The 144179-nt window shown below is 40.9% G+C and overlaps 2 protein-coding genes across 3 annotated transcripts; one reads left to right on the top strand and one right to left on the bottom strand.

Annotated features, from left to right (window-relative positions):
- The first annotated feature begins 10550 nt into the window (after positions 1–10550).
- On the top strand, positions 10551–38453 carry UBE2N (ubiquitin conjugating enzyme E2 N). The gene is made up of 4 exons (XM_046013190.1): positions 10551–10720; positions 36459–36705; positions 36927–37067; positions 37730–38453. Exons 1-4 carry the CDS (start codon positions 10691–10693, stop codon positions 37768–37770), a joined length of 459 nt encoding a protein of 152 aa, XP_045869146.1. The 5' UTR covers positions 10551–10690; the 3' UTR covers positions 37771–38453.
- A 6665-nt stretch (positions 38454–45118) lies between these two features.
- Positions 45119–62332, bottom strand: NUDT4 (nudix hydrolase 4). 2 transcript variants are annotated; one of them, XM_046011455.1, is made up of 5 exons: positions 61792–62332; positions 51248–51358; positions 50018–50062; positions 48271–48355; positions 45119–47989 (listed from the first exon to the last, which is right to left on the bottom strand). In XM_046011455.1, the coding sequence occupies exons 1-5, from the start codon at positions 61888–61890 to the stop codon at positions 47787–47789; spliced, it is 543 nt and encodes a 180-aa protein (XP_045867411.1). In that variant the 5' UTR covers positions 61891–62332; the 3' UTR covers positions 45119–47786. The 2 variants fall into 2 exon arrangements, with proteins under 2 accessions (XP_045867411.1, XP_045867410.1); XM_046011454.1 differs by having other exon boundaries at positions 48271–48358.
- Between the last annotated feature and the right edge of the window lie 81847 nt (positions 62333–144179).

A 144179-nucleotide genomic window follows, 5' to 3' on the forward strand; every position in this document is an offset into this window, starting at 1 on the left:
TGCTCAGTGGGGAGCCTACTTCTCCCTCTCCCACTCCTCTTGCTTGTGTTCCCTCTCTCTCTGTGTCTCTCTCTGTCAAATAAATAAAGAAAATCTTTTTAAAAAATCCCATGCCAGTAAATAGTGGAGCTGACATATGAACCAGACAGCCTGGTTTTCCCTCAATCTCCCTCTTTTTCACACAAACACATATTTATGTTTTGTTTTATTCCAAAAACATACATATACAAATAAATAACATATACTTGCATTTATAGATTTTCTTTTTTTAAAACTACATGTGTATATATAATAGATGAATAACTCAACAATGTATCATGAACATCTTTCCTGTGAATAGCTTAAATAATATCCAGGGTTTTCTTTATTTATTTGAGAGAGAGAGAGAGATCACAAGTAGGTAGAGAGGCAGGCAGAGAGAGAGGAGGAAGCAGGCTCCCCGCTGAGCAGAGAACCCGATGCGGGGCTCGATCCCAGGACCCTGAGATCATGACCCGAGCCGAAGGCAGAGGCCCAACCCACTGAGCCATTCAGGTGTCCCTATCCAGGGTTTTCTTTCTTTTTTTTTTTTTAAAGACTTTATTTATTTATTTGACAGAGAGAGATCATAAGTAGGCAGAGAGGCAGACAGAGAGAGTGAGAGGGAAGCAGGCTCCCTGCTGAGCAGAGAGCCCGATGTGGGACTTGATCCCAGGACTCTGAGATCATGACCTGAGCCGAAGGCAGCAGCTTAAACCACTGAGCCACCCAGGCGCCCCCCCCTATCCAGGGTTTTCTTGAAAGATTTTATTTATTTACTTGTCAGAGAGAGAGTGAGCACAGGCAGGAGGGAGTGGCAGGCAGAGGGGGACCAGGCTTCCTGTTGAGCAAGAAGCTTGATGCAAGACTCACTCCATCCTAAGACCCCAGGATCATGACCTGAGCTGAAGGTAGAGGCTTAACTGACCGAGCCACCCAGGTGCACCTCTCTGCCCAAATTTGTATCTTGATTCCCTTATTTCCTAACTCTGTTATGTGGGAAAATGTATTTTCCCAATTTTCTTTAATATTTTTGAGTCTTAGTTTATTCTTTATAAAAGGAGTACAAGAATGATCTTCCCCACTTTATAGAATTGTTGAGTGGGTGGGTTAAAAAAAAAAGAAAGTAAGTAAAATGCTTAGCAAATGTAATTATCACTCATTCAATGCTAGCAATAATTATACCTTGTACGTACTTAGTAAATATTTGTATAATAAATTTTTATGAATACCTTGCCCAAGGAGATTACTTATTTCTTAGGCACGAAAATATAGTCCTTCCCTTTTTTAAAAAAGTTTTTTAAAAAAGATTTTTATTTATTTATTTGACAGACAGAGAGCGCAAGTAGGCAGAGAGGCAGGCAGAGAGAGAGAGGAGGAAGCAGGCTCCCTGCTGTGCAGAGAGCCCAATGTGGGGTTCTATCCCAGGCCCCTGAGACCATGACCTGAGCCAAAGGCAGAGGCTTTAACCCACTGAGCCACCCAGGCGCCCTAATCCTTCCCTTTTGACTGTAAGAAATAATCTAATGAATGGAATTAAAAGGGAAAATATAGTTAGTCTAAAATGGACAGTAATAATTTCTAGCTTTAAGTTGGTATATCACTTAGGGTGCCAGCAGAAGACATGTCGTACTCAAACTGGTATAATTCCAGAAGAGTTTCTCTACAGAGGGATTCTTTACAGAAGTGTGAGTGGAATTACATGGGGTAACAGTAGTGTAATTCAGGCTTAGTAGCACTGGCTGTTCCTTCCAGACCAGAAGGGACAAAGAGAGGGAGTGGTTACTAACTGCAGCTCAGAAAGAGAGAATCCTATAGCTGGCTACCTTAAGAGGAGTTAATAATCTTTTGTTGAAGGGCATAGCCAGCCGGCCCCTTCATAAGCCGGGACCAACCCAGGTTAATAATTACTCTGACCTCCCCATCATTCCCCAAACCAGAGGGCAGGGAACCCCCTCCACACAGGGTAGTACATTCACATCAACTTCCTGGGCAGAGAGCAGGATGGACAAAGTAAAGAGTGGATCTGGAGGAGTAAAAGGAAGATAACTGGCATCCTATCAGAACAAGTGTTGTTAGCATGCCTCTAGTGTTGTAACTGTAAAGCCAGAGATTGGTGCAAAATCCACTTAGATGTCACTTATGTAGAAGCAATGCAACTCTCCCATACTGATAGGATATGGAAAGAATTCTGAATAGTTTCAAGCAACAAGTAGCTTTACTGAATATGTTGGTAAATCAAACAGTGAAACACCCTTGGTAAAAGATTAGGGGCTCCATTCACACTAAAAATTAAGTGCATGTGTAATATGAGTTCAAGTGACAAGGGCAGTGAGATGACCCTATTTGGTGGACATTGACTTGGAATTCCTATTGGCACCACAACCATAAACAGCCTCACAAACTATCTAGAAGGCACCTCTAAATTGCTTGTGTAGGTAGTCTCAGTTTACTTGGAGTTCCTTAATTTTTTTTTTAAGGAGCACCATTTTAATTTTTTCTTTTTATTAACACATAGTGTATTATTTGTTTCAGGGGTACAGGTCTGTGAATCATCAGTCTTACACAATACAAAGTACTCACTATAGCACATACTCTCCCCAATGTCCATCACCCAGCCACTCTATCTCTCCCACCCCTTTCCACTCTAGCAACCTTCAGTTCGTTTCCTGAGATTAAGAGTCTCTTATGGCTTGTCTCTCTTCCCTGTCTCATCTTGTTTCGTTTTTTCCTCCCTTCCCCCTCAACCTCCCACCCTGCCTCTCAAATTCCTCATATCAGAGAGATCATATAATGATTATCTTTCTTTGATTGACTTATTTCGCTTAGCAAAATACCCTCTAGTTCCATCCACATTGTTGTAAATGGCAACATTTCTTTTTTTGATGGCTTAGTAGTATTCCATTAGAGGGCAATTCCATGTCTGATCTGGCTCATCATTTACCTGTAGAAACTAATGTTGTGCCTGGTACTTAATAGGAACTCACTAAATATTTATTAAATAATTGAGTGAATGAAATCTTCACTGTATCTTATGTATACTCTTCACTCTATCTTCTATATCTTAATTATAGAACTTACCACATAAAATATACTAATTTGTTTTAATATCTGTTTCCCATACTAGAAAGTACATTCCAGATTGGAGATCCTACCCAGTTCATTTTAAAACATTTGTTGGCATTAAGGAGGGCACGTGATGTGATGAGTGCTGGGTGTTATTTGCAACTAATGAATCATTGACCATTATATCAAAAACTAACAATGTACTTTATGTTGGGTGATTGAATTTAAGTCAGAAAAAAAAATAACAGTTGCTAGAGAGGGTCTAGTACATGATAGGCAGAGAAAAAAGGAAGGCAGAAAGGCAGGAAGGGGGAATGTGTGTGGGGCATTAGGTTACTGCTGAACACACAGAAACAGTTGCATATATGCCTTCCAAAGGCACACAGTGTGGTGAGGGACATTTGTAAACAGATGATCAGAGTGAGCACTTGCTAGAACATACTGTGCAAGGTGTTTTGGAGAGGAGGGTGAGACGAGCGGGCGGATGGGGTGGGGAACATGAGCTAAAAGGCACCCAGATGTGAAAATCGGGGTGTTAGATAGAGTGTAGGTATGATGAATCATGGGATATTTAAAGCTTCGATGAAATTGTCTGGTCCCTGGGCTGAGGTTGCATAAGGGGAGTTGGAGACAGAAAGCAAGCAGTAGGTTAAGAAAATGTCAAGAGGTTTTGTAAATTGAAGTTACGAGGAATATGTTCTCTGATGGGTGAATTTAAAATAATGAGCTGGGTCTGCTCAGCCTCGTCTCCTTCTCTCTTTTCTTTCCCTCCCTCCTTTTTCTCTTTCTTTTCCATTCTCTCTCTTCCTTTCTTTATGTCCCTTTTCCTCTTTCTTCTTCTTTTCCTCCTCTTCCTCCTCTTTCTCCCCCTCCACTTCCTCCCTCTCCTTTTTCTCTTTCTTCTTCAGCAGTTTGTATTCAGTTCTCCAGCATTCCCAGCTCTGCTCTGGCTGGGCTTATGGGGCCTGCTCTTGTTTGGCTGTGCTAAGTGACTGGGGAGCAGATTGCGGGGAGTGTGAGTAAATCCAAGTTACTGCAGACTTAGAGCTATGTTCTCCAATCAGTTTTATTAGTAATGAAAGCAATGAATGTGCTGATCTCCATCTCTTTCAATCTGGTTGTAGTTTCAGGAGGGGAAAGTGGGCTTTATTTCTTGGCCTCCTCAAAACCCAACAATCTGGAATACTGAACACTTGGGCCAACTTAAACACAAACGATGTGAAATATCTAATACCTGGACCAGGAAAATTAGAGCAAGCAGGAGGAAAGTTATGGGTTTGGGGTCAAAAAGGATCTAGCAAAACAGGAACAAGAACAGTAAAAGTCAAGGTTGCTGTTGCAACTGTTTTGTTTTCTCCAGCAGATCAGATAATGTGGGACAATGACTCTCAAACTCTGGGCCCTTCAGTAGTGTCTGGGGAGTGTGTTAAAAACACAGATGCAGGGATGCCTGGGTGGCTCAGTGGGTTAAAGCCTCTGCCTTTAGCTCAGGTCATGATCCCAGGGTCCTGGTATCAAGCCCTGCATCGGTCTCCCTGCTCAGCAGGGAGCCTGTTTCCTCCTCTCTCTGTCTGCCTGCTTCTCGGCCTACTTGTTATCTCTGCCTGCCAAATAAATAAATAAAATCTTTAAAAAACAAACAAACAAACAAAAGAAAACACAGATGCATGGGGCCTGTGACTGGTACTTAGAAGACCTTGCGTGAGGCCCCTGCACCTGTATGTTTAACCAGCCTCTGAGGTGTTTAACCCTCCAAAGTTTGGAATTCTCTGCTCCAGAGTTTATTGGATCCCAAGGCATTGTTACCGAAAACAAAACAGTTTTCAAAACATTTCTAATCATGCTGGAACCAGGTGGGCAGTTTTGCAGAGAGCAAGTGACACAACTGAGAAGCATAGGATATGGGAAGCCAGAAAGACAGATCAGTGGAAGGCGTACCAGGTGGAGAGAAAGGCAGGGCCAGTTTAGCTGGTAGGCTGAATATACAGTCACAAGTCCAGCTACGCAGCAGCTGAAGCCCAAGGTCATGGCATGCAAATAGTTCTTTGGGAACCTGCAAGGGTTGTATGCATTTGCAGGGAAAAGAACCCTCGCTTTGAGAGTTCCTGTTCCAGCTAGGCTTCTGGCCAAAGGTATTGAGTCACCAACCCCTGGAATCCTGTTGCCACTGGGAAAGGGCCCAGAGAAAGACGTACCCCCTCCATCTACCTTTATAGAGACACAGTGGAGTCAACGATGGTCCTACAGAATGCCTCCAGGGGCGCATACTCTCCATGGGCGCATACTCTCCATGGGTGAGAGGACATTCAGAAATGTTCTGTAAAGAATAAGGCATTAGACAATGCTAACCCTTATTACTCTGATTCTCCTGGCTCCCATCTTTTCTGACGTCTTCCACCTTAACACAGTGTTCTTATGACCTTGGATGATTCTGCTCAGCTCCTTCTTACAGGCTAGTGCTCGGGTACTTACATTGACGTCTTGAATAGGAGGCAGCAGACATTTTTTTCCTTTCTTCTTTTTTATTTTTTATTATTTATTTTTTTTTTAAAGATTTTATTTATTTATTTGACAGAGAGAGATACAAGCAGGCAGAGAGGCTGAGAGGGAAGCAGGCTCCCTGCCGAGCAGAGAGCCCGATGCGGGACTCGATCCCAGGACCCTGAGATCATGACCTGAGCCGAAGGCAGCGGCCTAAACCACTGAGCCACCCAGGCGCCCCTTTTTTATTTTTTAAAGATTTTTAAAAAAATTATTTGATAAAGAGAGCACAAGTAGGCAGAGGCAGGCAGTGGGAGGAGAAGCAGGCTCCCCCACTGAGCAGAGAGCCTGATGCAGGGCTCAATCCCAGGACCCCAGGATCCTGATCTGGGGCTCAGGACCCCATGCCCTGAGTCAAAGGCAGATGTTTAACCGACTGATCCACCCAGGCACCTCTTCTTTCTTCTTTTAAATCAGCGTGCGCCTTTTCTTCTTCCCCTACCCATTTCCTCCCTGAGTCAGTGTTCATGAACTCTCTTCTCACAGATACTCCTGTCTTGATCGCCCACGAAACGGTTTTCTCATGCTGCAAGAAACAATAGGGTACTTGCAAACAAATAGTTCTGCCGCATGACTACCCCCCTGAATTGAAACAGGGCCTCTCTTTGAGATGACTGAGCTACGATTTTCCAAACTCATCTACTCTATTTTGTCTCTGCAAAGCATAAGACAGCTGCTGAAAAACAAAACAAAACAAAACAAAACAAAACAAAACAAAACAAAAAAACAGTTGCCCTTCAAGAAGTTGAGATGTTTAGGGATGAACGTGAACATCCTTTGGTTTCTGGAAGCATTCACTTATTGATCATGAACCTGTGTAATCTATTCTCAAAGAGGTGTTTATCTTCCCCCTGCAGTTATTGGTTCATTCCCTTGACAAATATTTTTTTGAGAACTATCACAGAGCAGGCCCTGAGCTAGGCCTCAGGAGTACCCTGGGGACCAAAATGGAAGGCATCCATGATGTGGAGCTCAGGTATGAATGTCCTCAGATATTAGCTGCAGGGTAAATAGTACTTATGAATCTGCTAGTTTAAGATCATAGTAGCAAACTTGGAATATTTGGGGATGGGGTTGGGGGTAGGGAAGGAACAGGATGAAATAAACTAGTGTTCTGGGAGTAAGAGCTTGTTGTGGAATAGAATTCCACAACAATTCCTCCAGCCAGCATTCTTGCTGATTCCCTCCCTATATCATAATGGAAAGGCACTTGCAGTTTGAGTTCTGGAAGGAGCAGAGACTGGGAAAAAACAAAAACATAGTTGTGAGGCCTGACAAAAAGCCAAATATCAATTAGCTAAGAATTCTGCCTAGCACTATTCAACTTAATAGAGCTATTTGGTCACTATCGTTTATTCGATATCATGGACCAGCATCTTCTTGCTGAGTTTTGAGTGTGTAGTATCATCCTTGATCAGCATTGAAAGAACTTTGAGAATTTCTTAAGACTGTTGAAATTAGTGAATTAGATTATTTAATGTTTTAAATAGGTAATGCATTCACATAGTCCAAAATCTAACAGGTACAAGAGTGTCAGTGAAATGTCTTTCTTTTACCTCTGTTTTCCAATACCCAACACCCCTCCCTGAGGGAATCGATTCAATGAATTTGGTGGGTTTCCTTTTTTTATCCATATTTTAGACTAAGAATTCTTTTTTTTTTTAAATAGCCTCCTGCAATCTTTTTTTTTTTAAAAGATTTGAGAGAGAGAGACATAGAGAGAGGGAACACAAGCAGTGAGAGTGGGAGAGGGAGAAGCAGGGTTCCTACCGATCAGGGAGCCCATGTGGGGCTCGATCCCAGGACTCTGCGACCATGACCTGAACCCAAGGCAGACAGATGCTTAACGACTGAGCCACCCAGGCATCCCTAGAGTAAGGATTCTTAACTAGATTTCTAACTTGAGAATAGTCCTCATCTTGATCCTGTGGCAACCTGTCCTTCTAAGACGATATCCCATTCTACAGAACTTACATGAATCAGAAGTTCGGATTTTGTTTTCCAGATGAGTATAGTGTGAGTTGTTCTCAAGGAAACAAGAATGGGAAAACCCACTAGAAGAGACTTGCAAAAATATATTTTATCATTAATATTCTTGAGTGTTTCATGCCATCAAATAGTCTCCACCAAACAATGTTATACTGTCATGTTTTGAAAATCTGGTTTCCTAAGGAAATCTATACCTGGTTCTATGAAGATTATGAAAATAATAGTCCTTGCTAAGTGCTATGTGGTGTTCATTTAAACTTCACAACAATCACATGAAGTATATACATTTCATAGGTGAAGAAAATGAAGGACAGCAAATGTTTAAGTTCTCAAACCTAGACTAGGGCTCCCTCACTCTTAATTTGCATGATACTCATCTATCCTAATAGAGAAGAGCCAAGAGAAGGCATGTGGCAACATTTTTTTTTAATACAATATTGTTTATTCAAAATCTTTATTCTCAAATTTTAGGATCCATCAAAAGTACACATATTTTAATGCAGACTCCCAGGCCTCAGCGCTGACTTAGAGAATAAGGATCTCTGAGAGAAGGGCTCCAGCCAGGCATGTTTATTTTAGCCAGTGCTTAAGAGTCACAGGCAGGTGACACTAAGCCAGTTGGCTGTAAGCACAGTGACAAATGTCATACCTGTGACAGTTTGTTTTCCAAAGTTGGCCACAACCGTATCTTCCATCACACACAAACTATGCCAGTTTCTAGAATCTCTCCACTCCCCTTTCAAGAGATGGATTCCATGCCCCATACCTTTGAAACTGGATGGGTTTTTGTGATTAGTCAACCAATAGATTATAGTGGGAGTGATGCTATGTGACTTACAGGGCTAGGTCAAAAAGACCATTCAGCTTCTGGTTTTGCGAGCTAGAACATTCACTCACTCTTGGAACCCAGCCACCAGGTAGAGAGAAAGCCAAAGCTGCTCCAAGGAGGAGGCCCACTAAGAGAGAGACTAATAGCCAGCACCAACTTTGCCAGCTATGTGAGCCATCTTGGAAGTGGATCTGGGCCCAGTCAGGCTGCCCAGGCTGACACAGCACAGCACGGAGCAAAGATGTGCCTTCCTGCCAAGCCCTGCCCAAATGAAGATTCAAGAGCTCAGTAAATGACTGTTGTTGCTTTAAACAGTATGAGCTGGCTTGTTAGGCAACAATAACACACTTTTAACCTAATAGTTACTCTGCCTTTCTTCTTATTAGGGTGAATTCTCCTTGAAAATATTCTGAAAGCATCCTTGTCCAATGTCATTTATTTTCTCAGATTCTTCTAATCACAGAGCCACTTATTTCAGACTCTTGGTTATGGGAGGTTCTCATTATTACCTCTGAGGCTTGGTTTCTCATCTCAAAAGCACTGGTAATACGAGAACTTACCTTATGAGCTTTATAGTTAGCTGAGACAATCCATGTAATCATTTAGCATTGTACCCAGCAAACATAATTCTTATTATTTTTACTAGGTTTCTTCCATTCATAGTCTCCATTTCTTTAATGCAACATGTATACAAATATACACACACACATATATATATACACATACAGACACAATATACATACATATATACACACACATATATATGTATATATATATATACACACACACACATATATATATATACACACAGATATATATAGAGAGAGACATAATTTTTCTTTTTTTCTTGTAGTCCAATGCCATTTTATGGGCTATTTCCTATGACATGCTCTTCTCTACTAGGTCAGTTAGACTCTTACTAATCCTTGAGGGCAACTCTTCTCCTTTGGGAAAGACTTTTCTGACTTCTCAATCAATTAATGCCTCTCTGGGCTCCAAAAGCGCCTTGGAGGAACATCTACTACAGCCCTTAACACACTGGGTTGTAGTTAATTCCTTGTCTCTCTTCTCCATTGGACTGGAAAGCAGTCAGTGTTGTCTCTGCATTCTCACCCACCAACACAGCACCTGGCACATCCTTACTCACCATCTACTATGTGTGCTCTGCTAGGAAACACTGTGATTAAGCAGTTAAGGGGCCCATGTTTTGGGAGACTTCCTCGGGGTCAAAACAGCTCCATTTTCTCCTGGATAATCTTGGAAAAAACTAGTTGACATTTCTAGCCTCATTTGTAGAGATACCTTCTTAAGATTGCTATGAAATAAAATAATGCCTGCGAAAAGCCTATCCCAGAGCAAGCAAGCAGTGACAAATGTGACAAAATGCTTCTCCAACAATCCCATTCTCAGGCACCGCCACTCTAATCTTCTTTTAGGGCCCTGCGTGCCGTGGGTAATCCCTCTCTCAGGGATTTCTCTGGGCTTTCTAATCCTGTCCTCGGGTCATTCCTCCAGCTAGCAGCTCTGCGTTCAGAAGCCAATTCCCTGCCTCCCAACTCTCTCCAGATCCTTTCTTTCAGACTTCCCTGGGCTTAAGGAGCCCGATTTACATGAAATTTAAAAATCAAAATTTAAATATCAAAACTCTATGACTAGGGTATCCCTGGATAACTTCCGAGATCCGCATTCAGGAGTATGGCTACCGAGTTTCAGTCTTCCACCTCCCTTTGAGGAAGGAGCCCCGGCTCGACTTAACCGGAGTCGTTCCCCGCTGCGGCTCGCGCGCAACACAGAAACGTTGAATGAACGAACAAACGAACGGATGAATGAATGGGCTGCGCCCGCCGCTGGGCCTCTGTTACGTCGCCCACTGGCGCAGGCGTGGCCGCGGTAAGGGGCCTGCTGGGCGCCGGCCGCGTAATCCCACCCTCGCGCGGCGGGCTCGGCCACGAGCGCCGGAGCTCCGCGCCGCCTCGCGCCTCCTCCCCCAAATCCCTGCCCCGCCAGGGCTCGTCACTTCCGCCAACCCCAGGCCGGGGCTGGGGCGGGGAACGCGGGGGAGGGGGCCAGGTCCTAGAGCAGCCCGCCCGCGCACAAGCAGGGACTACATTTCCCAAGGGGCCTCGGCGGAGGCGGCGGCGGCGGGCGCGGCAACGTCCCCCGGAAGTGGAGCCCCGGACTTCCACTCGTGCGTGAGGCGAGCGGAGCCAGAGTCGAGACCAGAGGCCGAACTCGGGATCTGACAAGATGGCCGGGCTGCCCCGCAGGATTATCAAGGTAACCGCCCAGGCCAACCCCCGGCTCTGCGCTCTGCTCTTGACGGCTCGGCGGACCTGGCGGCGCGGCTCCTCGCTTCCCCAGGCCCGCAGCCCGCGCTGGGAGGCCCCAGGCCAGCGCGGAGAGGGTCTGGCCGTGTAGGGGAGGGAAGTCAGGCTCTGGGGAGGGGGCTCCGGAGAGACTTCCGGCCGCGGTGGGGCAGCGGGGCGGCGGGGACCGGGGGCTTCCCGTTGGCCGCCCGGCGGGCGGGGAAGGCCTGGCTTGCACCCTGGCGGAGGGTGGGGCCGCGGGGTTGCGGGGCTCTAGTTTTGGGCGCGGGCCGGCGCGGGCCTCCGCGGCCTCTCAGACCACCCGGGAGGAGGCCGCGGGCGCGCGCGAATCGCGGCGGGGCCCGGACTCCGGGCGGGAGTTCTGGCCGGTCATAGGTCCTCGGCCCTGGAGCCTTCTCTCGGGCCGGGCGTGAGCGCGGGGGTGCGGAAGCCCCGGGTTCAGAATGAATGAACCAGGAGAGTGAGGCCGGGCGGGGCCCTGAGCCCCGGGAGGCGGCTCCGGGAGGGCCGTGCGTCCTGCCGCCGTAGCCACATGTTCGCCGCAGGCTGCGGGGGTCTGGAGACGTGGGGCTGCGCTCCCCGCTGCCCTCGCTTTCGTGATCTCTTCTAAATACGTTTCCGCTCTTTATCTCTGTGAAGTGATTTTACTCTGGTTGGCAAACTCTTTGAGAGCGGTTTCTACTCAGAGGAAATAGTTTAACATAACATTGGGGGAGCGGCAGAGCATGTTAGGGGGACTTGGTGAAATACTTGGCCTCTCGATTTTATGCACTTTAATGTTTAAACTGTTCCTCGGCTCTTTATAAATACTGTACTTTGGCAAATATATGTGGAACTATGAAAAATGGGCATACTGGTTTTGTAAATTCTTTATGTAATATCAGGTCATCAGACGTGCAGTATTTCTTGCAGTACATAAAAACAGAACCTTGAAATTTCTTGTCGTTTTTAATGAAGATTTTAGTTGAACCTCTGTGTTGCTTAATATGCGAGTTAAAGTGATGAACGTGTATTTAATCTAGCTTGTTCTAAAGTTTGGGGGGAGATGCATAAAAGTCCAAGGTCTTTTAATGGATGATGTATTGTGCCGTGCTTTCTGCAATTTAAATATACCTGAGTTGGGGAGATGTCTCTGACCTAGAGTTGCTTGATTTGGAGAAATAAGACTTCTTATAAGGTAGAAATTCTTAGAAATTAGAGAAGTAGCGCAGATTGTCATTGCGTGATGCATTCTAATGTGAACTTTCCTAGTGTAAAATTTATTGTATTAAGAATTTGTCTCAGACTCTGTCCCAGGCAGTTAAATTGCTGTATGCGTTGAATGGTCCTTACAATGTGGTTTTCCTCATATGACCCCAGTCATGTTTATTGAAGCTTCAGTTGAAAATGAGACATGGGGGATCTAGATGTACACCAGATGTCTTCAAATTTTTGTTTCCTGTATTCAGGTTATTTATTGACCACATAATACAAATTGACATTCTTAATAATTCTCCAAAATACATAATGAAATAGGTTTAACATTTTTTCCAGTTTTGCTTGATTCTGGACATAATCTGCAGTAATACGAAAGCCTTGGATGAACAGATAATCCTGTGGAACTTTGTTTAATAAAGTTACAGAAATGATTTATGGCAGTGATTTGAAGTCCTCATAATTCAGTTTTGGCACACAATTTAGTTTACACTAGGTATTTCATTTTAGCATTTTAACCAAGACAGATAATTTGTAAATATGGTCTTAATTTTACAGTATATTGTTGATAGCACTTCTTTGATAAAAAGGTGACTTCATTTGGGTTTTATCTTGGAAAAATTAGGTGGTTTTACTTCAATGTTTATAGCTTAAGTTAAAAGAACTGTTTTCTCCAATTCCTAGGAAAGATTACAAGACTATAATGTGTTGTCTACTGCTATTCTTGTATTATGTATATTTTACCATAATCAGTGAAAAAATATTTTAAAGATTATTTATTTGAGAGAATGTGTGTGGATTGAGTGGGGGTAGGGAGGGGCAGAGGGAGAGACTCTCAGACAGTTTCCCCACTGAGTACGGAGTCCCACCCTGGGCTGGTTCCTAAGACCCAAAAGATCATCACCTGAGCAGGAACGAAGATTGGACGTTCAACTGACTGAGCAACCCAGGCATCCGAAAATGTTTGTTTCTTAATCAGAATTTTTTTAAGATTTGCCTCTTTTTTATCATCTGCAATACAGGATTCTATGTAGAATAGGTGGTGGTGGTGCTGCTGGGTAGGTAGCTGTGCTGTCCTGAATTGTATGAACACACCTCTTTCATTGGACAGCTATTGATAGGATGCTGTTCACTGCCAACTGGTCATTATTTGCATTTGCAAAAAATTTAAGGTTTTATTTATTTTTATTTTTTAAAGATTTTTATTTATTCGACAGAGATCACAAGTTGGTAGAGAGGCAGGCAGAGAGGGAAGCAGGTTCCCTGCTGTGCAGAGAGCCCAACCTGAGCCTTGATCCCAGGACCCTGAGATCATAACCTGAGCTGACAGCAGAGGCTTAACCCACTGAGTCACCCAGGCGCCCCTTAAGGTTTTATTTTATTTTTTTTTAACAGTTTTATTTTATTTGACACAGAGAGAGATCACAAGTAGGCAGAGAGGCAGGCAGAGAGAGAGAGAGAGAGGAGGAAGCAGACTCTCCGCTGAGCAGAGAGCAGGATGCGGGACTTGATCCCAGGACTCTGGGATCATGACCTGAGCCAAAGGCAGAGGCTTTAACCCACTGAGCCACCCAGGGGCCCAAGGTTTTATTTTTAAGTAATCTCTACACCCAATGTGGGGCTTGAATCCACAATCTTGACATCAGGAATTGCATACTCCACCGACAGAGCCAGCTAGGTGCTCCTACCTTTACAAAAATCTTACACCATTTGATACTTGTAGATCTTGATCTTGTGAAGTAGACTACCTTATATAGTCTAGAAACCCATTCAGATGACTTTCCTAGGATCTTAAAACTGGCAAGGGACAGAACTCAGATCTTGACCAGGTGTGACCTTTCCCTGCTTTTTGTTATTATGAAATGACAATGTATGTAAATATACTTTGATAACTGTGAATAACTATACAAATATAAGATGATTTTTTTGAATTTCTATTCACTCATTTACTGTCTCATTCAGATTCCCATATACAATCCACTAGAAAATCCCCTAGGGCGTCAGCTTTCAAAATATACCCTTAATCAGCGACATTTACCCATCTCTCTGAAACCACTCTTCAGTTCCATCATTTGTTGCCTAGCCTACTGTATTAGTCTCCTAATACAGTAGTCTCCTAATACAGCTGCTCCTAAGCAGCAGCTAGTGTTACTTTTTAAAAATACAGATCATGTCACTCCCCTTCTCAGAACTGTAGAGGTTCTCCACACTTAGAATACAATCTTGACTTTTTCTCCTGTAGTTACAAGGCCTTCCTTGCATCTGCTTGCCTCTGAGGTCATCTCCTGCATGTCTGTCCTTTGGTCACTCTTGCATTCACATTGTTGCGTTGCTCTGTCTGAATAATAAGAGGCTAAGTTTGTTCCAGTGACAGGGCTTTCCTTCTGTTTACTACATTGCTTGTTTTGGCATATCATTCAGTTTCTCACATGTCATCCTCAGAGAAGTCTACCTTAATTATCCCAAAACAGTTTTCCTCTTCCCCACCATTATATTTCCTCTTCATTCCCATATTTCCTCCTCTCCATTCTGTGGCACTTAATAGTATTTGAAGTTATATTATTTACTCTTTATCTCTGCTCCTACTAAAGCGCCACAAAAGCAGGGGGATTCTTAGATGACTTGGGCATTGCTCTAATACCTAGAGGATGTAATGGGCACTGAAATAATGAATGATTGAGTGTGCTTCAATCTCTGAAGAAAGTTTTAGCAGAGTTATTCTATATCATAATTTGACATTGTTATTGCTTAGTAGATTCTGTCTAAATCATCGAGCTAAAACTTAATTTCTGAGCTAGAAGTTAATCTCTTAATTCACTAAAAAAAAAATCAGTTTTTTATTTTGTCTAATAGGAAGTACATGAGTGCAGCATTTGAAAGGTTCTACTAGGTACATAGAGAAAGCTAAAGACTCTCTCATCTGCCCTTCAGCATTTCAGGTGCCTGCCAGACAATCATTATTTTTATTGTGAATTCTTCCAGAAAGACCAGACAGATTTAGTATGAATGTATTAGGCCTAGTCCCCTCCTCCCAATGCAAATACCTTAATCTCCTCCCCCATTTTATCTTTGAGGTGACTCATTTTTTTTAGAGGGGTTCTTTGTGAAACTGTGCTGTTAGACCTTAATTTAACTGATTGCTTATTGCTGACTTTTAGATTGTCTCCAAAATTTGCTATACAAACAGTGCTGTGATTAATATAGTCCTACAGTTGGTAGTATTTTGCACACATGGTGAATTATACTGAATATTGACAGTTTTGTGTTTTACTGAGAACTTTAAGAATTTGCTTTTTTCTTTCTTCTCCTTGGCCAGAGCTCTTTTAGTCTTTAAAAGTGACTGAGCAGTTACAGTGTAAAATCACGTAAGTTAAAAGATTACTAGGGGCACCTGGGTGGCTCATTCAGTTAAATGTCTGCCTTCGGCTCAGGTCGTGATCTCAGGGTCTTGGGATCGAGCCCCCCATTGGGCTCCCTGCTCAGCAGAGTCTGCTTCTCCCTCTCTTTCTCTGACCCTCCTCCCGGCTTGGCTTGTTCATCCTCCCTTCCCCCTCCCTCTCTCCATTTAAAAAAAAAAAAAAAAGATAACTAAGAGATCCTTCCTAATCTGTTCCTCATAAAGAATTAGAGTTACTTTGGGAGCAGATAAATCAGATCTGTAATTGTGGTCTTGATCTTCTCAAAGTTAGTCACAAAGATGGTAAAATGCAGCCTAAAGAATAGTAGTTAACTTACTCAAGGAGTTGACTTATTTGATTAAAACCTGGCAAACCAACCTATTCAGATTAGATTTTCACCAGTCTTTCCTAGAATTTATTTTTCTGTCTGTCTCTGCATTGAACTTGAGTTCTATATACTTTTTACTTTAATAATTTTGATTTTTAAAAATACAGATATTTCTTTTTTCCTGTCACTATTTAAAAGCCATTCATTTGATATCTGTTCTAGTACATATGGTAGTTTTTAGTGAGGAAAGTCAGGTAACTGGCCCTGTTTTTGAGCCTTCAAAGTCTGACTGATAATTTTTTTCCATTTAAAAAAAGGCATGAAGGTCTAACATGATGAGGATGGACTTGTTATATGTAATTAAAACATTCTTAAGAAACTGATAAACTCTTACAGTAAAATCTTGACCAGAAACAGTATGGTGCTTGGCTCTTTTGGTTGTCCCAGTTTAAGAATTTTCTGTTAAGAATTTTCATGGGTGCCTGGATGGCTCAGTTGGTTAAGCGTCTGACTCTTGATCTTGGCTCAGGTCATGATCTTAGGGTTCTGAGATCAAGCCCCGCTGCCAGCTCTGTGCTCAATGGGGAGTCTGCTTGACATTCTGTCTTTCCCTCTCCCCTTCCCTCCCTTCATGGTCTGTCTCTCTCTCAATAAATAAATCTTTTTTAAAATTTTTCGACCAGGATGCCTGGGTGGCTCAGTCAGTTAAGCCGCTGCCTTTGGCTCAGTTCATGATCACAGGGTCCTGGGATTGAGTTCTGCATCAGGCTCCTTGCTCAGTGGAGAGCCTGCTTCTCTCTCTGCCCCTGCCTGCCACTCTGTCTTCTTGTGCATGCTCTCTCTCTCTCTGACAGATAAATACAATCTTAAAAAATTTTTTTTTGACCATTCTAGGATAATAAACCATATTTTTTTATATGACTTCTGGGGTTTCAGGTTCTTGACAAGCTTATTTGTGAATCCTCTTGGTCTCGATGGATTCCAAGTTAAGAATCCCTGGACTGCTTTTGGTAGTGATTAAATTTTCAGGTTGTAAGGATACTTTTAAATTTACGGCCTGATGTTTTGATTATGAAGTGTGGGCTTAGTTGAAAGTAAATTAAAAATAACAGTTGAGTGTTATTTTTTAAGCTTCTCTGTGTCAAGCATTTTCTTTAGTTGAGGTTGATTGACTTTCACAATAGAAATTGAGTTTTGTCAAAATAGCGAGCACTTTTGTCTACCATGCTAAGTAATTATGGCACAGAAATACTATGCATTTGCTTTGTGGAAGTTCTAAATTTTTTTTCACAGTTTGACGACTTACAGCTATAGAGTTTTACCTAAGAGGATGCCCAGTGTTTTCCTTCTCTGATGGGTTTGTAAGCCAGAGAAGTTGGATGACTAGGATTCTGCTGAAAGTTGGTAACTTTGCTTTTTCCCCTATATCCCATAGGGTGGTTTACTTGTATATAAATGGTTTTAAGAAGCAATTAAGTTGTACTACAGATTCAGTAGTACGGATTGTGAACATACATTTAAATCTGTTATTGTGAGTTATGAATGTGTATGCACTAGAGAAATAAATACCAGAAACAGGGGAATGAGGAGAGCATCCACTAGGGGTTTTGGGCATTACAATTGTAGTCATCAGTTTCGATGTAGGTGCCTAATTTTTATATAACTTTACTTTATAAAAACAAAATAGATCTGAAAGGCATAATATGTGTGGTAATTTTATATCAAGAAATATTCTTTTGTATGAAAGATGTGTTGGACTGGTATCTTATTACACAGTTGAAATTCTCTTTGCAAATATATATGAAGGACATCAGCATGGATATGTAAATTAGGAGATGGAGTAATAGGGGATTAGTTAACTTCTCCAGAAATCTTAGCAACTTCTAAAAATGTTTCCTATATGAAGTATTTTTTGTTTTGTTTTTAAATGCTAAGTAGTTATCTTTAATTTGTGGATTAGATAGGATGTAGGATCACCATAGTCTGAAAACTGGCGCTAGCATGTCTGGTGGCAGAAACCATTATTGTGTAATGGAAAGAACTAGATAACTGGTAAAGAGCCCTCAGAATCAATAGAGAGACTTTTCTATTAGCTATTCTTTCAAGAGCTGTAGTGTGATATAGCTTAGAGATATAACACTAATACATATCACACTATTCAGGGTATTTTATTTTTTTTAAATCCTGGTTGTCGCTATTCTAGAATCCCTTAAAGGTACTTAGAAAGGGATACTTAAAAATCAAAATTTTTATTATTCTGATTTGGCCTACAACTCAGATGTTTCTAAATGATTAGGATTTAGCTATAATTTTAAATGATTTTATTTTATTTATTGATAAATAATCTCTGTACCCAACATGGGGCTTTTGGGGCTTGAACTCACGACCTTGAGATCAAAGAGTCACATGCCCTGCTGACTGATCTAGCTAAGGGCCCTTAAGTGCTTTTAGATACTGTTTTCAGAATCTAATGTTGACATATTTTGCTTTTTGGCTAATCTGTTCAGATTTCTAAACTCCTTCAGTTTTCATTATGTCTCGATCAGTAATTTGGTCTGTTTTGGGCAAATCTGTTTTTATTTTCAAAGTCTTTACAGTCTAGTGACTAAAGGCATTGTAGTCAGGAAAATACTAGAAAGAAGCATAACAGTTATCTTTGTGTCTTGAGACTAGAGGTGCCTTTATTTACAACTTTTGAAGGTTTTTAAAAATAATTTATACTAAGGAAAATGTTATTCCCATAAAGTCTTTGTGTTCTTATCACAATTGGAATTACCATCCCCTTCCCCTCTTACTATAGGGCAGGGACACAAATGATGTACTCAGCTAGTAAGAGCCCAAGGCCAAATTTCATTATTCTATGAAATTGTGATTTTTCTGCCTTTTTAATATCCCTTCTTTTTTAAAAAATTCATTCTTGAGACATTTTCAGTTCAGATAAATAGACACTTACTGGATGCATAATATGTATTTAGTACTAAGCCAGGTGAATAAAAAAAATGAATGCATCACTATCTAATGGAAAACTCAGTCATGAAACAAGAAATTAAAGTGAGGCGTGTTGTGAGAAAAGATACACATGGGATTTACCATAGACTGAGGATGAAGGATGAGAGATTTTTTTTTTTTCCATTTTATTTATTTGACACAGAGAGAGAGAGATCACAAGTAGGCAGAGTGGCAGGCAGGGAGTGGGGGTGCAGAAGCAGGCTCCCTGCTGCACAGAGATCCTGATGCGGGGCTTGATCCCAGGACCCTGTGATCATGACCTGAGCTGAAGGCAGATACTTAACCTACTGAGCCACTCAGGCACTCTGAGAGAATGTTTTTAAAGTTGAAGGAGGGAGGGGTGCCTGGGTGGCTCATTTGGTTAAGTGTCTGCCTTTGGCTCAGGTCACAATTCCAGAGTCCTGGGATGGAGCCTGGCTTTGGGGTCCCTGCTCCGTAGGGAGCCTGCGTCTTCTCCTACTCCCCCTGCTTGTGTTCTTTCTCTTCTCTGTCAAATAAATACATAAAATCTTTAAAAGGTAAAGTTGAAGGAGGGAGAGTGAGTTTTGGGTAGATGGAATAGTAGGTATGAAAGCTGGAAAGAGAAAAAGCAGAAGAGAAAGAGTACACAAAAGTATACCGTATTCCAGGAATCTAGTCTTGTGATGGATAGTGTCTTAAGTAATTTTTAGGGTCCCATTATGAAGTATTACTGTCTAATTACTAAGTTTAGTGAGTTGGAATCAACTGTTGGCGAAGAATTTTGAATTGTTAAATTCAGACTTAGTGTATGAATCATTCACCAGAGTGTGGTGTGACAGCTGTTCCTGAAGTGAGATTGGTCATACAGTTTTTACTGAGTAAAGTAAGACATCTTTTATTGAACACTTACTATGTGCTAGGTACTGTTCTAAGCATGTTACATGCATTAATTTACTTAATTCTAACAGCAGGCCCATGATAGGAATATTAGTTTAAACCCTGAATTACAGATATGGAAACCTGCACAGAGGGGTTAAGTGGTTGGTGGAGCTCTGATATGAACTTAAGCAATCTAAATCTGTGCATCACAGGTGCTGTAGATGAAATGCACCAGAGCTTATCTGCCCCTAGATAATAACTGGCAGTGTTTGTATTTTATATTTTATTATTTGGGCAAATGAAGTGGAAAAACATGTTCATTGCAGGATCTGAGTGCTTAGCTTTCATGTATTTATTTATTTGACAGAGAGAGAGAGAGATCACAAGTAGGCAGAGAGGCAGGCAGAGAGAGGGAAGCAGGCTCCCCGCTGAGCAGAGAGCCCTATGCGGGGCTCGATCCCAGGACTCTGGGATCATGACCTGAGCTGAAGGCAGAGGCTTAACCCACGGAGCCACCCAGGTGCCCCAGCTTTTGTGTTTTTCATCAAAGTCTTTTTATTGTAGTTTAATTAGAGGCTTTTGCACAAGTGAGTCCCTATTTAGTAATAGTTTCACTTAAGATGGGTTGACTTTGGTCTGGGGTGATATTTTCCTCTCTTGCCCTCCTGAATCCTTTCACTTGGAGGAGTTTAGGGTTCGGGTGAGAAGGAACTAAAGAGCAGCTATTCCTCTTTCATTGTATGTTAATAAAAATAATTAATAAAGAAATCACATAGCCAGTACCTTCTCATACATAGAGAGCAAAGGCATCAGTGGGAACACCGAAGACATGACAGTCCAGGATGGGGAGACCCATCAAGATTGGTTTAGGGAGAGAGATTTTTAGAGATTTTTAGATTTTTGAGCTAAATTTTAAAGTGTAAGTAGAAAAGTGAGGTGGCGGGTCTGGGGAGTTGGGAGTAGGATGTCATTCCAGGTTACACATATCAACTCCAGGAAGATACTTAAGCAGTGCTAAAGCTGTAACATGAGTCAGCACTTCTTTGCTTGGACCATAGGCACTTTAAAGGCAGTCTTAATTTTAAAAAGTTTTTTTTTCTTCAGAAGTGTAGTTTATGAATGGGTCTTCATTTTGAAAATTCAGTTAATATACTAAGTATGTTATATACCCAAATAATTAAGTAATATGATTTTTCCCCTTCATTTTCTTTTGCTATTTCGGTCTTCAGTTCGTAAAGTGGCTAACATCTTACTGAAAATGGAAGGAAAACCTAAATGCTTCATTTATTTTTTTTGAAATATAACTCATATACCATAAGATTTATCCATTTAAAATGTACAGTTCAGTGGGTTTAAAAATTCACAAAGTTGTGCAACCACTAATTCCAGTACATTTTCATCACCCCGAAAAGAAATCCTATACCCATTAGTAGTCACTGTCCATCCTCTTAGTTCCTCAACCATTGAGAACTGCTTATTTTTCTGTCTCTCTGGTTTTGTCTGTTTTGAATTTTTCTTAGAAATGTAATCATATAATACATGACTTTTGTGTCTGGCATCTTTCACTTAGTGTGTTTTCAAGGTTCACATTATAGCATGTATCGGTACTTCATTCCCTTTAAAATTTCTTAGCTAAAGTTTTCTGAGTAAATAACTTTTAAGAAATGACAGTGCTGAAGCAAAGCGTTACTTTTATAAGGTAAATAATCTGTATTTGTTCTTCAAAACTAGTTATATTTGAAACCTACATTGCTTTAGAACATTTAAGAAATATTCTTCAGCCTTGTGAGCCATTATTTAAAAAAAAAAAAAATTGTCAGTGGTAATAAATTTTTTTTTTTTTTTTTTTTAAGTGGTGGTAAATCTTTATCTTTGAAGATTAGACTTGATTGCTGGACACTGAGAAAATTAAGCTAATGCTGGTGAATAATGTTAAGGATCAGCCCTGACCTTTTATTCTTATCTGAAAGATTAAGAAACTTTGTGACCTTGGCCAAGTCACACACTTACCCTGGGCCTCAGTTATTTCTAATTCGTATTTGAAAACTCGATGATTATATGATCCCTTTGGGCAGAATTTGAAACAGTGAGAAAAAACCCATGTCACATAATCCTGGAACTGATTTTCCCTTTTGGCTTTTAAACTGGCTCTTAAGCAGTTAAAAAAACCCAAAAACCAAATAACAAAACCCACAAAGGCTCGAGTAGTTAGCAGTATTCTAAAAGAAATGTATAGTTTTCCAGTATAACTGGTAGGTAGGCCTGTATCCTATCAGCTTTGATAGTTTCAAAACCTTTAAATGTATATGTCCTCCTGGGGGTCAGACCTTGAACCTTTTCTCATTATATAGTCTTATGAACACCTTTATTTACTTTTACCTGGCTTCGGTCCACATTGATCAGTGGTTCCAAAATTTAGTGCTGAATTTCAGGTCTCCAAATGCCTCCTTTTTTCTTCACTTAGATGTCTTACTGACATTTTTAAATCAACTGGTTGTTTTTTTTTTTTTTAAACAATAGAGTGTATTTTGCTATCTCCCCTCATGTGTGTCAACACTTTTAGTGTTTCTTCCTTGTTATGTCAGCATTAACCCAGTTATCTGAGATTTATTCCTCCTCTTCCCTCCCAGTGTTTCTCTTCCACATTGAGTTTGCTAGTAAGCCCACGATGGAGTCAGCCTCAGGAATGTTTCTGACTTTTCTTTTTTAAGATTTTATTTATTTATTTGACAGATAGAGATCACGAGTAGGCAGAGAGGCAGAGAGAGAGAGAGGAGGAAGCAGGCTCCCCGCTGAGCAGAGAGCCCGATGCGGGGCTCAATTCTAAGACCCTGAGATCATGACCTGAGTCAAACGCAGAGGCTTTAACCCACTGAGCCACCCAGGCTCCCCTGTTTCTGACTTTTCTTAACCCATTCCCGTCTTCTCCTTCCAGTTGTCTTTGTATGTGGGCCCTTACTCATCCTCTCCTGATTGTTTTTGCAATAATCTCAGAACTCATCTCTCTGTCTTCACTTACTGCCCACTTATGTCCCTCTCTCCCCATCCATCGCATTATTCTAAAACATTGATGTGATCATGTCGTTCTCCACTGTATATAGGGTAAGGTTCAGACTTTTTAAACTTGGCATATAAGCTGGTCTTTTCGTCTTATTTCATTGACATCTCTTTCTGTTTCCTGTTTCTTTTTTTTTTTTTTTTTTAAGATTTTATTTATTTATTTGACAGAGAGAGAGACCGCAAATAGGCAGAGAGGCTGGCAGAGAGAGAGGGGGAAGCAGGCGGGGAGCTGAGCAGTGAGCAGAGAGCCCATGTGGGGCTCGATCCCAGGACCCTGAGATCATGACCTGAGCCGAAGGCAGCGGCTTAAACCACTGAGCCACCCAGGCGCCCTGAAGCTTTATTCTTGAATCCAAAGTATTTGGGATCTTGCACTGCACAACTTCAGGGGGTGCCATTCATATAGACTGTGATGTGAATGGGCCTCCCTTGGAGTGGTGCAGTATGGCAGCGTTGTTAAAGGGTGCTTATTTTGGGGGAGACGGGATTCCCTAATATCTGATTGCTTCCTAGTTTGTCTCAGTGTTTAGTGTGCAGTATTTTTTCTTCTTGTGGTTTGGATTTTGGACAGAATTATGTCAGTGGCACAATTGGATTGAGAATGCAAATTTGGTCTAACTTGTTTTTGTTTCCCGCACTGAAAATTTAATCTGCTCTGCTTCTGTCTTGTCTGTTAATATAAGCATAGGCCTTTCTTTATTAGTGAAGACCTCAGGCATTTAGCGCTTAAATTTTGTTTGATTACCACATTTGAAACCTGAAGTAACTAGTGATCAAGGATTGAATAAGTAATATATGGTAGTTGTACCAGAGAAGCCACTAGCTTGGAGACCAGTAAAAGTGCCCATTTATGCCACATAGTTGTGCAAGGAATGTTGATTAATTTACATGTAAAACAACCAGGAAAGTGGGGTAGACTGACACAGTAATTGAAAAAATGTGAAAATATTAAACTTTTTAAAAGGGCTTTTGTCATTGTCAGAATAATACAAACATACTAAAATGTTAACCAGATTTTGGTTATTAGGAGTATAGCTATTTAAGTCAACATTGTATTTTTCATTAATGAGCTGGTGGGAAAAAATTGGAGGGGGGAAAGCAGGTACCATTAGCAGCAAATTTCTTTAGATATTAAGCATTGGCATGGATGCTGCGGATACAGTCCATAATACCTCTTCCCTCAATAGGGCGAAACGGTGAGCAATAATAACAGTGTTAAAGAGTATTATAGGGGTGCCTAGGTGGTGCAGCTGGTTAAGCACCCTGCTCTTGGTTTTAGCTCACATCGTGATCTCAGAGTCTTGAGATTGAGCCCCAATTGAGAAAGAGTCCCAAGCACAGCCTGCTTGGGACTCTTTTCCCCCTCTTCCGCTCCTCCCTGCTCTTTCTCAAAAACAATAAATCTTTAAAAAAATAAGAGTATTATAAAAGGGGACCTTTTAGCAGAAGGGAGCATAAAACAGTAAGATTTAACCCACTTCAATGTTAAAATACTTAGTTTTAGTGCTAGAGGGAATCTTTGAAATGTTGGAGGGACTAAATTTTAGAAGGTTGGGAGGTTAAGTGAATTTGTGTGATTGTATAACAAATTGGTACAGGTAAGATTGGGATTAAATAGAGCTGTCTTAGCTCCAGGTTTTTTCCCTAGAGGGTATACCAGACATTTAGTTAGAAGTTAGCTCTTTCAGTGTGAAATTAGTTCTCTTTCTAAAGGCAGTTAAACTACATAGAAGTTCTTTGATAGAGAGGTTATCCTGCTCTCCTTTGACCTCATTTAATCCCAGAGAGATGCTTTGCTTCTTAACCTTTTCATCTCCCCAACCCTGAGTCTATTAACTCTTTCCTTTTCTTCACTTTCTTTTCTATCTAGGTTAAGCTTTGTATTTTTAGCAAGCAATGGAGTTCAACTTTGGCTAGTTTAAGTAGAAATAGTATTATTGAGATATCACATAATCTTCAGGGGTGCCAAAGAAAGAGGCAGTCAGGAAACAAGGCTCAGAATCACAGCATGGTGGAGACTTTACTGCTGAAATTGTGTGCCTCGTACTCTGCAGTTCGACTGCTAATGCCAAGTACAGAATGCTGCACTAGAACCTCTTCCGTGCTGTCTAGAGGTAACTACTGCTATTATCTCCAGAATGGATCCTTCTGTTGTATTTTACCTTTGATGCACAGGTTTTGACTGAACCTAAATCTCACACATGCTTAGGAGAGAGTAAACTTCCCAAGACTAAAGCTTCTGTTGAGGGAGGTGGGGATCTGTAAAGGTTGGGGTTATTATTCCCCAACAAGGCTGTTCAGCCTGTCAGGTGGTCTAAAGGAATGATGAACACCCATTATGAACCCAATTTTTCTTATGCTGCTTACATAATCCTTTGTGACTATGGATAACTTTTTCTGTTTTCAAACAACAGTTACTTCAGACTTTCACATTCTTAAGCTCCCAATTCCAGCGTTATACTAAAGGGAAGGTATGAATGAATGGCGGAATTTTACTATTGTTTAATTGTAGACAAATGTGTAGATGAATGGCTGAAATTAACACATAAAGGCCTTAAAATGAATTATCAACTTTAACCAATTGAAATTTTAAGAAAGAAACCCACAATCTAGATGATTTCTAACTTAAATGCTGAATTTTTTTTAAAGTACAAGTTTACTGGTTTTTGCTAAGGCATCACTCATAATTTTAGTTTTCACTATACAGAAATAGGCATTTAAAAAATTGCCTGTTTTCATTCAGGATTAATACAGAAGACCTTTCCTCCCTCACCTACTGAGTTATATACTTCTTCCCAGAATCTGAAGCATTCAAGTTTTTAAAAAATGCTTTTTGATGGTTTTGCTAATGGTGCCTTAAGGACCTTATTACAGCAGCAATCTCAGTGAAGTGTTACTAAGCTAGATAGTCTCTTCATTCAGAGTTCCAAGACATCATTCCTAAGACACAGAATTCATTAAGACCAAAGGACAGTTACATTATTTTTTTTTAAGATTTTATTTATTTATTTGACAGACAAAGATCACAACTAGGCAGAGAGGCAGGCAGAGAGAGGAGGAAGCAGGCTCCCGGCTGAGCAGAGAGCCCAATGCGGGGCTCGATCCCAGGACCTTGTGATCATGACCTGAGCCAAAGGCAGAGGCTTTAACCCACTGAGCCACCCAGGCGCCCCGGACAGTTACATTATTTAGATCAGTAAATATATTTAATTTTGAGCTGGTGCTAAAGAAAGTCCAGGCAACGAAGTGTTTATATATTTTTTTTTTAATATTTTATTTATTTATCTGACAGACAGAGATCACAAGTAGGCAGAGGGGGGTGGGGAGCAGGCTCCCTGCTGAGCAGAGAACCCGATGTGGGGCTCGATCCCAGAACCCTGGGATCATGACCTGAGCCGAAGGCAGAGGCTTTAACCCACTGAGCCACCCAGGCGCCCCCGAAGTGTTTATATTATCCAACAAATCAGAAACTAAGAAAAAAATGGAGATGTTAACTTTCATGAGTGACGCCAGTATTTAGAAATCTTTCAAAAAACACAAAAAGATGGAGATGTAAAGTTATCTTCCCAGAAAACTTTTGAGATGTCTTTAGAAATAAGCAAAAACATAATGTGCTCCCACTGTAGTCCTGTTGTTCTTGTAGTTAGTATCCCTAATTGCCTGTACCTTCTCTAAGACCTTGACATACCATATTTGAAAATGCATCTTTCAAAAACTGACTTTTATAAATATATTTTATACTCACAGAAATTCTTGAAGGACAGAGGGACTTTTTAAAAATTCTTCCTTTAAATTAGTTGGTACCACAGTGCCATGTACAAAATAAACATTTGTTAGTAAATTCATATTTCAGAGTCACAACATTTTAGAGCATAGTTGGTTTCATGTAATAACAGAGATAGGCAAAGTGGCTTACCATATAATGGATAATTCCAGGTCAAAATGACATATACCGATTTTTCCATTAAAGAAAGCAGAGTTTTTTCTACTTCATTTATGTTACTAAGACTGTATACTCCTTCAGTTGCCAGTACCAAAGGAAAAAAAGAAAAAAAGTGACATTATGGCTTAAATTAATTTACCTCTTTGATGAAGCACTTTTTCATGATTATGAAGGACTGAAAGTAACCCTTCCTTAACTTCTGTGCTATTTACTGTCCTGACATACATTTGAGATTTACTATTCATATTGTTAATTGTCTTTCTATAGGTCACTGAGATTAAGAAATCAGGCTCTGAAGCTAGACTGAGTAGAGCCCAGTTACCTGGATTTCAGTCTTGGCTCTGCCACTTCCTAACTTTGGTTACAAGTGGTTAGTCTTAGTTTCTCATTTCCCTCATTTGTAAAATGGGTATGAAGATTGCGTTAATAATACATGTAGAGCACTTAAATCACTGTTTGGCACAGTTATTATTACTTGATTTTTTAATTGCTTCTCTGCCCATCTGGGTGTAGTGCTTAATAATCGCATAGAGTCCCTGCCCTTAGGGAACTTACAGACTAGTCGGGGCAGGAAAAGAGACAGACTGCAGTATAACCTGAGGTGTTTAGTGGAACAAAAGAATTTGGGGGTGGTAGACAAGGAATTCAGCCTAATGGTTTTCCGTTGGAGGCACACTTTGTTAGTAGGATTTTCAGATTTTTGTCTATTGCCAGTGATTGGAATAATTGTAAATGCCATTCCTGGGGTAGAAGTTACCCACTACTAACAGTTAAGTATAGTAATTCTTCTTATCAGCTCTGTGTGGTGCCTAAGCACACATGCATTTATTTATTCATTCATTGAGCAATCATGTATTTAGCACTTCACCACCACCATTTGCTAGTTGGAGTTCTCATCTTCAAATAATTGTCCCAGCTGTAGTAAGAGGGGTGGTGTTAAGGTCCAGGCAACTCCAGATAATTCAGACCTGAGAAACAAGTCAATTGAAGAGAACTTAGCTTTTCAGAAGTCCTTCCCTGGCTTCCAAGTCTCTCTTCCTTTTCACTGAACTTAAGGGAAGTACTGATTTGGTCTTGGTTTGAGAGAAAAAACTAGAGAGTTCTAGACCAGGTTATTCCATTCCATCTCTTGGATATTACTCCAAAATGGAATACAGAGTACAGCTGACCCTTGAAGAACACGGGTTTGAAATGTGTTCACTAGTCTGTTTATAAGTGAGTCTACTTGTACGTGGATTTTTTTGTTTTGATAAATGCAGTGCAGCACTGGGGTGCCTGGGTGGCTCAGTCAGTTAAGTGCCTACCTTCGGCTCATGTCATGATCTCAGGGTCCTGGGATCTAGCCCCGCATTAGGCTCTCTGCTCAGCAGGGAGCCTGCTTTCTCCTCTCTCTCTGCCTGCCTCTCTGCCTACTTATGATCTCTCTGTCAGATAAATAAATAAAATCTTTTTTAAAAATGCAGTACAGAACTATAAATACATTTTCTCTTCCTTGTGATTCTTTTTTAAAAAATTTTTTATTTATTTATTTGAGAGAGAGAGAGCATGTGCAAGCAGGGGCAGAGGGAGAGGGAGAAGCAGACTCCCTCTGAGCAGGGAGCCAGAGCAGGGAGCCAGACATGGGGCTCTGTCCCAAGACGGGAGATCATGACCCTGAACTGAAGGCAGATGCTTAAATGACTGAGCTATCCAGGTGCCCCTCATTTTCTTAACATGGTCTTTTCTCTAGCTTACTTTATTATAAGAATACAGTGTATAATACATACATACAATATGTATTAATTGACTTATAGGTAAGGTGTTTGGTCAACCGTAGACTCTTAGTAGTTAAGTTTCTGGGGGGTCAGTTTATATGTGGATTTTCAACTGTGCGCGGGGGGTTCGTTCCCCTAACTTGTATGTTGTTCATGGGTCAGCTGTACTTTCTTACTACTTATCGGTCCAACTAGAAATAAAGCTTTTCATCACAGGGATAGCTTGGTCTAAAATCTTAAGATTTAGTCCTTGGTGCCTAGAGCCTTTGAAAGGGCTTCTTCCATTTTTCCTTCTTTTCAGCGAAGGAAAATGTGAGGTTTATGTGTGTGGGAGTAGAGGGGAAAATGGAAGGTGGAGGGTGTGCCTTGAGAATTGTTAGTCTCCTCTGACTTTAGGGTAAACATTTTTAAAAAACTTAGTGAATTAGAGTAAAATGGTTTATGAGCTATTGGAGGAGAAAAAGGGGTTCAAATGAGTATGTTATGTCTTTTATCCACTAGGGGGTAGTGTGGACTGTAAAAATTAAAATGATCTCTGAGGGATTAACCCTTATTTTTTCATGCAGTTGCCTTGTTTCAGTTAATTTTTGTCCGTGCTGTTTTTTTGAAATGGCTACGAGTCATTATTTTCGAACACAGGCTTGTGACTGTACCAAACCTTAATAGCCGCATTCCTAATAGTGATTCAGATGTTCTGACATTACTGTTGCATAGAACTTTTGAGGGGAAAAAAGTGATACTTTAAAGTTTCTCTACCAGTTTTTACTCACTATATAAAATAAATTATATTGATAATATGTAAGTAACATTATAACAGTATTGTCTTGTGTTTCACTGTCCTGTATAGTAGCTGCTAGCCCCACATGGCTATTGAGCAGTTGCAGTGTGACTAGTTTGAATTGATATGTGCTGTAAGTATATAAGTATAAATTACTGGATTTTGAAGACTTTGTATGAAAAAAGATTATATTAATAACTTTTATGTTGATTACATGTTGAAATGATACTGTTTGAATATACTGTTAAATAAAATACTAATTTTAACTTTTTACTTTTTAATGTAGCTAGCAGAAAATTTAGTATTATATTTGCAGTTCGTATTTCTGTTGGGCAGCACTGCTGTAGAGAAATTATTCATCAACCATTTTTATCATGCTATATGCACCTCTAGCTCACCCTAATGATTGGTAAGGAAGTGGTGTAGTAGGGAAATTGAGCACAATTTTGACTCTGTTTCTAATCCCAGACAGAATAAATACAGTCAGTTCTCCTGTAATGAGATGTATGCGTTCCTAAAATTCATTGTGTTCACAGACCAAAATTGTCTAGTAAAAACGACATGGCTCATGGATAAAATGTTAGGGACATGACACTCAAAATGTTGGTAACATTTTTTTTTAAATTCCCACTTATCTTAGATGGCGAAATTGTAGATGCCCTTGAAGTAGTTTACATTTGAAAAATAGGCTTTAGCTTTATCAGTAATCCCAGAAAAGGAGCCCCTGCTTGGTAATATTTTTAAATTGCTTGTAGTTGTGGTTAACAGAGGCTGGAGTACACAGAGCAGACATCATTGAGGCACCTCTCAGTTTGATAGACTAGTTGTGATAATAAAATTGATGGTGTTACCAAGTGTAGTCAGATGGCTCTTGGATGAGATGATCTAAAGATCCACAACTGACATTATTAGTAATACATTAGTAAACATCTTTGTGTTTCAGAGAATAATTCTTTCTTAATTTTAGAAAATGAGAGAGGGCATGGTAAGGGGCAAAAGGACAGGGAAAATGAGTCTTAAGCAGACTCTGTGCTGAGTGCCGAGCAGGGCTCAATATAAGGACCCTGAGATCATGACCTGAGCTGAAACCAAAAGTCAGGTGCTTAGCTGACTGTGCCACCCAGGTGCCACCAGAGGATATTCTAAATAGGAAAAAAACCTAGTGGCTGTAAGTGTATGTTGGAGGTAGTATATAGAAAGTTGGAGGTGTATATAGAAAGTTATTAATGTAAAGTATATAATGTAATGTAGTGTAATAATGTATATATGTATATAATGTAATGTAAAGTATATAGAAAGTTGGAGGTGTATGTAGAAAGTTACTAAGTGGATCAACTTTTCTTATATGCGAATTGCCACTTTTTTCCTCCCTCCTTCCCTCTTTCTTCCTTCCTTTCTTTTGGGTGGGGAGGGGCAAAGGGGAGAGCTAATCTCAAGCAAGAGTCCCTGCTGAGCGTGAAGCTGGACCTGGAGCTAGATCTCAGGACCCTGAGATCATGACCTGAACCAAAATCAATACACTTAATTGACTGAGCCACCAGGCACCCCTGCCACTTTTTTTCTAAGAATACTGTTTATTATCTAAAATTTTACTGTACATAATTCATTCACTGCCTTAAATGTATAATAAGACCTTAACATTTCTTCATAGTGAGCACAAGTTGTTACTGAACTTTACAGAGGGACAAGACCTAGTTAATGGAATTTAGTTGACAGACTGTCAAGTGTTGCAATTTACTGTGGTATAATCCTGAAATTTGCTCTTCAAGTCCCAGTAGATCTGTTGATGACCAGATCAATTTGATGTTACTTAATTCCTTTTTAAGGTATTTATAGCATGAACTATTATACTCACTCTGTAAGATGAGATAGTTTCCTTGAGACTTAGTCTTCCTGCCACTTAAATTCATACTCTATTTTTATGTACTTCCTTTTCTGTTTTTTAGTAACTAATTCCCTAAATAGTCTATAATACTTTTTGTTCTGTATGGCCTAAACTCAGTTCTGCCTGGGATTGGGTCAGAGGATTGCTTTTAAACAACTAGGATCAAAATGCAACTAATGGTTATTCTGTTTTCTTTAAAAACAAATACTGTGGGCACCTGGGTGGCTCAGTGGGTTAATAAGCCTCTGCCCTCGGCTCAGGTCATGATCCCAGGGTCCTGGGATCAAGCCCTGCTCAGGCTCTCTGCTCAGCAGGGAGCCTGCTTGCCCCCCACCCCCACCCTCTGCCTGCCTCTCTGCCTACTTGAATCTCTCTCTCTCCGCCAAATAAATAAATAACCCCCCCCCCCCCCCCCCCCGCAAGATTTAGAGGGAGAAGCAGGCTACCTGCTGAGCAGAGAGCCGATGTGGGGCTTGATCCCAGGACCCTGAGATCATGACCTGAGCTGAAGGCAGAGACTTTAACCCACTGAGCCAACCAGGGGCCTCAATAAATAAAATCTTTAAAAAAAATAAACAAATACTGTTGTTTAATAAATCTTAAGATTTGTTACTGTGCTTTGTTCTTAATTCTTTTTGAGTTGGTTGTATATGGCTATGACCTTCCTGTGTGATCTCATTTTTTTGTTTTTTTTTTTTGTGATCTCATTTGTTAAGTCTTTCTGTAGTATTCCTCTTTTGATCTTCATAGCACCTCTGCATGAGAGGTAATCTTAATTATGATATAGATAAGTCAGCTGAGACTCAGAGCAGTGCAAATTATTTGCTCAAAAGTAATAGTTACGTAATCAATGCAGAAGGAATTTGAACTGGTTACTTCTAGACTTGAAGAAGTCATACTGTACTTCACTGTCTTTTTACCAAAGAATAATATAAAACTAGAATGTGTTTCATAGTTACCCATGTGTGAGTACTAGCAGGAAGGATTTTATTTCCTACCCACTTTTGCCTTTTTCGGGAAAAAAATGGACTCTAAGTTCTGTGGGTGAGACTTGTTCCATTTGGTTTGGATTTTATTCTTTTTTCCTCCCATAATTTATGCTGTGGGTTTGTTTGGGAAATCAGTGCCATGTAGTCAAATAATTATGCATCTGTTCATTATATCAAAATCCCATGAGAACTTGAGAGCATATAAAAATTGTTTCAAACTGTTTTCCACACCTAAAAGCTTATGCTAGAATGTGTTCCGATTAAATTTTATAATTGATCAGGTCATGTGGTATGTTTAATATGTACATTCTTTAGAAAGAGTCTTATTTTGAGGAGGAACTGAGGATGAGGAAGGAATGATGAATCTGACAGTGCGTTCCAAGTGTGATTTTGAGGTTATTTTGGGATATGATCTTGGAGGCCCTTCTAACAGCTTTATATAGCCTAGAATAGAGCTGCTACTACTTTGTGTAACCAAGGAGTGGGATTTGGGGGCCCTTAGACCCCAGCCTTTTCTATTTTTCACCAATCTTCCAGCTTCTGGATTTCTAAAAATAGGAAGACCTGGGACAAAATAAAAGGAGGGTCGAGGTGAGGAGAGGTCAGAATTCAAGGAATTTTACCATCTAGTTTTTTTCTCATTCCTTTACTCTTACTGTTGATCCTTAGTATCTTTATTTTATTTTAATTTTTTTTGCTAAAAATGAAGACCTGCCTCTTTTGTTCTAATTCCATGTTGGTGGACTTCCCACAGTGGGAGGCTTCATTATTGCCTCTTGAGATTTTTTTTTTTTTTAAGATTTGTTTATTTACTTGAGAGAGGAAGAGAGCGCAAGTGCGAGAGAGCATGCACACGCTGGGGGACAGAGGGGCAGAGAGGGAGAAGCAGACTCCCCACTAAGCAGGGAGCCCAGTGCCAGGCTAGAGCTGAAGGCAGTCAATCAACTGAGCCACCCAGGTGCCCCTCTGAGATTTTTTATGCAGTAAAAATGTTTTACTTTGAACCCAAAGAACATTTTGCTAAAAGTAGTTCACAGCATTTCAGTTTCTCATTTCCCTTGCACTGCTGTCATTAAAACAAAGCCAAAAAACCCAGTCTCTAGTTAATTAAAGTACTAAAGACATTGCTTTAAATGGCTATGGGTTTAACACAGTCTGGAAAAGAGTTTAATTTTTTATCTGCATCTTATGATTACTTCAGTATAAGACAGGGAAATCTCTTTTAGTATCTACCCTGTAGGCTGTAGAATGAAATGGTGTAAGGTGTAGGATTTTTCATAAGTGAAGGTGGAGTAAATACAGTATTCTCATTGTTTTTCATATCTAAAACTTCAGATATAGCAGTGTTCTAAAACTTCAACTGCACATGCCTATTCAAAATGTTGAATATGTATTACTAACATAAAATTACACATGGAATTGTCAGTTTCTATTATTGAGTGTTAACTATTTTTGGCTAAAAAAGTAAGTTTATAAATAAAAGTTAGGTTATTTTTTCCCATGCGTGAATGGATCCTTTTGTTATCCTCCTGTGATGTGCATATCCTGCTTTGAATAACACTGCTTTAATGTTGAAGATGCAGTTCTGATAGTTTGTTCTTTGTAACATCAAATAGATTCATAATTCAGCAAGTATTTATTGAACATCTGTGGCGCTGGGCACCGTTCCAGATGCTGAGGATATAGCAGTAAATAAAACAGGCACAAATCTCCTTTTATGGCACTTCCATTCTGAACAAAATAAGTGAAATATGTAATGTGTTAGTAGTGCTCTGGAGATAACATTAGGGCAACAGGGATAGGGAGGGTGTGGGATTAGGTGGAACTGGGCTTTTGCAATTTCAATTATGGAGGCCTTACCTGAGAAAACACATTTGAATGAAGATCTTAGGAGCTCTGAGGGAGCAAACCGGGTAGAAATTTCAGGGGAAAAAAAAAGACAAGGGGAAAGCTTTTGAGGGAGGAGTATGTCCAGCAGGTTGGAAAATTACAAAGCTGCTAATCTGGCTGGGGCAAAGTGCCAGGTAAGAGTATTGGGGGAAACATAGCTGAAGATGAGTTAAGAGTAGCCAGGTAAGGGGATCATATAAAACCTCTTCTTGGCGTGGGGGGGGGCGTCATTGTAAGGACTTCCAAAGGTCCATGGAACACAGACCCAGGAGGGAGTGGGGAACAAGGTCAGAAGCAGGAAGAACAAAGCTTGGCTATTACAGTGTGCCAGCCGAGAGCTGATGGTGGCTTGGATCAGGGCGGTAAGAAGCAGTCCAGTAGATTTGGAAAATCAAGCGAACAAAATATGCCGATCAGTTTAGATATGGTGGAGATAAAGGGAAAGATTTGATCAGTTGGAAGGATGGATTGATGGTTAACTAAAATGAAGATGGCTTTGGGGGAAGAGCATATTGAAGGTGGGAAAAGTCATGCTAAGTTGGGATGCTCATTAAGATATACAAGAGGAGCTGTTGAACAACTTGTTATGGATAGAAGAGGTGTAATCCAGGGGAGAGATCTGTGCTGGATATGAATTTAGGGAGACATCGTATACAGGGTGTATTTAGTATTTAGATTCGTTGGACAATGTGGGATCACTATAGAAGTGTGTAAAAGAAGCCCTAGGACAGAGCCCTGGTGCACTTCTTTGTTGGGGAGTCAGGGAAGGAACCAGCAAAGGAGGTTGCAGCTAGACAAGTAGGAAGAGAATCTGGAGAGCTCGGCTGTAGGAAGCTGGGTGATGTTTGGCAAGGAGGAGGGCAGACCAGCTGGGTAAGATGTAAGTTACATTTAGGACAAATAAGATAAAGACTAAGCATTGGCCATTTGATTTAAATGTGTGGGAATCACTGGTGACCTCAACAGGCACGTTAGTGGCTAGACCCTGATTGGAGAGTTGTGTTCAAGATAGGAGGGGAAGAGAAAAATTGGAAACAATCAGATATAGATAACTTTGAAAGAGCAGCAAAGCAGTGGTGCATTAGCTGGTGAGGAGGTGGTGGGAGAGTGAGGTCAAGGTTATTTTCTCTTCTTACTGGGAGAAATTACAGCAAGTTTGTACAGTTTGGGGAAAGAGCCAATGAGGAGGGGGAACTGCTGGTTCGGGAGAAGAAAGAGATCCTACAGCAATGTCCTTGAATAGGTGGAAAGGAGAAAAGATTTAATGCTTTAGAGGAGAGGTCAGTCTTAGCCAAGAGTGACAGCCATTTTATCCACAGTGACAAGAGGACAGGCAAAGCATATGGGCACACAGTTGAAGGTGGTGTGCAAACTTGAAGTATCTGTTTTCTTGTGAAATAGACAGCAGAGTCATCAGCCAAAAATGAGCGTGAGGATAGAGATACTGGAGGTTTGAAGAGAGAGAAAAGAGTGTTCTAGATATTTAGGAGGGAGAAAGATGGGAAAGAGAACTAATGATTGTTGGGGAGCAGCATAAGGGTTCAGTGTCAAGGTTGTATATAGTTCTCTAGCCCTAGGCACTTGGCCCTCCTACATTCCCTTCTGTTTTTTAGAGGAAAGATTTTTCAGTGACTTTTAGAACTTATTTTACTTTTAAATTAATTAAGAGATTTCATTATTTTTATTTATTAATTAAAAAAGATTTTTATTTATTTATTTGACAGAGATCACAAGTAGACAGGCAGACAGAGAGATTGGAGGAAGCAGGCTCCCCGCTGAGTAGAGAGCCCGATTCGGGGCTCGATACCAGGACCCTGGGATCATGACCCATGCCCAAGGCAGAGGCTTTAATCCACTGAGCCACCCAGGTGCTCCCTAGGAGATTTTATTTTTAAGTAATCTCCACACCTGGCATGGACCTGGAACTCAGAACACCAAGACCAAGAGTTCATGTACTGACTGAGCCAGTCAGGCGCCCCTAACTTTACTTTTTAAAGGTTTTGGTAGAGTTTAAACAGTGTAAGTGGCCTTTACCTGTGTGATAACCCCAGTGTTATTTTCTTTTTTCTCTTCTCTCTTGCCTCCTCTCTCTTCCACTCCCCTCACTTCTCTCCTTAGTATAAAATCAGTTTCATCAGCCTAATTTTTATTATCAGCATATTCTCAGACATTTGCAGCTGCAGTGTATGTCATCACTATTCACTTACAGTTGCATTCAGGTGATTGGGATTATTTAAAGAGTGTTTTCTTTGAACTTCGAGTTAAAAAAATAAATATAAACCCTTCGGGAGAGTGGATAAATTCTGTGTGTCCAGTCACAAGAGACGAACTACTACTTTTTTTTAAAGATTTTATTTGACAGAGATCACAAGCAGGCAGAGGCAGGCAGAGAGAGAGAGACAGAGAGAGAGAGAGAGAGGAGGAAGCAGGCTCCCTGCCAAGCAGAAAGCCCGATGCGGCCTGATCCCAGCACCCTGGGATCATGACCTGAGAGGAAGGCCGAGGCTTTAACCCACTGAGCCACCCAGGCGCCCCACAAGAGACGAACTTCTTAATTTTTAATTTGGTGTTTAGCAAAGTGACATTTGTTTCATAAATGTGTCATGTTTTTCTGTTGTAGGAAACCCAGCGTTTGCTGGCAGAACCAGTTCCTGGCATTAAAGCAGAACCAGATGAGAGCAACGCCCGTTATTTTCATGTGGTCATTGCTGGCCCCCAGGATTCCCCCTTTGAGGGAGGGACTTTTAAGCTTGAACTATTCCTACCAGAAGAATACCCGATGGCAGCCCCTAAAGTACGTTTCATGACCAAAATTTATCATCCTAATGTAGACAAGTTGGGAAGAATATGTTTAGATATTTTGAAAGGTAAGTGTTTCTTTTATTAATATATACTAAGATTTCTCCTTTTTCTCTTATTGAGAGATCTGTATTCTGTATTGAGAATTCTGTATTGAGAATTGAGAATTTTGTATTGAGAATTTGAACGTTACCTTATATAAAGACCACAAAGGTCTGTGGGAATGCAATGCTGTAGTTCTGGGGCTTTTGTTTCATGCTTGATCATTCTGGGCCTGTTGCCTTCATAGATAAGTGGTCCCCAGCACTGCAGATCCGCACAGTTCTGCTATCGATCCAGGCTTTGTTAAGTGCTCCCAATCCGGATGATCCGTTAGCAAACGATGTAGCAGAGCAGTGGAAGACCAACGAGGCCCAAGCCATAGAAACAGGTATTTAATACCCACCCTCCTTCACACCACTCCACTTTTTCAAACAATATATACTACCGTTATAAAAACTTCTTTCGAGTCTTAACAAAAAGGAAAAATACATTAACAGGAATAAGTCATATCCTGTTTGTACTATGTAAACACCTCTCAACAGCAGATGTTTAAATTATGTCTTGGGGCCTGCTGCATTACCCCAAATGTAAAGACAGCCTATAATTGGTTTATCAAATACTCCTTATGTACCATTCACCTAGCAGTACATGAAGATACTAGAAGACTTTTGAACCTTTTGATCTGCTTTTGTAATTCATCTGATCAGTAAAACTATGCCAGTTTATAGCTAGGGAGTTTGAAAAGCAGTAAGCTTCTTCCTGTTACAGATTTTGACAAAATTAGTGGAGAGCATATCTAGAAATGAAGGAGACAACTCTTTTCATCCTGCTGAATTTTGTAGAATTTCTGGATTCCATTGTAGTGTTTTGGTAATTAGATATACACACAGTCTTTCCATCTATGTGTATACACACAGTCTTTCCATCTTTCTATCCAGATGATAGAAAATAGCATGCATTCAACATAATACTGCTTTATGTTTATAGAGTTTGGAAAGTAACATATTGAACTAAGTAAAATAATAATTGCACGTTTGTTTTTGTCTACAGCTAGAGCATGGACTAGGCTATATGCCATGAATAATATTTAAAATCGATCTGATCATCAAGTGTGCATCACTTATCCTGTTCTGCCAAGACTTCTTCCTTTTTTGTTTGCATTTAATGGACACAGTCTTAGAAACATTACAGAATAAAAGCCCAGACATCTTCAGTCCTTTGGTGATTAAATGCACATTAGCAAATCTATGTCTTGTCCTGATTCACTGTTGTAAAGCATGAGCAGAGGCTAGAAGTACCATCTGGATTGTTGTGAAACGTTTAAAAGCAGCGGCCCTTCTCTGCTTTTATTCATTTCTCCCATCATGGTTAAGCACTGTGAATGAAGGTAGTTGTCAGGGTTAGCTGCAGGGGTGTGGGTGTTTTTCTTTATTACTTTTTTGAGGGGGAGAGGTAGTTTTATTTGAATTTTATGGGCTCCTTTCCCCCTTTTTATGGTGATCTAATTGCATTGGTTAAAAGCAGCTAACCAGTTCTTTAGAATATGCTCTCTAGCCAAGTCTAACTTTATTTAGACGCTGTAGATGGACAAGCTTGATTGTTTGAACCAAAATGGGAACATTAAACAAACATCACAGCCCTCACTAATAACATTGTGACTTTGCTGTCAAGTGTAGAATCCTTCCTTCAAGAAAAAGCTTGTGACCATTTTGTATGGCTTGTCTGGAAACTTCTGTAAATCTTATGTTTTAGTAAAATATTTTTTGTTATTCTACTTTGCCTTTGTACAGTTTATTTTACTGTGTTTATTTCATTTTCCCAATGTGACAATCGTATTTAAAAATTAAAACTGATGGAACATTCTCTTTTGGTCTTCACCATCTGACAAGTCGATCTGGCAAGAGGTGGATTTTGCCAGTTTCTTTTCACTGATGCAACTTGTGTTAAGATACCACTGAATGGAGTATTTATAAGCTGGCCCTGAGCATGCATAAAGCATCGGTATTTGGTATTTTTTTTTTTTTTTTACCTCCTAGAAATTTGAATAAATGTGTTTGTGTTGTCTGATTAGGTAGATGATCATTGGTGTCTTGCCATGTACAGGAGAGTCACAGCAAAGCAGCACTGTGACTGACTTTGTGTAGGACTCAAATGTTGTGCCATATTTGTTTGTATTGGCATTTGGGATATGACCCTTTTATTAGTTCTTGTCTGGAAACCACGTGTAACCACTGGTGTGTGCTATTAGGAAACACCACTCTGATAATCGTTTGGGGTTGCTGAAGCATTTATGAGTCTTCCTTATAGACCTGATGAGCAGATCTCAAGCAACCAGCTTGCATAAGTGTCATCTGAAAGGTTTCTTCCTTTGAGTATCAGATCCTCAGTTAATGATTCTTTCATCCTTCAGTATTTGCTATGGGAGCTCCTATTGTTTGATCTTCAGTAATTTTTTTCTGCATTGACAGAGTTCCTCCCCTCGAAAAACTGTTCTTTCCCACCCTTCGTATCAAATTCCCTATCCTTGTTCTTTGTAAGTCATCAGTGTAGCTAGTCCCAAGTATGTAAATGTTAACCCCCTCTCCACACCCCTCCTCATCCCCTGGGTTGGAACCTTTGTCTCTTGCAATTTAAGGTAATGGATATTGTAGCCCGTCTGAATTTCCCCCACTCTTGATTCTCATAACTTCTGGAGTTTCTTCAGAATGTGGTGTATTTTATTGTGCTCCTATGTAAGATGAAGAATTATCTATTAAAATTACATTTTCAACATATGAAAGTTTTTGATGACTGGTAACTGGTATCCTTCCAAATAAATGCATTGCTTGGAAACAAATGTTAGTTTAATTCAGAATAAAATTGTTCATAACCTTAACGTTGTAAATTTAAAGCTCTTGAGGAGCAGTTGACATTTATAACAATTCTTGTGCTGTAAAGGGTGTTTTGCAACCAAGGAAACAGAATCACACTCTGGGGCCAAAATGAACACTCAAGCAGTTCAGTAGAGATGAGCCTTATTTAGTGTAGGTGGCACTACTCATGATGGTAGCTAGTATCACATAGTGATTTGTAAGTTCTAAAATTCCAGACTTAAATCCATTGTACCACAAGAATATGTCTAGAATGGGACTCAGGTCTGCTGATTTGAGTTCTAGAAGTACTGAAGTGGAATAATACACTGTTTTTGTTTCAAATATATGAATTCCCGATTTTATGGCATTGTTTTTTCCTTTGTAATTTGTTAAGAGCCCCCATTGTTTCATTAAGACTCTTTCTCAGCCAATGGGATGAAAGGAGTCAGTTTGTTGATTGAACTTGTTTAGGATTAAAAGGGGCTCTGGGAGAGGCCAGGTACATTTCAAAAACTTGTCAGCCACCTCTGGCTTTTGGGCCTCTTTTCCTTGGCCCGCACAGTGTGTGGTTGGTTAAAATATTTTGAATTCAGTGCCAGCATTTTTAAAAATCAGGAAATTCACATAAAAAACAAATCTCCAATTCTGGTAACATGAATGATATGAAGATCTGGCAAGTGCAGCCACGCTCTGCGTTTGTGCAGAGCACCTTCTGGGAGGAGAGTGGAGTAGATGCCTCCGGAGCCCTGTGTCCCTCTCTCCTCCTCCAGAGACTCCGCAGTGGGCTGAGTGTCCCGGACCTTTCAGCCTGCTTGCTCCTTTATATAGTCCTCTCCCTATAGCCTTTGATTTTTTTTTTTTTAAATATTTTATTTATTTGACACAGAAAGAGAGATCACAAGTAGAGCAGCAGACAGAGAGAGAGGGGGAAGCAGGCTCCCTGCAGAGCAGAGAGCCTGATGTGGGGCTCGATCCCAGGACCCTGAAATCATGACCTGAGCCGAAGGCAGCAGCTTAACCCACTGAGCCACCCAGGTGCCCCAGCCTTTGATTTTTTAACTCCTAAGCTTAAGGGAACAGTGAATTCGGTGAAGTATCTTATGTACGTAGCAGTGTACCACTTGCGGATGATTAAGTGAATGAGCCTGTGGACCTTCTAATGGGGGAGGGGCACAGACAAACTGCAGTTACCGCTGTGTCGGGGAGAAGGGAAGGAGTACTTGGAAAGGGCTGCCCTTCTGAGTTCCAGCCAGATGAACACCTCCAAGCCGGAGGAACACCATGTACAAAGCCCTGGGGGAGAGGAGAAGAATCTGAGTATGTAAGTGGCTTCTTGAAAAATCTATTCTGCCCCCATTAGGAGCTTTTCTGAAATCTAGAGGCATTGACTGGAGCTTTTTATTTGATTTTCTGTTTTGTTGCAGTCTACTTTGTTTTGATTTTTTTACACACTAGTTATTCTTGGTCATGCCTAATAAAATCTTGGCTCTGGAGTGTGTAGAACTTAAACCCTGCTCTAGACCAAGAATATACTTAAATACAAAATTTCAGAAGCATTTAAAAAGCTTAAATGCAAACTGGTATTTGAACAAGCCACAGGTGCTGTGGTTTAGCACTGTTCAGAGAGAGTACAGGAAGAAATCTAGTATCCTGCAAGACACCATAAACACATTAGTGAGACGGAACTGTTGGTGTCATAGGAATGATAGAAATTGTCTTTATTTTTCTATTTGACAATTCAGGATTTTTTTTAAAAACTATTCTAGCCATATCACATTTTGTTAGTTGCAAAGGTTTTAAAAAGGTAACCTTATCTGGAAGAGCTGGCCAAAAAACAAGTAATTAAATGCCATTATTCCTGGCAGCTAATTTATCAGTCGATTTAAGAAAAATGTATCTCATTGGAATAATGTATTTTTGGGCTGGGGGTAACATTTTGTTTAGCTATTTAGCATGCTGCTTAGTTTAAGGAATTATATCAGGGGTTTATTTTTTAAATGATTTAATGATCACAAAAGCGAAACATGTTGAATGTAATAACTTGAAAGAAATATAAAGAATAAAAATCTGTAATCTTCCACCCAGCCTGGTGATACTTTGTTTCCTTAACTGTATGCCTGTGTTAACTTCCATTTCTCATTGATGTTGGAAATTGGGAGGATTTGTTCCAAGGGTTAGCTTTGCTACAGTTTTGTTAAAAATTGGGTTAAGTTCCCATTGGCTGCAAAACTAGGAGTTGGGCCAGTTTTTCCTTTTGAGTATGGAACTCCACATGAAGAGTTCCAGTACTCCTTTTTCTCCCCAGTTACATCTGGACGATCTTTCAGTTGGTCTCATTTCATCTGTGCCTGTTGGTGTGGCATTTCAGTTGTGTGACTGTAGACTTGGTACACAGCCAAGCCTCTACTGACTTTATGTAATTGTTTCTGACTTGGTTGTAGAAGCAGAATAATTGCCAGAGTATTTTTCAACCTTGCTTATTTTGTCTCCTAGCAGAGTCACAACTGAAATCTCATTTAAAAGTACATTTTGTGTTGCTCATTAAGGAGCTTTTACCACCTCCTTTGTGGAGTACCTAGCAGGTTTCCTTTTTACATACTCTGATCCATTGTCACCCACCATATGACTCTTTTGGAATAGTTCTATGATCTAGATTAGTAAATCCCAATTAAATTTCAGTATAATCCAACAAGTTAAAAGACTTGTCAAAAGCATTTTAGATAAGGTAGGTTGGTTGCACTAGATTTGAACTGGGTGGTTTCTTTTGGTAGGAAGCATTAGGACTGTCAGTAGCCAGGGGAGTGAATAGGGTGAAAGTCTTAACACGGTTTCTTTTTCCTCCTAAAACAAAGTGTTTGGGGCTCTGTTGTCTGTGGTTCTGTTACTCGCTTCTGCCCTAGTTGGTGAGAACGCATCCATAGACAATTTTAAATGGCTGGAGGTGCTGTGTTATGGTAAAACTTTAATTTTCACAGGCCACGGAATATTTTCAACCACTAAAAAGTGTTGTTTGTAAGCGGTACAAAGACAGGTGGGGGCTGAGGTTTAGCCTGTAGCCCCCTTGGCTGTGACTGATTATTCACTGCTCTTGTATTAGAACAAATGTCTCTTTCCTCCCCTCTCCTTAAAAAAAAAAGTGATACATTACTGTTACTCCAGTAACAAAGATGGTGTAGGTTTCCGTTTCCCCCTTTGCTGTTAATACATACTTTTCTTGATAGTATGCAGAGATTGAGCATTTATCAAGCCCAGTTTTTTCATGCAAGATTACTGAACATTTTCACTGAAAATTTCTTGGGAGTATTCTAAATTTATAAATTATACAGGTTTTTTTTTTTTTTTTAATATTTTATTTGTTTGACAGAGATCACAAGCAGGCAGAGCAGCAGGCAGAGAGAGAGGAGAAAGCAGGCTCCCCGCTGAGCAGAGAGCCCGATGCAGGACTCGATCCCAGGACCCCAGGACCATGACCCGAGCCGAAGGCAGTGGCTTTAACCCACTGCGCCACAGGTTTTAAAGAAATCCATACAGGTTCCTTCTTAAAAAGTGACCGTTAGCAAGTAATGCTTTTTTAAAATGTTACTGAAAGTTTACCTTGGCGCATTGCATTTGTTATCCATGTAATATAATCCCGATTCCCGTTACATTTAAATTGATGCCATTTTATGAAGTCTGCATTATACATCTTTAACCATATTTTGACTGTGCAGTTTGTCTAAGTATTTCAGTTGACTAGATTCCCAGAAGTGGAGCTGTAAAATTTTGCTAAGTAGTACTTATTCTCCAAAAGGCTATACTGATTTACATGCAGAAATCCTTACCTGACTTGAATGTCATTTTGTGTCTGCATAATATTCCTTTACATGGTATTAGTTGACCATTACCCCTTTAGTTGCCTCATCTTGGTACATAAATCTTTTATCCACATCCCTGGAGAGTGTTTGGAATTCCCAGTATAATTTGATCAAAAAGATGTGTTTTTAAGGTTCTTGATACACATTAATAGTCAAAGTATTAAGGAATGAATTTGATTAAAAATTCATTCAGAGTAACAGTTACAATACTGCCACTGGTGTTTATTAAGAACCAGGAAATGTGATGTGCAGGTAGTATTTCCACATACTGTCCAGAGTAACTTTGGGGATCATAAGTAGTTTCAGTCATGACAGAGTTAAGACTGGCTTCGGGAAAAAGAATAAGCCTTTGGATAAATTTGGATCTTTGCTATAATGCAATGCCAAGAGAGGCCTTTAGGGCCTTCTCACTTGACTGCTAGAATGCAGCCAATGGCCCTGGTCAGGAAGATAAACAAGGGGGAAAATAGTACCAGAGACAAGATCATTTTTCAACCTGTTTTTTCTACAGCTCCATATAAAATGTTGCTTTTGAAGACTGGAGATGTTAAGTCTATTAAAAAAAATGGTTCTGGGTGGTTAGTAAGGGTCTGCCTTGGATCCTGTGAGTAAGCCCTGCTCAGCAGGAAGCCTGCTTCTCCCTTTCTCCACTCCACCTGTGTTCCCTCTTGCTGTAACACCTTGAAACCCTGGAGCCCTTAGATCACAACCTGAGCTGAAATCATGCTTAACCAACTCACACAGATGCTCTTAGACTCTTTAACAGTCTTGAGGGCAGAAACCTACTCTGTGCTATGAGCAACAATGCCGGGCATAAAGCAGATGATTACTGTGCAGCTTCTGGTAAATGTTAGGAATATAGGAAACAAGTGTTAGCATGAAACTTTGAGGCACAATCAACTACACGATACAACATTCCTGCTACAACCCAGTTTACTAGAAACAAACTCCACTAGTATTTAGTCCCAAAATTCAGTTTAAGGGGACCTACAGGTAATTTTTTTTTTTAAGATTTTATTTATTTATTTGACAAAGATCACAAGTAGGCAGAGAGAGAGAGGGGGGAGGAAGCAGGCTCCCTCCTGAGCAGAGAGCGCAATGTGGGGCTCGATCCCAGGACTGAGATCATGACCTGAGCTGAATGCAGAGGCTTTAACCCACTGAGCCACCCAGGCGCCCCCAGGTAATTCTTATATCGAATGTGAAGACAACATTGGGAAATGCCAGGCTTTTGTTTTTCCTCCAACTCACTAACAGTCAAAAGCCAGATGAGGTTCGAATGGAACTTTTATGCGACAATTCTTAAGCTGGTCTTCAGTAAGCAATTATTTTGGGGAAACAAATTGTATTTTGGTGGGGAAGGTATCTTAACCAGTTACCTTTTTAAAAAAGCTGTAATAGTGATGGCAGTATATAGTTATCTGCAACATGTGAACAGCAAAGTATGTAATTACAGAAGAGCTCTTGGAAATTATTAAAATTAACAAAACCCATTGAACAGAAATAAGATAGTCATAGTGGGCCACCATGAGACTGGTATCTTAACAGAGAAATGTCCATTTCAGAGAGTAATGGAAACTTGATTGGTGGACAATCCCTTTTAACACAGCTAATCCCACTAGTAAGGGATCATGAATGAAAGTGTATATATATTATGAAACGATGTGTATGACCACCCATGGGAGAAAAGTAAATATTTACTGTGGAATGCCAGACACATTTTCCACTCGATATTCAGTTATGGTTAAAAAAAAAATTATTTCCATTTTTATTTGGTTTCCAAATATAAAAAAAAGTCAAGATTCTTACACCAATTATCTCTGAGACCATGCAAAGCAATTTAGAGTGTATACAACAATCATTCCACCCTCCTTCCCCTCACCCCTTGTTTTGCTGCTTTAGACAACTATTTGACATAAAGTTGAATGGCACATGCCTGGTTGGAAATTTTTACCTGTTTATTATAAAACACATACAACCCCAACAACAAATATCCAGGACAGTTTGCTACTTTGCGTCTGCACGTTAACTTATAACCTAGTACTTTTATTTAGGAGGCACATGGGACTGAAAGATTTAGCTGCCCAATTTTATCCATCTACACCACAGAAATCAGAATGAGTCCCAACACTCTGTGAAGTTTCGAGGGTTGAGATAGTAGACACTATTTGTTATCCACAGTAGATTTAACTATTGAGCCTGGAAAGGAAGGCTTTTCCTCAACAGAAATGGAATCTCTTTAGGGCCTTTCCTCTAATTTTACTAGACTGGGTTCCAGAGGAATAGTGAAGAATCCCTCACGTGAAATTCAAAGTGTGACAACTGTGACAACTGTGAAGTGTTCTTTTGCATCATACAAATTTCTGCTAGTTGCATAGACCTAAAGACGGTTTGCTAAATGGCACTGAAGAAAATCCTGACCCGAGTGGCACTACTTAATCCAAATGTTCTTGAACAAAAAAAAATTATACAACATTTATAGGCTCACTTTTAAGAGATGGCTGACAATACTGTACATATTTTACATGTCAAATACATAGTCCAGAAGTTTATAAAATAAGTTCATGCATTATTACCTCTAAGAATATCATGTACAAGACCCCCCCCCACCCAGTACTTGTGACAGCATTTCAGGTGGACAGTTTTATATACAAAATCCAGTTCCTCCGCTGTGTTAAGGTATATAATTTAAAGAAACTTAAGCGATTAACTGAGGAAAAAAATCTAAAGTCCATTGAAGATTAAAAGTGTCAATCTGTGGATTTAAAATGTTTCCTTTTTTAAAAAACACCCAGGAAGCATAACCTGTACAAAGAAAAATACAACAATTCTGGATGATCATGTTTGATCACACTACATAATTTAGAATGAAATGTCATTGGTTAAACGTCTTCCTACTTTACTCATTCCTCTGACAGCATTAATTTGTGAACTAACATTTATATTTAGTTCAGCTGCATTTATGGCACAAAATCTTTTTCAAAACAGCTGCACCGATTTTCCTTAGGTGTAACAGCACTCTATTTTTAGCAGCAAGTATATTTTTGAAGGTTAACAATTTAGAATGTACAACTATACTTTCTACTCTATACTCACCAGTTACAATATTTACAAGGCTAACGCCTACATACAGAATCATCTTTCACTTCTCTCACTCCATGTTTTTCTTATTCAAAAGTTTGTCCTCCTGTCTCATTTCTGAGGGTTTTTTTTTTTTTTTGGTGGGGGAGGGGAGTACAGGGGCTTCAGACAAGTTACCTGTGTGTTTGTCAATGGATTCTTGATTCCAAGTGAGTATAAGACAGGTTATGTTCCAGTGCCCCAACAGTTATAGGATAAGTAGTACTTACTAGCAGGAAAAAAAAAAAAAAAAAAAAAGATGAGACATTCTTAGGTGTCTTAGAATAATCTAAGTCTGTAACAGTGGAACGAACAGCAAGGCGGCCATTTCTCAACTGTGATGTAGTCACCATTGACTAGCATTTGAGGTTAGACTCTAATCCTGTGGTTACTACTGGTAACCAGTAAGTTTAACTAGAGGGATCAGTAAATTAAAAAATAGGAAACATTTACTTCTAGGGAATTATGGTTCTCAAGTATTCTGTGTAGAGAGATTATGGATAAAGGATATTGGCAATCTAGCATGCTAACTCAAATCCCATGAATACAGTTTTTCATGATGATGTATTACATGCATCTTTCTTAACATACCTCTCTAAAAATCACCAACTGTATACAGTTAATAGTCCTTTAACAGAAAGTTTGGATTACAGAGGGGAACTGCCCCTATCAGGTAGCTAGTGACAAACCAGTTGTGAAAATTTAGACAAATGAGTTGACAAATTCCTGAAAATAGCAAATTAAGTCCTTTGTCAAAGTAGTTATTGGACCATACAGAAATAGTCCAAATCTGGAATTTAGAAATTAAAACTGTGATCCTGTGATACACATTTTCAGATCGACAGATTTCTTTAGTATCTATCAAGATTTTTGTAAATTTCTACAACAGAAAAATTTGCTGACTAGGTTAATGCTGATGAGAAAATAGAGAAAAGATCTATCCGTAAGTAAGCTGATCTGACAAAAACCACAGACTGATATCAAATGGACAAAAAACTGAACAAAGTGTGTGAAAAAAATGACAACTAAAATGGGGGGTGTAGGTTGGGGCTGGGAGCACAATTAAGGCATCTAAAAAAAATTCCACATGGCTTTGGCTTATTAAAATATTTTACATTTTTTTTTTAAAAAGATCTGAAGACATCTCAGAAACTTGCAAATTGTTTGAAAATCCTGCATGGCAAAATCAGACAGTTTGCAAGCGTCATTCGGATGTTTACCAAGGAAAATGAAGAGACCTCTCCCTATGAGACTACACATGGGAGGTCCTCCCAGTTCTCTCTATCTTATACTGGATGGCAACCCAGAGGTCTGTGCGGCAGTCACAAACAAGGTGTTGTTATCTGGAAGGGAAGGGACTGTGGAATTTCCATTGGCTGGAGAACAACCCAGCTTTAGTTTTTCCAGATACTCTGCATGTACAGGCTTATGACACTGGAGAACTTTGATGGCGTCTTCTACTTTGAACCACTCTCTCTTCCTTCCTAGAAAATAGTAGGACATTGGTCATTGTACAGTAAAGTCAATTTTAAAAAGTAGGCCAGTGCTTTTACAATGCCCTTCACCCCCTCCCCCACAAATAACTTTACCTTTTTTTTGGAATGACTTGGACAATATGCTGGTGGAAGAATTAAGATAATTCAAGTGTGGACATACATATACTGATCCTCTTTTAAAAAGGTAACCAAAGGTAATTCAAGATGAAAACTGTATACAAGTACGAAGTACTTGAGTTAAGAGAATCCAGATGGGAAAGGGAACTTACCTATATTAACAGAATCTTCCCAATCTTCTAATATTTCAGTGACAGTAAGAACATAAACATACGTTCTATGCTTTCTGTCTTGGTTCTGCTTGAATATAAAAAGAAAAGCATTTTAATCTCCAGGAGCTAGCTATTACACATTTTTGAGGGAAAGTCAGTTGTGCTATGCATGGCATAGGCAAGTATAATCCAGTTGTATAACCCAGCACAGAAGTGAATTTTATGTGGGGGAAAAAAAAGTAAAATGATGAAATTAACTCCCCATAGTAAACTTTTGGCACTTTGATTTCAACACATGTTTTTTAAGAGACATGAAGTACTGATAATTTAGAAAGCTTCCAGGTGACCTATGCGCAGCCAAAGTTGAGAATGGGTTACTCATTTCTGGAGTATTACCTTTTAGTCCCATGTGCTCAAACTCAATTTTTACACACATTAAAACTGCCACCTTGTCTTGTTTCTAGATTCAAAATTAAACGTATGTTGGTTTTAAAATGAAGGGGCTCATCTTCATCTCACTTAAGTTACCCTTGTCTACTAAGTCTAGGACTTCAGGTAACTGATGGATTTGCAAATTTTTTAATTAAAAAAAAAAAAAAATTTTTTTTTAATACTCTATGCCTGACATGGGGCTTGAACTCAAAACCCTGAGATCTAAAGCTGCTTGCACTATGAACTGAGCCAGCCTGGCAGCCTGATAGTTGCCAGAATTTTTTTCTACCACAAACAACCTAATTCACTCAATCCAAATAGCACATTATGTCTTTGGGAAGGAACAGAAACAACAAAAAATGAGAGGCATCTCTCACATAAAACATTATTGTTCATTATTTTTAAGAACTTACTGTCTTACTTCTATGCCTGGAAAAATCAGTATGTTTATTATGCTATGTTCACAAATTCACTGAAATCACCAGGGTGAACAGGCAGGACAATTCTAACTTTCCCTTACATATTCTAAGGGGAAAGATACATTGGTTACTTTATTCTGTTCAGACTCTATGGAATTTAGCATTTGCAATGCCAGTAATACTATTACCTACCTGTGTTACAGAAGCTTTATTTATAACGAGAAATTCCCTTCAAAAATCTTGTCAACATACTGAAATGTGCTTGTTATATGTACTTTTGACTACTCTGAATTATAGAAAACCCTCAATACATTTTTCACTTTAACCAGGAGATGGTGCTCTTCAACTGTTAAGTGCTGAATTCTGGGAAAGACTGAATACTAAAACTTGAGAACTTTACTGGAGTCGCCATCAATTCTACCAAGTACTGCACAATTTCTGAATTCTGTGGGAAGCCTTTTCCATTTCTTTCTTTTCGTTTTTTTTTTTTTTTAATTTTGAGAGGGAGGGAGGCCGCCCATGCAAGGGTGAGCAGGGGCAGAGGCTTAGGAGAAAAATCCCAAGCAGACCTCCCTCCCTCCCTGCTGAGCACCAACAACCCTGAGATCAAGACCTGAGCTGCAATCGAGTGGGCTGATATACTGACTAAGCCACCCAGGCACCCCCTTTAAAAATAAAATGTTGAAGGTTCTACCAGAAGGACTAAACTATAACCCTTGAGTGGTATCTGGAAAGAAAAAAAAAAAAAAAAAAACTTACTTCCCTCCCTCTTAATCCTTTTAACTTACTTGCTTTCTGATAGTTTTAGTCTCACTCAGGTTGTGCCAGATTATTTGGCTGGTTAGGAAAGAATGGTTGTAATTCTATTATTCGAAAGGATTACTTTGGCTACTCACCTCAAATATGCCCAGGAGTCTGCCTAACTTTCCTTTGACTCCAGCCTATTAAAAAAGGATGAAGTGAAATTGTTACCTTTCCTAAGAAAATTTATACCGAAGTTATTTTCTGACTATTTCAACTTTTGGATCTAAGCACAACAGGCCCTCCTATACTAAGCCTGCTTGCTTCTGTGAAGGTTTTTTTTTTTTTTTTTGGCAATGTAAGATTCACGACCTGTGGTCTGCTATAAAACATGGCTTAATTATTCCATATGCAAGTTCAGACTGACCAGATTGACTGTCTTTTTTTTTTTAGAAATGACAGGGACTGACCAAAAATTAGACTTTCTACCAATTTGGGACAAACTTAATGAATGAAAAGACTTTTCTGTACAGCAAGCACTTACTACCCTTCTTACTTAAAGGGCTGTCTTTCTGCCCTACCCCCTTTTTTCTTCACATGGCTCAGGAGGTACAATTCTTTTCTATATGTTACCCTTCAAATGCAGAGTCCTCATTACTTTTACCCATTACTGTAACAGACTGGAATGTCATATTCACACCACAACTAACACACATTGATACCCGCTGTCTCCTCCATCTAGGAAATGTTCCTCCCTCAGGAAACTGCTCATCCTTTAAGACCCATCTCTATGAAGCCTTTCTAACTACAGAACCAAGACCCAATGAGAGCATTAGAATTTGCTTCCCATTTATACCCTAACTGCTGCTCAATAATTTAACAGCACTTCAATCTATGCTGTAAAAGCAAATTTTAAGAGCAACTTTTAGAAGATAAGCAGGCCATGTATGCTTTTTGTGCATGTGCGCATGCCTCATTTTTATTCAGCTTTAGGTCAAAACAGATAAAAGCAGTTTGCTTATTCATCTGAAAAGGAAGTCTAGCACATGAATGTCTCTGCATTCCAGAGTATTACTAACTGCTCGGAGACAAGGTCACCATATTATCTACTGATCACTCACCAGGCTTATTGTCTGTTGAACAATCTGGGGGACATCTACATTGCTTTTAGCTCTGTTTTACCAGGTAGAAAATATATCTTCTTAGCAAAATGCTATCTATAGTTGCCTGCTTAAAAATGTTGGACAACAAAGAGAGAACCCATGTGACCTGCCTTGTCGTCTTCTCAGTGCAAATGTAGCCCAAGCGCCCCACAGACACTGTAAAACTTCCCAAGTACAGCCTGTGTGCAAGGACAGCCAACAAGCTACTACGGTTTATCTCACCTCTTCGTATACCTCCCTCACGGCAGCGCCACCAGGTTCCTCCTCTGGCTCCATGCCTCCTCCAGGGACAATCCACTGGTCGGGGTACCGGCTGCTGCTCACCAGCAGCACCTGCAAGGAGGAGGACCACTGTACACTCCTGCCACCCAGGGAGCACTGCAGCCCCCAATACCACCCTCAAACCTTCACCGAAGCCCTTCCACGTTAACACACCTTTCAGAGTCATTCAAGTAAGAGGAGTGCAGAGTCTATCACAAACAGGCAACTGACAGCTTTTGTACAGTCTTTCAGAATTCAACAATATTGTGCTCACATTACTACACCATCTGAATGAATCTAATGAAATCACTAACTACTAGATTCAATTCGTGAAACACTCCAATTCTTGGAGACTAACAAAAGACAGAAGCCAAGACTTGATTTACTAGCCTCAGAGCTGTATGCACTTAGGTTTGTGGTCATAATTTGTTTTTTAAATTACAGAATCTTATCATTCTCCCAAATTTAAGAGTATGCGACCCCAGACAGGCTCGTCACTCTGTTCCCTCTCCTATAGAATGTATGAATACTTAAAAGGTAACTAAGACTGAGAAAGGAATAGGGAGATTCAGGTAAGGCCAACGCTCAGTATACAGAGTTCCTATTATATTTACACTTACAATTGGGCGCAAAGAAGTGACTTTCATATTCCGAACCAATTAATGAACAAAGGTCACTTCTTTTGGTAACAGGCAGCTGTAACTTATGATCTAGAAGAGGGCTGGCAAGCTATAGTGTGTGTACAGCTTGTTTCTGTACAGTCTGGGAGCTAAAAATGGTTTTTGCATGTTTAATTATATGAAATTCAAATTCCAGTGTTCATAAATTAGAAAATCTAGCCATACTCATTCATTTTTTACATGTTGCCTATGACTGCTTTTTTTTTTTTTTTTTTTTTTTTTTAAATGGCGGCCTCCCAGTCTCCGGCCCGGAGGAGCCGAGAGCCTGGGGCCCCACTCCTCAGTGCGCCCCCAGAGGACAGCACCCAATCACTCCCGTATCCCCAGCCTCTAGCCGCGCTCGGAGCTCACCCAGCCCGCGACCAGTTCAAGGTAACCCCGAGCTGAGAGTTCAGTCCTCGGCTCTGTCTTTTTTTTTTTTTTTTTTTTTAAGATTTTATTTATTTATTTGACAGAGAGAGATACAAGTAGGCAGAGAGGCAGGCAGAGAGAGTGAGAGGGAAGCAGGCTCCCTGTCGAGCAGAGAGCCCGATGCGGAACTCGATCCCAGGACCCTGGGATCATGACCTGAGCCGAAGGCAGCGGCCTAAACCACTGAGCCACCCAGGCGCCCCTATGACTGCTTTCATACTGCACAGCAGAGTTGGATAGCTGTGACAGAAACAGTGTGGCCCACAAAGCCTAAAAATATCTGGCTCTATACAGGAAAAAGTCCGCAGATCTCAATCAAGAGTAGCATTAACCTTGAAATATGCAAGCACTTTTTTTAAAAAAAGGATGACATTATCAGAGTATCCTAGAGGATCATTATTTTAACAGTGCCTGAAATAAGAATTATGTATTTATCTTATGAATGAAAAATTTGTGAGCTAGGGTAGGTTAAAATTCACCCAAATTAAAACACAAAGGCTGTGATAAATAACCAAATGATATTTGTGAAGTAATAGGTGCCTTAACCAACTTGAACAAAAATGTCCACCAAATTACCTTGGTATACTGCCTTCAGAATGTAAGCCATTCTCACCAGATACATCAATCAATTCAGAGCCAAGTTTAATCTGTGAGGTGTGTACTGGTTTTCCGACATGCATGCCAGTAGTTCTATCTGCTCAGCTCCATCCCTACTGCCAGCAGCTACTGGAGTGGAGAGCGCACAGCCAGGATGGGAGTTGCCCCCTACTCCAGGAGGCCACCAGGAACTCAACCTTCCCCAACTACGGAAGTGCCAAGATGACAGTAAACAACTCCCACCTTTCCCCGAAAAACCTCTACTAAAGTATGGAGATAAGGTACATATCCCTTCAATCTGAATACTAAGCAAATTTTGGCCTATGGACACACCATCATTGCAAAGTGATCAACCAACATTCAAGGGGCCTGAGCACTGTTTCCCTCATTCCTCATCTGGATAGGACTCTATTGCCTCTACTGGGACTTTATTCCTTTCAAATGAATAACTGGCAGAATAGTGCAACCAGAGGAAGCACTGTAAGGTAACAGCTGGTTAAACCTTAGAATAGTAATGGCTGGGGCACCTAGGTGGCTCAGTTGGTTAAGCAGCTCAGGTCATGATCCTGGGGTCTTGGGATGGAGCCCCTCACTGATGCCTGCTTCTCCTTCTCCCTGCTGCTTCTCCTGCTTGTGCTGTCAAATAAATAAAATCTTTAAAAAGAAAATATTAATGGCTGACATTGAAGGTACCACCAAGTCCAAATATCGCCAATTCTGGTAAAATGAAATGTAAGCCTTAAATTTAAGCTTTCTTAAATATTAGAAAACAGGGCTTACATACCAAAATTAGAAACTGAAGAGCCAGAATAAGCAAATCCAGCAAGAAGAAAACACTGGCTTGAACTTGAAGATGTTTCACAACTGTACAGATCACAACCAAGGTGTGTTTCATTCCTGGATGCACACAATGAAGGCTGCTGATCTACCTTTCAGCACACCAGTGCCATCCTCTCCCATCCTTGTAGGGCTGTTTAGTGTTAATGAGAAGGAAATTCGCTAAGTCCTGGCCAAGGCACCTGCTATTGGCCCTAGCTCGCTCTCTTTTCCCACTAGTGGAGTTGAATCAACTTACCAAAAATTAGCCCCCCAAATTTTGCCACTTGCATTTTATAATTATTGAGTTCATAATGAAATGAATGCAGAAAGGAATTATCAAAAAGAAAGCAAAGATTAATGGTGGGTTATTAAAAACTGCTATCAAATTAAATATGGATGAGGCTACTATAAAAGACTAGAAAAAGGAAATTTAAAAATCCAGGAAGAGCCAGCAAGAGTCTTCAAAGTTCAAGATCTTTAAACAAAGTGAAACTGGAAATCAGATTTCGCTTTAAAAAGGCGGCTTACGAAGGTTCTCTGGTATTTCAAGGCCTTGGCCTATACTGAGACCAGCAAATACATGTTTTTAAGTTAAAACAAAAATGCTTAAGGTATAAAACCATGTATCTTGCATCAAGGGAAAAGTAAACCACAACTACTGTTTCTGACTGCAGAGGTAGAGGCCTCTTTCCTGATCACTAGGTGCCAATGGGTTACAGATAATCTAGTTTTTATTGCCTGGATGAATTCTTACTAATTCTATGCTCCCTAAGCCAACTTCCTTGATTACTTTCACAATGGGACAGGCCACTGCAGGGGCTAGCTACTGGAAAAGTACATCCTTATTTAGTAAACAGGGAGTTTGAAAGCCACTGATATTCTTATGTTTGAGTCTTGGAAAAAATGAAACTGTCATGTATCTAAGTCTAATTCCCATTTGTCCCAACATGGTCTTTTTTTTTTTAAAGATTTTATTTATTTGGCAGAGAGAGATCACAAGTTGGTAGAGAGGCAGGCAGAGAGAGAGAGAGGGAAGCAGGCTCCCTGCTGAGCAGAGAGCCCGATGCGGGACTCGATCCCAGGACCCTGAGATCTTGACCTGAGCCGAAGGCAGCGGCTTAACCCACTGAGCCACCCAGGCGCCCCCCAACATGGTCTTTAAGAGACAAAGTACCTAATTAACAATGTTGAAAACCCATTAGTAGAGTCTGTCTGCTTTTCTAACTAACACTTATGCTTCCAATTGAATTCAAATCTTTAATCTGAAATCTACAGGACATCATTCACGTATGACTAAAATTATCTTCCAAAGTCAGTGACATGGAATCCCTGTATGCTTCAACATTTCCCTTCATGAGCTGTATTTTAGAAAAGTATGAAAACAGATCTATATAGTTTTAGACAAATGGTTTAGTAGAATCTGAGAACTTATCATGTGGAGTCCCTTGACATTCCGAATTGATTAAATTTAACTGATCAAACCATTACTTCAAATGTATCTCTCCAGGGGTGCCTGGGTGGCTCACAGTGGGTTAAAGCCTCTGCCTTCAGCTCAGGTCATGATCCCAGGGTGCTGGGATCAAGCCCCGCATCAGGCTCTCTGCTCCACCGGGAGCCTGCTTCCTTCCTCCTCTCTCTCTCTGCCTGCCTCTCTGCCTACTTGTGATCTCTGTCACATAAATAAAATATTTTTAAAAATGTATCTCTCCAAAATATGATATATTTAATAAGTGAGTAATCAATACCCGTGGTAACAGAAATGATCAGCATCTAAACTACTAGCTTAAAAGATTTGATAATCTTGAGCCTTCAGTGATGAAACAGATTTGAAAACCAGTATGTTTCATTAAATATCTGCCTACTCATCTAGAGTACTTCAGTCAAGAGTTCAAATGAGGTCAAGGCCACATTTGTATGTTTGTTGCGGTGTTGGTGATTAATCTACACAGGTAGAAGAAACTAATCTGAATAGCATTAAGTAGAGACAAGTGATTAAAATCCTTCCAACATGCCAGAAGAATCTAAACGTGAACTCCATTACAAATTACTCAATATCCTCAAAAAAAGAAATAGCCACCTTAACATTTCTACAACATCCCCAATCTACCAGATCTGTAATACAGGTTTAGCATGCTTACTGATGCTCTAAAAACATTATTACTGAAGTAACAGAGGTTGTAGTATCTCATTCAGTTAGGAGGATACATCGGAACACCAATAGCTGACAAATCCATCCCTGGTTGTTCATAGGTTTTAAATTCCTTTTCAAATACCTTTCTGGACATATTATATTTTATGTATCCAACAAGATGATAGTCTGCCACATTAGTGACAAGGTGACAGCGTGAAGACGACATTCAACCTTCCAGATAAGCCAGAGCTGGGACCGAAGGCAAGATTTGTAAAAAGGAGGTTAGCCAACCCACCAGGCTGCAGAATTAGACTTGAATCAAACTCAAATTCAAAGCCAGCACTGTTAAGAGTTGTGAAAATCAAAGATATTTCCTTGATTCAACCGGCCCACCTTCACGTAAGCATTCCTGCTACTATACTATCAAACCTCAGCCCCTCCTTCCATGTATTGAACAATTATAGAACACACCACCATTCCCTTATCACTGTTAAGAAGCCAATTCTCATACTTGTCTTTTTGTTAGACAATGTTTTAAGTATTCGGAATGTAAGCAGTAATTATAATGGTCTACTTGGAACCAGCCCTTAGTCTTACTGGACAAAGGTTTGTCAATCAATTGGGAGTTATCTCTATACTCTGTACCACCCAGTAAGTCCTCCTCACTGGGGGTGTGTAAGAACTTGTAAACAGGGGCTGGGGAGGGGGGGGAGAAATGCTGTTAAGTTTTATGTAATGCAGTTATGCCCTCAGAAGATGGAGGTACTTGAAAAATTCATATATACCAAGTGGCCCCCAAATGTGGTCTGTGTTTCAGCTTTTACCCTTAATAACTGTTCTTGGTCACAGTCAGCTTCTGGGAACAACTAACTAGTCACTACAAAAGGCTACTTCTAGTGGGGGCAAGCTATTTGGAGAAACTCAGTGAAGCCTTCATGGAAGAATGAGAGTTTTATTTCGTGAATTATAGCTATTTAGAAGCTGTATTGGGGTTATTGTACTTTCTTCCCATATTATCATGAACCAGGATCCGTGAATGATTAAACCACCTCTACCATAGTAACTATATTATAGCTATTTAGCCAAAATTAGGCCAGCAAGCAGCACATTAGGAAGACCAGTGTACACACAAACATTTTAAAAGATCTTAAGTTATAACAATGATCACTGCATCCATTAATCAGCTACCTACTGTTATTATTAAATTAGTACTGCTTTTTGGACTACACTACAGTGCACTACAGAGGCACAGTGCTATAGGAGGATCAGAAATATGGGCTCCTTTTGGGAAAATGTGCTTTAACCCAAATGAGATTACTGTTAAGCCTGGAAAAAGATCAAAATTCAAAATCTGAGGTATGGGTTCTACTGAATACATTTTTGCACCATCAGAAAGTTGAAAAAACCACAGGTTGAAACCACTGAAGTCAGGGACCACCTGTATGGGATTGGTAGATAGATGAATGCTAAATTGCGCTGATGACATTTTCTCCTAGTAATATCAATCTTCTGAAGCTATAGCTAAGCTTTCTTTCATACATTTACAGAAAACCTTAGTCATACATACCAAGAGCCTGAAACAGATGCAAATTTTGCAGAAGTGCCTTTCCTTTGAAAAGTGGCTGGTTGAGTGGCCTAAGAAACCCTTTAGGTTTGGGAGAGCTTCAGGCATAGGTGACATTTCTGAAGTTTAGAAAAAGCTGCCTTGGGGCGCCTGGGTGGCTGGCTCAGTGGGTTAAGCTGCTGCCTTCGGCTCAGGTCATGATCCTAGGGTCCTGGGATCGAGTCCCGCATCGGGCTCTCTGCTCAGTGGGGAGCCTGCTTCTACCCTGCTTCTTCCTTCTGTCTGCCTCTCTGCCTACTTGTGATCTGTCTGTCAAATAAATAAATAAATAAAATCTTTAAAAAAAAAAAAAAAGGAAAGAAAAAGCTGCTTTTGGAGAGTTAATTTTAATAAAAGTGGTCTCCATTTGAGGCACGGTATCTAGTACGACTTAAAATCTAAAAGGATTTCTGCAAAGCTTAAGCCCCAGAATATACATCTGATAAGGCAGACTACCTACTGATCTCAAGCAGACAAATGTAGTAGAGACTTACCTATACTAGTATTTCTTTTTAAGACTTGTTTTTATTAGGGCTCTGGTTTTGGAGTTCTGCTTTCCCTACCAAGTCTTTTTAGGACTCTGCTTTCCCTCAAGGCTTAGTTTTAGTCCATGGTTTTGTAGAATTCAGACATTTAGTTAATACACATTTGGCATTTAGCAGACTGTAGAATGCAGCCCCTAGCTCAAGGAGCTTTTAAAAGCTAATTAGGGGAGTAGTGGGCAGTCTTTAAGGCTGTTTTGTTAGTGTTTTTCCCTCACAATTGTGCCTGGATTCCACCCAGAATCAAGTCCTTTCTATTTCTCTTTTTAGCATTCTATCCTGATGTACTGCCAGATCATCCTCAAGCTTGCATACATTTAAAATGTAAATGTTCCTTGTTCAAAACTAAGTGTTCCTTTCTTGCCTAGGAACTCCTTAGCCTTACATTTAAGGTGCTTTGGTCAACAGTTCTCCATCCTATGCTGTCCTAAGCTGCAGCTCAACTAACCCATAGCCCCTAGAGTTTGGCTGTCTGTGATGTTTGGTCCTTCCTCTCTCACTGAAATCCAGCGCCAGTGGATCTTAACCCTGGAGCAAGTGAAGTTACTTTCCTCTTACTTTATTTCCCTTTATGTCGTCATTTGTCTATCCTCCCACTGTAACGTGTGTTTTCTTAGGAGTTGACACTTTTCATCTCTGCAACCCTGTTCAAACTCTCATATACGCACTAAGTTCAAAATAATCTATTTTTGGTTACCTTTTGTGAATGTATTGTTCTCTTTCACTGTACAAGCACAGTATCCCAGCTAATCAATGGGAAGCTTATTTTGTGGGATTCTGTGTAAGCCCAACCACCCAAAACTAAACTGCCCAACTGCCAAAACTTCTGTAGGGTGGTTCCCTATAGAAATAACTACCTGAATGAGGATCAAATGACCAGAAGATTTAGAAATAAAGTACCTGGGCTCAAAATTATCTGCCAGCTTTTGGGACCTTAGGATAAGTTATGTCTGCTGACTAATATCCTCCTGTACAAGTGCTAATAATGCTTTTTACCTCACAGGGATGATAAAATGGGCAAATATATAAACACCCCCCCCCCCCCCCCCCCAATAAAGACTGCTGTTAGGACAATCTTCTTTCCTAAAACAACCTGTTCAACTATGGGCTGAGAACTCCAGGAGAGTACCCTACTGGAACATTAACTTTTTGTGGTCAAAGAGCAATTACTATTTTATTTCAGTTGACACTCTAGTAACATTTCATCCTAAAATAAGGCATACATTTAAATCTCCCAACCAGGACCTAAGTGTTGTTAACCCAGTAGGGGGGTGCTAAAGCGGTGGATTCAGGCTGTTTTGTATCCTATCCTTGGAAGGCTACCAGTGTAATTTCAGTAATGTGGTTGAATAAATTCATAGTAAAACAGCAAGATGTCTGGGAAAGCTAACAGGGTTCATTTTGTAACTACCATATAATGCACAAGACCCCAAATACTCACAACTACAGAAATGAAGATCCTAGAAAGATACATGTTAAAGTTGGCTGTGCATTTTACTTAGAAAATTTTAGAGCCTTTCCTTAGAACATAGTCTGACTTGGTTTCTTCGTCTGCACCGTACCAGATTTACCAAATTTTACATAACAGATTTCTCTAATACTCCAGAGCTTGCTCCTTACTTCATTTTCTCTAATGGCAGTAGTCTCTCCACTCAACTAGAGGCTAGAAATTTAGCATTTATTACAGTAGGGAACAATTTCCAAGCACAAAAACAATCATCTACTAAGGTTATCTCTGAAGCATTCTTCAAGCTTTGCTTTTGCCAGTCACACAATACAGATCGTTTCAATTTCCTGTATTTTCTCCTGGGAACTGTTTTTTACAAAGCGTGAATTCCAAGTTCAGGTTATGGCAAGACTTCAAAGTCATCACTTCCAGAGAGTCTTCCAAGCTCAGCCTCACAAAATCTCTCATTCAGCAAATAGCGTGCAACCAATTGCTAAAGAACCCTGTGCCAAGAGCCCAGCATCAGGAGTAAGGACTGGATCCTGAATTGTGAATCTACCACTTCCTAATTATGTCATTTGGGGAAAGTACTAACAATCTCAACTGTCTCCTCACCTGTAAACCAGTACTCTCAGAGGATGAAATGTAACAAACCTACAGGTCTTCAGGTGAGTCCCCCATATCCCAAGCGCTCAACCAAGAATGTGATTACACAATAGTGAGTGAATCAGACAAGATCCTTGACCTTTCTTGATCACTTTGGGCTATTCTTTTATATTCAAAGCTTGCTTTTTCAGAACATGGCCCTCCCTCAACAATGTTCTAATCTTTTTAAAAAATAGAATATACTTAATGCTTGTTGACTATTTATTCTGTAAATGTTAAAATATCTTTCCCCTCCCACCTTCTAGCTTTCCCAACTGGGCCCAGGTCATAGTTTTCTTCTGAAACCTCAAGAAAATTTGGGCTAAACACTTAAAGGCCCCAAACTAAAAACCAATCAGCACTAAAAGGCTTGGTTTCTTTAAAAATAAATAAATAAATAAACAAAACAAGAGTTTGAAGAGCACCATTTGAAGCACTTTTTTTGTCAGCATAGTAAGAACTATGCTACTGACTGTATACACTATGTCATACTCAGCCTAACTACATGGCTCAGCAATAAGGAAGCCATTAAATTTCCCATCTCCGGCTCTAGCCTGGTATTTTATTGGACACAGTTGGTTACGGAAGCAGAACTCTTAGTTTTTTTCTCTGCCTAATCATTATAGGAAACCAATCAACTAGTATTGCCTTAGGCAAATTTCGAACAGTGAACCATTTTAACATTAAACGTAACATTGAAATAAAGAAAAACTGCTTTCCAGGAAAAACCTCAAGGGCCTTATATCAACCCAACGCAGGAGGATAAATTACAGAAGACTGACTGCTTACTCTTAGAACAAGAAAGGATCCTCCTCTCCAGATGTCAAACCAAATAGCAAAGTAAAGGAGTCTTGGTAAATACGCTGAGAACTAGAGACTATGGTCTGAAAATGGCAACTCTGCCCATCTCTAGTCCATCTTCTCCCTCTGGCGTTATTCCACATTTTTCACTAGCTATCTTCCTGCTGTCAAAAAACTTTAAAAAAAGGCGGCCTTAAAAAAAAAAAATCACGTGTAATTATGCCAGGTGCTTACGAGTGTTAAAGGGTCCACATGAAAGTCCGATTTGAAAAACCAGACTGAGTGGGGCTTTATTTTAAAACACGGGGTCTGTTTGGCCAGTCCACAAACATCCCTAGGTTTAATCAGAAAACGCAAACTGCTGTAACGTTTAAGGAAAACGTGAGAGAGGCAGCGGCAAAAGAGCTTGGGTTGCAACACTCACGCCATTTCAGCCGCCTCTGTTAGCACTCGAGGTTTATCTGGCTTTACACTCAATTCGCGTGTTAAGATGGTGACTCCCGCCAGAAGCGACCTATGCCGCCCGGGACCTTCCCGCGGGCCAGGAGACGTCTCCGCCTCAGGTCCTCACGACTGCCCCGCAGAACACTGGGCTGGGCCAACCCCTTTGTCTCCTCCATCAACCCAGAGAAAGGAAGGAAGGAGGGCGGGCGGGCAAGAGGGAAAGAGGGAGGGGGCTAATCCCTCCCAGCCCCGGGGCCAGACGAGGAGTCGGGCAGGGAACGGGAAGGGCAATGACCCCCCACCCCCGCCGGCCGCGCCCCCCACACCCCCGGCCTGCTCCGGCACCCCCGCCGTGGACCGCACAGAGCGCGCCGGCGGCCCTCACCTCGTCCTCCTGCTCGCTCCGGAAGCACAGGCACGCCGCCCGCTTCTTGAAGCCCTCGCGGTCATAGGTCCGCGTCTGGTTGGGCTTGAACTTCATCATAGAGGCGGGTTCTTGCTGCCGCTGCTGCTCCGGCCGCCGCCGCGGGGGCCCGGCCGCCGCCACCCCGCCGGGGAGTTGGGGCGCGGGCGAGTCGGGGCACAGGAGGCGCCGGGAGGCAAGACGGCGGCGCGGGGAGTGGCAGCGAGGCCGGTCAGTCCCGGAGTCGGCGGCCGCTTCGACGCGGGGCAGGGAACAAGTGCGGGTCACTGCAGCCCGGGTGCCGGAGAGGAAACGCCGCCTCTGCCCGGGCGTCCGCCGCTCTCCATGGAGCCCGCCGCCCGCTCGCCTCCGCTCTCTGCTGCTGCTGCTGCTGCTGAAGTTGGCAACGCCGCGGCCGCCGTTCCCGTCGCCGCCGGGGGAAAAGCGAGGCTCGGGGCTCGCGCGACAATAAGGCAGTTGTGAGAACCGGCGACGTCCAGGCAGCAGCGCCGCGGCAGCTTCGCACCGCCCCCACCGCCCCTATATTTAAGTGGGCCCGCGCAGCCCCGCCTCCGTGCGCCCCGCCCTGCGCGCGCCCCCGCGCCTGCGTGCCGGGACCGTTGCGGTGGGGGAGGGGCGACGGGGGGCGGGGTCTCGGCCGCGCGGCCGCGTGGGTTCCACGGAACCTGAGGGCCTCGGCTGCCGCCGAGCGCGGGCTGGCGAGCGCCTGCTAAGACCCCCGTGAGTAGGAAGCAGCAAAGCCCCCTCCCTCCGTGTTTATAAACACCGCTCCTTGCCCCGTGGAGACCTTAAATGCCGTCTCCAGGAGAGGAGGTCCAACCGCGTACACCTCACAAAGTTGCACCCGGGTCAGGCAGTGCCTGGAGGCGTCGCGGCGATGGCCGTCTCCGCAGTGACTGGCGTCCGAATTCGCCCGTGAGGTGCAGGGGGACGAGAGGGTGAAGGCCTAGAAAGGGGAAGACGTCGGTTAAGAGGGTTTTCGTTTGGAGGGTTTTGTTTTCCAGGGGAAAGAAGGCACGTTTCTTTCTCCCTTTCCCTTCCTTTCCTTCTCTCTCTCTCTCTCTCTGGTTAGGGGGTCGTTTGTATTCCTTCAAGAGTCCGTCCAAGCCTTTGAAGCCGTGGGTAACATCTTCCACGTGGTCCCACGCTCCGGAACGTATTGATTAATATCGGCGATGGCTAATATTTACCAAGTGTTTTGCACTTGTATTTCACCCTAAGTAACAGACACAGTTAAGCACTGGGGCCACTACATATAATAGGATTTCTGCTATCTGGGAGTTTCAAGGCTTCTAGGGACTTAGGACAAACCTTTCCATTTCAGATTGTCACTCAGGTTTTAAGATTGGAGCCAGGAGGTCCCTGTGTTAAGGAAGCCAACCCCATCCATCCTGCCCCCTCCACAGAGCCCAGGCTACGTAGCCCAGGACCTCCACAGAGTTCCAAGCACCTGTGACTCTTTGGTTTTCATTCCTAGAGGGCCTACTGTGTGCCAGGCACTGGCATCTAAAACCAGTCCCTGCCCTTCCAGAATCTTAGGCACGTGAGGAGATATAGTCAAATACCACACAATCACACAAGTACATGTAAAACTGCAAATGTGATAAGGTTGAAGGTGGTGGAGGGTTTCACAGGGGATGACCAGACCTGCAAGTCAGAAAACGCTTCCTGAGGCAGGAGGTCAAGAGCTGAGGGCCAAAGGAGGAGGAGGAGGGGCTAAGGCCACCAAGAACCTGGTGAACTTACAAGGTGAAGGAAACTGGGACTCACGCAGAGTCCAAGGAGCAAGGAGAAATGAGTAAAGACCCATGTGGCTGCAGGCAGGGTGGGGGTAGGTGGGTTCCACCCTGGCCCAGAGGGCTGTGAGGCCTGATTATTCCCAGCCTGGGGTCCGTTGGAGAGTCCAGAGTAGTGCACTGGTCTTCCTGTTCTAGATTCTGACCTCCAGGTTCATGACCACTGCATCTAACTTCACCATCTCCTTATTTCCAGGGCCAGGCAGATGCAAGTTTGTACAATAAGTTAATGTTGAAAAAGGGATTCAAGAAATGAGATTTTTACCATGGCACAATTGGAAATCTTATCAAGTCCGTGCAGGGACATTTTCCAAGCCTTGGCTTTCTTACAGAAGCTGCTTGAAATTTATTTCCAGATTTATAAACAGGGACTGAACACATGTAGCTAGGGGCTCCATTTTGGCTAATATGCAAATGTTTTAAGATAATTGGTTCAAATTGACAAAATGATTAATCTCACCATAGTCTTTTTAAATGATAAAGAATATCATGTTTTTCCTCTGCTTCAAAGGTCTAGCTTCTAGTTTGTGTGCAGTGAATATTAGTTGATTGCATGTTGGTCTACTCAGATCTTTCCCATTTACTGATTACATGAGGTGAGGCATGAATCAGAATTAACTTAGGAGGAAAGAGGAAGAGGAAAGGCTGGAATAGACTCACTAAAGGGAGGAAAAACTGTATAGAAAACTGGCAAGCATGAGCATGGGGCCCCTTGCTTCAGGTTCCAGACCATTGCTTTTGGTTGGAAAGGTCTTGTGTTCACGTCTCCTCTGCCCCAATCACTATATGTAACTTTTCTTACCTGTCAAATAGGTATAATATTGTTTATACCATCTTGTACAAGACCACAGTGGATCTGAGAGTGCTTTAAAACTATAAAGCATTTAAACAGGGTATTATTAATAAGGACATTTTCTTTGGCGATTTGTTGTCCTCCATTTCCTCAAGGAGTAGAGGAATAATGCAGAGAACTAGGTGCTTGGAAAGGGCTGTGAGTTGTGAGGGAAGGATTTTAAAAGGAATTTTGTAATAAATGATTTGAATGGAAGAATGCTATAAATAACCACCCCTACTTTTTTGTTAATTTATTTATTGGGTTATTTTTTTGCAATTACTTGAAAAACACCTAAGAGAAGAGGAAATTTTTGTCTGACTAAAATGGTAGAATAGAGAAAGGCTGAATTACAATGCTGGATCTTCATTTTCCTATGTCAGTTCCTCCATAGTAGGGTACACACCCCAGCCCAAAGCTCTCTGCTTAGTATTGTCTAACAGGTATTATCCATCTGAAATGAGCTTAGGCACCATTCAAAGCTTAGATCATATCCAGTCAGATCACAGTTGAGATAGACATTAGGTTGTTTTTCCTCTGCCCAACCGAAAGGACTGGGCGACACCGGCCAGTTCCGTGGGGATCAGAGTCCAATTTCAGGTTAATCTGTTTAGTGCACTTAGCACAGTGTTGTCTTACCTGGAATTTAACTACACACGGAGCCATTTCTTGTACTATTTTCAGATATTTGGAGCCATCGGAGAGGAGAACTAACATTCCCTCTCCAGGGTACTTCTTTTCCCTGGGTCCTTTTATGAGAGGCAGTGCGGGGGGCGGGGGGGTGGGCAGGCCGGGTACTTTTCTTGTAATTGACTCACAACGTTACCATAAAGTAAGTTCTATCTCTCAAGGTAAAACTGATCATGACAAATCATCCCTTCCTATGTCTTTCCAGTGATAACAATAGCTAGTCAGTTACTGTTACTCAGTGTTGGGTGCTTCTCAAGATCACCGCCCAATGATCGCAACAGCAGCATTATGAGACAAGCTTCTATTATTGTCCCCAGTTCACGGGCAAAAATAGAGGGGTGGCCTTCCTCTCTTGGCCGCCTATATTCTTACCTCCTGCACTGTATCACTGTAAGCTTGTCTTGCCTCTTATTACATGGTGATTATTTTGTATGTGTTATGTTCTGACACGGGATTTCTTTCCTTTTTAAAATGAAAAAGGAGCTTTGCTTAAGGTAGGATGGTAAGAGAAGCTCTTATAGTGCAAAATGGAAGTCAAAGTCTTCTATGCCATGTCATCCAAAGTGATTTTCTTTCTTTTACAAAAGGCACAGATTAGAATGGAATAAGCAATAGTTGAAAATTCAGAAACCTTAAACTAAAGCTTTAGGATTAAAAATCCTGAAAAGGATTAATGCAACCAGCTTAGCAAGACTTTAAAAGAGACTGGTTTGCCTGTTTATAAGCTTCTCTTTCATCGAAGTAGAGAAATGATTTTCAGATTTACAACTCATTTTCCATTTCCTCAATTCCTATTTATAGCAGAGCACTTTGTTTCACACGCATCATGTTTATGCGCAGTTCTGGGTGGCTAATAAAAATGTTTACTGGGAAGCACAACTCCCACTTTCCTTTATCATTCAGGGAAAGGTATATGCCAAGCGCTTATCTTCCAGGCAAAGGCAGTGACTTGACATTTTCACCACCTTCTTCAGACAGCATTTTAAACTCCTGCTTCATTCAGAATTGCTTGTTTTTACTACATAACAATTCTGCATTTTCATTTGAAGAGAAAGGCTTAAAAAAGAATGTTTGCTCATGAAAGACATGTTACTCAATTGTAATGTATGGACCTTGTTTTGATATAGATTAAAACAAACAAAAAATAAACAAGAGGAAAGACAGGGCAATTACGGAATGTGAACACTCTTTTATGATATTAAGCAACTGTTGTTATTTTGAGGAGCTACGTGATGTTTGAAAGGGGAACTGCTTACCTCTCCGAGATATATATTAAAATATTCAGAGCTGAAGTGATACGATATGTGAGATTTCTTTCAAAATAGTCTGGGTTGTTGGAGCAGGGAAGATGGGTTGGGAGTGTGGACGAAGCTAGAGAGGCTGATTGTTGTTGAAGTTGTAAGCCATTAGGAACCAGAAAGGAGAAGAGAGATGTTTTATATTTCATGGGCCATGGAATTGAATCTCTGTACTGTTAGAAAGAAGTTGTACACACTCATGATATAAGTATTAGATTCTAGCATGGCTGGAATAACCAAGAATGCAGTTTGCAAATTATGCAATGTTTTTATAAAATAAAAAATAGAAAAATAAGACATAAAAATTACTCACCTATGTAAAAAATTGTGACCAATATTATTCCATGAATTGAAAAAAAATTTACTGGTCATTTGTATGTGAAAATTTAATAGTGATTGGTTTGGTTGTCAGCATTCATCCTTGTGTGGTGAAACAGAATCTCATTCTTATAACTAGACTACAAGCCCTAGGAGGGCCGAAAGCTAGGTGATCCAGTGATACTTCTGTGTTACAACTGAGCTATAGGCTATGAGGCAATCTGTAGATATATGTTGCTAATTTCTTCTCCTGGCATAGTTACTATATCATGTATCACATTCCCCTGTAGAAAATGCAAATGCAGTCAGTCTCTCTCATCTCCCTCTGTCTCCTTCCCTCTCCCTCCCTCTCTTTTTTTCTTTGTCTCTCTCTTTCTAGCTGTTTATGCTGATTTTTAAATCTGTCCTTGATTTTTGTTTGTTTTGGTTTGGGGCTATATATATTTATGAGGAATGTGATCAACTCAATCCTCAGAGCCTAACATTTGTTTCTGACAGTTTTGGAGATTGGAAAGTCCAAGATCAAGATGCTGGCAGATTCAGCATGTGCTGAGAACTCGCTTCCTCATTCATAGATGCTTCCTGGTTCCTTGTGTCCTCACAAGGTGGAAAGGTCAAGGGAGCACTCCTTAGTTTTTTGTAAGGGCACTAATCCCATTCATGTGGACTCTGCCCTTGTGACTAAATCATCTCTTAAAGACCCACTTTCTGACACCATCACATTGGGAGTTTGGATTTCAACATACGAATTTTAAAGCAACACAAACATTAAGTCTATAGCAAGTACCTACACAGAGAACTATAGAATTTCTCTTTATTTGTTTATTTATTTTAAAAAAGATTTTATTTATTTGACAGTCAGAGATCACAAGTAGGCAGAGAGGGGCGGGGGGAAGCAGGCTCCCCGCTGAGCAGAGCACCCAATGTGGGGCTCGATCCCAGGACTCCGAGATCATGACCCTAGCCCAAGGCAGCCAGTTAACCCACTGAGCCATCCAGACGCCCCTAGAATTTCTCTTTAAGTGGAACTTCAAGCTGGTGATTTGTTGCAAGAGGAGACTTTTTATAAGCAGGTTTTTTTTTTTAATAGCATTTGACATAATATTGAGAAACATCAGTTGTACATATAAAAGAAAAAAGTGCGGCTATTTTAATGAGCATTAATGGCAGTCTCTTATGGTTTGTCTCCCTCCCAATCCCATCTTGTTTCATATATTCTTTTCCTACCCCCTAGATCCCCCATGTTGCCTCTCAGTTTCCTCAGATCAGAGAGATCATACGATAATTGTCTTTCTCTAATTAACTTATTTCGTTAAGCATAATACCCTCTAGTTCCATCCACATTGTCGCAAATGGCAAGATTTCATTTCTTTTGATGGCTGCAGAGCCATCAAAAGAAATGTATATATAAATATATACATATAAATATATGTAATATATACATAAATATATATATATAAATATATATATACACACAAAATTCCATTGTATATATATATATACCACATCTTCTTTATCCACTCATCTGTTGATGGACATCTAGGTTCTTTCCATAGTTTGGCTATTGTGGACATTGCTGCTATAAACATTCAGGTGCACTTGCCCCTTTGGATCACTACATTTGTATCTTTAGGGTAAATACCCAGTACTGCAATTGCTGGGTCATAGGGTAGCTCTATTTTCAACTTTCTGAGGAACCGCCATGCTGTTTTCCGAGTGGCTGCACCCCTTGCATTCCCACCAACAGTGTAGGAGCGTTCCCCTTTCTCCGCATCTTCGCCAGCAGCTGTCATTTCCTGACTTGTTAATTTTAGCCATTCTGACTGGTGTGAGGTGGAATCTCACTATGGTTTTGATTTGTATTTCGTATTTCCCTGATGCTGAGTGATGTTGAGCACTTTTTCATGTGTCCGTTGGCCTGGATGTCTGCTTTACAGAAAGGTCTGTTCATGTCCTCTGCCCATTTCTTGATTGGATTATTTTTTCTTTGGGTGTTGAGTTTGATAAGTTCTTTATAGATTTTGTATACTAGCCCTTTATCTGACATGTCATTTGCAAATATCTTCCCCTGTTCTGTCAGTTGTCTTTTGGTTTTGTTAACTGTTTCCTTTGCTGTGCAAAAGCTTTTGATCTTGATGAAGTCCCAATAGTTCATTTTTGCCCTTGCTTCCCTTGCCTTTGGCAGTGTTCCTAGGAAGACGTTGCTGTGGCTGAGGTCGAAGAGGTTGCTGCCTGTGTTCTCCTCAAGGATTTTGATGGATTCCTTAACACACTGAGGTCCTCCATCCATTTTGAGTCTATTTTTGTGTGTGGTGTAAGGAAATGGTCCAGTTTCTTTTTTTTGCATGTGGCTGTCCAATTTTCCCAACACCGTTTGTTGAAGAGGCTGTCTTTTTTCCATTAGACACTCTTTCCTGCTTTGTTGAAGATTAGTTGACCATGGACTCTCAATTCTGTTCCATTGATCTATGTGTCTGCTTTTGTGCCAGTACCATACTGTCTTGATGATGACAGCTTTGTAATAGAGCTTGAAGTCTGGAATTGTGATGCCACCAACTTTAGCTTTCTCTTTCAACATTCCTCTGGCTATTTGAGGTCTTTTCTGGTTCCATATAAATTTTAGGATTATTTGTTCCATTTCTTTGAAAAAGAAAGGTGGGATTTTGATAGGGATTGCGTTAAATGTGTAGATTGCTTTAGGTAGTATAGACATTTTCCCAATATTTGTTCTTCCAGTCCATGAGCATGGAACATTTTTCCATTTCTTTGTGTCTTCCTCAATTTCTTTCATGAGTACTTTATAGTTTTCTGAGTATAGATTCTTTGTCTCTTTGGTTAGATTTATTCCTAGGTATCTTATGGTTTTGGGTGCAATTGTAAATGGGATTGACTCCTTAATTTCTCTTTCTTCTGTCTTGTTGTTGGTGTAAAGAAATGCAACTGATTTCTGTGCATTGATTTTATATCTTGACATTTTGCTGAATTCCTGTACAAGTTCTAGCAGATTTGGAGTGGAGTCTTTTGGGTTTTCTACATATAGTATCATATCATCTGCAAAGAGTGATAGTTTGATAAAGATTTTGTTTTTAAATAATCTCTACACCCAACATGGGGCCAGAACTCACAACCCTAAGATTGAGTGGCATGCTCCACCAATTCACCCAGCCAGGCTCCCCTCAATATAAACATCGTGGCAGGCACTGTGGAGGATACAAAAGAAGGCAGAGTTCTTAAACTCAAGATATCACAGTCTTGTCAGGAAACATGAAACAATATAAGTCCAGTCTGGAGTAAAGAGTTAAACTCAGTGTGGTTAAGTGCTAAATCGTAACCACATTCAGACTAGTTGAGGGCTCTTGGAAACTGCTTTTCAACCACAAAAATACACGTGTATACATACATGCATATGCACAGACCCCCTCATCCCTAATGAAAGTAGCTGTCAACATCAATTTTCCTTTTATTTTTTAAAAAGAAAGTAATACATTAAAGTATGATATATAGAAGATGTGTTCTATTTCAATTGTATGTTCTCCAAGAATCTTTTACATTCCAGTTTTGTAGAAAAGCCGCATTATTTTAAAAGGCAAACAGCCATACACTTACGTATAGATGCATTTTCTGTTGATGAATTTTCCAGGCTGAGCCTTTATATATCTAGTCATTAAAAAAAAAAGAGTGAGAAAGAAAGAGACAGAGAAAGAAACAAGAAAGAGAAGGAAAGAAAGAAAGAAGTGTTCTATTTTTTTAACAAGAGCTTGGTAATGTTAAAATAAATATTCGCTTACTTAATTTACACCACACATAGTGTAGATCTTTCTGCTTTTAAGAGACACACTTGCATTCCCCAGTTCTATTTGCCATTTTAAATCTCAATATGGTTTTTCAAATATGTTACTATTTGTAAAGATTCATCTTTACCCCTTTTAACTGTTTGGAAAAATGAATGCTAAAATTGTCTTTGGTTCCTACTTCTGTGTAAGTTAATTGGATGAAATTTTAAAAATCCAATTTGAAGAAACTTGGAGATGCTTTAAGACAGAATACATCTAGGGGTGCCTGGGTGGCTCAATTGGTTAAGCAACTGCCTTCGGCTCAGGTCATGATCCCGGAGTCCCGTGACTGAGTCCCACATTGGGCTCCCATCTCCACAGGGAGTCTGCTTCTCCCTCTGACCTGCTCTCTCTCTCTCTCTCTCTCAAATAAATAAATAAATCTGGAAAAAAAAAAAAAAGAATACATCTATATATGCTTCAGGAAAATACTCAGGGTTTATATGTCAGGTTTGAAACAAGTGCAAAACTTCTTTGAGATATCTGATCCCGGAAGCACAAGTCATGTCTCCATTGACTCTCCAACAATGCCATCTGCCAAAGCCTCTGGGACTGTGTAGTCTGTAGGAGAAGGCACCCTGGGCCCCAAAACAAAACATCTGGGTTCTGGTGACAGCACCTTTACTGTCTGCATCTATTTTCTTATCTCCAAAATAGAGTTAATAATACCTGCCCTACCCATCTCTCAAGAGTTTTGTGAAGACAAACTGTTGTAAGAAATGCATGCAGAGTCCCAGCTGCAATCCCATGATTTGGACAAATCATGTAGAGTGATTTCAAAATTTTAAGATAGCTTTCTAAGAAAAAATTGATTTAAGTGAAAATCAAATGAAAGTATAATGGTACATAGCATTCCCCTCCCCCCCCTTGACACAAAGGTTCAAGGAAGTTGGGTTTTAGGAAGACTCTAAATTCTTTATCACTTGAAAAGCATTTCACAGTGGTGATTCTCACCATGTTGAATCTGTTGAAGAACCTCTGGCTCCCTATCTGTTTCTGGTAAAGCCTAAAAGGCATGGGAAAAGATGAAAGATTTGATGGAAGACACTTAAGGTAGGTACAGGATCACTGTTAACAAATGGTTGTTAAAGTTTTTGTTTAAGACAGTGTTCCTCCAAGGGGTGCCCAGGTGGCTCAGTCAGTATGTCTGACTCTGGGTTTAGGCTCAGGTCATGATCTCCAGGTTGTGAGTTGGAACCCGTGTGGGACTCTGAGCTCAGCTGGGACTCTGCTGGAGATTCTCTCCCTTTCCCTTTCCCTTGGCGTGACCACTCTGTCTCTCTCAAATAAATCAATAAATCTTAAAAAAAAAAAAAAAGAGAGAGAGAGAGAGTTCAAGATTTAAGGACCTGTGGCAAGCTTATCTGTATCTAGTTCCCATCAAAGGTTCTGATGGGTGGAAAAGTCTGCTATGTGTCATATTAAGAACTTCTGGTTTCTTGTTCCCACCTTTGTGTTTTTATACCACCTCTTTTGTATTTGTGCTCCTTTTTCAACACTCCTCTCTTTCCTCCAAAGCCTTCCTAGAACTGGTCCCACCTTCAAGTCAACAGAGTTTTGTGAAATACATTATTCCTCAGGAAATTTCAGAGTAGTTCCTGCTTTTGTTTATAATTGAGTGATAGTGTACCTGTTTTTCTTGGCTAAAGGAAACCAATGACTAAAATGCTTCCGAAACTGTTCCCCTACTGCTGCCTACACCTCATTTGGAGAGTTTTCATTTACCATTGCTGGTATTGGGAGCTGTTAAAAGGCTTAAATCCATATTATTAATCCAAAATATGTTTTATAGAAACTCAATGCCTAATGCCTAGTAAAAGAGAAATGGTATATTAAGTATAATGTATCCACTTCCAAGAGTACGGTGTAGCTATAAAAAATAGTGCTTAACTATTTTCTAAAAACAAGGCGAGAGCTTGTTACAAAATTACTTTTTTAAAGTTAGAAGTAAATATAATAGACTCCCAATTATATAAAGATATTTGAGTATAGGTGGTTATTTTTCCTTTATACTTAACTGTATTTTGTCAATTTTGTATCATGAGCGTGTTCGTTTTTATATTAGGACAGAGTGTTAAGACTTTTTTTTTCAGGTCAGTACTAAGTAAATTGCTTTCACATTGCTTAATAAGAATAAAAGCACTTATAATCACAACAATAATGACAACAATAATGATAAAAATATATGTAATATTCTGTGAGGAACTGGTATATAATAAAAGAGTTCACGTCAGACCACTGGAATTTTAAGTCAAACCTAGAGGTCAGCCTGTGTGTGCAAAGTAGGAAGTGATAAGGTTATTGGAGCTTTGTGGTTGACTTCATTTAACCTTGATCACAACAGATGTAGATATCTTATAAGCCCCCACTACTGCCCTCCCCTTCATCCTTCACAATCTCTTCCCTTTCGAACTTCCCATTTGATTTCCGTCCTTCCCCAGTGGCTTAAATCAAGGGACAGGAAGGGAAGGAAAAATGGGGCAGGTCAAACTTAAAGGTATAGGAAAGATTCTTTTTTTCCTTACTTCTATCTCTGCAGGCAGGGGAGATCCCTTTGGACAAGTTCTGAGAAATAGAACTATTTCATGTAACTGAGCACTCAACTACTTCAGCTAATGGATCTTGTGACCCAGTTGTGGGAGTGGAGTTGAGTTCCCTTTTTTTTCTTAGAGTGACTTTTTAAAAGGCACTGGAGCATTGACTAGTGTCTTTCCTCCTTTCTTTCTTTTGAACACTGAAAACTCATGGTAATGATTAATATTACCCCCATTAACATTTTGTGAAATTAATCAAGACCTAAAGCAGCTTTTCTGGCATAAGATTTTGCAATGTCATATTCAATAAAGGTTTAGTGAGCAGAGACTGCATAGGGACATAGAATAGCTTATTTGGAGGTCCCCTAAAATCTCCATTACCTCTCCAAGGACACCCAAAAATTTTCAAGAAATGTAGTCTGTGATGCAAACAATATTTTTCTCAATCTTATTTAAGATGTTGGGGAGCAAAGTTGTCTCTTGCCTTTGTTGTTTCTTTAGGAACATATAATTTGTGCAATCGAAAGACAAGCCCCCAGATACTAACTAGTAGGGAAGAAAAAATAAATATTTACAAGCTGAGAAAGAACTATAAGGGATGTATGTCTAGGGTACAGCTCTCCCCAGGGCTCCAGGATGGCTGGCAGTAGAGGTATTGAAATGAGAGTATCAGGCAAAGTAGTGAAAGAGGAAGGGCCCAGGCTAAAGGAAGGTCAAGTTCAAAGGCATTGCTGTGTGAAAAAGAATCTTCAGGAAAATGAAAGCTGCTTGCTGAGAATAGTTGAAGATGAGGCCAAAGAAGCAGGCATCAACTATATCACAGACTTAGATTCAGGCTAGGGAGTTCAGACTCTACTGTGTGGACCGGGAATATCAAAGTGACCTCAAAAAGAGTTTTACTAGCTGGCACAGCTGTTTTAAAATAGTTTGAGGTTTGAATGCCTTTAAGTGGAACAGATCTTTTCCAGGTCTGTACTGCCTCCTACTTTGCTGTGTTAAACCCCATGATTTCACATATTTAAATACCTAGTAGTGAAGGCACCTCTGATTGTCTCAGGAAACCTCTGGGCAGGCAATGAAGAGTCGTGAAAGACTAGAATAAATAAATGACATGATCAGATTTGCACTTTAGGAAGGTTATTCAGGCAGTAAAGTGGAGAATAGGTTTTTGTGACAGTTGGCATGAACTGGAGGGAAAGACCGATCAGAAAAATATTTAGAGGGTAGTATCTGTAGGACCTGATAACTGATTGTATGTGGAAAATGAAGGAGGAGGCTTAAATTCTATTCTTGCTCTGCTAAAGGGGTAGATTGCAGTGTGATAGAGATTGGGGGCTTTTCAAAAGGAATATCAGGGTGGGAGCAATGAAAGGATGTCCAGTTTGAGACCAGGTAAGTCTGATTGGTCCTGTGGAGCGTTTTTGGCAAGCTGTTCAGTGGGTAAGAGATGTGGATGCCCTGGGTATTTGGGGTGAACCCTGGTCTAGAACCAAGCCAGGTTGTTGGGTTGGTGAGCTATTCTTAGCACCGTTTGTTTACTAACTTTTTTGACTATATCCCAAGGTAAAGTTGGATTTCTGTTTTCATTTGTTCCCACCTACTTCAGTTTTCAGTCTGTATCCATTCTGCAGGGGTTTTAAGGAAGAGGAGTGTAATTATTCATTTCATCTTTTTTTTTTAAAAGATTTTATTTATTAATTTGACAGATCACAAGTAGGCAGAGAGGCAGGCAGAAAGAGAGAGGGGGAAGCAGGCTTTCTGCTGAGCAGAGAGCCTGGCACGGGGCTCGATCCCAGGACCCTGAGATCATGATCTGAGCCAAAGGCAGCCAGTTAACCAACTGGGCCACCCAGGCGCCCCTCATTTCATCTTTTTGTGACTATGTCCTCTCTTTTCCACCCATCAGCTAACTACCCTGTGGTTGTTTGCGCTGTTACTGTCAGTCAGTGATTGTGCCTGCATGGTTAAAGACCCAGCAGGCCATGCAGAGATCTCTGGGCTGCATGTGAACCCAGCAAGAGCTGGCAGAAACCAGCCTTGGTGGTGAGCACACCTGGTCCCAGGAACACTGACTGACTTACCTATAATAGGCCTACTGGAGGGGGTGGGGCTCAGGCTGGGCTGCTTGTGGGGTTGGAAGTAACGGCAAAACCATCCTTAGAAGCTTGGCAAGACACGTGCAAAGGAGCAGCTACTTCTCAGGCCACAAAGTATTTGCAATGCCTTCTATAGTTTAAAGCTTTCTCCTTTGGAGCTGAGAGGAATAATTCTATAAATTAAAATTCTATAAATTATAATTCTATAAATTAAGAAATACTTAAAGTATGCCTCAAAATGACTAACTTCTTGGTGTAATTTTGGTGTTTGAAGTTGTCTGAGAAATGAGGCAAATGATCAGTGAGCACATACTATGAAGGACCTCCATAAAGGGTGGGACTCCAGTGGTATCCCTCCGTGGAAATGTAGAAACTCTGAACTCTGGTGTGGCTCCATGATGCTTTGGGTAATTGCATGCTACTTTTTGAAAGGGGGTGGCAATATCCAGATTAAGGGCGTGAGAGGTTCACTGAAACACACTTGGACATGCTTGTGTATTTGTATTTATTTTAATTATCATAATGCTCATTGACATGTCTTGAAAAAAGAAAGTAAAAAAAAAATCATCTCCAAATCATTTTCCGCAGGTACATATACAAACATTATTTTGATTAACTATGAATTTTGTTATACATTTAGGGGTTTTGTTCCTTATTTAAATTGATGTATAATTTACATAGAATGGAATGTATAGATGTTAAATGTACGTTTAGAAGAATTGGCAAATGTATACCCACTCTGTCCCTCTCCCCCCCAAGACATATTCTAAGATTAGAACATTTCCATCCTTCTAGAAATTTCCCTCACCTCTTTTCATATCAGTGTATCCTCTCTTCGCCTGTTCTCTACCCTCCCAGCTAACCTCTGTTCTGATGTCTATTGCTACAAATTGGTTTTACCTGTTGTTGAACTTCATAAAAATGAAACACACAAGTACAAAAGGTTTTGTGTTTTTTTCTTTTAAATCTCACAACGTATATGAATGATTTCCATCTCAGCAATATTTATCCACATCACTTTAATGGAAAAATAATACTGCTTTTTATGAATGCAGTGTACCATATTTATTTATTTAATCTGCTCCTATAGGTGGACATTTTGATTTCTTTAATTTCTTTCCTTCCCCTCTTCCTTCCTTCCTTGCTATTCCTGTTATCAATGTCATTATAGGCAAGTCTTTGCATATGAGACAATGTGAGGTTACATTCCTAGAAGTGGAGTTGCTGTGTCAAATAAAAGCACCTTTAAAAAAAAGCACATTAAAGGGATATTGTCAAATGATCTCCAAAAAGAACTCCGTAGTGATTGACATTAGCCTTATTCTGTAATTAATTTTGCCTAGTTTTTGCTTTTCAGGTACTGTTTTTGTTTTCAGTTACTTTTAGAACAGTTTTACTTCTGCTTGAGAAAAAAAAATTAAATTCAATTTTGCATGACCAGGTTTTTAAATAAAAATGAACCCACTAAGGATACATTTAAGCCAGGACATACCTTAGAAATTTTAGGAATGAGTGAATGAGTTTTTTTTTTTTTTTAAGATTTTATTTATTTATTTGACAGAAAGAGAGAGAGAGAGAGAGAGAGAGCACAAGCACAGGGAGCAAGAGAGGGAGAAGCAGGCCCTCCAATGAGCAGGGAGCCCAATGCAGGGCTCTATGCAGGGCTTGATTACAGGACCCTGGGATCATGACCTGAGCTGAAGGCAGATGCTTAACGACTGAGCCCCCCAAGCGTCCCTGTTTTAGGAATGATTAGGGGAGAACCAAATAGCCAGTGTGTAGGAACCCACATGTTTTTTGCAAAGTTATCCAGTAACAAAGTAAGTGAGGTTTGTAAACATTCTAACCTTTTGTGTCTAGTCCCAGGGCTAGTTGATACCATCTTATTAGTATATCACAATTTTATTTCAAACTCTGATTATCATCATCATCATCATCATCAATAGGTATATACAAAGAGGTCCATTTTTTCTAACATGTTTAAGGGAAACATTGGTGTTTTAGTTGTAGCTCAGTTGAACTTGGGATAGCTCAATTCCTTATTTATAGAATTGAGGGGGTTGGTTAAATTTACTCCAAAGTTCTCCTTGGGACTTTTTTTTTTTTTTTTTTAAGATTTTATTTACTTACTTGACAGAGAGAGAAAGAGAGAGAACAAGCAGGAGGAGTGGCAGGCAGAGGGAGAGGGAGAAGCAGGCTCCCTGCTGAGCAGAGAGCCCAACTGTGGGGCTCCATCCCAGGACCCTGGGATCATGACCTGAGCCAAAGGCAGAGGCTTTAACCCACTGAGCCACCCAGGTGCACTTGGGCCTAAACCTCTTAAGATAGAGAAATTTATCATTGTTATAATAAATGTTAGTGAGAATTTTTGTGATAATAGAGATTAATAAATAGCCCTTTGATAAGTTCTTGTTTTGGGAATGTCCACAGAGCCATTTAGAGATTGAATAAGCTTATAGGCAGTAGGGTAGAATGCAGATTCTGGAGTTGTGGGTCTGAAACCCAGCTCCACCACTTACTATCTGTGTAGCCTTCAGCTCGTTACTTAATCTCTCAGTTTTTCAGTTTGCTCATTTGTAAGTGGGGATAATAACTATCTGTTTCAAATTTTTGCCTGATATATGGGAAATACCCAGGGTGAGGGCGCCTGTGTGGCTCAATGGGTTTAAGCATCTGCCTTTGGCTCAGGTCATGATCCTAGGGGCCTGGGATCAAGCCCTGCCTCTGGCTCCCCACTCAGCAGGGAGTCTGCTTCTCTCTCCCTCTGCCCCTCCCCCTGCTTGTGCTCTCTCTTGCTCACGCTCTCAAATAAATAAATAAAATCTTTAAAAAAAATACTGAGTATATGGCAGCTGCTGTTATTCTTTTTATCATCAACATCACCAACACAATCAAGAATGTATAGAATTGGGGGCGCCTGGGTGGCTCAGTGGGTTAAGCCTCTGCCTTCGGCTCAGGTCATGGTCCCGGGGTCCTGGGATCGAGCCCCGCATGGGGCTCTCTGCTCAGCGGGGAGCCTGCTTCCTCCTCTCTCTCTCTGCCTGTCTCTCTGACTACTTGTGATCTCTGTCTGTCAAATAAATAAATAAATAAATCTTTAAAAAAAAAAGAATGTATAGAATTGAACAGAAGCAACCATCACTTTACTTTTCATCAATCTACTCTAATTTATATTTGAAACTTTTAGACTGGTTATTCATACTGTCAGATATACAATGAATCTGATCCCCTCATCCCATCTGGAAGGATATATTAGCAGAAAACCTTTACTCCCTCACAGGTTCTCCTTTCTTACTAAACCACTCTCTCGAGTTGGTGGTGTTGATGGCCATTCACTTTGTGAAGTTCTAGCTGGTTTAGGAGGAAGCCTGGAACCCATGTGGCCTAAATGCATCCACTTCCTAAACCTCTTCCCTTCTGAGTCTGTGCCACACTTATAATGGAGAAACCACCGTGCAAGTGCACCCTCTCCAGAGGGGGTGCATTTGCTCCCCACTACATAGTCCCAGAGAGACAGGTATGAAGCACTCACTCATAGGTGGCCCGGAAATTCCCCTGCAGTGTCCTTCCACTAAATCCTCTCTGACCATATGTGACTTCACCTGAAAGGTCCGCTCTTGTTTTGGTGACCTTGCCAACTGTCATTTCCAACCCTTCCTTCAGCTTACCTATGTGATAGCTCCTGTGTCTTACAGTTAGTTATGCGTTAGTCTGTCTTCCTTGTTAGCCTAGATGAGAAGCTCTGCGACCACATATGCAATGAATAAATGAATGCATGAACAGTACAGTTCCCGTCCTTGATAGTGATGTTCAGGACTGGTCTAAGACAAAGTTTTCAGAGATCTCAAAGATACTGTAATTCCTTCAAGCATTGGAACCTGTCCTACTTCCCCCACCAGGAGGATTCTCTCATGCCTGCCTGTCACTGTCTGCTCTACATATACCACCATGAAGACTGGTTTCATTTTTCCCATTTTACAGATGAGGACCCCTGAAACTCAGCGAACTATAAAGCAACTAGTCCAAAACTCTGTATTAGCAAATGGATTGGATTCCAGGTTTGTCTGACTTCAAAGCCCAATGCTCTTTCCACCATACTACATTGTCTCCAGAAAGAGGACTGGCAGGTGGTGAGGTCTGTCACATGGTTGTCCCATCACCTCAGCTGTATATAGATAGAACTCCAAAGCTTTCACCAATAGGTCTTCCTGTTTTGAGGCATGAGAGAAGGTGGGTGGTGTAGTCTGTTTTGAATGTGGCAGAGAGCTTGAAATGTCGCCACCAGCTTGTCACTGATACTTAAATTTCTTCTGGCTCAGGGATTGCTCACCATTAAAGCAATTAAATCTATGTGGGAGGAACAGGGCATCTGTAGTAAGTCATTTACATCTTACGTGCCTTATCAGTTCAAGCCCAGATGATGTAGGTTGGAAGTGACATATATGTCAACCTAAGAAAGAGGTAAACTGAGACAAGCTAAATTTACTAGAAATTGAGGTTATTTGGGAATAGTGGAAGAATTGAAATTTGGGAAATGCATGCTGTAGCAAGCTACAGGCAAGTCTGTAATTCCTACAGGGAAAACTTAGGAATAAGGAATGCAAAGAGGGGGACGTCCAGCCAGAGTCCAAAGCAGTAAGTTCATTGGCTGGAGGATGGGAGCGATTCCTGTTGGTGATTCATTGGTGAGGAGATAAGCCTCATCTTCTGTAAATCAGGAGTTTTTGGGAATCAGTGTCTTGTAGCTTAAGTTCTGTTCTTCTGATGGCATGTGCATGAGATTCCTCATTTCATATCCCCCAGTTCAATTTGAGATTGAAATTCTCTCACTTGATGATTTCGAGAATTAAATATATATTAATATTAATAAATATATATATATCCTGTCACAATATAGTTACATAGAGAGAACTAAATATATATATTTAGCAATACTAATATTAACAAAAATCATTTAAATTAAGACAGTCTCTCTTGGTATCATTCTCCTAGACATGATTAAGAAATGTATTAAATTGGGTTTTTTTTTTGTCTTTAGAACAAAATTTTAATTGTTCTTGAGTCATCTACTAAATATAAGAACAGATCGCTATTTAAGGGAATCCAAAGAAGAATTTTAGTACTTTAATTTTCTAGAAGATTAATCTGGTAAATGTATGTTTTGGTATTTTTATAAGGGCTGCATTTATATATTACAGCACCTTGGTTTTTTTTGTTTGTTTTAAATTCTAAAGCAATACGTTAGAACTGAGTTAAAGCAATGGAATTCCATACTTTTCATTCTTGCTGCCCCAGAATGGTCACAGTAGGCTCAATAAAATATATCTAGAAAGATGTAAATACCATATTGTGTCTTTCTTAGTATTGAAGCATTAGAAGGTTTTCTAACAGAAGGATCAAGATAAGATCAATATTATTAAGTTTGCATTTATGGGGAGAGATAGTTTCTTATTATAAAGGAGTTAACACTGGATTTAGTGTTAAGAGGCTCCAAAATCAGAAATAGTCTGACAGGGGAACAATGCCTGTCATTAGGTGCAATTGCTGCATAAATGGTCTTTCTCTTTTAAAGAGTGCAGTTTATAGTAATTGAAAAAGAAAAATCCCATGTGCCATTTTCATTGTTTGCTCCATTTGTTTGCTTTCTTTGTAATTGAATTTCACACAAAGGAGAGAATGAAAACAATTTTCAGGTGCATCACTGCATTTTCTACAGATTCTTTAATTTTAGAGCTTAGCTCTTGTTAAGAATTCTCTAGGGGGGGTATGTAGTTTGTGTGTGTGTGTGTGTGTGTGTGAGAGAGAGAGAGGGAGAGAGAGAGAGTGAGAGAGAGTGTGTGTGTTATGCTATTCAAAGATGGAAAATGACATTTCTTTTGAAACCAGCCTCTGATTTGATTGAATGTTATGCTTTCTAAAACAGCAAAAATTGACTTTCAATCACATTTTGAGTTTATTTCTAGCCATTTGCCAGAACGAACCTTTATTGAAATTAGGAGACAAAATTGCATTTCACGTTAGCTAGCGCTGTATTTCCAAAGCCACAGAAATGCAGATACATAGTATTCTGCCACACAAGTATTATTTTTTAAAAAAACATGAGATGCAGTTTTCAATCATACCACATTTTTGTCAGTGTTTGGGTATTTATACCTGGATGAAATAATTTGGGAAAAAGGCAGTATGTCCTCATTTTGAAGCAGCAAACCTTTGCTGCTGTTTCATTTTATGAATGGTGTGTGGAATTGGCTTGTGGGAATAAATAGGGAACTGTAAGATATAGAGTAACATTCAAGGGACTAGGGGAAAGGCATCAAAAATGGTTTTTGTGGAGTTCAGCTATAAACTCATGGATATGGGGAGCAGAGTGGTTTGCTTTTAAGTTTAATTTTTGTAACTTTAGGCCTGCTACCTAGCATCACAGCAGACAAAAGAAATACTAAAAAGACATTTTGTGAACACAGATACCTGAATCTCATTATATTTGCTTTTTTTTTTAAGATTTTATTTGTTTGAAAGAGAGTGAGTGAGATAGAGAGCACAAGCACGGGGAGTGGCAGGCAAAAGGAGAAGGGGGGGAAGTAGACTCCCCGCTGAGCAGAGAGCCGATGGGACCCTGGGACCATGACCTGAGCCACCCAGACACCTCTCATTATATTAGATTTTAATTATCAAAAGGTGGTCTGTGAGACTCAGAATCTGATGAACCATTGGGAAGAAGGAACTAGTGCAGTTCTATGAACAAGGACAATATTGATGGATTAGAGGGAAAGAATAGTAGCTCAAAATTTTGGATTCTTTTAAGAAAACTGGTTCTAAGACAGGAATCTCCTTCTCTTTTCAATTTATCTCCCACAAGAGGTAATGAGGAAATAGGGATTTGGAATCATCCAATCTAGACTTTAGATTCAGACATTTTTAAAAAGCCTCATAGCTCTTCATTGAGATCATTTGGCTCTAGAATATTGTATTAGCAGTCTTAGTGTAAATGCTTATAAATAGGGGCGCCTGGATAGCTCAGTGGGTTAAAGCCTCTGCCTTTGGCTAGGGCCATGATCCCAGGGTCCTGGGATCGAGCCCTGCATGGAGCCCCACATTGGGCTCTCTGCTCAGCAGGAGCCTGCTTCCTCCTCTCTCTCTCTGCCTGCTTGTAGTCTCTGTCTGTCAAATAAATAAATAAAATCTTAAAAAAAAATAAATGCTTATAAATATGTAGAACATATTTAGAACATCTTAATTTTGGGATGCTCTAGGTCAGTTTCCACACTGCATTTTACACTGTGTGAAAATTTTATTATTAAGCTCTGGGCCGACTCATTAGGATCTGTAGAAAGTATGACAAGTATAGTGACACAACTGACTTAAAAAGGAATAGTCCAAGATCCTGGTGAATAATTTGTTGCCACTATAATATTTGTTAAAATCTATGGATCTCTGGAAACAATGTCATTCTTGATCTCCTAAAGCTCTTTTATTTGACTGCTGTGATTCAGTGACCTGTTACACTTGGCTTTCTATGATGTGTGCATTTGCCTCACTTCTTTGGTGATGTTTTAATCACTTTTGTATCTCCCTAGCTGCTCAATAAATATTTTAGTGAATCAAAAGAAAATCTATGGATCTAAGCAAGATAGTCTTCAAACATCTATTCTTCTAATAAGCAGAATGGTCAGTGTTAGGAGACAATTTCCATGGGTCTCTCACATTTCTGTCTTGTGACCAGAGGCATTGACTGTATTCCTTCCAGATTTATCTTTTCAAGGATGTTGGTGTAGTGAGTGGTCTTGGAAAATAGAAGTACTCTGTCCTTCTGGAGCAAAGGAACAGGTGTATTTGCTGCCTATTATAAAAGATTCAGCATTCGCCTCCTGAAATGCAAACCAGTGCATGTGCAGATGTTATCTGGCTCCTTTCATGTCACCTTGTGGGGATTGGGACTCTGGGAACCAGTGCAAGAAAGTGCTGATACTCTGACTACTGACATTGATGTGAGTAATAAAATCCTTTGTGTCTGACTCAGGAGTCTCATGCCTTTTACCAGCATGCATAAAACTGTGGCAGTCTTACTGTTAATTTGCAAGTCAGATATAATCTTAGAGCCCTCACAGTCCTTGGTAGTCAGTACCGATAATTCATAGACAAATTTCTTCTTCATGTGTGCCTGTAATTGTTATGGCCTTCCTAGATGTATAACTAATAAAAGAAATGATTTTCTAAATAATACCAAATACTAAATAATTTGGGACACCTGGGTGGCTCAGTCAGTAAAGTGTCTAGCTCTTGATTTTGACTCGCGTCATGATCTCAGGTTCCTGGGATTGAGCCCTGCAACAGGCTCCGCACTTGAGTCTGCTTGGGATTTTCTCTCCCTCTGCCACTCCCCCTGTTTGTACTCTGTCTCTCAAACAAATAAATGGAATATTTAAAAAAAAAAAGAGCAAGACCTCTGGAATCATCTGGACTGGGTTTGTGTTCTGGTTCCACCTTTGTGGAAGCTTAGAGCAGCCTTTGATTTAGCTTCTCTAGGTCTGTCACCTTTAAAAAGGAATTTAGAGCAGTCCTCCCTCCCTTAAAGAATGGCTGTCATCATGAAATGAGGTAATGCAATGGCACAGTGCAAGGCACCTAGGGAATTCACACCAAATGCTAGTTATTATAATTAGATATTTGTTAAATATGTGCCTGACAACTAACGAACGACTCGGGAAACCCATCCAGAAATAATGCAATAGCGTTCATTATTCATCCCAAACAAATCGTTTTTAAGACAGAGACCATTTTAGATTTATCAGTTTCTCTGCCACTAGTGCAGTTCCCATGGTTTGCCTAAGCATTTTTCTGTTTCTTTTCAGGTCTTGCTGGGAGTTAATTCAAATCCTGGCTGTCCACAAATGATTTGGCCCTTAGGGACTCGGGAATTTCATTTCCACTTCAACAGCTTTATAGGGGCTCCTCTATCAGAATAAAAGTAGGATGTCAAGTTTCGTGGCCAAAAGCTTCACTTTTATTTTCTTTCAGAGCCATATAAGAGAATGTTTCTTTTTCCTCTGTTATTTGCAACTGGCAAAGCCAGTAAACTGACCTTATGATCCTATTATCTTTTGTTCACATAGTTCACAAAAGCTACTGTCCAAATTCTATGATTTTTTCCTGAAAATTAAATACTTTAAACTGTTAATAAGTGAAAAATAGAAATGTAAGAGTTTTAGAAAATATGACTGTCCATTTGTTCTCAAACACAGTGAACAAATGGGAAGTTCACTGCTCCTTAGAGAAATGAGAAAAATAAATATAATGTAAAAAATCTCTCTTAAAGCTAAATATAATGGTAAAAGTAATGTATTTTGATGTTGTATTCTTCTTAAATTTTTATGTTATTAAAATATTTTTTCTATGAAATGTTGCTTATGTACTGGGTTTTTAAAAAGTATTTTTATTTCAGGAAGAAAAAGGCAAACTCATACTGATTTCCTTAAATTTTTTTTTTCCCTTTTTATTAATTTTTTCAGCATAACAGTATTCATTCTTTTTGCACAACACCCAGTGCTCCATGCAAAACGTGCCCTCCCCATCACCCACCACCTGTTCCCCCAACCTCCCACCCCTGACCCTTCAAAACCCTCAGGTTGTTTTTCAGAGTCCATAGTCTCTTATGGTTCGCCTCCCCTCCCCAATGTCCATAGCCCGCTCCCCCTCTCCCAATCCCACCTCCCCCCAGCAACCCCCTAAATTTTTTTTTTAATTGGTTTTTGAAGTCTCAAAGTGTAAGAACCAGGAATTTGTGAACATTTATGCAAGGCTTCTATAAGCCAGACTGTTTTAACATTAATTAATGTAATTCTTAACAGCAGCTTTATGAGGTGAGTACTGCTGATACCAAATGTATACGTGAGGAAACAGGGAAACTGAAGAGTTAAGTAACAAATGGTGAACTGTAGGTCTAAAATCCAGGATTATAAAGCTAATCTCGTCCTTTCCTTCCTTCCATTGAGCTAGAAATCTCAACCCAGTATTTAAATATGTGGAGGGCATTTTGGCAGTATCTACCAAAAGATTCAAAAATATGTCTGTAGTTTGACACAGCATTTCTAGGAATTTTTTCGAAGGAAACAAAGAATTGTGCCAAAATATATGTACAAGTTTATTAATTTTTTTAAGGATTTTATTTATTCACTTGAGAGAGAGTGAGTGAGCAGGAGCAGGGGAGAGCCGGTGAAAGCAGAAATGAGAAGCAGAGGGAGAGGGAGGAGCAGACCCCTTGCTGAGCGGGGAGCCCATGTGGGACTCCATCTGGGACTCCGGGATCATGACCTGAGCGGAAGGGAGACGCTTAACAAACTAAGCCACCCAGGTGCCCCTGTATAAGTATTAATTACAGTATTATTTTTATTGGAGAACAATAGAACTAACCAAATGCCCCACATGAAGGGGATTGTTTTAAATAATAGATAGAGGGGCGCCTGGGTGGCTCAGTGGCTCATGACCTCTGCCTTCGGCTCGGGTCATGGTCCCAGGGTCTTGGGATCGAGCCCCACATCGGGCTCTCTGTTCCACGGGGAGCCTGCTTCCTCCTCTGTCTGCCTGCCTCTCTGCCTACTTGTGATCTCTGTCAAATAAATAAATAAAATCTTAAAAAAAAAAAAAAAAAGATACCCTAGAGGGCTCCTTTGCCCTTTCTGCCTTAAAGGGATACAGGAGAAGATAGCGGGTTGTGAACCAGGAAGCTAGTTTTCACCAGACACGGAATCTGCCAGTGCCTTGATCTTGGACTTCCAGTAAGAAATAAATGTTTATAAGCCACCTAGTCAATGGTAGTTTTGTTATAGCAGCCTGAATGAACTAAGACGGGGTTATCCTTATTATTGCTTCCAGAACATTTCCTTCAACCCTCAGTCCTCCTAACCAACTCTGACTTTCAAGTCATCAGACCAAGTCTTCTACTGCCTCTTCCTTCTAACATACACCCTTGTTTCTTACGATTTTAGCTCCAGATCCCTCTCTCCTGCACTGTATCTGCCATCTAGATGATGTTTTATTTAGATGATTGTTTTATCCTTACAGGTTATGTTTTCATTATCTGGTCTTGGCTTTCTTTAGATTCCCCTCCTCCAATGACCTTGCCCCACCCCACCTCATGTACTCAGTCCCACAGTCAGTCCTCCGACTTAGTCATGGACTTACACCCATGAGTGTAACCTGTTCCCAATCTCCATCTAAAGTGCCAGCTATTATTGTTATTATTACTATTTTTACAGAATGTGTTGAATTGGCTTGCTCACAATTTGGATCATGGCAGGCAAATAAGTTCCATTCTTTCAGCCCCATTTGCTCTCTTCAGGGGCTATGGTGTGGATGAGTCGAGAGCAGGTATTGGTGATAGGATAGCTGGGCAGAAAAGCAAGAGGAGCTGAATAATGAAGGGATTAAGGGCTTGGAATTAAGCTTTGAAGAAAGAGGTAAATCCTGGGGAACAGGAGAGGATAGAACAATATTCTATTCTGGAAGAAAAGGATGGCTAACCTGCATGTCAGGAGGTGAGATATTGGCTAAGAAACACTAAGCAGATTATACTTGAGGTTCTCTGGACCAGCAAGGATACAATAGAGAGGTTAGAGGCAGCCCAGGGGACACAGGGAGAAGAAAATGTTCCAGAGCACACAGTAGGGGCTGAATAAATATTTGTTGAATAAATGAATAATTATATGGCTCCAGGCATAGGGTTTTGTTGTTTTCTCATCCAGTTTTGGGCCCAGAAGTGCAAGGCTATCACATTTTAGGCAGGTATGGGGCGTGGGGAAGGTTGATCATCAGTTGTTGCTAGCACATTTCTTCGGCAAATTAGAAGTGACTCCATATCTGGGCAGGTGGATTAGAAACGATTTCCACTTTTTAAGGTTCTAAGCAGCTTTGTGTCAGTGATGTATGTTTTGGATCAACCTATCTTTGGGGATAGGTTGGGCAGGTGGTTACCATAATAATGTGGTAAGGTTCGAAAGTCCTTGAACTATCCCCCCACCTCTACCCCAGCTCAGTAGTCTTTATACTCTTTGAACCTGGGCTCCTGCAATCTCTGAATCTCTGAAGCCAGAAATTCTCTTAACATTTCTGCTCTGGCCTCCCCCTGCCTTTTTTTTTTTTTTTTTTTTTTAAAGATTTTTATCTATTTATTTTACGGACAGAGATCACAAGCAGGCAGAGAGAGAGGGAAGCAGACTCCCTGCTGAGCAGGGACCCAGATGTAGGGCTCAATTCCAGGACCCTGGGATCATGACCTGATCCAAAGGCAGAGGCTTAACCCACTGAGTCACCCAGGAGCCCCTGGCCTCCCTTTCTAGTCAGCTGAGGACAAGGTCTAGTTTAAAATGAAGAGTTGGATGATTGGGGGTGTAAGGGATTTACTTCTCGTTTTGTTGGGGTTAAAAAAAAAAAAGGAAAACGTAATGGATTTATGATGGGACTCCTGTTTACTTTCTGTGTCAGACATTATCGACACTTTCCTCATTTTCAGGAGCCACAGCCATCTTCCCAGGCAAATATGAATTCCATTATTCTTACGGAGGTCTGCAGAGGGTCTGCAGCTTGGGCCAGGTGTGAAGTGAGGAGAGGAGTGAAGACTCAGACTCAAGGTGTTCCATTGTGGCTCATGTTTGCTCTATTTCCTTCTGGTGAAATACACCACTAGCTGTTAACTTGCTAGAGTTAGGCATTGTTTTATTTATTTGTTTTTTCCCACCTTTGTGTCTTTCCCAGAGCTTAGCATCATCTTTGACACTAAGAAAATGTTGAATAAAGGGCAGTAGAGTTGAATTGAATGTGCGTGAGCAAAGGCTGCTGACTACCAGCCTTCCCCTCTGCTGTTGACATTTTCACTTTGGGCATCAGTCATCATAAGGCTGTCCTCATAATTCACCTCTTCCACCTTCCGCTCCAAAGGAAACACTTCTCATTATGGGATTCTGCCCAGTCCAATGAGCTGCAGTCATTTGATGCCTGAAGATATCTGGAAACATTCTTTTCCTAGTGGCTCCTGTACTTAACTAGGGGCTAACCATTTCCCTTATGATCTCCATTTGCTCTTATTTGGTTCTTGTGTTTGGAAGTGTGTATCCAAGGATTCTTAAGAAAGGTATATATGGGGGTGCCTGGGTGGCTCAGTGGGTTAAGCCGCTGCCTTCGGCTCAGGTCATGATCTCGGGGTCCTGGGATCGAGTCCCGCATCGGGCTCTCTGCTCAGCAGGGAGCCTGCTTCCCTCTCTCTCTCTGCCTGCCTCTCTATCTACTTGTGATCTCTCTCTGTCAAATAAATAAATAAAATCTTTAAAAAAAAAAAAAAAAGAAAGGTATATATGGAATTTTTTTTTTTTTGACCCCAATAGCACGCTGTGCTGGCCTTGGCTCAGGTCATGATCCTAGGATCCCGGGATTGAGTGCCATGTCAGGCTCCCTGCTCAGTGAGGATCTGCTTTTCCCTCTCCTGCTTCTCCCCCTCCACTTGTGCGCGCTCTCTCTCTCTCTCAAATAAATAAAAAATCATTAAAAGAAAGAATTTTGAAATGTATAATGAACAATTGTCTGCTTTTAAACTTCGGTTGAATGATACAGTTTTCAACCAACTTTCATTTAAAAGAAATTTTACATTAAAAAATTAGGAACTATAGTTGATATATAATATGTTAGTTTCAGGTGTACAACAAAGTGATTCAGCAATTATATGCATTATAAATGCTTGTCACAATCAGTGTGGTTACCATCTGTCACCATATAATGTTATTACAATCTTATTGACAGTATTCCCTATGCTGTACTTTTCATTCCTGTGACTTATTTTATAACTGGAAGTTTGTTCCTCTTAATCCCTGCCTGTCCCCCTTCCCACTTCCCCTCTGGTGACCACTAGCTTGTTCTCTGTATTCATGATACTGTTTCAGTTTGTTCATTTGATTTCAGGTTCCACATATAAGCAAAATCTTATTGTATTTGTTCTTCTCTGACTTATTTCACTTAGCACAATACCCTCTGGGTGTATTCATGTTGTTGCAAATGGCAAAGTATCATTCTTTTTTATTGCTGTGTAATATTCCATTATGTATAGCTATCATCTCTTCTTTATCCATTCCTCTATCAATGGGATGCTTCCTTATCTTGACTATTCTTGATAATGCTGCGGTAAACATAGGGGTATATAAATCTTTTGAAATTAGTGTTTTTATTCTCTTTGGATAAACACCCAAGAGTGGAATTACTAGATCATATGGTAGTTCCATTTTTAATTTTTCGAGGAACCTCCATATTGTTATCCATAGTGACTATACCAATTTATATTCCTACCTATAGTGTGCAGCGGTTGTCTTTTATCCACATCCTTGCCAACACTTGGTATTTCTCAACAGACCCCGCCCCCCCCAATTAGACCAGAGGGAGAGGGAGACTCTTAAGCAGACTCCATGGCCAGCTCAGAGCCCAACTCAGGGTTAAGTCTCAACACAGATCACAACCTGAGCCAAAATCAAGAGTTGGAGGCTTAACCTACTGAGCCACCCAGTTGCCACTCTCAACAAACTTTTTTTTTTTTTAAGATTTTATTTATTTGTCAGAGAGAGTGAGCATAGGTAGATAGAGTGACAGAAGAGGCAGAGGGAGAAACAGGCTCCTCGCTGAGCAAGGAGCCCTGATGTGGGACTCGATCCTAGAACGCTGGGATCATGACCTGAGCTGAAGGCAGCCGCTTAACCAACTGAGCCACCCAGGCGTCCCTCTCAACAAACTTTTAAATCCACTCCCTGATATTAGCTTTCTTTTGTTTTTCAAACTGGCCCAAGCCATAGAATTAGTAAATGGCAAAGCTGGAATTGCAAGTCTTCTAAGGTTTGGATTGAATTGTTACTCTATTGCTTTTGGGGTGACCCAGTTTCTTCTATAATAAAAATAAAAATTAAAAAAAAAAAACAACCTTAATTTTTGACTACCAGATTCTAGGCACTCTTCTAAGAGGCACTTTTCTGATATATAAGTTAGGATAATAGTAGTGTTGTCTTAAAGATGACATGTGGGTATTTGTGTAACATCTGCTGGACGAGGGCTGGATATTGTAAGTGCTCCATAATGTTAATCATTGTGATTGTCATTATGAATAATTTTGTCTGCCAAGAAATATGACCAGCCACAAAAATGCAACCCTTGCCATTTCCATTTAAATGGTATTGTTCTGGGGCACCTAGCTGGCTCAGTCAGGTGCATGTGAGTCTTGATCTTGAGATTATGAATTTGAGCCCAGGTGTTGGGTGTAGAGATTGCTTAGAAATAAAATCTTTTTAAAAAAATGGTGCTATTCTGAAGAATGTTTGTAAACATGTCACAAATGCTCTTTTTCTTCTTCTTTTTTTTTTTTTTTTGGTGAGAGCAAAGCAAGGTTTATTGAGCGATCGCAGTAGTAATACAAAGCTACCAAGAAGGGTGGGGACCTGAGAGGGTTACTACTGGAGCTGGTAAGTCTAGGGGGTTTTTCTGGGCTTGTTGACATGCTGTTTTAATCTGATTAACCCTCCCTGCACCTACCCTCTAGTCAGGTTTTTGTCACGGATCTGTCACATAGAAAGGGTGGAGGGCTTCTTCCAGGGTGGTGTCAAATCCTTTTAAGGGTGGTTTTTCTTAGGGCAGGGGCCGCTTGTCCTTGCTTGCCTGTCTCCCACCCATTCTTCGTCATTCCCCCTGAAGACGTAACCCTAATTGTTGTTAGGGAAAAGGGTGAGGACGGATCATAGCCACTTCCTATTGGTCACAGGGCTTGGATGGAGTGGCTGTCAGGGTTCCTCTCCTCCTGAGCTATCAAGGGGTTTCTTGTAGATGTCTGGTTTGACCTTCATGTGAGACTCCATTTGAACCTCATGTGAACCACCATTTGGAATTCGATGACCCTTTTTCTGGAAGATACCAAGTGAGGTAGAGCATTTAGAAGGCAAGGCCCAAAGCACAATGCAAGATGGAGTAGAGCCAGGGGTCTGGTGACAGGCAGAGGATGTTTTAGTGAACTCCCCACGTGCTGTGAGGAGAGGGCAGGCAAAAGAAATGCAATAGGATTATGATTTTGATGGGATATAGGGATCTTTGTCCCTCAAGAGTAGTTTGAGGTCGTCTCTGGGTTCACAAAGGGATTTTGGTTGCTTGTTATTAGGCCCCATTGGGGATGAGGGTTTGACTCTGGAATGATGGATTCAGTCTTCAAATTCAGGCACTTTGCTGAGTGGCTAAAATTACTGTATGTGGGCCTTCCCAGACTGGCCCTAAACTAGCACTTGGCCCCCAAAGCGAAATGGGAGAGTTGGTATTTGGGGGCTGGGATTTGGGAAGCTCCTTGCAAGAGGGATGAAATGATTGCAAAACCTCGGATGCTCCCTCTGTTACCACTCTGAAGGGACTGGGGGAGTTCAGACCAAGGGATCTATCAGTGCCTTTATCACTTCTGAGGCTTTTTTGGTTCTATGGGGGAAGTTCTCAACTCAGTACATGAAGCTATCTACCCAAGCCAGGAGGTACCTGTACCCATGCATTTTAGACATGGGTGAAGTCCATTTGCCAATCTTCTCCAGGATTACTTCTCCTTGCTGTATGACCGTGGGGATTCGTGAATGCGAGAACTGGCTATTCTTCACGTTTTTCCTGTCCCAGAGTTAGTTTCTTCCTGTCTCAGAGTTAGGTTCATGCCTTCGGGAATCAAGAGAGCGCGCAACCATCGCTGCCCCTAAGACATGCCAGCCAGCCACAAGTCACCAGATCCAGCTCTTTGCTTAAATATCCCACTGGCTGTTGAGCTGTCCAACTCCCCCCCCCCACCACCCCCTTAGGTCACCCAAGCCCATTCCCTTTCTGTCACATCCCTCAAGTAGGAAGACCTACTTAAAGCTGGGGCACTAAGCAAGGGCCTCTTGAGATTTTTACAAGCTTTCTGACTCTGGATCCCATATTAATTGATGGGTGCCAGCTGTCTGGGTGTCCTTCATCAACTGATAGAGCCGGCGTGCCATTTCTCCACATGCTGGTATCCATAGAGTCCTATTCCACCCCCAAAACCTTATCGATAAGGGAAAGTTGTGGGACCCTTCAGGTGTATGGAAATGTACTCTTTTTTTCTAAAGACACCTATCTTTTTATTTTATTTGAGAATAATTTCAGATTTGCAGAAAGCGACAAGATGGCATCGAGCTCCTCTCTATCCCTTACATGCGTCTCACGTTACTGTGGTAACTTTATCACCCCCCAAGAAGCCAGCATTGGTGCATTACTATTAATTAAACCCCAGACTTTTTTCATATTTCCCTAATGTCCTTTTTCTATTGCAAGATCCAATACAGGGTACCCCACTGCATTTGGCAAATGCTCTCTTCTGCCCTAAGCAGTCCCTTCTTCTATTAGCCTGAACTGTGCTCTGCTCCAAAGGAATGCCACAGGGAAGCACCTGGCATTCTCCAGTTCTGGCATTTGCAGCTTTCTGCCCTTCAGGTTTCTGTAGACCAACCCTCTACACTCTGGTAGATCTGTCGAACTGGTGTGAGACAGTGTTCTTTGTGGTTGTATGCCCAAACTTAGATCCCCAGTAATAATTCCTGCAGAACCTGGCACATGATGATTCTTCATCAAAAAATGTTAATTACAGCTTTTTAAAAAATCACTATGCTCTCCTCCTCAGGTCGTAAACCAGCCTAGCTCCTGATTCTGTCCAAACCTTTTCAATCCTCTCATGTTATCTCAAATGCTACTCAGTTTAGTAGATGAGTTTGCTGACTCAGAGGCTGCTTAATTGCTAGAGAAGTTTGAATGCTTCTTTTTAAATGATTTGTGACTTTTCTTCCCTTATAGAAAATTTGGAAAGTAATAGGACAACAAGAAAGAATCTGGTATTTCAGACTTCTTCCAAGTCCTCTCCCACCCTCTATTTTGGTCTTTTTTATTCCTAGAACTCCCACCATACTGCCTGCAAATCGGGGAAGGCCCACCCACCCATCTGCTGTGAACAGGGAGGGAACAGACCTGGCAGCTGTGGTCTAGGATAAGCGATTTTGTGTATTCGAATCATTTTCTGTGGGACGTGCTTAGGTCACATGGTCTAATCAGAAAATTTCATGCAATCTGACATTTCCCATCAGAGTTGCTTAGAAACCTAAGGAAGGCTCTGGCTCTGAATGGCAGGACGGTAATAAATTAGGCAGTCCCGGGTCCAGCCATCTGCTTTAAGTAAATTAAGAGCATAACCCATATGGGATTTATCTAAAATAGCAATTCTTATTTTTTCCCCTTTTCTCATTTTTATTCCTCTTTATCTGGGCTCTGTTAATCAGTTTAAGTTTGCATAGAACAGCTCAGCTGTCTTTATCCCGTGCTTGATGTTATCTTCCACCCCTCCAGACCCTTGAGGCGGCCAGCCTCAGTCTCCCGCAACCCATGAACAAGGACCTCTGGAAGGGCTGGTGATCTTGATGTTCTCAGAACTGCCTGCCTAGAGGCCAGAGTCCACCCTCTCATCCTTTCTGATTTACCACCTTCCTCTGGTACCTTCCCACCTTGCTCCCCTGACCTCTCCAACCAGCATGCCATTTTCTGGCTTCTTACCACCGTTTTCATTGTCACTCTTTATCCACAGATCCTTTTTCTACGCCATCTCATCATGCCACTCCCTCACTCAGAAACCTGAGCCGCTTGCAGGAGGAGCCAAATGTTTCTACTGTAAATTCCTCATCAAGCTCCAACCTGCCTTGGAACCTCATCTTCTCCTTATTGGCTTTTACCCACACTTCACATAGTCTGTTCTTGCCACTTTTTCCAGAATTTTAGTATTTTAAGATTAGAGCCTCTTTCATATCTTTGCTTAACTGTTTGGTATTCCTTACTCAGTCCTAAGCTCCTGGAAAGCAGTATTCCTCATTTTTGTTGTCCCCCACCCAATGCTTATCACAATTCTGGACACCTGGAAGTGGTCAGTAAGCACTGAACTAATTCATCAATTAATGAACTGGTTTGTCGTGGTTGGGCTTCTAGTGGTGAGACAAGATCGATGGCGAGGTGGTGACAACTACGAGGATAAAAATTAAGTAGAGGAGGAGGGGGGGTGGGGTGGAGATGTAAATAGGATTGTAAAGAAAGATTCCTAGGGGAAGAAGAGGATGTCATAGTGGTGGATCTGAATCTGTAAGGCAAACATTTGGTCATTTAAAAAAAAAAAAGTCCTTTTCAGGTCGCAGCACAGTAATATATATGCACATTTGATGAATGTGATTGGAATGACTTCTATGTGGTGTCGCTGAAGACCCAGGATACAATTCAGACGATTTTTTTTTTAAGATTTTATTTATTTGACAGAGATCACAAGTAGGCAGAGAGGCAGGCAGAGAGAGAGAGAGAGAGAGAGAGAGAGAGAAGCAGGCCCCCCTGCTGAGCAGAGAGCCTGAGACCATGACCCGAGCCACCCAGGTGTCCCAGACGATATTTTTAAGTACAAGTTTATGTTGTATCAAAGGGCGATAAAGCTACCCATTTTAATCCCCAACTGATACTGGACACAATACAGGAGAAAAGAAAAAAGAAAAAGAAAGAAAAGAGAAAAGGAAAGAGGAGAGGAGAGGGCAAAGGAAAGAAAGAAAGGAAGAAAGAAATGGCTTTGTGACACAGAATTTATTTAGATACAGTTAAACAAAGTAGGAAAACAGTCAAGACAATCCTTAAGTGAAAATTAAGTGGAACGCAATACTGAGGAATAGAGGTCCCCCTCAAGGTTCTGTGGAGGACTGGAGCACTTGAGCTGGAGCTTGACTCCTGGGGGGGGGCGGGGGTCAACACAGGGATGGTCTGGGGAGGCCGGGGAAGTGAGGCTGTCAGGGGTATGAGAAGATTTATGGGTCCAAAGACCATCCGAGAAGGTCATTCCTTCAGCAGGTGGGAAGCAGCTACTGAATGCAGACTGCCAGAGGGCTCTCAGAGGTCTGATTGGGTTTCCAAGTGAAGAATCCCTTCATTCTGGAAAGTTCATCAACACTGGATGACACCAGCAATCTTAAAAAGTTTATTCTCTTTCACCTATTAATTTCACAGTTAGGAATCTAGCCTAATGAAATCTTCAGAGATGCAAATACAGGGTTATGTACTGGATGTCAGGTCAGCATCATCCACACAATAGTATTTGTGCATTCATTAAAAAGGCTTTATACACCCACCATACGAAGCAAAAATTTTTTTTTAAGATTTTATTTATTTATTTGACAGAGATCACAAGTAGTAGGCAGAGAGTTAGGCAGAGAGAGAGGAGGAAGCAGGCTCCCAGCTGCATAAAGAGCCTAATGCGGGGCTCCATCCCAGGACCCTGAGACCATTACCCGAGCTGAAGGCAGAGGCTTTAACCCACTAAGCCACCCAGGTGACCCCTGAGCAAAATTTTTAAAAGCAAAATTCCATACTGCATATTAGTATTGTTCTAAATGTATAAAAAAGAAATATTTACTTATTTGCCAAACATTATTACCCCATAGATGTTTCAGACTCATAGGTGCCGAAGAGATGAATTTATATATGTATGTTCATAGAAAAAAGACTAGAAAGAAATACTTCCAAATATCAACAATGGTTCTAAGTGATTGTTTTATTGTAATTTTGACTTTTTTTCTCTGTATTTCCTCCAACTTCCCTATTTTCTACAGGTTATATATATTTCCTTTCGATTGGAAAAAGCCAACATGATTATAAATACTGGGGCATAATTAAATTTGGGGGCTCCAAAGTAAATAAAATTCATTAAGACACTCCTTTTGTGAATTGGAGGTGCAATGCGACCTACAAAAGGTTACATTTCTCTGCAACCAGCTCCCTAAATGCCAGCAGAGCCCTCTCCTCCCCCCACCAGTGTCTGCATGGTTCTCCTTTCTGGAAGAAGCCTGCATGAACCAGCAGAGCAGGTTTGTGGAGGTGAGTCGCAGCGGGCAGGGTGGATTTGAATCCGGACTGAGCACACTTGCAGTTGGTCAGATGGCCCGCTTGAATGGCCTCACCTATGCCTGCCTGGAGGACAGTCTGAAGTTCTCAGTCAAAGGAGGACACGGAATCTGACACCCGCCCAGGGTGGACACAAAGCAAGGCAGGGGAAAAAGATGCTTTTGTGCTAAGCGAGGTTTCTAGGCAACAACTCATTTAACTACTTCAATGTCTGTAATCATTCAGCATTGCTGACCTTTAGAACGTGTCTGATAAGCTCATCAGATTTCCGCACTGAAAGAGCTGACACATGCAGATGAGACAGATCAACATTTGGCTCCCGCCTTACTCTCCAGCCTCAGAAGCCCTCCCTTTGTCTTTTGTCCTACCAGAAGATTGTCTTGGTGTCCTCTGACTTTGCTGTCTTCAGGTTCTGTCCACACTGGTCTCTGTGCCTGGATTCCCTTTTCTGGACCTGACATCTCTTCAAGATTTAGTTCAAGTTTCACTTCCTTTGGGACTCTTCTCTTGCACCACCATCTTCTAACTCCTCCCTGCCCCATCCATCCATCACAGCTGTTCTCAGAAGCCTACATTGAACTAGCACCGAGACAGACATGGCCATTGTCATTGTAGAGATTATAACCTAAAAGGAGGACAGTGTTGAACAAACAATTATAGCTTTATTTTTCTCCATATGTGTAATGACTTGAGATTCAATTATATGTATTTTTGTTTGTCATCTACCTCTGATATTAGGCTGTAATAAACTCTAGAAAAGCAAGGGCTTTATTTTGTTTGCCACTGAGCCTAAGTAAGTTCCTTTCACTTTGTAGGTACTTGATTAATATCTGATAACTGAGTAAACTAGAATCGTGGATGGTTACATTTAAAACAACTAAGGCTGTGGATTTCTGGTGTGTTTAGAAAGATGCATTACAACCACTCCCCTTCAGACATCTTTCAAATGATAAATGATTAGATACTATAACCCAGTATGGTGCCATGTGCAGACAATGATTTATACCTCACTCCTGACCTCAGTTAGAATGTCAGAGATTCCGTCAAGTTGACACCAGAGTATTTTGTGATAGAAACTTGATGATTGCTGTGCAGTTTTTGATTAATTTTTGTGATTCTCCTGGCAATTTCAGGGAAAGGCTTTTTGGAGCCTGATCATGTGATAAAAATATAGGTCACAAAATAGAAGGTATTTGGTAAGCAAGGAACAGCCGTGATTATCGTCAGCTTGTGTAGAAAGGGGCATTCTTAATAGCTTTGTCTGCCATGCATTATAATTCTATTTAGTTGACAAAAAACAAAACAAAAAACAGATGACAGTTCTCATACTGCCCAATCTTGCTTCCCCTGGCACCTGCCTTCCCAATTGGGGACCTGAGTTGGGCCTTGGTGTGCTGGGAGCTTGAGTTGTTGCTGGGACAGAGCAGTTGTCCCTGAAGGGATGTTCTCCAAGGTTATGGTGGTGGTAGGGGGACTGAGAGCCCCTATCCCTGAGGAACCCAAAACTTGACCAATTCAGGCAAGTTTGTAATCCATGGAGACTGAACTAGAGAGAGAGAAACAGGAAGAGAGGGAGGCATGAGGTGAGGCCTAGGGCTGCTGTATGAAGACACCACAAACTGGGAGGCTTGAACAACAGAGATGTATTATCTTAGTTCTAGAGTCCAGAAGTCTGAAATCAGTGTATCATCAGGGATAGTTCCATTTGAGAGACATGATAGAAAATCAGTTCCATGCCTCTCTTTTAGCTTCCGGTACTCTCAATGTTCCTTGGGCTTGTAGATGGCATCCTCCCAGGGTCTTCATATTGTCTTCCCTCTGTGTCTCTGGGTCCAACAGTTAAGTTGGATTAAGAGCCCACCCTAATGACCTTATTTTGATTGATTATCTGTGGGGATTCTATTTCTCTCTTTCTTTCTTATTTTTATAAACAGGTTTTTTTTTTTTAAGATTTTATTTATTTATTTGACAGACAGAGATCAAAAGGAGGCAGAGAGGCAGGCAGAGAGAGGAGGAAACAGGCTCCCTGCTGAGCAGAGAGCCCCATGCGGGGCTTGATCCCAGGACCCTGAGATCATGACCTGAGCTGAAGGCAGAGGCTTAAACCACTGAGCCACCTAGGTGCCCCAAGGGATCCTATTTCTAAATAAGGTCACATTCATAGGAGTTTGGTATCTTTTGGGGGAACAGAATTCAAACCCACAAGAGAGGGAATGAGAAAGAGTAAAGTGGAGGAGTGGAGGGTAGCCTGGAGAATTTCTAGAGAAGCTGGAACATAGCATAGTGTTAACACAGGGGCTTTTTATAGACCCTCGGCAGCCTCAGCCAGCTTTGCAGGAGGGCAGGGTTGCTGCTCAGCTTGGACCCATACCAACAACGAAACTGAAAAAAATCCCCTTTAAGTGGCTGGGGCTTCTTGGAAAGAAACACATTATATAGCCACAATACTGCTTTATTTCTGGGAAAAAAAATTGATGTCAAATATGGGGCAAATCATCAGAAGTAGTTTGGTGGCTTAGGAAGTATATTGATTCACAGTGGGTTACATACCACTTCTCTCCTCCTGGTCATGTGACCTTGCTTCACCTTGCAGGGCCTCGGTATCCTCATCTGTAAAATGAGGCCAGTGAGCTCGAACTCACAAGGTGTTTGTGATGATTACATGAGATTAGTATGAAAAGGCAACTGCTCTCAGAATGCAGTCTGTTCCCCACTTTCCCTTTCTTTTTCTTTGTAAGAAAGATTTATTTCTTTATTTGAGAGAGAGAGCAGGGGGAGGGGCAGAGGAAGAGGAAGAGAGCAAGAGGGAGAGAGAGAATCTCAAGCAGAGTCCTTGTTGAGTGCAGGACCCGATGTGGGACTCTATCTCATGACCCTGAGATCCTGACCTGCGCTGAAGCCAAGAGGCAGAAGATCCGCCAACTGAGCCACCCAGGTGCCCCCTCCCCACCATTTTCCTTTTCTGAAGAGATCCATGGAAAATTTCTGTTTAGTTTTCATTGCAAATCCTTTTTACAAAGATAGGGTGGCAGATATCTAAATACCTTACAGTTAGATTCACTGCCTAATTCAGGGTGTTGGAGAAAATGATAAGCTTGGAATGTGGCTAGAGCCATCCTGTATTAACTCTTAGCATCAGGGTAGGAGGCCAGGAGGGTGGCCTTGCAGGGGCCCTCCTGGTCAGTCGCTATTTTCAGATGTAGCCTTAGAATAATCTAACATACAAAAGAAAATCTCTGTCAGGTCCATAGCCCAGGAATCAGTAAACTGAAAAATCTCTGTCAAAGTTTTTGATCATAAAGAATATGCCTACAAGGGGAGGCGAACCATAAGAGACTATGGACTCTGAAAAACAACCTGAGGGTTTTGAAGGGTCAGGGGTGGGAGGTTGGGGGAACAGGTGGTGGGTAATAGGGAGGGCACGTTTTGCATGGAGCACTGGGTGTTGTGCAAAAACAATGAATACTGTTATGCTGAAAAAAATAAATAAAATGGGGGGAAAAAAAAGAATATGCCTACAAACCTTAAATTTTTCGTATAATTCATGACATAAAATATACATTCGTTTGTCTAGTTTTGTAGGCTTCAAAACTACTGATTTCTCTCAGTATGGGTCAGCTGATTCAAGTTTTACCTCATCTCCCCCCCCCATGAATTGTTTCCATAAAGTATTATCCACATTTCCTAATCCTGAAGATAGGATCTTCAGGATTATCAGGATCCTATCACTATCAGAAAAAAATCAGTAGATTTTTTTCAACCCAAGCTTTGAGAGTTTACCAACTCATACCTAATCTGACAATATTTTTAATGATAGATTTTATCAACTTTTCCCAATGCATTCAATCTAACTTTTAAGAAAATAACTCTTATTTTGCATTTCTTTTTCATTAGAAATATTGAATTTTTATTTTTTTTTTAAAGATTTTATTTATTTTGAGAGAGAGAGAGAGCCATGAGCAGACAGGAGGGGCAGAGAGAGAGGGAGAAGCAGGCTCCCCACTGACTAGGGAGCCCGATGCAGGACTCCATCCCAGGACCCTGGGATCAAGACCTGAGCCAAAGGTAGATGCTTACCTGACTGAGCCACCCGGCGCCCAGCAATATTGAATTAAATTACAAAATTATAATAGCAAATACGACAGATATAACAGAGAGCAAGAATAGGTCCACTGAGTCTTGGAAAGCAAACAGGCGAGCTGGAAGGAGCTGACGCATTCAGACAAATGGAGACCTTTCCAACTGTACCCTTAAGTGGGGAATATGGTGAAAAGTCAATGTATTTTAGAGAGGAAACTACAACCTATATTAATCTGATGAATTTGTTAAATGAAGGTGGGTTGAAGTATTTCACTGCATGAGCTAACAATGGGAACCATAATGGTTCAACTGTTGACAGATTTCTGTATCTCACTAGTAAGATTTTATAAATTAGGACCACTACCATTATTCTAACAACAGATTATAGATGTTAGAATAATCCTAATCCCTCTTCAGGATGCTATCATTATATGTATAATGGGTGTTATTTTTATATCGAAGCATCTCTCGTGTTACTCCTGACTCAACATATGTGTTCAGCAATTTAACAAACATTTATGAAGTTTATTCTTGCTATGTTGGGATAAAGTATGGTCCTTGCTTAAGGTATGCTGCTTGCTCTTGGGGAATTTATAGTCTGGTAAAGTAGCCAGGTCAGTAAACCGGCAATTACCAAGCAGCTGGGTCGCACAAGGGAAAAGCAAGCCAAGAGAGCAACAGTCCACTTTGCACACTGCTACTCCGCACACTAGCAGAAGTCAGAGGGGAAGTGTGGGTTTGGTGATTCATAAGCATCTGTAGGGCACTTGCAGGGTACCATGCTCTGCTTTAGGCAGCAGGGTTACAAAGATGAGTAATTCACAGTTCTGTATGCAAGAAATCCTTCAAGTAACTGTAGTACTCTGTCGTGAGAGTGGTCTCTTGAATGCACACTGGGTCTTCAGTGAGGATCAGGGAGAGACAGTGGGGAAGGGGAGGCTTCCTGCAGGAGGTGGTGCTCCTCTAGGCTAGAAGTGCCCTGAAGGCAGGGCCTGATTTGTCTTGTGCTTTGCTTTTGCTGCCCTCCCCACCCCAGTTCCTGGGACAGTGCTTTGTTTGCACTATGAGCTCAATCAGCTTCATAATGAGTGAGCGAACTACAGGATGAGCAGGAGTTCACGAGGGGCCAGGCCCTGTACCAGATGCTGGGGATGCAAAGATGAGTGAGACGCAGCCTTTGCCCTGATGTAGGAGATTATAATGAAGTCTCATTTCTGGGTGCACCCTGATGACACATTAGGCAATGTAAATGAAACCATTTGCAAACATGGGCATGCCTTTCTAAGAAATGGTGCTTCACACTGGCTACAGCAAACTCTTGCCAAACATACTCTCCTGAACTTACTCCATGGAAGACAATGGATGATTAAGGGAGCAGGAGACTCGTCAAGGCCAGCTTCAGCCCTGGTATTAAAAAGGCATCATTCAGTGGCACCTGAGTGGCTCAGTGGGTTAAAGCCTCTGCCTTCGGCTCAGGTCATGATCCCAGGATCCTGGGATCGAGCCCCGCATCGGGCTCTCTGCTTGGCGGGGAGTCTGCTTCTCCCTCTCTCTGCCTGCCTCTCTGCCTGCTTGTGATCTCTGTCTGTCAAATAAATAAAATCTTAAAAAAAAAAAAAGGCATCATTCAAAACGGCTTGGATCATGGTTGTGTCAGGAAACCATCTACTCAACCTTAAGAGTGTGGGTAATACAGCTGGCAGTAGGCCACTGGGTATAGCGAGCAGTTTCATCTGAAGATCCCCCAGGTGCTTTTTCAGATATTGACTACCCTTTGAATGTTTCCTTGGCACTACCCCCACCTCTAACTAGGAGAGAAGTGGCAAGTAGTAATTCTTATAACAGCATCAAATACTATCGAAGTTTGAAGTTGCTGGCTGATGGTTTGTTCCAGGTGACCAGCGATTTCAAGCTGGTCATGAGGTCCCTCAGTTTATTACAATTTACTACTGCCTCTGTTCTGACTCTACTCAAACTCTGCGTTCCTGAACCACCAAAGGCGGCTGAAGTTGGTAGAGAAGCTAGTAGAACAGGGGACACGAGGCAAGATAGAGGAGGCATGGCTATGTGATTAATGTCAACTTAGTATGCCTAAGTGCCAAATCAGCAAGATGGAAAACCCCACATCTTTGTAACTTTTTTCTAATATTATGAAAAGACAAGTTGGGATGGAAGGAGGCAAGGACTTTGTCTCAGAGCATACAGCGAGTTAGGGGCAGAAGTACTCCACTCATTGAGTGATCGGCAAGTCAAATTGTGTGTCTGTTCCAGAAAAAGAAAGGCCATCCCCTTTTCGAAGCTGGGCATCTTCACATCTTTGCCATTTCTTCTTAAGAATGTGCCTCATTTTTCCTCTGTCGATAACAACCCTTTCCAAGTTCTCGTTGCCGTATTTATTCTTGAGAATCCACACGTCAGACGCAAGCAGAATTACAGTTCTAATATCCTATTCATGCTCTCCACATGCCCTCAACCCTGCTCAGCCAGAGGGTCACATTCCATTTCAGAAATAGTATCAAAGAGAAGTCACTTTGGGGGTAGAGAGCAGGAGTGTAACTAGAAGTTGGGGACCTCTAAGCAGTGACTAATGTAATAGACAGGCTTCTCTTTGTTCATTGTTAACTGATAATGAATAGATCTCCAACCCCCTTATTTCTACCTCTGAAGAAAGAAGAAGGAGGCAATGGGCAGAGGAAGTTACTTCCAGCCTGCCTTGAGTTATTGCCTCCCCCCCATAGCTTCTCGAGCTATAATTGACAGATTAAATACAAGATGGTGAAAGTGTTCGTTGTGATGATTTGACATATGAATATATATGTGAAAGGGTTCCTCTTATTTTTAATTAATAAAATTAATTGTATTAAATTTATTAAAATTTAATTAAAATTATTTTAATTAATTAGCACATCTATCTCCTCCTGTATTTATCTTTTCTTGCCCCTGCCATTTTTGTGTGTGTGTGTGTGTGTGTGAGACTGTTTTGAGTTATAGCACTTTCCCCTTTCCTCCGCAAGTCACCAAGTCTAGTCATGAATTTTTAGCAAGTTGGAACCTCTAACAGATCAGAGTTTTGGCTCTGATGAGTGTTCTAAGAAACATTTCAACGGTCTGTATTAGCATTGTACCCTCCAGTTCTGTATCTTATTCTAATTCTGTCTCAGGCCCCAGCCAGCCACATGCAGCTGGGGGCATGTTGACATACAGGTTTCAGTTTCTTCATCTGTAAGGTGAGGGTGTTCTCTGGGTCATATACTTCTTGAAAGTATGTATTTTGCTGTATGATGTTTTAGTTTTTGCTTTTTCTTTTACAAAATTTGAATTAGTATCATTCCTTTATAAATCGCTATGGAAAACAATATAAATAGATGAGTGGATAAAGAATTGTGGTATATACATACACAGAATATTATTCAGCCTTAAAGCAGAAGGAAATTCTGACCCATGCTACAGTATATGAACCTAGAGGATATTATGTTAAGTGAAATACACCAGTTGTAAAATGAAAATACTGTATGATTCCACATATATGAGATACCTAGAGTTGTCAAATTCACAGAGACAGAGAGTAAAATGGTGGATGACAGGGGCTGGGGGAAATGGGAAATGATGAATTGTTTCATTGAGTACAGAGTTTCAGTTTTATGCGATGAAAAAACTTTTGGACACTGGTTGCACAACATGAATGTACTCAACACCACTGAACACTTAAAAATGCTTAAGGTAGATAATCTTTTTTAAATTAGTTTTATTTTTTTCAGTGTTCCAAGGTTCATGTTTATGTACCACACCCATGCTCCATGTAATAGTGCCCTCCTTAATACCCACCACCAGGATCACCCATCCTCCCTTCCCCTTCCCCTCTAAAACCCTCAGTTTGTTTTTCAGAGTCCACAGTCTCTCATGCTTCATCTCTGCCTCCAATTTCCCCCCGTCCACTTTTCCTTTCCTTCTCCTAATGTCCTCTGTGTTATTCCTTATGCTGCACAAATAAGTGAAACCATATGATCATTGACTTTCTCTGCTTGACTTAATTCACTCAGTGTCAACTCCTCCAGTCCCGTCCATGTTGGTACAAAAGTTGGGTATAATACTCCATTGTATATATGGATCATATCTTCTTTATCCATTCATCTGCTGAAGGGCATCTTGGCTCTTTTCACTATTTGGCAATTTTGGACAATGCTGCTATGAATATTGGGGTACATATGGCCCTTCTTTTCACTACATCTGTATCTTTGGGATAAATACCCAATAGTGCAATTGCAGGGTTATAGAGTAGCTCTATTTTTAATTTTTTGAGGAATCTCCATACTGTTTTCCAAAGCGGTTGCACCAACTTGCATTCCCACCAACAGTGTAAGAGGGTTCCCCTTTCTCCATATCCTCTCCAACACTTGGTGTTTACTGTCTTGTTGATTTTGGCCATTCTAACTGGTGTAAGGAGGTATCTCAATGTGGTTTTGATTTGAATCTTCATGATGGCTAGTGATGATGAACACTTTTTCATGTGTCTGTTAGCTATTCGTATGTCTTCTTTGGAGAAGTATCTGTTCATGTATTCTTCCCATTTTTTGACATGATTATCTGTTTTGTGTGTGTTGAGTTTGAGGAGTTCTTTATAGATCTTGGATATCAGCCCTTTGTCTGTGGTGTCATTTGTGATTATCTTATCCGATTCTGTGGGTTGCCTCTTTGTTTTGTTGACTGTTTCCTTTGCTGTGCAGAAGCTTTTGGTCTTGACAAAGTCTCAGAAGTTCTAAAAAATTTTTGCTTTTGTTTCCTTTCCTTTGGAGACCTATCTTGAAAGAAATTGCTGTGGCTGATGTTGAAGAAGTTACTGGCTATGTTTTCCTTTAGGATTTTGTTGATAGCTTCCTGCCTCACATTGAGGTTTTTCATCCATTTCAAGTTTATCTTTGCATATGGTATAAGAGAATGGTCGAGTTTCATTCTTCTACACATAGCTGTCCAATTTTCCCAGCACCATTTATTGAAGAGACTGTTTTTTTTTTTTTTTTCCCACTGGATGTTTTTTCCTGCTTCGTTGAAGATTATTTGACCATAGACTTCAGGGTCCATATCTGAACTCTCTACTCTGTTCCACTGGTCTATGCAAGACAGAAAATTTTATATTATGCATATTTTTATGACAGTTTAAAAAATTAAGAGGTAACTTTTGAAAATCTGAATGGTCATCTTTTGGGGGGAAAAGAATAACAAGGCTAGGCATGTTGGGTCTTAGATACCAGTTGGCGTTAGGCATGTTGGGTCTTAGATACCAGTTGGCAGCAGCCACTTGAGCTGAGTGAGCATCTTGCTCTGCTCTTCAGATGAGCCTCTTCTTTGCTGTTCTCCTTAGGCTCCAACATGCTGTCTTCTTCCAGTTAAGTAATCTGCCTGGCCACTATAGGCCTTTGGGTTTGCCTCCAAAAGGTTAAAGATTAAAACTCTCTCTATGGCCCTTTCTAGCAGTAATATCTATGATTCTAGAATCTCAGTCATTATGAACAGTCTATAGGTAAACAAGTTCAGTGAAAATGTAGGCAGAGTGATATTCGACTGCCTCCTTGGCATCTCTTTTTTCAGGCCCCTGGAAAGTTAACACCCTTGTTCATAATGAGTGTAAAAACAGTTGGTTAGTAACAGTGGTTTAGTTGCTTCCCGACCTTTGGATAACCCCAGTCTGTGGCTGGGGTTTATGCTCTGAGCCTGGGCCTCTAGGATTACTCAGGGTATTGTGGCTTGCTGATACCCTGATCCAGGAGTGACTATTGTCACCAAGGTATACAAAATCCTTAAATGTTACAAAATGGATGACCCTAATAGCTTGAGAAAATTACAGGAGAAATAACCTAGACAACTGGAAGATTTGCTTATAGAAAAAGAAGATGATTTAAAATTGTCTGAAGGAAGTGAAGAAAAAACAGATCTGTTCCTTAAACTGCCCTCCTAGTTCAGTATCAGTATGCTGTGTATGCTGTGTGTGACATCATGATAAACAACTCTACTTTTGATCTTGGGGAAGAAGAACTTGATTATTGGAAGTCTGAAGTAAAGTAATTTTGAAGGTTCCCCCCATTCCTTTCTGTGGAGAGAAATGAGATCAGCTCAACTAAGATATCAGAGGGTTCTGCTTTATGAAGATTAATACTGTCTTGGTTATTCATTCATTCATTCACTCACGTGCTCATTACTCCATTTATTCTACCAATATTTATTTAGCATCTACTACTACCAATCCCTGGCTAATACCAAGACAGTTAACATTCCTGTCCTTATGGAATTTAGACAGTGGGGTAAGACAACTAAATAACAGTTTATTGATGTTTGATCAATAATTTCCTAGAGGATATTATTTGGTATCCTTTTCCCACTCGATATTTTTAAGGCTCTGGAATCAGTTTAGTGGACAAGACAGGCATTGGCAAGAATGATAATGTAGAGTTTTGCAGTTTTTATTAGTTCTGACTGCAGAGGATCTGGGAAGTTGCTACAGAAATGGTATTGGTATCTGGCCTTGGAAGATGTCTATGTTCTTAGTAGGCAGAGGCTGGGAGATTTATTGCAGGCTGAAGGCAAAGCAGAGCCAGAGGCAGGAAGCAGGGAATGGTAAGAATCTTTGTGGAGAGCAAGATTTTCTGTGCGGTTGGTTGAGCTATCGTTCTTCCAGTAACCCTGAATATTGTACTGATATACAGCTATAAAGAGAGTCATTCCTCGGGGTAGCCCCTGTTACCACAGTGCCTGGAAACCCGCCCAAGAAGAGGCTGCCACAGGCTTCAGATAAACTCTGAAAAAATTTTGTGTTCTGTTTGTGTAGGATTGGGGATGAGTAATTGTTGTGTGCACAATGGCAGAACTGAAACTTCTATCCAGTGTTTGCACCAATTCATGGGCTGCACTTTAGATAGTTGTAATTAAGCTTTTAAATTATAGTAAGTGAATTTATGAGAAATACTTTACAGAGTCATGAAAAATAACATACAAAAAATTATCTTACAATTTGCCCAAAGTATCTGGTGACCGTAACCTAGTAAGACTGTTTTAAAAAGCTAGATGTCTTGTGTTTGGTGGGCATATCAAATATATTTCCTTTAAAGATGAGTGTGCTGCATACCATTTTGGACAGCTGATAAAGAAAGTTTGGTGGCCACTTCATGAACAGGTACTTTACATATATGTACAGTAATAATAATAGCTAGCGTTTATGGAGTTCTTACGATGTGCTAGGTATCCATCTAAATAATTTACATGTATTAACTCAGATGACTATCCTGATAACTCTTTAGACACTATTCTTTTTTTTTTTTTAAGATTTTATTTATTTGCTTGACAGAGAGATAGAGAGCACAAGTAGGAAGAGTGGCAGGCAGAGGGAGAAGCAGGCTCTCCACTGAGCAGGAATCCCCATACAGGCCTCTATCCCAGGGCCCTGGGACCATGACCTAAGCCGAAGGCAGCCGCTTAACTGACTGAGCCACCCAGGCGTCCCTTTAAACGCTATTGTTATCCCCATTTTTCAGATGAAGAGTTACAGGGAGGTTGGGTCACTTGCCCAAGGTAGCCTGGCCAGTAAAAGGGGAGGCTGGGATCTCAACTCAGGCTTGGCTCCAGATTATAAGCGATGTATAGTGCCTATAAAAATTAAAAACAAAAACAAATTTAGAGTTAGGAAGTGGGTTGTGTTGGATTTGTACATTTTCTAGTGTTTATTGAGAACTTACTGTATTGTATGAAGCACTGTCTATGTGCTGGGACATACAGAGGTGCAGAAAACAGACAAAATGCTCTCAGGATGCTTATGTCCCAACACATCTAATCTTTTGATTCTAAAGACATTGATTCGCTGTTTGACTGCTTTTCAAGCTATCTATGTTAAAGGACCATTTTTTTTTTAAGATTTTTATTTATTTATTTGATAGACAGAGATCACAAGTAGGCAGAGAGGCAGGCAGAGAGAGAGAGGAGGAAGCAGGCTCCCCACTTGAGCAGAGAGCCCGAAGTGGGGCTTGATCCCAAGACCCTGAGACCATGACCTGAGCCGAAGGCAGAGGCTTTAACCCACTGAGCCACCCAGGCGCCCCCATTTTTTTTTTTTAACTTTCAACCTGCGCACAAACTTTAATGAAGTGCAATAAAAATCAATTACTAGACAAATGAAATTTTAAAACCCCAAAGACATACAAAACATACAGCCCTAAATATTAGATTCCACAGATATGAAATTACTCTGTCAATTTTCTATAATTGTCTAAGGCTTACTCTCCGTTTCTGTGCTTATCTTATTATGGATCATGATAGCTCACCAACTGGCAACAGACTAAGGCCCACATTTGGGATAGCTGCCATATGCTTTATCTTGGACGACTATCTGGACAGTTGCTGCCCATAGTACCATGTGATCTGAAAAATAAAGATGAATTGGATTGACAATATGATAGACTTTTTACTCTAAAGGGCCAGGTAGTAAATATTTTAGGCTGCGTGGGCCACACTGTTTCTGGTGACAATCAGTCACCTCTACTATCTAACTTACCAGGAATCATGGATGATATGTAAATATAAAGTGTGGCTGTGTTGCAATAAAACTTTACTTAGAGTCCATGTTATCTGGATTTTATATAATTTTTATGTACCTCAAAATATTCTTTTTTTGATTTTTGGGGAACTATTTATAAATGTAAAAGATGTTCTTAGGACGTGGGTCACACAAAACCAGGCAGCAGGCTGGACTTGGCCCATGGGTTAGAGTTTTCTCATTCCCACAATAGACCAATTCTGGACAATAGAAACATCCTGGAATACCTAGATTTCCTTGACTTTGCTAAGGAATAAATGCAAGCCACCATGTGTTTGTACTTTGTAATGAATATTAGTGGGAGTGTCTATAAACACAAAACAGCTGAAAAAGCCAAAACTGCACATTATAAACAATAATATAAATTGAGAAGATTAGAACCCTCATAGATTGGTAATGGGAATGTAGAATGACACAACCAATTTGGAATATAGTGTGACAGTTCCTCAAAAAGGTAAGCCTGGAGTTACCATATGATTAAGAATTTCACTCCTATATATATAAGAGAATCAAAAATATATGTCCATACAAAAACTTGTATATGAAGTTTCATTATTCATAATAGTCAAAAAGTAGAAATTACCCAAATGTCCATTAAGCGATGAGTAAATAAAATATGGTCTATCCATACAATGGGATATTATTTGGCCATAAAAAGGAATGGAGTAATGATACATATTTTAACATGGATGAACCTTGAAGACATTAAGTGAAAGAAACCAGGTACAAAAGGTCATGTATTGCATGATTCCATTTATACAAAATGTTGAGAATAGGCAAATCTGTAGAGACAGAAGGCAGATACTGGTTGCCACAGGCTAGGGGCATGGAGAGGAGAATGGGAGTATCTTTCTGAGATGATAAAAATGTTCTGGAATTTGATAGAATAACCCTGTAGATACACACAAAAAAAACCCCCAGTGAATTGTATACTTCATAAACTTTATGTACTCAGTAAGGTTAATTTTTATTTAAAACATGAAGGTATTTTATTACTTTATTTTTTACTGAAGAACTTTACTTTTTTATCCTGAGTGGCTCAGTCCATTAAGTGTAGGACTCTTGATTTTGGCTCAAATCATGATCTTGGGGTTGTGAGATTGAGCCGGAGTGCTCGGCAAGGAGTCTTTTTTTTTTTTTTTTAAAGATTTTATTTATTTATTTGACAGACAGAGATCACAAGTAGGCAGAGAGGCAGACAAAGAGAGAGGGAGAAGCAGACTCCCCGCTGAGCAGAGAGCCGCATGCGGGGCTCCATCCCAGGACCTTGGGATCATGACCTCATCAGCAAGGAGTCTTATTTGTCCCTCTCCCTCTGTTCCTCAAAGGAAGGAAGGGAGTGAGGGAGGAAGAGAGGAAGGAAGGAAGAGTTACTTATTTATTTTAGAGAGAGTGCATATGTGCGAGCTGGGGCGGGGAGGGCCTGAGAGACTCCCAGGCCCACTCTCCGCTTTGCTCCTCAGCAGGGCCTCCTGAAGCAGGGCTCAGTGCCATGATTCTCAGATCGCAACCTGAGCTGAAATCGAGTCAGTGCTTAACCAACTGCGCCATTCAGGCGCCCTCTTTTTTAATTTTAATTCCAGTATAATTAATATACAGTGTTTTATTAGTTTCAGGTATGCAGTGTAATGTGATTCAGCCATCCTGTATGTTACTTGGTGCTCATCATAAGGCTGTTACTTTTAAAAAACTTAACAGAAGAATCAAATTTTGTCAACATTTGATGTGGAAAAACTTGACCTCAGTAAAAATAATAGCCATAGCAAAAGCTTTATAAAAGGTGATAATTGATAACATTTTATTTGGACAAAACATTGATTGATAAATGTTTGTTGATAAGATTTGATTCAACACATTTTTATTTACTATTGATAAAAATTAAATAAATGAAAATGACTTTAGCTGAACAAAACTGAAATAAAAGAAGAAACTTGGAGAGGGTTTAGCTGATCTCCATAGAGAGTGGATATAGAAAATTGGCCTAATGGCATTCATCCCCCAAATTATTTCTTAACCAAAATTAATGACTATTAGTACTACTTAATTAAAGTATTTATATTACAAATGCAGAATCAAAGTATCCTTAGTCAAAGATGGCAGATAAAACATGTCCTGCCCTGGGATTCTAATATTGCTCTAAAATTTATTACTCATTTGTTTTATTAGTTTGCTAGGGCTGCCAGAACAAAATACCAAAGACTGGTGGCTTGAACAACAGGTATTATTGCTTTTCTCATAGTTCTGGAAGTCCAAGATCAAGTTAGAGGCAGAGCTGGCTTCTTCACCTCTCCCCTTAAGCTTGTAGATGGCTGCCTTCTTTCTCCCTGTGTCCTCCCTTGGTGTTTCTCTGTTCACATGCGTGTCTGTGTCCAAATTTCCTCTTATGAGAACACTCATCACATTGGATTAGGGCACACCCTAACATCCTTATTTTAACTTAATCACCTCTTTAAAGGCCCTATGTACAAAACCAGGCACATTTTGAGGTACTGGTGGTTAGGACTTCAACATATGAATTTGTGGGGGGCACAATTAAGCTCATATATTTGTTTAGTAATAGTGTATATACACACTTTCTTTATGACTTCACAGGTTCCTAGAAAGTTAAGAATTGGAAGTCTCAGAGATCATGTAATGTAGTTCCTACCTCTTCTCTTTCAGAAAGAGGAACAATGCAACCTTACGCAAAACACATATCTCTGACTTACAGCTTCCTGTCCCAGGACAGAAGGGTCTATATTCAAGATGAAGACAATATCCTTCAATATTTGTCATCATAAATGACATCCTGTGCTATAAGTAAAGGAGTGCTCTTTGGGAATCATGAAAATCTTGTTTGCATAGTTTAGCAATGATGGAACATTACTTGTGAAAAAATAATGAACAGTAGACAATGTGTTTATAACCCCAAAACTGGGCCACACCCAGACATTGTTTTATTTTTCATTTTATTTTATTTTTTTAAAAGATTTTATTTATTTATTTGTCAGAGAAAGTGAGCACAGGCAGACAGAATGGCAGGCAGAGGCAGAGGGAGAAGCAGGCTCCCCGCTGAGCAAGGAGCCCGATGTGGGACTTGATCCCAGCATGCTGGGATCATGACTCAGCCGATGGCAGCCGCTCAGCCACCCAGCAGCTGAATCACCCAGCCGCTGAGCCACCCAGCCATCTGAGCCACCCAGATGTCCCAGCAGACATTGTTTTAAAAAGTGCTTCAGGATTAAGTTCAGCTTAGATTATTATCAAGCATTTTGCCCTGAGACTAGCTATCTTCAAAAGTATCCCAGGTCCTTTCTGACAATAGATATTTGGGTTCAGAGATTGAAATGGGAGAATGAAAGCTTCAGAAGTCATTAGTGCTTGGTACTTTTTTTTTTTTTTTTAAAGATTTTATTTATTTGAGAAAGAGAGCATGGATAGTTGGAGTGGCAGGCAGAGGGAGAGGGAGAAGCAGACTGCCCTGCTGTGCAGGGAGCCCGATGTGGCCCTGTATCTCAGGGATACATGACCTGAGCTGAAGGCGGACGGTAAACCAACTGAGCCACCCAGGCATCCCTAGTGCTTGGTTCTTGGAGCCTCTTTTCTTAGCTAGAGAAATTTAGGGGCGTCTTCAATTGCTAGGGGAGAAGATGTCATGAGGGCATCAATTTTTGGTGAAATCTTGAGATTCTTTTGGGAATGTCTTACACGTGTCCTGTCTAGAAGCAAATAATAAACATATATTTCATTCATTCATTTTTTTTCATTCATTCATTTTTATATTCCTCTTTCTTATCAAGTGTCCACCAAATGTCAGACATGTGCTAGGTGACAGGTATTTAATCATGATCACATGGAGGCCACAGTTAGGAGATAGGCCATTCAATAGGCAATTACCATAAGGTGTAGTAAGGTCTGTGAGGACTTCAGAGTGCATTGTAGGAGCCTACAGGGAGAAGGCACCCAGCCAGACAGAGGGGTCAGGAGAGCTTCCCCCGCAAGCTAACATGCTGAGACCTGAAAATAAACAGGGTTCAGGTGAAGACAAGTGGCAGGGGGTAAGGGGGGGGGTCCTGGTGGAGGAAATAGCATGTATGTGGTTTGCAGGCAAGAGATGTTGATGGGACCAAAATACATTAACTTTGGCTGAAGTGTAGCATGTAGACAAGGAGAGCACAAGGGTGAGGCTGTAAGAGTGGGTGGGGTGGGGGCTGATGGGTGGGATGTGGGGAGGAGGTGGGGGGGTGATAGATGGGATGTGGGAAGGAGATGGGAGGGTGATGGGTGGGATGTGGGGAGGAGGTGGGGTGGGGGTGACGGGTGGAAAGTGTGGATGTGCGCATCCTAAGACCTCTTGAGAGAGATAGGATAGAGAAAGAGCATGTTCTAAGAACTCCTTATTTCCTCCGGATCTGCTCCAATGATTCTAAGGTGTTCCAAGGAGTCTGTATTGTGACTGTGGGCTTTAGAGCCCGACTGGGTTTGAAGTTCCACTGAGCTGCTTCCTTACCTCATTACCTAATCTGTGTTCCAGTGCCCTCCCTCATTGGTAAAATATAGCTACAGTGGTACCTACCTCAGAGGGCTATTGTAAGAATGAAATAAGATTATGCATATAAACTGATCTGGAGCAATGCCTACAGCATAATACAGTCTCTGTTAACAAAATCCTTATTGTGAAGTCCATCTCACCAAATACTAGGACCTCTTTGTTCTAGAATGAAATTACATTGTCTTGGCTGTTGAAGATGCCTTGCCTTTCATACCTTAAATCCTGGGTTTCAAAGTAATGGTAAGAATTTGTTCTAATAGCTTTATGATACATGCTTGGAATTATGGTCTCTTGACTGTTATTATGCCACAAATGCTCCAAGCCAAGAGCCTGGAACATTTATGAGCAGGTGAGTCATGGAATGGTTGTACAAGTTCAGACTGCTCTAGGGAACATCTTGTTGGTCAGTGGTCATGGGAGCTGGGATGGTCTGTCCACTGCTCCAGAAAGCCAAAGGAAGTCAGGGCATCCTTTATGCCTTGTTAATCATGGAGCAAAAGTTTCAAGTGAAACTTGGAATTTGTGGTCTCTCAGTGGGAAGTTGGGCTAATGACTTGTTTGTACTGTTTTTACTTCCTTTCACGGAAGCTAACAGTAATTCCATATCTGGTGATTGAAAGGACTAGGCTTGTATAGTGTTGTCCTAATGGTATAAAAGCACTTGATAAATTCACTTAGTCAACTAATTTGACTAATATTTATTGATGCTGTATTAAGAATGGGATATAGATATGACTAGTATGTGGTCCCTACTCATTGTGATGTGTCTACTTATGACTGAAGCAAAATAGTAAATGCTAACATAGAGTTTTATTTGAAATGCTACAGAATCACAGAAGGAAAAACCCTAATCTTACTTGTGATTGTGGTGTTTAATTTTACATGTCAGTTTGTCTCATCCATGGTGCCCAGATACGTGGTCAGATGTTGTTCTGGGTGTTTCTGTGAGGGGATTGTTTTAGATGAGATTAGCATTTAAATCAGTGGACTTTGAGTAAAGTAATTGCCCTCCATAGTGTGGGTGGGCCTCATCTGATCAGTTGAAGGCCTGAGTAGAACAAAAGACTGACCTTTCCCAAGCAAGAGGGAATTTTATAGCAGATGGCCTTCATCCCAAATTGCAGCACCGGCTCTTCCTGCATCTCCAGCCTGACAGCCTTTGGACTTGAACTATTGCACCTGCCCTTCCCTAGATCTGCAACTTGCCAACCAATCCTACATTTTTGGGTTTGCTTCCATGATCACATGAACCAATTCCTTAAAATTAATCTCTTTCCCTCTGTGTTCATAACCCAATGCTTCTGTTTCTCTGGAGAACCCTGAATAATATACAGTGGTGATCAGGGAAAGCTTCACAAAATAGGTGATACCCGAGCTGAGTCTTAAAGGATGAATCAGAGGCAGCCATACAGGATTCGGTAAGGGTAGTCTAGGCAGAGAGGACTGCAAGCACAAAGGCATAGAGTCTCCCAACAGCATGGGGTTTTGGGAAAAGTGTAAATAGCTTGGTTTTCTTGAACTTGGGATGTTCAGGAGGTGTGGAGGGAGATGGGAATGGGAAAGTAGGCAAATCATGAAGGCTGTGTATGTATATAATGGTGAATATGGGAGCAGTCATTCAGGTTATGGGGAGTGGAGAGGAATGTTTAGAATGAGCTGGAAGTAGGGTGGGATTTAGGCAAGAGATGACAAGGGGCTGAATAAGGTAGTGGTGGTGAGGAAGGGGCAGAAAGATGGATTGAGAGTAAGGTGGGTGGAGGAAAGGAGGGCACTTGGTTTCTGGCTTGAGCCTATTGGTTGGGTGGTGGCCCTGTGACTCATCTGTTACAGACTTTCTGATGTTAGATTAGCCTGGACAGCTTCCAAATGGGTTTAATTAAGAAAGTGCTAAAGCGGAACTAAACCACCACAACAAGACTAGCAGGCTAGTGAGCTTCCGGAAAACGAGAGAGTTAAAACATACTTTATAGATCCTAGGCTCTCATCAGCTTCGCTCTGTGTTGAAGGTACGTAATTTTATACTCAGGTTGGAGCCTGTGAATTCCAAGGGAGCAGCCTGAGCCTAAAGGAAATAAGTCGTGATGCCAGCTTCTGTATTTCCTGCGTGTAATTGTTCCCCTTGTCTGTCTGACAAGCATAGTATGGACTGACATCATGTCCCAGAACTAATGTGGTCACTCCTTTGGGATAACATGGTAAGACTGATTTTCCTGCAATGCTCTCCCTTCCCTGTGTTCATTCCACCTAATGTGTATGTGTGATTCAAGGCCCAGCACACTTCCTACCTTCAGGAACCTGCCCCATATGATGTCAGCCTGCAATTAACTTGCTTGTCCCTACATTCCTTTGCAGCACTTTGGGGTTTATTATAAATTGCCTTGAATATCTCATTTTTATTTTCTGTGAGTGCATAGCCCTCATCCTCTTTACCTGCTATGGTTTTCATGAAGTTTCAAGTTTCTAGTTTCCACTTTTCTATGCTGGTCATGGACATTTTGGCCCAAGGTAGCAGGAATTACGTGCCACCTGCCCTGATAACTGACATGTACCTATTCATTCATTCAACAAATGTTTTATTGTTGTTGTTGTTTCATTCAGCAAATGTTTATTGAGCATTTGCTGTGATCCAAGTAAGCAGTCCTGTCCAGTGTACATCCTTGACTCCCTCTCCCCCTCACTCAGTTCCAACCAGAGACTTATTCCCATCTTAAGACTCTTCCAACCTGTCTTCTGGCTGGCTGGAGTGTCCTCCCCCAGAACTTCCCAGCATTCAGATTTCCTTCATCGCATGTCCTCAGAGAGACTAGCCTCCCATGCATCTGCTCTCTATCTCATTATCCTTTGCTTTGTGTAGAACACATATTAATTATGAGACCAGTTTGTTTGTTGAGTTGTTTATGGTCTGTTTCTCCCAAGTTGGGTATAAGCTGCAGGAGCACAGGATTGTTTTGTTCTCTGCTGTAACCCATGCACTTAGCATGGCGCCTAGCTATTTGTAGGTATTCTGTGGGTGCCTTTTGAATCAGTGAGTTAGCTGTGTTAGACAGTTAGGCGTCTGCCCTGATCCTCTTCACGGAGAAGGCAGGCTCTAAGTACATACTTGTAATGAATATACCATATGAAATAGCATATACAAGTATGGTCACATAGTGGGGTAGTTCATTGAGACCACGGGCTGGAGAAAGTCCTCGCTGAACCCAGAGAGGTTTAAGTGGAGACCCAAAGGACTTCACAACCTCTTTTACACACTGCTGATATGTCCCAGTTTTCTTGTGCTTTATGCTACCCAGAAACTCCTTCATCTTTGACTCCTGGGACAACATCTTTGATTATTAATGGGGTAAAGAGGTAATGGACCCTTCTAGCTATTTAAAGACACTCAGCACTTTTAAGATACATCACAAACAGTCCATTTTAGCATATAATAAATAATAATGCTTCAACCCAGCCCATTTCACCATCATGTTTATTAATGGCATTCACTGTTACAGCTGTTCATGCATTCATTTCACTGTGACAGACATTAAGCTAATGCTACCGTACACGTGACGAATCTTACTCCATCTCTTCTATGCAGAGGCGGTTAACCTTCATGCTGTCTGCTGTTGTTTACTCCACAGCTAAAGCACTGCTCTGTTAGGATCTCACTAAAGCGAGTTTTTCTCCCTTCCATACCACAATATTGCTAGCAAAGCACTCTGCTATGCATCTGGGGGTTGCTACACCGATGACCTGTTTTCTTAAAGGGTCCCTTTGGATATAATTACCTTGATCTTGCCCTTGATATCAAAAATGTCACTGCCACGTGGCTGATGGGAAAATGTTTCATTTTTATGGCAGAGCCATATAAACACTTAATCACAGCTTTCCCTTTCCCTGTTTTATAACCACCATAACCTTAACTATCTCCCCATGTATTTATTTCATTGCTTCAAAAATGGATGTTTGTTGATTCAGTGGCTAGTTAGGGCTCATTTCTAGTCAACTGAAAAGGTCTTGTGTTTGGGGACTCAAATTATAATTTCAGCTGGTTTCTCCATCTCTTCAGCAGAAAGAGAGGTATGTGACCAGAATGTACAATACGCAATTAGACTGGAAGATGGGACTCTGTTATTCCAAAGCTACCACCCGTGCTTGGGGATGAGACTCAGAGGAGGAGTGGTTATTATTGGAGTCCTTTGTCTTCTAGCCTTCTTTCTCTCTTTGTGACCTTGGACAGATCTCGCCTCTAAGCTGCAGTCTGTTCCCAAATGAAACCATGAGATTGGGTTGGATTGTGTGTGGACTCTCTTCTGGGAGGCAGCCAGAAGATTTACTGATAAGGTGTGGAAATCTCTAGCTCTGCAGAATTTCTGTTTGGTAGAGTTGCTGAGGGGACTCAGTGTGGGCAACTTTATGGTCTCTGGTTGCCTCTTCTAGCTTTTAGCATCTTTGAAAACAGTTGGAAAGGGAGAGAATAGAAAATTGTGCTTACTGTGTAAATAGTTAATAATGCTATCAATTTCTACCTCATTGCCGTTTAATGGAGATAGGAATCTCATTATTCAGAGACATGCAAATGTAGCAATTCTAGTCTTTACATACAGCCTCTGAATCACTATGCCACTCACACTATGTAATTGCTCTGTGAACTCAGGCACATAAAAAATGTCACCCTAATCACCGCGGGTCATAGCACCACTGAAGAAAGAGCTAGAATAATAGGTATTTGAAAGGGGACATGCTGAGGATTGCACTGTTGCAAGGCAAAAACAGGCCAAACACAATGGCCTCTGATTGGCTTTGCAGAGCAACTGGCTGGAAACTGACACAGCTGTCCCCCAAATGGTGGCAAAGTTTGAAGGTGGCTCTGAGAGACCTGTCTTGAAATTGAACTAGCAAGATTAGAAATGAGGGCTCTCTGTGACCTTGAAGAATGCTGTCCGACCTGGCTTTCAACTACATTATTCACTTCCACTACACCAGAAATACAGACTTCTAGGAGTTTCTTTGGCCCAGATATGCTGTCAGGTATGGCAGCCACTAGTCCCATGGCCACTGAGCACTTGAAATATGGCCGGTGCAACTGAAATGAGCTGCGAATGTAAAATACATACTGGATTTCAAAGCACTATGAAAAAAAAAGAATATAAAATATCTCATTAATGATTTCCTATTGATTATATGTTAAAATAATATTTTAGGTATATTGAGTTAAACAAAATATATGGTTCAAATTATTTTCTCTGGTTTACTTTTGCTTTTTTAATGTGACTACTTAGAAAATGTAAAGTTATATATGTGGGCCACATTTTATTTCCCTTGGACAACCGTAGCCTGGGGTAATCAGACGCTTGTTTACTCTAGTTGCTAAGATTCTACCTTGATTTTCTTGCTCTCTTTACAAACTCCAGTTCCTTTAAAGATTGTTCACATAGATTCAAGGAGCCTGGTTCCTCATTATTATTCGGGTGCAGAGTTCCTACTTTTAACCTGTTCTTCTTAGCACCTCTTCTGTCTAGCACCCCGACCATATTCCCGGTGTGAACAACCTGTGTAAAATATGTCCCTCTAGTTGCAAAGAAGGCACTGTTTCCAAGGACACCCGTTTCAGTTCTAGATGGACTATGACTCATGGCGGTCATTGGAGTGTAAATCTGACACAGGTTTAACCTTTTGGTGGGATTTTGTTTTTGTTTCAGAAAAACTATGGGGGTAAAAAACAGCAGCATATCAAGGGCTGTGTGTGGTGTTAACGAGAAGCAGGGGTGTAGTTTGACGTTAGAAGACAGATTCGAATCCTTGTCGGCCATGCACTAGCTATGTTTGATTTGGACACATCACTCTATCTGAGCCTTAGTTTCGCCCTCTGTCAGATACCTGTAAGATGAACTCAACAATGCTTCCTTCCGAGGGTTGCTGACATTTCAAATGAAATAACGTATAAGAAAATACTTGTCAATGTGAATCTCTGTGTATGGCTACCGGTTCTGGCCAGAGAGGTAGATCCTGTGGGCAGATGGTTTTGTTTGGCCAGAAAAGTGTGTTTTATTTGAATCAGAGTGCCTCTAGGGAGATCCTGTCAGTTTGTCACAGACTTTGCAACTCCTGTTATCTTAATTCAGCTGATTTGAGTCACTCGCCTGACTGCTGAAGATTGATGTGTTTGTGTACCTTACAAAATGGGAGGGGCAACATTTGATAACACAACCATACTTGATGCTGGCTGACATGGTTCCTGTCCCCAGGACTTCATGGTAGGGATAGAAGTCACACCATAACCAAGTCTGGACGCACAGATGTTTACTAAGCACCTGAGTGCTTAGTAAATGTCTAAATCTCAGGGATACAAATAAAGAGCACATCAACTGTGGGTACAACAAAAGGACAACTAATTCTGTTTGGGGGAAGGATAGTTAAGAGGTGGGAGGAAGAAAAGTAACATTTTTGAGCCAAGACTGGGCCATCCTTATGATTAGGCATTTGTCATATGCTATTTCATCTACACCTCAAAAAGCTCTTAGAGGTGAATGCTGTTATCTTCATTTTGTAGATAAGGTCTGGTGGCTCTTGGAATCCACCCAAGGTCACTTACCTGGACAGAGCTGGGATGTGAATCCAGGTTCCTCTGAGTGGGCCCAAGGGCGTGGTGTATTCCCTCTGTTTCCCCTCGAGATTAATGAAAGCATGACTCATAGCAAATGCTTTATTTCTGTTTGCTGGGCGTCTCTCCTACTCCCTACCCACTGCTTTCCTAGAGTGTTGTTTTTTTGACCCAAAATTCATTTACTTGTGAAAGTTACAATAACATACTTTAAATGCATACAAAATTGCAAAATGCTTTTTCAACAAAGATACTAGATGTATTTAATGATGACATAAAGGTATGTCTCATAACTTTTGTTCTGTTTTAAAGTCATCATGAGGGGCGCCTGGGTGACTCATTTAGTTGAGTGTCTGACTCTGGATTTCGACTGGGGTTGTGGGCTGAGCCTTGCCACAGGCTCAGCACCCACTGCTTGAGGATTCTCTTCCTCCTACTGCCCCTCCCCCGATGCATGTGCCCGTACACTCTCTCTAAAATAAATGAATCTTAAAAAAAAAAAAAAGGTCATCTTGAACTCAGAAGTGTACATCAATGGAGCTCTCCTCCGCTGGTGTAAATATTTTAATTGGTCTCATGTAAGAGTGTCTTCCATTTTGGAGATTGGCTAGAATCCAAGCTTGTTGAGAAGTGGTACTTAGAGTCTATAGGGCAACACTAACTTTTCTAAGACATGGAACACAAATGTCAAAGAGAGGCATGGAAATGTCAGGTGCTAAATCCATCTTCATGCGCTCGTTCACCTGCTAAATCCATCTTCATGCGCTCGTTCACCTCCTAAGGTGACTGTGGCCTTGGTATCCTGTCCTCCCTTTCCTTCAGTCTGAAGGGGATGTTTATGGCCTGTGGATGTTTGTTGCCAGGGCATCTGAACAGCCTGCAGTGAACTCTGATCCCAGCAGTGACCAAGGTTGTTTGATTATAAAAGTTGGGGAGCTCTGGTTCTTGACTATAGTAGCCTTTAGCATTGATTCCCTAGTGATAAACACCCCCCCCCACCCCACACACCTCCCTTCAGCTAAGTTGTCTTGTCCCCTTTCCATTGTTTTCACAATCGAAAGACCTTTGTCTCAGCCCTTTACTCCAGGCTGCCTTGGGATTGGCTCTTTAAGTGGGCAAAGGTCATGGTAAGAGAGTTGCAAATAAGCATACCCAGGGCAATGGCCTTGTTTTGGGCTTACAGTGCACCATGAGACAACAGCCTTCCTCAGCTTGTGTTTGACTTTCCTCTGCTATAGTGGGGGTAAAGGTCACTGTGGGCTCATTGAGAGCCCAGGGTCTAGAAGCTGACACACCTAGGTCTGAATCCCTACCATGCCAAGTTAACTTAATCCTTAACCAACCAAGCTCTGTTTGCTCATATATGAAACTATGTAGTAGCAACAAGGCTGTTGTGAGATTTTAATAACAAAAAGCACTTCTCTTGTTCTTACTGTTAGGCACTGTTTTGAGTGTTTTATATATATTAACTTAATGAATCTTGCAACAACCCTATGAGGTGAGTACAGTTATCATCCCCATTTAACAGATGAGAAAATACAAGGAGAGGTTAAGAAATTTTCCCAATGATGGGACGCCTGGGTGGCTCAGTCATTCCTTAAGCCTCTGCCTTTGGCTCAGGTCATGATCCCGGGGTTCTGGGATCGAGCCAGCCTGGGGCTCCCTGGTGATCAGGGAGTCTCCTTTCCCTCTCCCATTCCCCCTGATTGTGTTCCCTCTCTCACAGTGTTTCTCTCTGTCCAATATATAAATAAAATCTTTAAAAAAAAAAAAAAAAGAAAGTTTCCCAATGTTCCAGAGCTAGTAAATGCAAACCTGAGATATCAAAACAGTGTGAGTCCAGTCTGTTCCTAAGTGCTAGGCTATGCGTAAATATTAAAAATATGCACATTTGGAACACAGTGGATGTTTAAGAAATTCTATTAATCCAATTATTATTATTTTTAATGTCCTGGATTTCACAGCTTCCATGATCCACTTCAGAATTAGAGTGAAACTTGAGGCATTTTTTTGTGAGATGATTTTTTTTCATATTTCTGAGTTTGGATGAGAATATTGTGTCTGCATTCAGTTCCTCTGTCTTTTAACTGTAACTTGTTAAGCTTCAATATTTTCATCACATTTTGCAGTTAAAAAAATTTTTTTTGCAGTTTACATTTTATATTGTACTTAATGATGCATGTGAGCATCCTCTCATAGGCTTCTAATAAGCTCAAGTGAGTCAATATGGGTAAAGTACTTAGGCATGTCCTTGAACCTGAATATGTGCTCTATCAGGAAAGGATATATGAAGGGTCCTGAAGATATGAATATGATTTCACCTAATCCTCCACTTTGCTCTCTCTTTATGGGAATGCATCTGTTCCCACATCACCTAGGACCAGTTGAGACATCTTAGAGTTGCTATAGACTGTGTTGCCAGTTCCCAGATAAGGAGCTCCTTGGGGCCGGAGTTTGGCTTGATGCCTCCCTAATGGTGAAGGCCCACCACGTTGACTGGTGCACTGAAAAGAAGCATGAACTGGGCAAGACACTGAATCACTTTTCTTTGTGCCAAATTCCAGTAGGGAACAGTCAAAAAGAAATAAGAGGAACATGCCCTCATTTCCCAAACTTGCCATTCTACCTCTAAGGTCCTTGATGTCAATGATTCATCACACAAGGAATTAATAACACCCTTCAGGTGGCCTGTTAATCCAACATCTCCTTACTCAAATTGTCAAACATGGGAACTATGTCACATTACATGGAAAATAGGGCTGAGCTGTATGTACAATAAGGACAACATTGGCTCATATTGTTTTTGTAACTGTGAAGATTCTCTGCATATAATTTGTGTGTGTGTGTGTGTGTGTGTGTATATATATATAAATATATATATATAAATATATATATATAAATTTACCTATGTATTAAGCATCATTTTAAAAGCTTTATGTGTATTAACTCACTTAATTCTCATGATAGCCTCACAAGGTAGATACTTTTGTTATCTCTATTTTAGGGTTAAGGACACTTTGGCACAGAGAGGTTGGACAGGCTGCCCAAGGACACACAGCTGGTGTGTGGTGGAGGCAGGATTTGAATGCAAGAGTCCTGTTAACAGCCAATTCCTTATTTTTATGAAGTCTTTCGCTTTCTAATATGCAATTAACATAGAAAATATTATGTTAGTTATTAAATAAACACATCACAGAGATTTCAGAAACCCAAGGGAGAGCTCTCTTGGGTGGTCAGCAACTATTTTCCTCCTGTGAACTTCCTCTGTAATGGCAAAGGGTTGGGAGGAGCATGACTTCCCAGGTGAAAGTGACATAATTCGCTACTTCCAGAGGTACCCCACTTCCAAACAGTACATCAGAGAGCTCTCCCTTCAGCAGCCGCTCTCGTATCTGCCCCAAGGACCCAGCCTGGGAACTGAATCACCTGCAGGCCTGGCATTCCCACTCTTCCCATGTCTTGGTCAAGGGCTGCTATCATGAAATACCATAGACTGGGTGGCTTAAGCAACTACCATTTACTTAACATGGTTCTGGAGGTTGGGAAGTTTATGATCAGGGTGCCAGCAGATTCAGTTCTTGATAGGGGTTCCCGTCTGGCTTGTAGATGGCTGCCTTCTCACCATGTCCTCACCTGACCTCTCCTGTGTGCTCAAGAAGGAGAGCCCTTCTCTACTTTTAAGGGCACTGATCATATCATAAAGGCCCACCCTCATGACTCCATCCACATCTGTATTCCCAAAGGCCTCCTAGGACTTCATATATCTTCACTTTGGTTAGGGCTTCAACATATGAATTTTGGGGGATACAAACATTCAATCCATAACACCTATCTTCCCTACAGACCATGGGACTTGAGCTGTTGATTCCAGTAAAAAGTGAGGCACTGAGTAGTCAACAAGTACTTGTTGAACTGGAAGGAGTTGAATGATCCTCTGGTATTGTAAAGTCCCTGAGGATTTGGGCTTTCCTCTCTGCCTGGAAGAGGGACTGCAGAATATACTCAAATGCCAAAGAGGAGTAGTGGTGGGGGTCAGAGTCGCCTTTGCAGTGCCTGGTGAAACAACTTCTCTTTAGGATAAGTGGAGGAAAGAGATGGGCGACAGAGTGAGGAAGACCCAGGTCTGCATCTTGGTGCTGCTACAGAGAGGCTGTGCGGCCTAGGTCTTCTGTAACCCCCATCCTTGCTCTTCTGTAAAGACGAATGATACCAATCTCAGGGATGTGCTGGGAAAGCATGGTGGAGAAACATATATTAACAACTAGTGCACATCCTGGCTCCGAGGAGGCACCAGAAAAGGTTTCCTCTTACTCAGTTAGCTCTTTATCTGTGCCAGGTAAAGCTTTCATTAGGAGGTGGGCAACCAAGAGAGCAGATATGGGAATGTCAAACGCATGGGTCACAGATGCTGAGAATCTAAAAAGGGATATGTCATGGGAACCAAATAAAGTATTTACCTGGGAGCCCACCCACAAAGCCTGAGGTTACCTATTAGCCTAACAATGAGTTCCGTGGTGCCTCTTGCAGGGAGGGAAGGAGAGAAATGAAGAAAACCCACTATAGGTGAAATGTCCGTGTAGCCCTTTTAGCTCTCAAAACCCCTGTCCTCAGAAACTTTAAAGGAACTGGGAGCAGTGGGTAAAGGAAGACAGGCTATGGAAGAAGGTAGACTAGACACTATATGTAAGGAAAAGGGAGGGAGTGATACTAAGCAAGCATTCAGAAGTAAGGGAAGCTTGATTCATTCATTAACATTACAGCAAAACTTACCACCTAGTTACCTTTGTGTGAGACAAGGAAGTTTCCAGACCCTTGTGTCCCCCAGCTCCCATCCTTTCTTTATTGGGGAGGTCTAGCCGCCTGCCTCAACCACCTGCCTCTACCAGCAGCTTTGACATTGGGTTAGCAGCTCACTCTCTCTGCTCACCTCCATTCTCATCACAAAGCCCAGCTCTTGACACATTACCAGGAACCGAGGAGTAGTGAGAGTTTAGAAAAGGCCATTGATTCCCCTTCTACAAGAGTAGTATCTAAGAACATAGGCTTCATGATCAGACTCATACGGATTTATGTCCAGACTTCACTGATTTTTTTATTATGTGACCTTGGATATGTTTTTTAAACCCCAAGAGCCTCAATTTCCTTATCTGTAAAGTGGGCATTGATAATAATACCTATTTCTTATGGTTGAGTGAATTAAATTGCATAGTAGAAGTGAAACACAGCAGCGCCTGGAAATAATGAACACTTAGCAGAGAATAACCATTATCATTCTTAGTAGTGATTTTTTTTTAATATACTAGGAAAAACCCAGTTATCTTTCATTTTGTTTTCTCTCTGATCCTGATGGTTGCAGGTTAGTGGAGAGAACAAGACCAACATATGGCTGTGCCATTAATTAACTGTGCAACAATGAGCAAGCCTGAAACCATCCTGAGCTGGACTTGCCTCCTCTCTAAAATAAGGACAATGGTCGTCCTTCTGCTTGCTAGACTATGAGTGTGCCGGGGGGTGGGGGGGCGGCTCAAGAGATAATGCCACTGGGGCACCTGGGTGGCTCAGTTGGTTAAGCGTCTGCCTTTGGCTCTGGTCATGATCTCAGGGCCCTGAGATGGAGCCCCATGTCGGGCTCCCTGCTCAGCAGAGAGTCTGCTTCTCCCTCTCCTCAGCACCTCCCCTCCTCCACTGGCTTGTGATTTCTTTCTCCGCCTCTCAAATAAAAAAATAAAATTTAAAAAAGAGAGAATACCATCAAAGTGCTCAGGAAGGCAACAGTGGGAGGGGAGATGTAAGATGATACCCATAATCACGTAGTAGCCCTACGGTGGTTTTCCAAGTGTAGTCTACAGCACCCCCTCTTAGAAATGCAAATTCTCAGGGTCACCCCAGGCCTTGTAGACCAGAAACTCTGGAGGGTGGGGCAGGTGATCAGTGTTTACTCAGCAGCCCAGGTGATTATGCTACACCATCCAGTTTGGGAACCCCTGCATTACGGTTATCCAGAGAAGGGAAGAGATGAGATGTCCAAAAGAAGCTAACTTTTTTACTGAGTTATTCCTAACTTAGGAAGATATTTATAAATGATCTTTCCCTCTCTCTTCTTATGCAGAAGGATATTCAAATATATTTTTTATTTAGCTAATGCTATGGGCTAAATTGTGTTCCACCAGAATTCGTATGTTGAGGTCCTAACCTCAGTACCTGGGGATGTGGCTGTATTTAAAGAAGTAGTTAAGGTAAAATGAGGTCATATAGGTAGGTCCGAATCCATTATGGCTGGTGTCCTTGTGAGAAGAAGAAATTTGGATGTTGAGAAGCATAGAGGGCAGACCATGGGAAGACAAGGGGAGATGGCCATCTACAAGTGAGAGAGAGAGACCTCCAAAGAAACCAGTCCTGCTTACACCTGGATCTTGGATGTCTAGCCTCCAGAACTGTGAGATAATAAATTTAAATTTCTGTTGTTTAAGCCACCCAGTCTGCGTTTTTAAGGCAGTCCTAGCAGACCAGTACAGCCAAAGGTGGGGGCACTCAGCACAGTAGAGAAGGAAGTTTGCATTGTTCAAGCTGTTAGCTGTGGGCAAGGAGGTGAGTTCAGGTTGGACTTCTTTGGGACCACAAGCCCATATCACTTTTAGGTACCTCTTTTGATGAAAACAAAATAGGTGGGGCATTTGCTTACTTTAGAAAAGAGTTCTTCACCTTACGGGTGACTCACTTGTCACAAGAGAGAGATTAGAAGTGATGATAAAAAACACTATGGATCAGTGTTTTCAGATCAGAATGAAAGTCAGTGGAGAAGTATTATTTGTTCTACAAACATTGTGTTCACATATAACCTTTCAGGAATGTGTTTACCTCAGGAAGGCAGACAGCTGGGACTATGTGCAAGGGATCAGATAGAGCCTGTGGAAGAAATTGTTTGGAAGAACCTAGCCATTTTCAGCCCACAAACCAGGCTCAAGAATATTAAGGAAAAAAGAAACACAGGACCCTGATGATGACCTGATTATTTGCTAAGTGGGTTTACTCCCCCTGCCTTTGAGTTTCACCTGCATTTTGATCTTTTTTCTTCTTCTTTCTTTAAATTTCCATGGAGATTTAGACTTACAAATGTTGTCAGGTTAATTAACCTGGGTCTGGGTGTATAGATGGGGAATTTGAGAAAACACCTCAAATAGGTTCTGCCATCCAGCCACCTTGTCCAGGGTGTGACCATTGATGTCACATCAGATAAACAGATGTACATACAGAACTTGCTTTCCCCACAGCTTTCTCTGAAGTCACTACCCTGGGGTTGACATGTTGACGGGTCAACATTTTATCTGTCCACTTTTGGAAACTGCTCGTGAGAAGCAAGCCCTACTCCTTTCTCCCTGCTCCTCACCCTCCAAATTTACACTATGTATATTTTAAAATGTCATTTAAAATGATCATACCATAACTGAATAGAAGGCTGACTCTCCTCATTGTAAATGAAGAGACACATGGTTTCTTAACATTCAGTATGAGATGCAGAAGTTCTTCCAGGTCCTAACAATTTTTTTCTTCCATTGGATAATCCTTCAGGAGAGTAGCTTACACAAAGCATGAAGACGACATGATAAAACAACAATTTGACCTTTAAGCTCTGCTGAAAAGACAGACCAAATAATAGACCATTTGTCTGCCATAAAGATTTCCATACAGGGATGCCTGAGTGGCTCAGTTGGTTAAACGTCTAGCTCTTGATTTTGGCTCAGATCATGACCTCAGGGTTGTGAGATCAGATTCTTGTGTTGCGCTCCATGCTGGGCGTGGATCTAGCTTGGGATTCTCTCTCTATCTCCCTCTGCCTCTCCCATGCTCACCCATGCACTCATGTACCGCCTCCCAAAAGATTTCCATAGAAAATTTTTCTTCCTCTGTTCATTCCATCCATTGGCAGTCATATAAAAGCTAATATGCTGGGGCACCTGGGAGGCTCAGTGGGTTAAAGCCTCTGCCTTCGGCTCAGGTCATGATCCCAGGGTTCTGGGATCAAGCCCCGCATCGGGTTTTCTGCTCAGCGGGGAGTCTGCTTCCACCTCTCTCTGCCTGCCTCTCTGCCTGCTTGTGATCTCTGCCTATCAAATAAATAAATAAACAAAATCTTTTAAAAAAAAAAGCTAATATGCAAAAATCACATGGAGTAAGTGTAGTTAGTAGGTTCTCTTGTATGAAATGCATTTCACTTTGCCGCACTGGCATTTGTGAAAGTACTGTTGAGTGCTGTGTAGGGGCAGAGAGAGTGGGTAACTTGCATGAGATTCAGGGCTGGGCTGTTTTTAATTTGGGGCAGAGGGGAAGCTGGGATCAGTTTTGTGCTGAGTATAAGATGCTGCACTGTCTTGGCAGTGACATGAAATCTTACCTCTGGTAAAAAGTTCCATGGTTCTTGATTATTTTTTCTTTCTTTTTTTAATAGTCCACACTTTGTTTAAGAAATCGTCTTTATTGTCTGCTGGGTTTGCATAGATATTTCCCTGGAGAGAGTGAAAACATATGTAATTCTCATTGTGGTCGGCCTGGGGTGTGCTGCCCAGATGCCCACTTCAGGACTGCAGCTGGAGAGTGACTGGCTGACAGCTCACACCTGTGTCCTCCTACTCCCTCAGCGCTGGTGAAGAAAAACCACATAGTTCAAGATCATGACCATTTCCGAGGAGCAGTCAAAAATCCCATGACTGGCTCATGTGGGGGTAGAAAGTTTCAGCCTCTTTGCCTTATTTCTCGGGACATCTCTCCAGGGCCATCCCAGCTCCAGAGCTCCCAAAGGGATCAGTTGAGGTCTTTGCTGTGACTGCCCTGCAGCTCAGTTTCTCCCTTTGCCTCAGTTGACAGCTTTGTTTCCACACAGGTGTTGGTACCTAGATCATTCCCCAATAAACCTCTTGCATGTAATTCTCCATCTCTGATTCTGTTTTCTAGGGAGCCCAACCTGCCAGCAATACTTTCCCTTAAATATGGCCATTGTTTTATTTTTCATGATAGTTGTTAAGAGATAAATTCTTATTTTCACATTGAAATGAGTATAAGAATTGAAATTGTTTTGAAATCCATTGGAACAAAACATCAATGAGGACACTCGATTGGTTAACCTGAAGTTTGGTCATTGTGTTTGAATTGACTGCCAGCCACACGCAGTGTGGCCATATGGCAGAGGTGAAAGTCTGAGGCCAAGGGCCCTGTTGAGAAAGGCCAAAGGTTCAACCTCCTTATTGTTCAGTCTGTTTTCCGTTGCTTCCTGGTCTCAACCTGTACTCTAACCTGGCCAGTCATAGTCAAAAATGTTCTCTTGACCTGCCCTTGGAACAGGTGATAGGATGTGGATAACCACTGCAAATCTGTCACCGGGGCTGGAAAAACAGGCCCCAGCACCTGCCCTGCCATGTATGGAAAGCAGAACATTTATCAAGATCAACTCAGGAGAAGCCAATTTGGAATTTTTCCCCAAAAGATAAGAGGCTAGGTTCCCACAATTTTTTTTTTCAAATTTAAAATACACACAATTTTGGCACAAAAATAAACACATAGATTAATGGAATAAAATATAAAGCCCAGAAATAAACCCATGCTTGCATGGTCAGTTAATCTAGGACAAGAATATACTGTGGAGACAGTCTTCCTCGAAAAGCAAGCCCTGCCCCTTTCTCCTTGCTCCTCACACTCCAAGGGTTGCTTGGGTTGAAAGGATCTGCTCAGAGGAGGAAGAAAGGAAAAAGGTCAGATAATGATCCCTGGCCAGGTCCTGGGGGACTTCTGGAGCATAAGGGACTGTTTTATGAAGGGTGGAATATGTGTACATGTGTATAGGTACGTGGTGTGTGGGGGCCAGCCATGATGGAGAGGAAGAGGACTGCAGGTGCTGTGAGGCTAGTGGACTGAATTTCAAACACATGTGAGCAGAAATATTCCCAAAGGATTTTACAGGAGTTTGGAAGCCTGCAAGAGCAGATGCCAGTAGGAGCCAATGGAATGCAAACGATAGATATTACAAGTTAACATTTACTGGGCATCTGCAGTGTCTAGGTAGCATGCTAAACTCTACAGCTCCATTAATCCTCCAGCAACTCCTTAAAGGCGGGGGGTGCTTTTACTCTTTTCTAACACAAGAGGAAACTGGATCCTGAGGAGGTTAAATAACTTGCTCAAAAAATGGCTGAGCTACACATTGTTGTTCAGTTTTGGAAAATTGTATTGTTTGTGTTTTCTTAACGGGAAGCTCTTAAAAGTCATAAAATCTTGAGCTATGAAGACAAATTTAGGTTTCTGTCATTTTATTTTATTTTGTTTTAATAGAGCACAAGCAGGGGGAGCAGCAGAGGGAGGGGGAGAAGCAGACTCCCGTTGATCAGGGAACCCAACTTGGGGCTTGATTCCAGCACCCTGGGATCATGACCTGAGCCAAAGGCAGACATTAACTGACTGAGGCACTCAGACACCCCGGTCATATCTTTGCCAATATCAGGCTGTGTGGTCTTGGACATGTTATATAACCTCTCTTAGCCTTACAAAGTTATTGGAAGGATAGAGCTAATAAACACAAAGAAAAATACTCACTTAGTGATAGTTATCTTTCAAGATCCCAACCCAGCTAATGACTATGAGTTCACTGATGAATTAGGTGCTATATACTTTTCAGCCAAAAGAAAAAAGTAAACTTTGGCGATAGTCTAGGATACTTGATAGATTAATTGCACAAACAAACCTCCCCCCCCCATTATTCAGTTATTATTAACTCAATGTGATAGCTAATTGTATGTCAACTTAACTGGGCCACAGGGTGCCCAGATAGTTGGTCAAACACTAATCTGGATGTTTCTGTGAGAGATGTTTTTATTTTGGATGAAATTAACATTTTAATTGGTAGACCAGTCAGTTTGTCTTAATGTCAGTGGGCTTCATCCAATCCGCTAAAGGCCTGAATAGAAAAAAAGGCTGACCCTTTGAAGACGAAAGAATTCTGCCTGCCTCACTGCCTTTGGGTTGGGACATTGGCTTTTTCCTGCCTTCAGACTTGAACTGAACATCCGCTCTATCCAGGTCTTGGGTCTGCTGGCCTTTTGACTTGCACTAGGACTGTACCATTGGCTTTCCTGGGTCTCCAGCTTGCTGACTCACTCTGCAGATCTTGGGATTTATTAGTCTTCCTGATCACCTGTGCCAATTCCTTATCAATTACCCCCCCCCCCCCCACCCAACCCCCTGCCCTGGATAGGTAAGAGTGTGTGTGTGTGTGTGTGTGTGTGTGTCTGTCTGTCTGTCTGTGCACACACATCCTATTGGTTCGGTTTCTCTGCAGGACCTTGACTGAATATTTGCTCAATAAATACTGTCCTACTGCTGTCTGGATCCCAGGGACTGGGCTCCAAGTCATAGATAGAGAGTGAATAAAGGAGTCTAGTATCCTGTCCTCATACAGTTTATAGTGTACAGCCTAGACTAGTTGAAGAAGCCTTGGAGACCTTAGATAACTCATTGCAAATAGTGAACAAAATTTGCAGTAAGTGCCACAGAGAGAAAACATAGCAGGGGCTGTGTGTGCATAAGTCAGGGCCCTCCCCCCACTCTGGACTTCCCTGAGGAAATAACACATGGGCTATATAAGCTGAGATGTCGGGGGAGAATGGGCATGAATCTGGGAGCGTCAAAGGGAACATGATGGGGAAGCACCCTGAGCAAAGGCCGCAGCTTGGATTTGTTCTTCTTCTTCTTCTTTTTTTTTTTTAAGATTTTATTTATTTATTCAAGAAACAAGAGATTGCAAGCAGGCAGAGAAGCAGGCAGAGAGAGAGGAAGGGAAGCAGGCTCCCTGCTGAGCAGAGAACCCGACTGGGGGCTTGATCCCAGGACTCCGGGCAGAGGCCTCAACCCACTGAGCCACCCAGGCGATTTGTTCTACGTGGAGAAGGTGGCTCGTATGTTCCAGAAGTAAAAGGAGGTAGCTGCAGTGGAGCAAAGAGGGCAAGTTAAATGAATGAAGAACTGGTTTATTCTTTCATCCGCTATTCTTTTTTGAGGAGATTGTGTGACTTGGTGTTAATTTTTCTTTAAATGTTTGATAGAATTCTCGAGTGAAACCATCTGAGTCTGGAGATTTCTTTTCAGCCGTTTTAAAATTATAAATACAATTTCTTTAATAGTTACAGGGCTAATGAAATGATTGATTTCATACTGGATGCGTTGTGGTAGTGTGTGCTTTTTGTAGGATTGGTCCATCTCATCTAGGTCCTCAAATTTGTATATGTAGAATTGTTTGCAATATTCTGTTATTACTTTGATGTCCACAGTGTCTGTAGCAATATCCCATTTCATTCCTGATATTGGTAATTTGGGGTTTTGTTTTGTTTTTTTTCCTTCTCATTCTTCATCAGCATTGCTAGAGTTTTGTCAGTTGATCTTTTAAAGGAGTCAGTGTTTTATTCCAGGGAATTTTTTTTTCTATTTTTGTTTTCAATTTTATCAACTCCTGTTCTTTTCTTTGTTATTTCCTTCTTCTGCTTTCTTTGGGTTTATTTTGCTTTTTAAAAAAATGTCTCGAGGTGGGAGCTTAGGTGGTTGATTTGAGACTTTTCATCTTTATTAATGTTACCGTAAGTGCTACAGATTTCCCCTTAGCACTGCACTGGCTGTCTCCCACAGATTTTGATATAGTGAATTTTTATTTTCATTCAGTTGAATATATTCTAAAACCATTTCTCTTGAAACTTCCTTAGGACCCATAGGGTCTTTGGAAATGTATTGTTTGGTTCCCAAGTGTTTGGAGATTTTCCTGTTATCTTTTGTTGTTGGTTTCTAATTTAATTGCATGTGGTTCAAGAACACACTGTGAATTTCCATTCTTTTACATTTGTCAAGGTAGGTTTTATGACTCAGGGTATGGTCTCTTTGAGTATATGCTCTATGCATGTGTTCTGCTATTATTGGGTGGATTATTCTATAAATGTCAATTGGCTTCTGTTGGGTAATAGTGTTACTGCATTCTTCTGTATCCTTGATGATTTTGTGCCTAGTTGTTCCGTTAGTTGTTCAGAGAACAGGATATTGAAGTCTGCAACTATAATTCTGGATTTGCCTGTTCTTCCAGTTCTATCAGGTTTTGCTTCATTTATCTGGTCACTCTGTTGCATACGCATTTAGGATAATTATGTCTTCTTGGTGGATTGACCCTTTTATAATTATGTAATAATGTCTTCATCTCTGATAATCTTCTTTGCTCTGAAGTTTATATGATATTAACGTAGCCACTCCTGTTTTCTTTTTTATTTTGAACTGAATACAGAATTCTGGGTTGGCAGAAGGATGTTGGGCTCCTTCCTTGACTGCCATGATTTCTGATGAGTAATTTGCTATTACTAGAATCATTATTTTCCTTATAAGTAAAGTGTCATTTCGTTCTTTCTGCTTTTAAGATATTTTTGTCTTTAGTTTTCAGTTGTTTGACTATGCATCTTAGCAAGATCCCTAGTGGTCTTTCTTCTTTCTACCTTTCAGAGTCTTACTCTGAAAACTTTCAGAATCTTACTCTGAAAACTCTCAGAGTTTGTTTTATACGTAAGATCCAGAGTTTTTAGTTTTACTTAGCAGGAAGAATGAGGAAGGGCACGTCTCCATCTTTCTGGAAGCAAAAGTTCCCAATGTATATCCAGATTATTTATTTGGTCTTTTTAATCCTGGCCAAAAAAGAAATGGATATAAATAAAACGTTAGCCTTCAAAACTGAATCTAAATGGAGGACTGCTGAGTTTGGGTTTTTGAGATATTGTGCATTAATATATATATTTTTTAAGATTTTATTTATTTATTTGACAGAGAGAGAAATCACAAGTAGGCAGAGAGGCAGGCAGAGAGAGAGGAGGAAGCAGGCTCCCTGCGGAGCAGAGAGCCCGACGCGGGGCTCGATCCCAGGACCCTGAGATCATGACCTGAGCCGAAGGCAGCGGCTTAATCCACTGAGCCACCCAGGCGCCCCTGTGCATTAATATTTTTTACACATAAACCTCATGCCCTGGATTTTCTAGGGAAGTCTGGGTTTCAAGCACTTTTACTGTTTTTAGATAAAAGCATTCCATAAACTAAAAAAACATGATTTTTTTATGTGAAAAAAGTAAAAATGTGAGAAAAACTCCTATATCTGACCTTAAGTCCCTCTTTTTATTTTGGAAAATGGGGTTACTTTATCTATTCATGAGATACTAGTCAACCATAGGTGACTAACATTTATTATTTTGAGGCACTCTTTGGCTAAACATTTGGATGATAGTTGGTGAAAAATGACAACAACAATAGTAACAGTGAACATTTACAGAATTATTTTGCTATGAGCCAGGCTCTCTGGTAAGTTTTTGTTCACTGCCTCATGTTAAATTCACTACAGGCCTATTCAGAAAAGAGTAAAATGTCCCCCACTTTACAGATGAGTGAACACGGGCTTGAAGAGGTTAAGTAGCTTGCTTAAGGTCATACAATCAGCAAATGAGGGCAGCTGATTTTCTCTGACACCAAAGCCCATGCTGTAGACTAGCACCAGTGGGTAAAAATAATGTGAACCACACATATAATTGAAAATGCCCCAGTAGGGGTGCCTGGGTAGTACAGTGGGTTACATGTCTGACTCTTGGTTTCTGCTCATGTCATGATCTCAGGGTCCTGGGATCGAGCCCCATGTCGGGCTCTACACTTAGTGGGGAGTCTGCTTGAGATTCTCTCTCTCTCTCCCTCTGTCCCTCCTGCTCATGCTTCTCTCTCTAAAATAAATAAATAATTTAAAAATGTTCTTGTAGCCACATTAAAAAGTAAAAGACATGTGAAATTATTTTTTATAATATAAATTATTGAGCCCATCATAACCAAAATATTATCATTTCAATACATAATCAACATAAAAAATTAATAATGAAAAAGTTACTAAAGAGACCTTTTACATTTTTGGTACTAAACCATCAAAATCTGGAGTGTATTTAACCCCTATGGCACATCTCATTTTGGAGACTGAATTTTCATTGAAAATACTTGTGCATTTAGATTTCAGATGATTCACAGTTGAAAAGAAATAGATTGAACAACCCAAGTCATTCCAGACATACTCAGAAATTCATCAACAACTAAATTTAGTTTAAGTTTTAAAGTTAAATAGATTGAAATCAAATGCAATTGAAAGTTTAATTTCTTGGTCACTGTAGCCATATTTCAAGTGTTTAGTAGTCACAAATGAGCTCTTCAGATCACTCCATTACCCCGGGTGAGTTCAGCTTTCTTTTGAGGGCTGAATCTCAGGGAGAAAAAAAACTTATACCATAGCCAGAAAGAGGGAGAAAATTCACGGAAACAAAAGGAAGGACCAAAGTTCAAGAGGAAAGACCTTTCTTTTGGCCCCTGCTGAAGTTACAGTAAGTTCTAGAGTCTTAGGTAACTAGGAAAGGAAGTAAAAGTGTTTTCTTCCATTTCTGAGAATGTGTCCTGTGTGCATTCTATTAAACCTGGCTTTTCAAAGAGAGCTATGTCTTGATCTATCAAGGATTAAAGCCAAATGAAAATAGCATGGAGCTTCTAACAGAGAAGCTTGTCAGGTGAGCATGTCCACCAAGTTACGAGTGATATCCCTATGGTGCTTAGTCGTGCCGTAAGGGATTCAAGCCAAAGTGAGCCCTCCACCACAAACCCTGGAATGGAAAAGATCTCAGATTTTTTTTTTCTTATTGTAGTTGTTCATGGAGGTCTCTTGGTTCTGAAATGTCTTAAAAGTGGCAGAAATTATACCTTGGTGCCGAGCAGTAGTTATTGACTTTTTAATTTTTTATTTATTCATAAAAATTTTTTTCTTTCTGACCTTTTTAGTCTCAAATCCATTTCATAGTAATATATAATTTCATGAACCCTCTCAGGAGTTAAAAAAAATCATTGTATTATTTTTACAAAGTAAGTAGAAGGCGTAATTTTAAGCTAAATCAATTTTAGAGGTATAGGATTAAAGATTTTATTGAAATGTATTTTAATATGTTCTGTAATATATATAATAGATATAAATACTGATTTTATCTTTTCTCTACTTAACAAATGACAGTTGCTATTTAATTTTATCTAAATAAATTATATAAAGAAGTATCACTTGACAAACGAATACAAAAATAGCATATCTTGCTTGCTTCGGAGACCAGATGTATATTAAAATGTAGATTGAGATTTGACTGTGCAAAATCACCAGCAATAATACTATTCAGTCTGATGGTTGGAATTCTCACATTTTGTGTGCTTAAAAAAATAAAATCATCCTTTTACAGTAGTCCCTCCTTAACCACAGACTTCCTTTATGTGGTTTCAGTTACCCGTGGTCCAGGAAGCAGATGATCGTCTTTCTCATGTATTGTCAGAAGGTCAGTAGTAGCTTAACACTGTGTCACAATGCTTATGTCATTCCCTTCCCTTCATCTCATCATGTAGGCATTTTATCATCTTATATCATCTCAAGAACAAGGGTAAATATAGTACAATAAGATATTTTTGAGGCGAGAGAGAGATCACATTCATATAACTTTATTATAGTATATTGTTCTAACTGTTCTATTTTATTATTAGTTATTGTCATTAATCTTATACTGTGCCTAATTTATAAAACAGACTTCATGATAGGTATAGATGTTTGGGAAAAAAGCATTGTATACACAGGGTACTGCCCATGGTTTCAGGCATACACGGTGGATCTTGAATATATTCCTTGTGGATAAGGGCAGTGGGGGGACTAATTCAATTATATATTTGAGTTCTGTTTCTATAAGAAGAGATAGAGGGAGGGCTCTGGGCCCTCATTAAAGGGCAAATACATGTCCAATTGCACAGAGGTTGAGAAAGTGGAATTTGGAGCCAGACATTCTGAGTTTGAGACTGACTCTGCCACTTAACCAGCTTGAGAACTTTGGGAAGTTACTTAAACTCTCTGTATCTTACTTTCCTTCCCTACTGCCTGGGGCTGTTGTGAGGATTATATGAATTCACATATGTAGGGAGCTTAGAATACCTCTTGGCTTATATACCTCTTGGCTTAGAAGAAAGTCTCAATAAGTGTTTATTAAGTTGTATTTATTATGTTAATGTTCATTAATTCAAATGCTTAATTTCCACCTGGATGTACCACTCAACATACCTAAAGCCAAACTTATCAGTTTCCCTTCTACATTTGTTATTCATGCACTTTCTATAAAAATCAATGCTACCATCAAGCACCTTATCACCTATAAGCCCATGATCTAAGTTTTCTTCTACTTAACTCTCCTCATCTAACCATTTGCCAAATGCTTTTTTAACTCTGATTTCTCCAAGTCATTTGCTCTTCTCCCGTTCTAGGACCATTGCCTATTTTGGCTAGCCTTTCTGTCTCATTTCTTGCTTCCCCTACATTAATTTTCTATATAGCATAGCACCCAGTTACAACTTAAGTCTGAGTAAAGTTCTCTCCCACTGGTGATTCTCTACTACCTACAAGGTAAACCCAGGTTTTGAGCATTGAATGAATATGAGGTCTTCTGTGATCTGTTTCTGCTTACTTTCATTCATTCATTCAACAAACATTTCCCGAGCACTTACTACATATTAACCTAAAACCTTGCCATGCCTGCCTGACACTTTTGTTGAACACCATGCTTCTTGAAATTTCTTAAACTCCTATGGTGTTTCTTTTTTTTTTTTTTCTTTTAAAAGATTTTATTTATTTGATAGAGATCACAAGTAGGCAGAGAGGCAGGCAGAGAGAGAGGAGGAAGCAGGCCCCCCGCTGAACAGAGAGCCCGATGTGGGGCTCGATCCCAGGACCCTGGGATCATGACCAGAGCCGAAGGCAGAGGCTTTAACCCACTGAGCCACCCAGGCACCCCTCCTATGGTGTTTCTTATCTCTCTGGGATGGCTCACAAGTTATTTTCCACTTGGAATGCCCTTTCTCAAAGTCACTGAGTGTCTGAGCCAAGGCTCAGATTCATGTTTCCTGGCTCTTTGCCCAGTTTTTTCTGCCTGCACACCACAGTTTAGGACCAAACATGTGTCCTGCATCAACCATAAGGTGGGGAGTAACCTCTCAATAAATATTCCATTAAGCAATGATAATAACCAGACCAATTCTTGGGGCATTTTTTTACTTATGGAAGTTTTTTTTTTTTAAGATTTTATTCATTTTATTTGTCAGAGAGAGAGAGAGAGCACAAACAGGGGGAGCAGCAGGCAGAAGGAGAAGCAGGCTCCCTGCTAAGCAGGGAGCCTGATGTGCGACTTGATCCCAGGACCCTGGGATCATGACCTGAGCCACCCAGGCGTCCCAACTTATGGAAGTTCTTATGGAAGTTATCATATATCACGTTCTCACCTCTCTTCCTCTTAGAGAATTTCAGATTCTTTATCTTAGAAGGTCCTTGGAGATTATATGGTCTTTATTGTACAATGTAGGAGGAGAGATGCCATGTCCCATATTGATCTAATAAATAGGTCTGCACAAGGGAGCTAAGGTACCTGATGTATCCTCTGTCCTTCAACACATCTTTGACTGAGACTGGAGAAGCATAAGGATAAGCTTCTGGGTGATCAGCTTCTACTTTCTCTCTCTTGAGACTGCCATGGGCCCTCTAGCTTGGGCAATCATTCATATGTTTACTAATTCAATCATCAAACCTTCATTCAGTGTCCATTTTGAATCAAGCATTCTCCAGAACTACCATCATTCTCCAGATACTACAGTTTCCTGGTTTGTGAACTCTTTTTTCTTCCCCTGGAGATGTCACTGTGGGGTGTGGGTTATCTACTTCTTTCTCCCGATCGGGTCCTTGTCTGACTGTGATGTCTGACCACCTCTCATTGTTCTATCCCTACTCTCCTGTCTTTCCATCCTTCAGACTAATTTGCAGATCTAGAAAGGCTTTTTAACTTCCCTTCCTCTTGATCCTTCCTTAGGTGAATATAGGAAATTCTATAGCAGTATAAGAACTTTCATTCCAAAGGTGGATATAGGAACCTTCTAGGACACCTCTACTGAGAACCTAGGCACAGACAGTGTGTGTTTGAGAGCTGATGATAGGCATTAGACTAGAATTTAAGGGCTTTGCTTAGAAGTTAATTTGACCAAATCTTATGTTAGAACATGCTAGAACGGCTGAGAGAAACAGGAAAGAAAACATGGCATAGAATAAATTCCATAAGCATTTTTAAAATCCCCTAAGGATTAGTTTTGGTATGAGACTAGGAAAACAAACAAACAAATCAGTCCTGGGTTTAAGAAGACTATATCATGTGTGCCATCCAGGCACTCTGCAAAGACTTTGTTTAAGAAATACAATGCCTGATGTAAGAGGCAATGGATTTAAATTTGCAAAGCATCGTTGTTTTTTTTCTACGAATAATTATTCTATTGTCTCTTGTCTCATCTCCAAAAGCCAGCTGTGGCAGTAACAGAGTGAAGTTGAAAGTACAAGAAGATTCATTATTTTAATTCTTTTGTTTCTGAAAATGATCATTTTACAGCTGGATTTTTCTTAGTTCATAGAGGAAAAGAGATTCTAAGAAAAGCTTTGAGCTGTTTTGGCTTTCCCTACAAAGCTGTCCTTGCTGGAGTTGAAAAATAATAGCACTGGTTTCTGGTCTGACATTGATAGATACCCTGTCTGTATCATTTGCTCTAGCTCTCTTCCTATCTTCCCCTGATTTTTCTCCCTCTTGCCAGTCTTCCTTCCCCATTTTTATTCCTTCTCCAAGGCCCAGGTTTTGCCTCTAGCTGTCATGACATCACTCAAATGGGAGGTAGCACTGACATGAATATAAACTCTCTTCTCAGTCTGTCTAAGGTTGCTGTAGCCCCAGCCAGCATCCTCTCTGCCTCCCTGGCCCATCTTCCTGGTATCTTGGGGCCCTAGCCTTTGTCTACTTGGGCCGACTCAGCCTTTCTCAACTTCAGTCATTTCCAAATCCTTTTGACAATTTTGAGATATCTAAGTAGTGTCCATCCTGTCAGTTCCTTCATAGTTTTAATTTGATTTATTTAAAAACTAAAACTTATTTTAGAAAGGCAATTTAATTTATCACGAACAGAAAACCACTGTCACTATTCTAAAGCCCATTGGTGACGGCATGAGGAAGTGGAGTCTTGGGGAAGTGGTTAGGTAGTGAGAGCAGAATTGTCATGAATGAAGTTAATGCTGAAGAGAGCTCCCTTGTCCCCTACCACCTTGTCAGGATCTATGAAATAGTCTGCAACTTGGAAGAGGGCTCTCACCTGACCATGCGGACCCCTTGATCTCAGATTTCTAGCCTCCAGTGTTGGGGGAGGTAAATTCATGTTGTTTCTAAGTTACCCAGTCTGTGATATTTTGTTACAGCAGCCTGAATAGACTTAACATATGAACCTTAATGATGAATACAATAAAAGCAAAATAATAAGTGTTCATTTGTGTGCATTTAAAGTTGATTTCTTTAAAAACTTTTATTTATTTACTTTAGAGAGAGAGAGAGGAAGCAGGGGGAAGGCTGGAAGAAGAGGTTAAGAATCTCAAACAGACTCCCCAGTGAGCACAGAGCCTGATGTGGGGCTTGATCTCACAACTCTGAGATCCCGACCTGAGCCGAAATCAAGAGTCAGATAGTCAACCGAATGAACCACCCAGGCACTCCCTATTGTGCGCATTTAAAATAATCTATTAGATCACCTGTGTTTAAGTGCTGCCTTTTGGAAAATTTCCTGTGAGGACCCTCAGGTTTCCTCTTAGATCACTGAAGGTGGGTCTAGATGGCATTCTCTCACCCCTGCAAGGACTTTGGGCTCTATGTTCACTCTCCAAATAACTCTGGCCAAGCTACTGTTTCCTGGGAGATTTCTACATTTCAAAGCTAGAAGAACAATGGCCACCTCTTAGAGTATTTATTAGGACCAAATGAGACATCTGTAGGGCCTACCATATGCCTAAGAATAGGAAGCACTTATTGAGGAGGAAAACTTTTCCTTTACCTTTCAAGATTCTTCTGGCTGGTCTAAGAATCAAATCGACATGTAACAGATTAAGAGGAGAAAATCAAATATAATTACATACATATGGGGAGTCCACATAAACATGACATTCTAAAGACAGGCAAAATGAGGTATATATGTCATCTCAACTAAGGAGAAGGAGGTATGGCTCTAGGACTTTAAAGGGAAGGACAGTAATTCATGGGAAGGTTAGAAAAAAAAAGAGTAAATGTTTGGTAAACCAATATTTGCTGGGCCATACGAAGCAATGGGACATAGAGAAGACTTTGATCAAATAGGCCTTGCTAGGTTCTTCCTTGTCTACCATGCCTAGTTCATATTATACTGTAGTTATCTATGATCATAACTCTCTCCCTGAAGCAGATCCTCTATCTAAATTCTTTTAGGCAGTTAGGAGAAAGGTCACAGTTTCTTCTTGTGTCTTTTTGACTTTGATTGTTTTCAGCTCAAAATAATCCCCTTGCCAAAGTGGTGCATCTTGGGGCAATTTGTCCTAACCCCTACACACTCAAGAAATGTTTATTGCTTTACCTATTGCTCTTACTGGGGCAACGAATGAAATTTAAATGGTAGGCCCTCTTGCCTTTGTATTTGACAACGTGCTCAAATGGGTGATTTGCTAAACTTAGAATAGCCATCCGTCCTCCCCCTTTTATTGACTTTCCTAGAGTGACACATTTACCAGTGGTAGAACTAGGGGGTCAAACTCATGAGTCCAAAATCTATGTTCTTAATAGTTGAGATGCACTGATTTTTTTTTTTAATCAAGTCTTTTGAGATATACTTTACATGCAATAAAATCTAGCTATTTAAACATATTTTAGATGAATTTTGACCAGTTTGTATGCCCTTGTAGTTACCAACACAATTTAGATTTCCTCCCTAGAAGTTCCTTTGTGTGCCTTTCTTGTCAGTTCCCTTTCGCTGCACCTCTAAGTTTCTGTCCCATTATTGACTATATTCCTTTTCACTGCTGACTAGTAATGTCCACACAATGGGACAAGTTTTTCTTACCCCTTGCCTGTTAATGGACATTTGTTTTTGCAGTATCTCAGGCCTGTCCATTTCTCTTCATCTCTGCTAATCAGTGAGGAATGAGCATCTTTTGCCTGAACTTCTGTTGGTGCCCCAGCCTCCTTCATAGCCCCTCCAACTGATTCTCCACTCTGTAGGGAGAGTGATCTTTAGAGGGGCAAATCTGATCAGGAATTCTTCACCCTAGGATAGAGATCAAAATCTGTATTTTGGCTGGCAACGTCCTGCATGGCCTGAGTAGGACCACCTGTCCTTCCTACCTGTACCACCTGTCTCATGATTGCTTTGCTCAGTGGCTCATTGCCCTCTAGATACCTTTGACCTTCTCTAGATTCCTCTCATGTCCCATGCTGCTCGCTACTCACAAAAACCTCAAGGCTTTTGCAGTGCAGTTTCCTTCATCTGAAACTTTCTTTCTGTCCCCCAAACCCTCTTGGTAGCTCTCTGATCTCCCCATCAGTGCCTGCTACTCTCCTTTCAACCTCCACCCAAATCTTGTTTCTTCAGGAAAGGGTTTTTAACTCACCTGGTTGGGTCCACTCAGTGGTCTTCTCAAAGGATGGCATTTCTTTTTTCCCTCCAGGTACTTTCTCAGTTTGTACTTTACCCTTCTCTGGTGGGGTTGCAGTAAATGATTAGTGTCTGTTTCACATTGCTCAGAGATCTGGGCTGGAAGAGTCTGTATCTTTTTTACATCCTGTTGATTCACAGTGCATTGCTCAGTGCTTGGCGTGTAATAGACACCCAGTAAATAGAAGTTAAATGAGTAAATGAAAGAACTGACCCTTAGATCTGTCTGGGTACCCATGAAAGCATCTACCTGCCACATGGGGAGGAGGTAAAACTCTTGCTGACCTATGAGAAGGAGGCATAAGAAAGGCATTACATTTTGGGAGGATTTATTTTGTGCTAGGCAATTATCTTAATGCTAGTATTTTGGAGAAATAGGGATGTACCTGCCTATGTGCTTTGAACTTTGAAAAGGAAATTGCCTTCTAAGAGAGCTAAATTATGAAACAGACATAAAAGGAGGCAGATTACCTGAAAGGATGGGATAGCTTCTAGGCCCCAAGGCTTTGACTATAACAGGCTTGAAGTTGTTCTCAGAGATGAAGAAAGAATGAGTCCTTCAGAAAGGGGATTAACTAGCCTGAGAGGAAGGGTAAACTAAATTATGTCTGGAAGGGGCGATCTGCAGAGCAAAAGACTGGACCCATCAAGCCCTAATATGAACTCGTCAGTTCTGAGTACCCTGGAGATGGCACAATCCATCTTCTTACTGGTTCTATGTTCATCAAGTAACCTTCTAATTATAATCCAGTTCCCATGCAGATTGTTCATAGGGAGTGAATACAGCCATAAACTGATCTAATCTCAAATCTGGTTGGTGTGTTATATATCCTTGTAACTAATCATTTGGCATTCTGGTTTTGTGTGTGGGTTTTCGTGATAAGCTTGGTTAAGGGGAATTTGTCCCAAAGAAATGGTTATGTTCTCTTTTCAGTGTCAAGTAACTGAGACTGTCTAACCAGTAGAGGCCAGGATCTGGAGAGTGGAGAATTCACCTTGAAAGTGCCCTGCTGTTGGGGGGTTGGGGGGGGTCAGTTTGAGTTGCCCATTTTACAGATCAGTACACTAATTGTTGCTGGAAAGGTGCCTTAGTATAATAGTTAATGCAGAATGTAGATCTCCATCCAGTCTGCATAATTTATTGATGTACTTTGGATTTATGATCAGAAATGCAAGAGGAAGGGTAAGATAATAATTGACAGCTACTTAAATGTTTTGTGTTAGAAATCTATACTTGGAACTCTTTGTGTTCAGTTTAGACAAAGCACAATTTCGAATAACCAGAGAGTTGTTTTCACAGTGACCTCTGTTGTAGGATGAAAAATAACTATCATGTATCAATTATTTACAAAGGGTAAATATTACAGGTTCATTAGTTAGGTATCAATCATCATATCTTCAGCAAATAGACTTTCTGTGTCTCCGTTCCCCAAATGTTAAGTGGGAATAACAATAGCAAACGTTGACTGAGTGTCTGCTTTGTGCCAAACACACACTGTTTCTGTGCTTAACCTAAGTATTAGCTCACTACTTCTCATAAGTAGTCTGGGAGTAGATGCCATTGTATGAAGATTCTCCAGAAGA

Source organism: Meles meles, chromosome 7 (genome assembly GCF_922984935.1).
Source record: "Meles meles chromosome 7, mMelMel3.1 paternal haplotype, whole genome shotgun sequence".
In the NCBI taxonomy this organism is placed as follows: domain Eukaryota; kingdom Metazoa; phylum Chordata; class Mammalia; order Carnivora; family Mustelidae; genus Meles; species Meles meles.

Coding starts and splice junctions, on each gene's coding strand:
- UBE2N (XM_046013190.1), top strand. CDS start 10,691: ATGGCCGGGCTGCCCCGCAGGATTATCAAG. Junction 36,706..36,926: donor ATGTTTAGATATTTTGAAAG/GTAAGTGTTTCT, acceptor TTGCCTTCATAG/ATAAGTGGTCCCCAGCACTG. Junction 37,068..37,729: donor GGCCCAAGCCATAGAAACAG/GTATTTAATACC, acceptor TTTTGTCTACAG/CTAGAGCATGGACTAGGCTA.
- NUDT4 (XM_046011454.1), bottom strand. CDS start 61,890: ATGATGAAGTTCAAGCCCAACCAGACGCGGACCTATGACCGCGAGGGC. Junction 51,359..61,791: donor GGAGCGAGCAGGAGGACGAG/GTGAGGGCCGCC, acceptor TCCTCCTTGCAG/GTGCTGCTGGTGAGCAGCAG. Junction 48,359..50,017: donor GACTCCTGGGCATATTTGAG/GTGAGTAGCCAA, acceptor TTTATATTCAAG/CAGAACCAAGACAGAAAGCA.